Source organism: Salarias fasciatus, chromosome 17, assembly GCF_902148845.1.
Source record: "Salarias fasciatus chromosome 17, fSalaFa1.1, whole genome shotgun sequence".
NCBI lineage: Eukaryota > Metazoa > Chordata > Actinopteri > Blenniiformes > Blenniidae > Salarias > Salarias fasciatus.
In genome coordinates, this window is record NC_043761.1 from 8,427,341 (window position 1) to 8,560,142 (window position 132,802).

Genomic DNA, 132,802 nt, shown 5'->3' on the forward strand with positions numbered 1-132,802 from the left:
ATTTATCTCTCTCATGGGTGCATGGAATAAACTTCTTGGAATTGTGCTGCGGCTCTGCAGGCAGGGGCCTGCAATAACAGAAATGTCGACATTGGTTCATGGTATCTGAAGACTTCTGCCACAATATGGATCGACTGGTGTAAGATCTACATGTTCTGGACAAGTGGTGAGCGAGGGAGACAGTGAACATGAGATCAGCTGAGTGTTTACCGGTCAGTCTGCATTCCTCACCTTGACTGTGCTCACCAATCGCGCTGCTGGCCTCTGCATCGATAAGAGCCAGTTGAGGTGGTTCAGGTATCTGATCGGGATAACCCCATCATGCACTGGGAGCAGCTTGGCGCCCTCACCCAACAGCTGGAGGAGCTTGTGGCGTCCGTGACTTTTTCTGTTCTCCATCACTGCAACCCCCTGTTGACTACGTGAAATAATATATAAATACTGTATATAATTCAATATCTTATGAGCAGAATGAATTTATTATTGAACATTGAATCCCTTTATCAGTATTTATTGTTCACATTTATTATGTTAACTGTAATACATCCCTTCCTATTTCTGGGAAAGCTGACGACAAGTTACTTACATAATTTCAGAAAGTCATTTTCTATTTCCTGGAGAGTTTCATTGTTTAAAAAAAAAAAAAAAGAGCTTGCACTTCCAGGAGCAGAATATGATTCTTCACAGAAGAGGTACAACAGCACAAGAGGAAATTCCTAGAACACACATGAAATTCCAGGAATACATTTAAGACGTTTTTGGTTTCAGGTCATCAATGCACTGATCTGATCAATAAATCAAAGAAGAAAGCACTAAAAGCCTGTCTGCTATTTTCCTGTTTGAGTAGAAGCTTCACCTGCGCTGTTACAGTCAGGCACCGCAATTCTTTTAAAAGCCTTGTTGTGCAATATCAAAGAGCTATACCATAAACAATAGGCATGGGACAAGTGAGGCTGATTACACCTGGCAGAGCTCCATGGGAAGCAAAACGGATATGACTCACACTCTTAAAGCTTTCAATAAAAGATTTATTTCACAAAAACATGATTGTCTTTCACTGATACAACTTCAGTATGAGAAAAGCCAAAGTCAAAGAAAACATGATCAAGTGATATGTGTGCTATGAGTCAGCCGACTATCATACACCCATGACTTGGTGAAGTCACATCTATCGGGATCTTTCAGTGGACAGGAGACAACACTAAACAATCAGCCAGTGGCACTGAGTTTCCTGGCACCTCAGCTTCCTCAATACAGAAGTTACTACCATGCAGCTGATATGAGAGCTGGCTGAAGATCAGCAATCCAGCTTTTCACACCGACCTACTTGTAGCAGAACTTGTTTACAGCACAAGTTACTATTTCACGAATTTGAAAGGTGGCATACCTTTAAGTATTTCCTGAAAAGATTGTAAAACACACTCCAGCAACAGCACCGTTGTTGTGATCCATGCTCAATTTTGTGAAATAGCTCCATCTGCTGGAAGTATGTGTGTATTGTGTGTGTACATGTGTTTCTTCAGACGTGCGGACTTAAAAGTTCAAATGGTGTGACTCTTAAGTGCTCAGAGGATCTTTGCATAGAGGCTTCGTTGTATCAGGGTCTGTTAAGTTCTTTCGCATGTTTTCCGTGAGGATTGTGTCATTATTAAAATATTCTTTTTTTTATGGCTTTGTTTTTTTGCAATACTGGTTTGGGATGGAAGCTAAATAATAATCAGTCGCTGAATGAAATAAATAAATATATTAAATATATACACTTTTGCCGCCACGCTATGAAATCCTGATATTAACAGGACAGTAGAGCTTCATCTACAGGCAAGACTGGGTAACCTGCCGCGCGTAATTACGCATGAATGACCAACCCGTGTGCCGAGAGATGTATGTGTTGTCTATGGTCCCACTAAATTGACTTGAATTGAATTGAATTGAATTGAATTGAATGCATCAGCACCATAAGGCTGCATTTTCCTTTAAAACAATCTGCAATTCTGGAGCAACTCTTGCTCAGATTTCTCCATTTCATGAAATCAAATCCAAATAATTTTTTTCTGCGACTTTTAAAATTTTCCTGGGGATTATCAAACACAAAGTAATGCAAGAGTGTCACATAAAAGCACAAGTGTGGCTCATACATATGAATTTGCAGTTACAGTAGTATTTCAGCCTCCCTCACTCTGGTGATTTATCACGCCCACAGGGCATGTTAAAGGTGAATGGTGTTTCCTCCAGTGTCACAGAACTGATTTGCTTTGAACATTTAAGGTGATCCCTGCACTGTAAGAAATATCCGTCAAATGTATGTGCATAAATTAAAGGGTCGTTTGAGATTGTGTGTGTGTATATATATATATATATATATATATATATATATATATATATATATATATATATATATATATATATATATATATACATATATAATTTAACGCGATTTACTAGTTAAACCATGATGCGCGTGTTTTTTTTTTTTTTTCTTCCAGTGTGCGTCCATGGATGCGTCACATGACCATTAATCTTCCGTGTGTTTCCGCGTTCACGACGGCCGAGCTGTTATCAATGACTCCATGGAGGTGTGCGGCTGCAGCCTGGGTCTGAAGCATCCAGCACCGCCTCCGGCCCGCGGCCGCCCGCTGCCGCTCTGAGGGCTCCGCTCCGCCTTGCTTCTCCTCGGCCGAACGTCCTTTTTTTTTTTTTTTTTTTTTTTTTTTTTTCTTTTTCCCCCATCCGCCGAGCCTTCCCGTCGAGCAGCGGGGCCGAGCTGGGGGGGAATCCGGGGAAAGGCAGCCGCGGCGCCGCGCACCGGCCGACGGACGCCCCGCCGCGACGCGCCAACAACATGCTCACGCGGGTCAAGTCCGCGGTGGCCGGGTTCATGGGTGGAATCATGGCCGGGGGCAGCTCCGGGGGAAGCGGGAATCCCGGGAGCGAGATGCCGCTGAAATTCCCTTATATGAGACCCGATTTCCTCGGACTGTCCCCGGATGAGATCGAGTGCTCTGCGGATCACATCGCTCGGCCCATCCTCATCTTGAAGGAAACCAGGAGATTACCGTGGGCCACCGGATATGCTGAGTAAGTAAACCCACTGCAGCCGGCGCAGGAAAATCAGCTTGATCTCCTGTGCGAGTGGTGTTTGACGCATCCCACGCTTTGTTTTAGGCCCCGGAGCTGGCAGGTGCTCCGACTCCCTGTCATTTCTGATCACAGCTGACTCTTTATTCACCTGTTGTCACCCACATCCCTCCACCGGCGGGCTTTGTGTCAGGTGTAGCTTAACTGGCGTGTTTCAGAAATAGATGACAGCATTCATCCAGAGGATCACCGCACTCAGCACGCCCAAGCTGGTCCTCACGTGCAAGGGGATGATGCACCTCCAACTAGCAGTGTATCTGGGAATTAGTCCACAACAGGGCTCTATTTATGGCTGCTGGAGCTGTGTGTCAGTGTGTGCATGTCAGCAGACCCGAAGGCACGCGGACCCCAGGACGACGCCTCAGATACAGGACAGCTTCAGGGTTTTTTGTCCAAACCTGCTGATCTGTCCAGTCTGTCCAAACCTGCATTAAAAGCCCCAGAGCTGCTCTGCAGATTCTGCTGTCATCAAGACTGCAGGGCAGTGAATCACCTCTGTCTCTTGTAATGTGGCACAGTTAACCCAAAACAAGCTTTACAAACACTGTATGATCTGCTGTAAAGCTTTTATAAATGCACATAATATGATACATTAACTGTAACTTTATTGTAAATAGTGGAAATTCGTACCTCGGCGTATTTCAGGATTTGAACCACATTACATCGTTTGACCACTCTCACTCATTAACAGTGTTGGGCAAGTTGCTTTTAAAAAGATATTAGTGATACTAGTTACCTTTTCAAAAAATAACTGCTAGTAACTGAATTATAATATTTAAAAGTAACTAGTTATGAGGCAAAGCAGTTATTTCATTGCATTAAATACCGTGTGGGGAAATATGTCAAAGAATATATGTACGTCAATAGATGTCCTTGAATAATCAGGAATTTCTATGGCTGTATCCCTGTCATGTCGTGGGGCTTACTTTGCACCAATAGGGTTCCTTCTTTCTGCATGGTGACGTCATTTAGAACCTTCCTGACTGAGGAGTTGCAACAATGTATCATTTTAAATGACATCATCATCTAATTTGACCTAGATATGCAAATGAGCAGCGATGCAAATTAGATGATGTCATCATTTAGAACCATCCTGACTGAGGAGCTGGCAACAATGTATCAGTTTGCACATGAATTTTCTCACACTCTGTATTAATTCAGGTACTTGAAGTGGATTCATGGTCCAGTAGAAACAATCACTTATATCATGAAAAAAATGGTACGTTATGATTCTTTTTTGAAAATTAAGAGGAAGATTATGCAGTGAGCAGTTCTGCTGCTGAACCCACATCGTTCCTCATCAGTGTGTGTCAGTGCGTCTTTATAACTTCACCATCAGATTAAAAAGCTGCACCAAACATCACACAACAGCGTAAAACACTACATGACGGACACGAGACGGCCGTCCCCCTCACGCTGCCTCACTGCCTGATACGATTAGATCTTAATTTGAGAAGCATGCTGGGAAAAAATGCGATATAAGGAGGAAGCATAACATCCTTTTAGCTACAGTATCACCTGATCAGCTCCTCTCTGCTCCATCCATTTCCTCCATCAGCCCCTCCAAAGTCAATTTCTAGATTATAATCTCTCTGTCTCTGCCTTGACATGAGTGGCGTGCACATGACGTGCACATGTCTCCTCACACCTGCATCCTGCATGTTGGCGAATGTAATCTCAGCTGATTTTACTTTGGAAATTAACTTGGAAACCTGAGCTGAAGCACCACTTAATGTGCGTTTAGACAAGGTTAGCTCCAGCAGTTTTTGATTCACAGTCACAGCGCTGCCTCCTCCAGCTTTACCACACTCATTTCTTCCACGCTCGCTCGGGGTATTTATGAATTGTCTCCCGTGGTTCTGCTCTCTTAATGAGTTCAGCTCATATCAGCGTTTATCTGTAATTAAAACCTCCCTTCTTCTCATTACAGCAGCCGTTTTGGCTCCGGCTCCTTCCACATATTAGGAATGGAGCAGCTTACATTGTTCAGAATAAGGAGGATTCCTCTGTAGAAGTTAGTTTTTAAATTCAAATCTTGTGTTGTGGTGCTCACAATGCTGCCATTTTTGATTTTATTTATCTTTTCGTATTTTGATTATGGGGCTTTCTGTTTCTGATGATGGCCAGGGGGAATGTGAAAACAAGATTACGAGCTTTTGTTCTTTCTCATCTTTGAACCAGACCAGTTGACATAGTTTTAAAATGTGTGAGAGTTTTATAACGTTTGACAGCAGCACAGACGCGATTCGTCCCCGATCTTCAGTGCGGCTCTTTGTTTCCCCTGCAGACAGTCGAACAACCCTTCACAATTAAAGTCGGGTGACCCTAACAGCTCTCACCTGACGGGATGGCTCCGTGACTCACCCGGCATTGTGCTTCCTTGTTTCTGTAGTTTTGCTGACATTATAGCAAGATAATGACTGTTAATCAATAATATAAATCCTTAACTACCGACGAGACTGAGCTATTTGTTAAATATGGACCAAATTGCCCGACTTTTCCTTTTTTTTTTTTTTTTTTTTTTTTCCCCACTCTGAACCAGAAAGCCAGACCACAAGTGTGAACACTGTGGAAAAGGCAGGCGGAGACAGCTGTGATCAGCCAGGAAAAAAAAAAAAAAAAAAAAAAAAAAGCGTATCCAGACACAGACGTGCAGATGCACTTCTGCTAATGGTTCGTGTTCGGGGTTGGCCTAATACCGTGCACTCAAAATGCTCTGAAAGCAACCACTGAGTAGCTGCTTTTCTGACACCAAAATCCCGCCGCCGCTAATAACCTTTGACCTCTGGCGACGAGCCCGACAGACGCAGAACTACACAGAGAAGAAAAGATCAGAAATACAGTTGTTCCTGGTTCGTGTTCAATTATTGCCATTGTGCGCACGTCCTAACTAACAATTGCAGTAAATTTGAACATTTTCATGGGAAAAATACCCTTTTTAGGATTGAACTCGTCCCTGTTTTGATGTTATTGTTCCCTTCATGTTCAGAGCCAAACCAGAGGCGAAGCTTTGAACCATTGTGCTTCACCAAATAATTATTGCCTCCTCGGGGCCACTGTCTGGCCCAGAATCTGCCGCCGAGGGTAGAGAAACAAAAAGGGCATTAGATGCCTGACAATAGAGGGGAAAATACGGTTTTGTTCCTAATGGGAGGGAAGCTAATTGTTCCAAATGGAGTGATTTTTTATTTTATTTTTTTTTTTGATGGGAATGAAATCATTCTTCCTGCAAATGGCGAAACGAGGACAAATGAATTGCGCGCACAAAAGCACCGGCCGCTTTCACGAAGCGCGGCATTATTAAACCAAATGAAGTGCGTTCACGGGGGACGACAATGCTTTTTTTTTTTGCTAATTATTTGTTTGAACTGTTGTTCACGGTGGAAAAAAAAAACGCGCAGGCGTGCACAACTTCCCGCTTCCTGGACATCTGCGTGTCGACAGACCGAAAAGTGTCTGGGTGTTTTATGGCCAGGGCAAATCAAAGGGCGTCGTCTTCTGCGATAATGGGCGCAGGAGGCCACGGCGGGGTTTTGGAAGCAGAGCTGGGCAATCACAGCGACGACCGGCCCCCAAGGCACCATGGCTTTTGTGCTCTGCACGTGGCGGCGAGTGGCGCATTGCAGCCAAGGTCGCACTTTTGGTCTCGATCGTAAAAAAAAACACTCATCATGGCCTTTTTTTTTTTTTTTTTTTATCACAGTGGGATTAGCGGTCGAATTCTGATTATTGTGAACAAACACATTCAGTTGTTTCGAAAGCTTGATAAACTCATTTCCTCTTTCCCTCCTTATTGAGGTAAAATCATATCGTATAAGATGTTATGATGCACATCTTTATTGACTTTTTTTTTCTGTCTCTCGTTAGCAAGCATGTGAGTCTTTTGGACCTGATAACGACGCCGCCCTGCAGAAAACAGCCCCTCAGTCACAGTCTATAAATAGACATGCCAATTTCTACACACCCCGGCCTCCAGAGGTGTCTGGATCTGGCCGCACTTGTCAGTCTCTCTTTGGTCGCTGGGTTGCTCCGGCTGTCGTTGTGTGCCGCGCGGCAGGTGTGGTCTGCGCTGGAGGCGGAGTTCTCTTTTATCAGTGGACAAAGGTGGCCTGGAGTTCAGAGAATACACAACTGAGAATCACATCTATGGTGTGTATGTTACACGTGTTACACACCCTGCAACTGTATTTTATTATCGTATTTTTTCAGTTCCAAAATCTTATTCTGAATTAAAACAAATGGACCTTCATCCGCTCTATCTCTGCGTGTTTTTCCTTTATTGTTCGCAGGATACTTCATTATAGCGTCTCTCTCAGTGGTCCGCCTGGTTAAATAAAGTGCAAATAAAGCCGAGCGAGGCCTCGCGCTCCGCAGACACAAAGCTTTGGTCTTGCATGTGCAACTAACTGCGCACAAAGTGGGTCTTCTCGCTCGCCCAGAAGCGACAGTCCTCCTCCCAGCAGAGCGCCGGCGCTATAAAAGCCGTCCCGTTTGATCTCCATTGGAAACATGAAATGTACAAAGGCAGCTGCTTCGCCGGACGCGCACAGACACCCGGCCGGCTCTGGATAATTGTTACGATCCTGCAGTGAACCATGAGAACCATGAAAGAGCACAGTAGTTTTTTTTTTTTTTTTTATCCAATAGTGAGCATCTTGTTTTCAAGCGCCTGCACTGGATCACAGCGTCTGTTCCCTGCTGCTGCGGCCGTGACACCAAACACGAGATTCACGGGGATATTTTGTTGTTTTCCAGGGTGATCAATGCCGGTAAGAGCGCGCTGAACGAAGACCAGGCCTGCTGCGAGGTGGTCGTGGCGAGAAGGAGACCGATGAGCTACTGCCCCCCCTCCACTCCCAGCAAGACCCCCACGGCGAAGAGGCGCAACTCGTTGCCCAATGGCGAGGGCGTGGGGCTCCGGGTGGAGCACAGCAAACTGGGAGAGGTAGGAGCTTACACACACAGTTGGCTTGCTTTATATGATCTGGCGCAGATGTTTGTTCGTTCCGTTTGTCCGCAGGACAGCGAAGGCCTCGTCTTCCACTACTGGGCCTTGTTCGACGGCCACGCCGGCTCGGGCGCCGCCGTCGTCGCCGCCCGCCTGCTGCAGCACCACATCGCCTGCCAGCTCCAGGCCGTCATCGAGATCCTACGCAACCTGGCCTCCCTGCCCCCCACCGTCATGGGGGAGGAGCCGGACGTGAACCCCTACCTGCAGGGGAGCACGCCGGGCCCGCACCGCGCCCTGACCCGGGCCGCCTCCCTCCGGGGGTCGGCGGGCACGCCGGGCTCGCCGTGCAGCACGCCGCCGCCGCCGCGCTTCTTCACCGAGAAGAAGATCCAGCACGAGAGCCTGGTGGTGGGGGCCATCGAGAACGCCTTCAAGGAGATGGTGAGCGGTGATGACCTTACATGGAAAACGAGTCTTTAGAATAGACTTAGAATACTTGTTAAAGGTTTAAAAAAAAAAAGAAAAAGGCATTGCAGTGGCTTGAACTTTCTGCAGCTTTGCCACTAGATGGCAATGGAAAACAGTCCAAACTGTCAGAGCTGCAACCTGTGGTGCCCAGATGCATGAAAAAAAAAGAAATCTATGTGAAAGCCCTTCAACATCCCCCCCCCTCCCCGCCACTGGTGAAAAGAAGCCCTCTCACACTTGATCTGACATCCTTTGTAGAAGATTATCGCCGCATCAGTTGAAGCTGTGGCCTCCGCAGGAGAAAGAATGAAATCCATCGTTCAGCGCCTGCAGGGGAAACAGCGGCTCCTCAGGATGTCTGAAAGGTTTCTGCACAAAGATGCAAAAATCACACGGATTTCTTTTTATTTCCAAATATGGAAAGTGTGGAGGACGAAAAGCACAAAAGCAAGAACATATGGAGACTGTGCGAGGTGAAATTAAGTAAAGAAATCCACCACAGCGTGTTGAACTTGAGTCTGCAGCATTCAGTAATCTTATTTCCCTAACTTCGTTGACTTTTCTTCGGTTTTACGCTCACGTGTGGGTGGAGGTGGGAGGTTTTCGTACGTGATGTTCGATCAAAGATGAACAAAACTAAAGGAGCTGTTGTTGTTCTCCTCGGCAGGACGCCCAGATCGAGAAGGAGAAGCAGGTTTACAACATCACGGGAGGATGCACGGCCCTCACCGTCGTTTACCTGCTCGGGAAGCTGTACGTCGGGAACGCAGGCGACAGCAGGTACGCGCCGCCTCGTTCTGGCCCTGAAATTAATGTGTGTGTGATGAAGTGGTAATTACACAGCAGTGAAACTCTTCAAATCAAAGCGCATCAACATGTTCGGGCAGAAATGGGAACTTACGTGAAAGCGTAATTACTTGTACGCGTGCATGAGGATTGGTTTGTGTCTCAATCTGTGTGCATGTATTGATCTCTGTGTGTAAGAAAAATAGTGCTTTTCTGTCTTTCCAGCCATGATAGAAATGGAACCAACTTTGTTTTTTAGTTTTATGAAACTTCGGTATATCAGGAGACCAAACGGCTCAAGCGTGAGCCTGCCAGTCGACACCGAGGGCACCAAAAACCCACAATTTAAAATATTAATAGCCAAATGGGTCCCTGTATCACAAAACTTATTATAAGTGCACAAAGTGGATTACACACACACACACAGATATTTCGTGATGCACGTGTAAGCCCGTTTATATAAACGATCTCCGCCTTTAATCGACAGGTGCTTTTGTAACTTTTCGTGTGTCTCTGCAGGGCTATCATTATCCGGAACAATGAGATAATTCCCATGTCGACGGAGTTCACACCGGAGTCAGAGCGGCAGCGGCTGCAGTTCCTGGTAAGAGCTCGCTCACTTCCACGCAAACAGTGTTTCTGTCGCCATTTCTGGAGACGGATTGTATGATTTCAAATAAAAGAACGTCAGGGAGCGGTTCAGGATGAAAACTTTGTGCTGCCGACGCTTTCAGAACAGATTCATGACATTTACTTTTAGTTTGCAAGTAAGATGAGTTATTGACGTATTGATTGTGCTTTTCATTGTGTCTTTTCCGCTAAGCTGAGGTTTGCTTTAATGAAAGGAACAATAACTTGCTGGGAGCTGTGAAATCGTCGTCTTGCAAAGCAGAAATAGATGATCTGTACTTTATTTCTTTTAGGCTGAGGGCTCAGGAAAGCTTATTTGCATCTAAATGCATTGGAATGCAAACATTTTGGGGAGAAAAACATTTAAAATAATCCTTTTTTTATGTCTAAAATGCTTTTTTACTGTCAATTCTTTCATCAAGCTTTGAGATGAAATGCTGGATAAGTTGGGTTTTTTCTTTTTCTTTTAACACCAGTATGTTTCTCTTGATTCAAAGTAAAAAAAAAGTGTGTAATCACACTTCGTCTTTGGTCTCCGTCGCCCAAACTGAACCTGCTCATTAAATCTGACCAGAGAAACGGTGTGTGAGTGTGTGTGTGTGTGTGTGTGTGTGTGTGTGTTTGACCGCTGCTTCTCACTGCGTTCGGCCACAAGCAACACAATCAGCCCGGCTCTCCCGCTCCATCGGGTTCCCGCCGGGCGGCGGGACGGGGAACAATCAGCCGGTGTGACACTCCACAAGCTCGTCTGATTAGAATAGCTGCCGCTGGTTGACCTTTTCTGCAGACGACGGCGACGACGACGACGGCAGTTCGCCGTGACTCATGTTTCACTGGGATTTGATGAACGGGAAGAAGAAATGTGTGTTTAAAGCAAAATTAAAAGAGCCTGATTTGTTTTGTTCAAAATGGATCCAGCTGAAGTTTGTGTTTAGGTTGTGAGTTCCTGCACAGGAACTTTGTTTTGAATGGGATGATCAGCCTTTATAACATTTGGAAAATGTCTTCAGTATCTGACGTTGAGTGACTTGCGGCCCGTTGTCGCTCCTCCAGGGCTTCATGCAGCCTCACCTGTTAGGAAATGAGTTCACGCACCTGGAGTTCCCCCGGCGAGTCCAGAGGAAGGAGGTGGGCAAGAGGATGCTCTACCGAGACTTCACCATGAACGGATGGCAAGTCTTTTTCCCATTCTCTCTTTCGCACACAATTTTCGCCGCGCGCTGGAAGACGACGGACTCCCGCGTTACCATGAATGGCACCATTCAGACGATGCGAATCTGAGCGCCGCTAATGGCGCGGGGGGAGCCCTCCCCTCCCCGGCCGCACGAAATGAAGCAATAATCTGAGAAGAAAGGTCTGATTTTGCGGCGTGAGCCTCCTTCCCTTCCCCCTTTCGGGCCGCCGCTGCTGCTGCTCTCTGGGAAGTGGAGAGACCAGCGGAGAGCTAATGAGGGAGCCGCTGAACCTGATGCGATATAATGATACAGCAGAGATGCTCCTGTTTGTGCGATGCTATGTGGGTTAGCGAGGCACCATGCTGTTTGACTGTGGCTGCAGTGGAAGCCGGTAATGAGATGTTCTTCCACTGACACACACACACACACACACACACACACACATACAGTGCTGTGCCTATTGTGCTGTGTGATGTATATTTCACAGTCGAACCGCCTCTCAGGAGCAGAAATATGCCAGGCAGGATCTCTATCCACTACTTTTGTGTTTTTCTTTTGCACGCAGGAAAAGTATCCGGATTCATCTTGTGTGTTTTGTCCACGTTGCACGAAGATGAACAGAGATTTGATATCGGAAGCTGTACTTCCACCCTGCTGCGACAGATCTTGTTCATTAAATTTTATGCTCGCATGGGAGCGAACTTTGCCAAGAGCACTTTCAGGTCGTCACTTTTGCGACTTGCAAACATGCTAATTGTTGATTTTCACATGGAGCAGGTGCAAAGCACCGACGCCAAGCTCTGCACCGACATGGTGTGACATCAAAATATCCTACTTTATGTATATTAGTTCAGATTGCATATAGACTGTCACACACACTCACACACACACAGGTAATTTGGAGTCACCAACATAAAACCAAATTGTGATTTTCAGTTTTTCCTCGCTCTGTCGAAGGCGCGACGCGACAGCCGTCATGAATCAGGAAGCGACAGGTCTTCATCGCAGAGGTGGAAAACTCCATCGCTAAATCCCTTTCAGATCTTCTCTCTGCTCCTGAATTCATTCCTCTTGTTTGCTTGTGTATTCTGAGATGCCCTCCCTCCAGTTTAGTCTCTTAATTTTTCAGTAGCGAGAGAGAGAGGAAAAGAAGCTGTTGTTACTGCGCTCCGGAGAGACCCTCAGGCAATGAGACGCGAGTCTAATCACAGGCGAAAAGAAGAGAAGAGGAATGGTATTCAACCTGTTTCCCACCCTGATGTTTATTATGAGGCAAGAAAAATCAGACAACTGCAATAACAAAAGAGAGAGAGACAAATTAGCATTTAGCATCAAATCCAGTGCTTATCAGCTGATTTGTAAAACAAATCCTGGAGAGTCCCGTTGAACTCATCAAAGGATTTTATTTCTGCTGCAGCATGTTGTCTTCGGTTGTTAAACGATACACCGTGTTCACTGGATACATGCTGTGTGTGTGTGTGTGTTTTTTTGTTGCTGGGCTCTTATGTCTCCTTCCAGAAAACCAATTTTCTTGAATTGAGGTTAATTAGACCAGAGAGAGCGAAGCCAAACAATTAAATGGCTAAATCAAAGTTGTGAGCTGAAAAAAAAAAAAAAAAAAAAATATCACATTTGGGTTCGTCAGTAGGAGGAAATCTGATGTATTTCCAAGGTCTTCTTTAGTTTTCCACTCTCATTGCACGCGCTCTGAAAGGCATGCGGAGGATAAACACAACGAAAAGGAAGACGGGGCCTGACGGTTTGGGTCTGCTCCTCTTCCTCTCACACACAGGGCTTACAAGACCGTCGAGGATGAAGATCTCAAGTTCCCACTTATATACGGCGAAGGCAAAAAGGTAAGCGAGTGTGTCCTCTCCAGAGCCCCACCTCCCCCGCCCCCCCCCAGACACCAAGCTGAGGAAGAGAGACGACAAAAGAAATCCTCCTTTCAGCTCTCCGCCGCGTCCGTTTGCTCCACAGCTTTCAGTCAGTTGAGTTTGAGACAAAGACGGAAACAAGAAGGAACGAGAACAAGTTTCTGACAAAGAGTGTAGCGAACGGACGCAACGCAGCCAGAGATGACAGGGAGGAAGGTGAGAGAGCCGGATGACTGAAAAGCATTGATCCAGAGCTGCGTGTGACTCGTGGCGAAAGAGCGCGTATACATCCAGGGAAAACAGTTCCTCCAACACACCGCTGAGGAGTGCTGAACAATGGAGCGACCTTTTTATCCTCATAGAGGATAAAAGAGATGAGGGTGCACACAGTGGTGAAGTGGTTCGCACTCTCGTTTGGCAGAGAAAAGAGTCCCTAAGGCCACAACGGAAAACCTGAGACAGAAAACCACAATCCTCACTATCAGAGGGCAAAACGGTGACTGAGATCTTGAGAGTCGTTGAACTGAACGCGTATTCATGTTTTTCCGTGTGAACAAAAAGCTTTTATCACTGACAGAAACCATTCAGGTCCTGAAACTGGAATAAAGAGCAACTTCTGTTCTACTGATAGCATTGAAAACGCACACCGTAATGTCAGTCGGTGTCAGATCACATATGGAAGACAGGCTGACCGGGCCCCGTATTTATACTCCACAGTCACCAGGTGAAGATAATCAGGTCATCCGGCACAGGTGAAACACATCAGAGCAGCAATCAGACACAGGGAGGGGAAGTCAGGGAGTTTCAAACCACAAACGGCATTAGAAACATAAAAAACATCTCAAAATAACCAGCTTTGACACAGTCGAAGTGGAGAAACTGTGCTTTGGATCTGGACTGAGCCGCCCTGTGTTCGCCAGGCGCGGGTGTTAGCCACCATCGGAGTGACCCGCGGGCTCGGCGACCACGACCTCAAAGTCCACGACTCAAACATCTACATCAAGCCGTTCCTGTCCTGCTGCCCGGAGGTGAGTGGCACGCCGGAATTCAACTCGCACTGCGGCTCCTGGAGCTCGCTCCCGATCCAGAAAGCGAAGGGACGGTTTGGTGCTGCTCCGTCTACGCAGCGTTTCGCCGTTTCTCAAACCTCGGCTCACCTGTCTGGCTGTCTGGCGCCGGCTTCACAGCCCTTTCATCTCCCGATGTAGTTTGTCTTATAGAGTTTTGCATTTTTTTTTTTCCATCCCGGAGCTCTTCCCCGCTTGATCTTTAATTCATTAACGCCGAGGGTTCACGCCAGGTTCACACGGAGAGACTTAACTCCTCTCGACGCTCCGAGCCTCCGTCTGTCTCTCTCTCTCTCTCTCCTTTCTTTCAGCTCGCAAACACAACTCTCACCTCTCTCCAGCGGCTTCCCCAGATCCTCTCTGTGAACGAAAAACTGCAGTGAATTCATTAATTCATGGAAGTGTTGCGCGCCGCGCTGAGTGAAGGGCAGGGCCGTATGGATTTCTTTATGGGCCAGTAACTCGAGCCGCGCAGCCTGAGAGCGCTTGATCTCCGGAGCCGCTTGGAGATTTCTTTTCAGTTTTTTTAAATCCAGTCGTTTCACTGAGGCCACCGCTAGAAGTCGCGAGCAGACGGCAGAGCCACTCACGCAGACGCTTCCCTCGCAGGTGAAGGTGTACAACCTGACGCACTACGAGCACGGCGCCGACGACGTGCTGGTGATGGGCACCGACGGCCTCTGGGACGTCCTCTCCAACCAGGAGGTGGCCGAGGTGGTCACCACCTTCCTGGCCAACTGTGACCCCGACGACCTGCACAGGTGAGAGCGTTAGCTGCCCGGATCCGGCCTGCGCCGCGCCGCGCCGCCCGTTCCTGCTGCATTATTCAGTGTGATTTCTGTAAACTGTGCCGCCGCGTTGCATATTTCATTCGGCAGTCGTGATTGCTATTTTAAGGAGAAATTACGTCAAAGTTTTCAGTGTCTTTCACACGTTTTTCCACAAAGAATAACTTTGCTGAGTCATCGAGCATGTTTATTCCGTGATCCAGGTACACGATGGCGGCCCAGGACCTGGTGATGCGGGCGCGCGGCGTGCTGCGGGACCGAGGCTGGAGGATCACCAACGAGCGCCTGGGCTCCGGAGACGACATCTCCGTCTTCATCATCCCGCTGATGTACGGCAACCGGCAGCCCTGAGGGGCCGGACGGGGCCGGCGGACCGGGGCGGGGCGGGGCGGGACGAGTCCTGAAACCGCTTCTCCGTTCCCTCCGTTTATTTGGCTCGATTTTCAAGCGGAACGCAGATTTTCGGGCGCTTCGTTTCTCAGCAGGAGTTCAGGAGGGGTCAGCTCAGGGGAGCCGGCACGCTTTGTCTCTTCATGCTCACTGAAGTCAGCGAGAGAGAGGGGGGGGAGAGAAAAAAAAAAAAAAGCACTTATTGGACATTTTAACCGACTGTGTGTCATGAGTCCACGCTGTCAGGAAATAATTTGGCTGGGTAAAATAAATCGGCTTTGCATTTTAATGTGACAGCAGCTCCACAGGGCGAAGGAGGCGGCTGCTCCTGAACTCCGTCTGAGACGTGAAAGCCGGAAAAGGCTTTTCCAAAGTGAAGAAAAGATCCCTTCTTCTCCCTCTTTCCCTTCGCCTCCGTCCTCGCCGGTTCCCCTCCATCTCTCTTAAACTCCTCTTCTCTTGTTCTGTACAGTCGACTTGTTTATTGAAGAAAAAAAAAAAAATAGAAAAATACCTCCTCCATCTGGTGAAGAAGGGCCAAGCTGACCGGTCAGCTGCTTTTTTCCGTTTCGCCACAGTGTGGCTTCGAAGGATTCGCTTGCGGACAGTTCTGCAGACAGACGAGCAGAGAAGAGACGAGCTGGAGTCAAACTCGCCACCGTGACACAGGAAGGGAGAAAAACGAGAATATTCCCTGTAGCAGGGAGGATTTAATCAAATTTTAAAGATGTGTTTGAAAACGATCCAAGTTTAACTAAATTAGAAACAAACAAAAAAAAAAAAAGCTTTGACACATTTAGAAGCTTAAAGACGGTACGATCTGAAGAGGAAGTGGTCAGGGAGGCGCGGGCCCTGGACTCAACAGTTGCAATGCTTCTTTCTGCTCTACATGGACCGAATCTGTATTTATGTAAAGTACCGAGTGACAAATGTGATTTGTTTGTAAAAGTGCAAAAAAAAAAACAAAAAAAAAACCCATACATATATCGACGAGGTTGTTCTTCCCTTTAGGCGTCATTAGCATCGGAGCTGGAGGATCAGGAAGGAAGGGGCCGCTGCGTTTCAATGCTAATGGCCATACGAGAAACCAAAACCGTGTGCCGTTTGTTTTTTTTGCACGTTTCTGAGCGGAAGAGGACTTTGAGAGTTTGGAAGAGAAAACTGTAGCGGCTTAAATTGCATGCTTCGAAGAAAAACTGAAGACTTGAAGAAAAAACAGAAACTGTAATTTCTATTTTTTTTTTTTTTCTGATGGAAAGTTTGGAGTTGTTGGTTTGCTGACGATATGATCAACGGCGTTTACCATACATTCAGTTCATCTGTTTCCCAGAATAACAGACTTAAAAAAAAACTTAAAATACTTCCAGCAGCCAATGTTTGTCCATTAAATATGAAGCTCTAGCAATCAGCAGCACGGCGACGTTTCAAGTGAAACTGTTTTGTTTGTGTTTTATTCCTCTTGTACATTCCATAAAACAACGATTCAGTTCTTAAATCATGAATTGTACGTCGACGAAAATATTTATTTCCGTCCTTGCGTCAGATGCAGCGTAGCAGATCGTTTTTCAAGCTCTATTTAATAATTTATGACGAGATTTATTTATTTTTTGGTTCATGCTTTACGTCGTCGTTTCAGGTTTTTCTGGTGCCACCCATACGTTACACGTCAAAGGGCGTCGGTCCAGTGTTGAATGTGCATCCTTCTACCTGTCATCAACAAGCCTTTTTTTCTCTTAGATGAATGTGAAAAAAAAAAAAGAAGAAGAAAAGATTCTATCATTTCCTCATCCTATCGTGCCACCCGACTGCTGCACATCGACTCAGGTTCAACCACCCGTTACCGGCTGATGGTCAGAAAGGACTGGAGTGTCCAGGAAGCTCTCAGACTTTTTGCTTTGTCCCTTCAGTCCGACCGTAGATCTCTTTCCGGAGTTGCTGTATCGTGAATGTTGTCATTGCTGTTGTTTTTTTTTCTACCTTCGACTGTAAGGTTGGGAAAATGGGAGGTGATGAACAGTTTGGATTTTTTTCTTCTCTGTAGCAAAAAAGGGGGGCGGTGTGGGGAGAGTTGGAAGCTCAGTGGGAAAAGCGTTTTTAAGTGACCATTGTGCTACCCTCAATCTCTCCGTTTGTGAATGTGAACCGTACATTTTATATACCGAGTTCCAAAAGAAATATTTTTAATGTTTCCTCGTGCAACTCTGACTTCGAGGGGCGGAGCGGCAATGTTTACCTTCAGTGTTTCTTATCCAGAACTTAATAATAAATGTGACGGATTAATGTAAAAAGATGGTTTGTCTGATTTTGTTTGTGGGGGTTAAAGAAAAAAAAAGGAGTGCTAGATTTACTCGACATTTAAGTGCCCCGCAATCGATGGCTCCCCAAATATTTCCGCTCTCGGCCCAAATCAATGTCGAGAAGCGAGCAAAGCGGAGAGCAAAAGGCGCTGATCAATATCGCTGCTGTTCGTATTCCCCTCTGTGGGGGAAAGCAGAAACTAACAAACAGGGTCAACTGGCCTCCAAAAAGACTGGCTGGGAGTGTGTGTGTGTGTCTGTGTGTGTGTGTGAGCGGGCAGCGGAGGGATTCATTAGTGGAGGAGCAGAGTGCTCCGATCTCAAAACATTTTTGCAGGAAACGGTGACGGCGGCGGGGGCGACTCCCTGAAAACTGTGGGCGCAGACGATCATTCTCAGTTCCTAATGACTCTGAGGTCATCAGCAGGAGCCATTATCCCAAATTGATTTCCTGCACTGCGGCCGCATCAATCACACAGGAAATGTGCTTCGAAATAAACGAACGCCCTCATGACCGAGGGTAGTTTTTTGGGGGAATCAACAGGTAGAAGCATTTAGTGATTTTTACAAGAACTGATTGGAAACATTTGAGTGAAATGTGATAGAGGTGTTCAGGAGGGCTGTGGCCCTGTGTCCCCATCTGGGCTGAAACCTCTTCTTTATAAGGAGCACTCTGGGACCTGAGAGACAAACAAATAACTTCATTCGCAGATTTTCTGTCCTGCTTGATCCAACTTGAGAGTCACGGCGTGTTGGAGCCGCACCCAGCTGACTAGACGGGCTAAATCCCGAACGGAGAGACACAAAACCACTCAGGTCCGCAGTTTGGACTCACCGGTGGATCTGGTCCAAACTCAGTCCTCGAGGACCGGTTTCCTGCACGCTTTAGTCTCCCAGTTACAACAGACCCGATTGATACTGGGCTTTGATGAAGACTCCCTCATTAGATTCAGGTGTTTTGAGGCAGGACACTTCGAGACACCTGCACAAGGAGAACTTGCACACTCCAAAGGACCCTCAAGAGGAGAGAGCAATTAGCCCCACACCAGCAGCACCTGTGAGCATGATCAATTCACCCTATTGAATTAATGAGCTAAACCTTAAACAGCTTTAGTATAACATTTGGGAAACAAAATATGGCTGATTTACTTTCTTTGGATTTCTGTTTTGGAAATAATCGGCAGTGTGCACAACCTCGTAAAGGGAAATAACTCTAAACTAAATCTTAAGTGGCACGCATAAATGGTAAGTAGTTATTTTCACATATATTGATCATGTTTTTTGTGTCCACTGACTACTGAGAGGCTTCAATTCTGAAAAACTAAGTATCCTTTTGTTTTATCAGATTGAAACTCAAATGTTACCTTTACATTACATTCAGATCTAAAACGTTTTCATGTCGTGTTTTAAAATCAAGATTTCTGAAGACAAGGTCAACAGATCACCAGTTTCCTCAAATCTGAATTACCATGCGAGTATTTCACTACTTCTGAGTTAAATTTGAAAGAGAAATGAGGCTGAAACAACTTTGATATTGAAACACGCCTGGCTCATGACAGCTGGAGAATGAACTGAAGACACAACTTGGACAGAAACACAAATTCACTTGGGACATGTCGATATAAATCACTTTATTTGATTACAAAAAGAGAAAGAGATCAGGACGACAGAGGTACAGATTCTGGTAATTGGTACACGGGTGTTGCTGATCTGTTGGGTCCAGGTCTCCTCTTCCTCTCCTGTTGCCAGTCACCAGCGCCGGCAAGGCAGTAGATTGCGCAGTCATCTCCACATGGGGTAATATGTCAACCCGACCAACAGCACAAACTACTACCTCAACCAGCGCTTGGCAGCTTCTTTTGTTCTCCGGTGTTTTGTTTTTTTGTTGTTGTTTTTTTCCTCTCGACGCTCCACTTCCAGTCCCGACTCTCACTTCTCCTTCTCCTGCCGTGCGTAAAAAGGCGCACGGCGGAGGGGGAAAAAATGGCGTGAAGGAAGGAACCGGGGCCGCGGTGAGACGAGACAGAAACCCCACCCTAAAGCACGGAAAGGAGGGAGGAGGAACAACACCTCCTGTACCTTTTTTTCCCCCCACTTCCTCGGTTCCCTGCAGCCGCCGCTCTCCTCACATGACCTCAGTGAAAACGGCATATGGCAGGTGAGGACGGCCGGAGACGAACCCGCAACCTCCAGCCATCTGCCAGACCACAAGGGGGGTGGGGGGTGGGGGGTGGGGGGGATTATCACACTGCGGACGCTTCGAAATCAACAAAATGACACGATTTAGTTCAACTGTCACAACTATATTTGGAACAATCCGGCAGTAATCCCCACACCAGTACGCAGACGTGAAATAAATATTTAGTTACGCACGAGAAAAAAACACACACACACACACAAGCAAACATCACAATATTTGACATTCAGAAGCAAAAAAACATTAGGATTTAAGAAACTTTCAAGAAAAAAAATAAGAAAATCGTAGTCTTTTGTTTGCGTAATGCACCAAACCAGAATGAACGCAGTTAAAACAAAAAGTCTAAATAAAGTAACAAAATATGGAATCCAGGTGAAAATGAGCAGATCGGTCTGGATCGGAGGAAAAGCAGAGATGAAAAGAGACGGATGGCTGTTCGCTCAGTGTCTTCACCTTGCAGCTGAACTGCAGCAGCCTGTTTTATAATCTATTGTTGTCTGCAGCTTCGGTCGCTCCGCGCGCTGACAAAACAAAGTTATCCCCGCGTCAAGTCCGACGCGCGCAAAGGCGCAAGAAAATCCCACGCGGACTCGATGAGATCTCCTCCTTTTTCCTTCTCGCCTCTTCCTCGTCGCTTCTCGACTTCCCTCCACCCCCCCGCCACCAATCCCGCCTTTCCCTCCGTCGCACGCGCGGGCTGCATGTCGGCTCGTGGTGGGAATGAAGTGGATGTGGCGGAGCGGCGTGGATAAAATTCGCGGGGAACGTCAGGACGGGCGCAGACAGGCGCACAGATGGAGGGAAAACAGGAGGTCTCACTCCGACCGCTTTTTTTTTTTTTTTTTTTTTTTTCACCGGATCGAACTGCCGGAGCGCGCCACCTGCTGGTCTCGCCGCCTGAACGAAACCAGTGGATTCTCGCGGTGGATTAAGAGATCACTGTCGGATGATCCCTTTATACAACCCCCGTAATCCCGCCGTAATAACAATCTAGATGTTGATGTTTGTTATTTCTCCGGGTGTAGAGAGCAGCTTCAGAGCGCACAGCACGAACTGTTCCTTTTCACATCTATGCAGCTCTGTCACTTCCAGGGTCAAAGCTGACGGTCAGATTCACCCAACTTCACCTCATCTGCACTGCCAATTAATCTCATGCACAGGAAGAACATGCAAATCCAAAAGATCACTGCTTAATATGCATTTTTTTCACTTTATAAGATCATGTTATTGACTTGTGTTTTTCCTGAACACATTAACAGTATTTTTTTTAGAAAATCCCTTTTTTCATTTAGATATAAAACAGTCTGACTTAATTTTGCCTCTATATGTAAAATCTGTAATAAAACATCTGCGCTGGAGCCTTTTGTTTGGAATGCAGGGTTATGTAACTCCACACCAGCCCAGGCCGGTTTCGGGTTTTTCCTGGGGAGTGATCCGCTCTCTGCACACAGCAGGGTCTCCCTGCTCCTCCCTCCCATTGGTCAGGGTAGGGGGGGGGGGGGATGAGCTGGTTCCCTGGGAACCTCCCAGCCATGAGAACCATCAGAAGTGGAGAGAACACCGTGTTCCCCCTCACCCTCCACGGGAAGCAGGTACCAGGCAGAGATACGAGGAGCCGGCTTAGATCTTCAATATGAGATGAAAGCTCTTCGTTACAGGACGCTTCTGAAATACTGAAAACCAAATGTCTAGAGGTAATGTGCCCAATTTTTTGAAAAGAGTCACTCAAGTGCAGTGAGAGTTTGGATGGAAACGCCAAACCACGTCAAAAAAGATTTAAAAAAAAAAACCAGACCAGAACCAGCTGGAAGCTTTACACAACTTTATTGAAGATTGTGTATAAATACACATGCACATTTCAAATGTAAACCCAAGTGAACTCAAGTGCAGCCAAACCTGGAAACCCCCACTACGCCGTCATGCAAGGATGTCTGGAGGATTTTTCTCTTCTTACAAAAAAGTCCCAAAACAACAGAATCACCCTTTAATTTCTTAAAAAATATCCCCTACCTGACAAGAGCACAGGCAAGACTTTCCAAACTAGTGTGTACATGTGAGCTCAAGCCAACCTCCCCCCCCCCCCCAAACGTCTTGCCACACTTTTAAATATATTGTCTGTTTATTATTAAATGCTTACATATAAATAAATAAACTTTTATCAAATGTGCACTCACAGAGTGAACTCTTATGTACAGTATTGTATCAGCCTATAGTAGCAGTCACATTTCACTCAGTCAGGGTGGGGTGAGTCGCCCGAAAAGCAAGGCGGCGGCGCTAAGCTGAGAGATGCTCGGAGAGGCCTGTCACACATCCAAGGCAGCAACAGGTACGCTTAATGCTGTTTACAATGGAGTGGGGGGGGGGGGAGAAAAGAAAAAAAAAAAAACGGTAAAGAAAACGAAGCGCTCCAGCATGGAGAGAAGTCAAATCCAAACGCCGCAGAATATTCTCGCTGCTTGATGATGCTGAAAGCTAAAAGGCCTTTTAGGAAGACTCACCCCACGGATTTCAGTTTAGTTGCCCCCCCACCTCCCCTCCCCTCAGGTCCACAAAGAAGCAACGCCTCCCACTGGAAAGGGAGGCAGCCCAACGCAAACGCCCATAAATTTATAGAGCCAATGTCGAAGGCGGAGACCCAAATCCCATCACATTCAACCAAACCAAGCAGGAAAAACTAAATAATAAAAAAAAAAAAAAAAAAAAAAAAAAAAGGGGAAGAAATTAATGAAAAGGCATCGATCACAAACATGTGGTCTGTGTTCATTCCATTCAGCATACATTCTGGCCCTCGTGTGGGATGAAAGTAACCCTGGGAGACGGCGTGGTTGCGAGGGAGATGGCGCGACAGCGACGTGCAAAGAGGAGGAGGCGGCGGCCGGTCCGAGATCAGGAGTTAAGGCCGAGGTGATCCCGACATGAGAGGACGACGCGTCTGATGCCAGCCGAACCACCCATGTCCCTAATCCCGGAGCGCCTCGGGCGAGGTGGAGGAGAGCGAGCGGAGGAGGGAGCGACGCGGAGGATCTCGGCCAACTTGTCCAGACAGCAGTATGTCGAGTTGCTTAAGACAGAGTGCTTCTACTACTGTGCTCTCTAATGCACTAAAACACAATCCGCTGGGCTGGGTTTTTTTCCCCCCCCCCCCCCAAAGTTAAAGTAATTCTCAAAACACGCAGGTAGTTAAGATCTTATCCAGCTAACGGAGGAAGGAAAAAAAGAATCGAAATCAGGACTGTAATCGTCTAAAATAAAAAAAGAAGCTGAACTGGAGCGTTAGCAGCACGAAGCGAGGACAGTTTGGCCGTTTGACACTTTATAAAACCACACGGCTACGGGCGTTACTCCGAGAGAAGAAGCCTCGATTGTAGACACAATTCACCACAGGCTCGCTAAAAGGCAGCTTCTTAAGCTTTTTGTGTGTGAAAAACCCTCTGAGAGACAAAAGTTGCTTTAACAGTTGCAGTATGTCTGGCATTAATACAAAAAAAAAAAAAAAAAAAAGGGGAAAAACAAGGGTGGATGGTTGGTGATTGTGCAAGTTCAAAATGTTTCAGCGCATCATGAAAACTCATTTTAATTCAGTGTTTAAAATATTTACAAAAATCTATGATACTTAAAACGATATGCCAACAATGCATTGCTCTCAAAAATATAATTATATATATATGTATTAAAAAAAAAACAGCAAAAAAAAAAAAAAAAAAAAAAAAAAGCAGCGGGAGATCCATGTCGCGGCGCTGAAGCGTAGCGAAGCCTCTGAATCGATCCCGAGGGTGTCGTTCAGGTGAGCACACTTTGCACAAATGGACGTGGCGACACACACACACACACACACACACACACACACACACACACACACACACACAAACACACACACGCGCGCAGTGATCCACCACAGAGGAGGGCCCTGATTTCTTAGAGTTGTGTACCCCGGCGGCTCTCTGACCTCCACGGTCAGTGGCGGTCCCCGCAGTGGCTCTGCCCCCCTGGAGCGGCCCAGTCCGAGCCGCTGGGCGGGACCGCCGGCGCCCGCCGTCATGCTGAGTGTCCGTATGGCTTTGGATGGAAGGATCCCTTTCTCTCGCTCTGGTTCGGCGTATTCCCCCGTCCTCGTCCTCGTCAGTTGGTTTTCATGGCGATGTCCCGATTCGGCGCCTGTTCCTCCTCCTCTTCGTCCTCCTCCTCCTCTTCCTCCTCTTCGTCCTCCAGCTCATTGTCGTTTTTCCGGCGCCGGTTCTCGTTGGGGTCCTCCTCGTCACTCTGAACCGTGGCGGCCGCAGCGGAGGCGGCGGCGGCGGCCGACGACGCCCCCTGGGTGGACGAGGCGCCCTTCCTCTCCTGTCTCTCCTCACCTTCGTTCTCCTCCTCCTCCCCCTCCTCTTCCTCCTCCTCGTCTTCCTCCTCCTCCTCGCGGTCCAGGGCGAAGTAGCCGGTGCCTTTCACCGTGTCCTGGCGCTGGTAGAACAGCACGTATCCGGCTTTGGACTGCGGGGACAGATAAAAGAAACGTACATCAGTCTGTCAGCTCTGTGTCCAGAGGGAATATCCAGCGGGAGCGGCGCCAGCGGCTCCGGCCAATCAGGACGCTCACCACGATCTGATCCTCGTTGGCAGGAGACACGCTGCTGTCGTCGTAGTTGTACCACTTGTCATCGTCTTTGTTCTTGGCATAAGCGGTATCTGAGCAGATTAAACAGGATTAAATGGACGCGAAATCACGAATTGATCGCAGAGTGTATTTGATGAAAATGTTGATATGATTACTGCAAAAAATCTATAAACTAATTTTGGAAGATATAGAAAAAAAATGCAGGCATAACTAAACGCTTTCATTTGACTGAAATTCAATCCATCATAAATAAAGTTCTTAAACACTGCAGCAGCTGATCAGAGTATACGCATGACTTCCATGTTTTTATATTTGACTGCATTTTGTTTCAATTAGAGCGTTTGAGAATAAAACAATATCGTACTGTTTGAAATACAAAGAACGCCTCTGAAAGCTAAATTAGGTACACCACTGAGAGGCACAGAAAGAAAACACAAGTATGTGTCTAAACAATTCTAGCAACATGACGGAACAAACCCGGCTGGAATATTTTTCAAAAAAAGAGCTTGAAGCGCACGGGTTTGTCTTTAAATGCAGGCCCGACTCCGGCTGAAACCTGCCGAAGATCCACTGATTTGAAAAGGAGCCTCAAACAACGCCAACCGCTCCTGATGTCAACATCAAGCTTGTTAGTCTGCTGCAGTCAGGACGGCTGAGAGAGTGAGGAATATGTACGTCCTCTTAAGAAGCAGCTAAAACGGGGAATATCTGCATGACAGAGTTATTTCTGGGTTGGGAAGAGAGAGGACTCCAGAAACTTTGATGACTGAGAAAATTAGCAGTGTTTTAATGAAACTCGAGAGCATCCTTAAAAAGGCCTGTAAATGTTTTGGTGTTGGGCGTGTGACTCACAGTGGCCTCCGCCCATCCCGCCGTAGTGGTTCGATACAGCGATCAGGTCGTAGCGACACGGCCCGGCGTTGGGGTTGATCAGGAATTCGGACATGTCCAGATCTCTGCAGGACAAAACGCAGCTGGTCGCTGGAACGTCGGCGCGAGGGGAAATAATAAAACGCTGCAGATTTTTAGTGTGTGTGTTGGCGTGTACCTGAGGGGGAAGTCAACCAGCGAGTCCAGCTTATCCCGCATGTAGCGGCTGTAGGAGAAGCGCTTCAGATGGACCACCAGCACCGGCGGCAGCGACCACAGGTCCAGCTTCTTAGTTGCCTGCTGATGCTGCTTACAGTTTGGACAGTACCTGAGAGACCACACACACACACACAGGAATGTTTTGTTGCTTCAGCAGCTTGGCCTCGCCACGTGTTTAGATGTTGCGACGGCGGGTTTTTCTCACCAGGGGTCCTCGGCTCCCAGTTTCTCCTTGGTGGTGAACAGCTCGATGCAGTCCTTCAGCTTGAAGAAAGCCTTCTTCTGAGGTTTGTACTCCATGCTCTCATGCTTGTCAAAGTCCTGGAATCCAAGTCAGACACTCTATTCACACCTTCGGTGGGTGTTTAACGACACACAGATCACCTTTCGCACTGATAAGCGTCTGATAAAATGTAACCTATCTGCCTCGCAACATATAAACTGCAGCAGAAACAGAAAAGAAGTTTTACCTCGACGGCGGTCTCATCAAAGTATTTCTTCTTAATCTCCGGCTCCCAGTCCAGGGAGAGATACGAGCGGTCTGTAAAACATGTAGAGAAACTGTGAACACAAGAATCAGGTCCATTTCTAAAATTTGCTTTAGGCCAGTGTTTCTCAATTGGTGGGTCACGACCCAAAAGTGAGCCGGGGGCCATTGTGAGGAGAAAAAATAAAATCTCAAACATCTATTCATACACCTAAACAGCAGATGGCGATAATGGCCTGTAACGCAGGTTAACAGACACAACAGGTACAACATCGACGATATGAGATTCGTATTTTTGATGGCAGGATGAAAAAACCTCTCCGGTTGTGGAGCAGCACTGTGGTGAGTGCAGCCCTACCTCTCCGACTGTTTCTTCTCAGCTGAACACACCAACACGCTGAGCTTTCTCTAATAAAACTGCAGTTAATAGTAAGACTTTTGGTTGTGCAAGAAAAAGCAGTTGATTCTCTTAAAAGACAGAAGTGATTGAAGTAGAAAGTCCTGGTTTAAACTGAAGTGCAGGTAATTGAGCATAAAATAGGATATTTCCCAGTGTACTTCTTACTTACAACAAACAGAGGCACTGCAATCGTGATTTCCTACCGCTAAGTCGGAGGTGTCCCTCGTCAAAGCGGATCTGCCTGGTGTCCTCCTTGATGAGCGAGAAATCCGTTTTGCCCATGTTGTTGAACTGGAATGTGAACAGTCTCTTTCTGTTGTGCCCCGCTGTCTGCTGGCCTTTGGTGGAGTTGGTCGGACCGACCACGCCGTTCTCCAGCTCGTTGTCGCCGCCCACGGAATCCTCCGACTGGCTGTTGTCGTTCTCCGACGGCAGCTCCTGATCCTGGCTCGACTCGTCGTCCTGCTCGTCGGTCTCCATCTCACCTGGAGGACGGCAGAAAGCATTTGAGAGAAAGAAGTGGGGGTAAAAAAAAAAAAAAAAAAAAAAACCCTCAATGGTGATCATAGAGAGAAAAAAAAATTTTTTTCAAAAAGGCTAAACGTGAAAAGAAAAGTCTCTAAAACGAAGTGACGGCCGGCGCACTCACTTGGCGACCCCTCCTCCAGGAGTCCATTAGTGGCATTCCCATTGACAGTGTGTTGTTTGGACGGCTGCGTCTCTTCACAGTCCTCCTCATCCTCCTCAACTGAAGATCGCACAAACCGGCTGCGAACACAAAACTCATTCACTTGATGGGAAAATGACATCAGATACGCTTTGGAGGGGAAAAGTAAATTAAAATACAGGAAATACCATGTTCCTGAATTCTCTCAGTGCCTGACAGGAAACCTACCAGAGGCGCAGCAGCAGCATGTTGTAGAGTTTGTCCTCGCTCAGCGTTCTGGGGACGGCGATGAGGAAAGGCTGGCCGAACAGCGGCGTGCTGGTGTGGTTGTAGCCCGACTGTTTGTATTTTTCCCTCAAGTGCACCGGGATTACTACGTGGTCTGTGTCCTCCACTCTGTTCACCGCCACCTCGAAGCTGCAGACGGAAATGTGGGAAGTTAAGTAGTCACTTAATAAAACTGGAGTATCAGTTCATTTTATTTTCAGTCTCTACTGCAGCAAAAATGACAAGGGGTGGTAAAATACGAATAATGACTTAACTTTTAATATAAAAAGGAAAACCTTTCAACAATTAGCAACACTCACACGTAGATGTCGTCTCGTTCCATTATGCTGCTGAGGTTTTCGTTGGTGGCAAAGATTCGGTGGAAGCGGTGGTTGTAGATGTCAGTCACGATCATCTGGAAGCCACAAGACGATCAAGAAGGCAGTGAGCACATGAAACTATCTAAAATCGTTTCCTTTAAACATTTAACTGGTTGTCAGGATAAATTGATGACAAAATCACAGAATTTACATGACAAAGATTCAACCCCGCTGGCTGCTGCAGCGGTTGGAAATGTATCGGACAACCTGGTGGCTCGCCGCAGGCAGACTGCGAGGTTCATACCTTTTCAGCAGGGACCCCAGACAGGGTGGAGAGGGAGGTACACAGGTCAGAGATGTAGCCCACCTTCGGAACAGTCAGCTTGTACTGCAAAAAAAGGAAAAAAAATCCTGCTCACTGTTTGGCACAAAATCACTGTGTGATAAACAGCAGCTGTCTCCCTGCTTCAAACCTCAAAGCTGAAATGAAATCCAGCCTCAAGCGGTTACCTGTGTGGGTTTGGCCAGCGGATCCAGCCTGACTAAATAGACCTCTAGCGTCCGCTCCTTCTTCATGGGCAGAGGCAGGGTCAGGTAGCAGAACGGGTCGAAGGTCACCGAGACCTTGGAGCACACAGGACACACTAAAGTGGACTTGAACAAGCCGTGGAAGATGTCCACGATGATGGAGTCGTTTCTTTTGATGTGGTTCTCCCAGGCTTCTTCAGCAACAACCTGGAATTAAGAGCAGAAAGGAAATGAACCATTCAGAGAAAACCAGAGAGACTGTTTATCAAACACATGCACTACATCTTGACATGTAAACGTTTTAATTACTGCCAAAACTCGTCAGCTGCTGGTTCTCACCTTATCAGGTCGCCCATTAGCATCCTTAAGCTGGATGTAGGGCTTCTTCCTGATGCGGTTCAAATCCTCGTGGAGGCCGTCCAGAAGGAATGCCAGGAGCTCGTGTGAGTCCTGCTGCTGGTAGCCTGAGAACTGGGGGGCGAAGCGGCCCACCTGGGTCTGTTTGGTGAACAATCAATCGCATCATTTATTAGTATTACTTTTTTTTTCTTAAATTCAAGTACAAAAGAAAAAGAAAAAAAAATCACAAGACAAATAACAAATGTGTAGTTTTCCCCAAACAGGATTGAACAATGAAACAAAACACATTTTTGTTCCATCATAAATTTACTTCCTTGTGCAGACAGAAAAAAAAAACCTTTCCTCTAAATGCATTGATTAGATATTAACCTTTAAATTCCACGAAGTTCCATAGATTCATTCAGGATGATTCATTACCCGGTTATAAGGTGAGGCGTGTGTAGATTTACACATGGTGGCTCCTGCACAAACAACTCTGTGCTATGCAGTCAGACTGCTTCGAAATGACAAACATTCCTTCCACAACATGTACGAACTATGGTCTGCAGGGAACATGCAAGAGAAAAGGAGGATGTTTTCACATTACTGCATTACTTCTCATGTAATTAATCACCTTGAAAGGCCTTGGTGTGACGTAGCTGTATTTGCCCGACCACAGCTGCTTAATAAGCTCGGCGTAGGCTCTGGCAATCTCCCCCTTCATGCCCAGCGGGTTGTCCTCATTCAGCTCGTCTGTGTACTTGTCTTTAAGGAAGTACTCCGTCAGTGGAGGGATATTGCTTAAACACTGAGATCATAGAGCAGGAGAGGGGAAAGAAGGATTAGCTGGGTTCAGGCCACTCACAAAACATACATTTCAGAGATTTACTCCGCCGCTGCCTTTCCATTTAAGTATGTATGAAGACTGGCAAAAATAAAAAGACGGCTTAGTAATGCAATCAGATAAATAGACATCAATCCTCCACAATAAAATCAGTTCTCACTGTGTATAAAAGGCTGGGTTTAGCAAGTGTCCCGGTTGGTTCCTGGCAGCCGGAGATGACGTCGTGTCATCAGCTGTGGCGTTTGAATGCTCAGTGGAGCATGGGGAGGCTAGCAGACCCTGCTCCTCAGACTGAATTACCTGTAGTTGTGAGCCTGGCTTTCCTCCACCTTTCCTGCCTCACCTTACGGATGTGCTCACTGTTGATGCCTGGGAATTTGCAGTAAATGACTAAAGTAAGTGCAACTCACCCAGCTGTGTGCTGTTGTCCCTGTCAGCTGTGATCCGCGAGCTTTCCGTGCCATGCCAGCCTCCCTCGTTAAGAAGAAATGTCATCTGTTCCTGCCTGCATCCAACTACGGTGTTCATGTGTAGATTCTGAATAGTTTAATCCGTGTTTATTTCCCTAATTGATAAGCCGATTGTCGGAGTTCGCGCCGACGGGAGCGCTTGGTTTGTTCACCCACACTGCGAGTGGCGGGTGGAGTTAGTTTAGCTTCTGTGTTGTGGGAGTGTTTATCCCTACACCAGCACAGTCCGGGCGGGTGGTGTTTATTTGCCCATATGTTTGCTATTCTTCATTCAATTATGTATTTCTTTGTGTTGGTGTATATCACATGATTGATGTGAATGATTTTTGTTAATGTATGAGAAATACAGAGACTGAAGCTGATTTCTTTATTATTGTTATTTCCAGAAACTGATTTTGTGATCACGTAACCTTGCATAGCAGATGGGCCTGCCTGATTCAGTTCCTAAATCCTGCAGATCCCATCTTGTAGCGCTCCAGAGACCAATGATTTCAGGCTGTTAAAATTTTGCCGGCCCAATCAGGGGAAAGAGGCGGGAGCTGCGGGAGGAGCGGAAGTGACGAGAAGACGTGACGACAGCGGAAAGCGCCCAAAAGTTTGAAAACAATGGCGGCATGCGAAGCGATCTCCGTGGACACGGCGATATCTGCAGTTTTATAAGAAAGCGACTCAATTTCTTCTTTGAAAGAGGAGCACAGAACATCACTTCAAGTCTTTTTGTCAGGAAACGATGTCTTCTGCTTTTCAGCAGCAGCGCACGTAAGCTACGTCACACCGTGGCTTGATGTGGATTGGTCTGTGGTGAGTGTGTCGCGTGTCAATCAGAACGGTTGTCCAATCTTCTTCTTCTTTGGTTCGAACGGTCGTCCAATCGCCGGCTACGGATTGTTTTGAAGGTCCCGCCTCTGAAATCAAATCGGAAGAGCGGCTACCCAGATGGACTTGTGTAATATTTCCGTGGCGGACATATGAAACTGTCCATCTGGCATGTCAGGTTAGTGATCACGGGCATCACCTAATAAACACATCGGAAGAGCCAAACCTCCTCCTCCTCCTGTGTTCTTACCGACACTCATCTTGAGTGCTGGATCAACCCAAAGAACTGCGCCTCACACCTTATCTCATCTACACACTGCATAAAGCTTGAAACTTAAATGGTTAATAAGACTTTTCAAAGATTCAGAGTCTGACGCTCGGTACCTGCACAGCAGAGTTCATGAAACAGGTGTTGCCCAGATTGGAGAGTCCACAGAGGCCTGAGCGCTCGCTCTGCCTACTCTGGTCGGAGTAGTCATAGCTGTTGCTGTAGGGGTGGTAGGACGGTAAGCTGTAGCTGGAGTTCTTCACACTGCATCGTCAAACAAAAACAAAACACAAGGACAGGTTGAAACAGGGGAGTAAAGGTCAAAGCAGATCAGGCAAACAAGCACTACGGCATTCAGAGATGTAATTCTGACAGATGTGTGAAAAGTTAACCATTTACTTACAAAACAGTTAAAAGACAACATCAAAAAGGCAGCTGCAGATTTTACTGACGCTCGAATAAACCGCATAAAAAGCGTCTCTCAGTCCTGGCCCTTTCGGTGCAGCTCCCCGACATGTTTTTGAGGCGTTCTCAGCCCGTAAGACCCGAATCAGGAGTGTGCTTTGGCACTGAAACATCTGATACAGACGTGTAGAATCCTGATCCCACAGTCCTGCAAGTTTTCAGCAGCTCCCTCCACCAGCACGCCTGATTGTCATGAGCGGCGCGTTTTCTTTAGGTTTGTGATGACACAGCCATCAGACTCAGGTGTGCTGGAGCGGAGGAACAGTGGAAACATGCAGGACTGTAACCCCCCCAGGACCACAATTTGACACTTCTGAGCAAACAGATGAAGGGCAGTTGTACCTCAGCACCAGGAGAGAAAAAGCTACTGCATATAATCAATAGAAGCCTTAAGGTAGTCCTCCCAAAAACTGCAGATATCAGCAGACCTCTGGGAAACGGGCAAAGCAGAGGTGGTTGTTTCAGGCTCCCACTGGTCAAGAGACACCGCTGTAATGGTGTTGGGGGTGGTGGCCTCGCAGTTCAGCACGCGGTGGTCCACCCTCCTGCCATCCAACTCCACCGCCTCAGGCCTCAGGCACCACCAGCAACACAGGAGCATGACATCTCAGCTCCGCCCCGGCCCACATGTCCGCGTCAAACTACACGACGTTCGGTTCAGTTCAGTCCGGACGCATGCAGAGTTCAGCTTTAAAGAAGAGCAGCAAAAAAAGTCCAAAGTGTCCACAGTGCAGTCCAGGTGAGTTGTCCCAACACAGTCCAGCAGGAGTTTCAGTTCAGGCCTGCATCTGACTTTTAAGTCCAGCTCGGGCCAAGACACAAACCGAGGAATTCCTAAAAACACACATGTATAATCTTACTGAAAGCTAACTCGGCAGCTCGCCTCTTCTTTTCTCTCCCCTTCTTCTTTTTCGGGCTCGACCGCTGGTCATCTTGTTATCCTCTCCGCCTCAGATCCCTTCCCCCTGTCCTGTCCTGTCCTCTGCTCCTCCCTCTGGCCTGCCTGCTGCTCTCTGCCGCTCTACGGCTACCGGCAGATATTTATAGCAGCGGCAGCAGCAAGGATGCTCAAGACTACCGCTACTGAAGCTAGAGGTGCACAGGGAGAGAAGGAGGGAGGGAGGTAGAAGCAGAGAGAATGGGGGGAGGGGCGGACAGTACGAGGGGGGGTGGGGGGGGGCCTGACAGAAGAGAAATGAGATGGGGATGGAGGGAGCAGCTGATCCACTGCATCCAGCTGAGGCTGCAGTATTCACAGACCCGACTCTCTCAGTATCTCTCGCAGATACACACATTACCGCGTTATGCCGACGCATCACTTCTTCTCGTTTCTCGTAGCGCCGCACGCATTCGGCTGTGTTTTCCCCTCACCTCGACACACTAACACACAAATTTCTTTCCCCCGGTTCGCTGTTAAAATGCGGCCAATAAGACTCCAAGCGAGCATCCCAAGTAAATCACACTTTGACAGTCCCTCCGTCCCCTTTAATGTGCCATGTCAGTCTGTGTGAGAGCTTTAAAAGGAGGAGGCTCTAAATAAATAAAGTACAGCCCAGGGAAGGGGTTGGTTTTATCACAGAGGGCAGTGCGCGCAGAGGCGGGTGATGAGGAGCGGGAGCAGATGAAATGCATTCTGAAGGTCACTTACAACTGCGCAACCTGTGCATTGCAATGAGCTCCGGGGAGGAGAGGAAGACGGAGCATCAGATATGAACAGCGAGAGCGGGGGGAAAATAATAAATAAATAAAGGGATCCGAATCAGGGGACGCCACCTCCGAGTCTGTGACACTTTACTGCTGTTACGAAGCGTCGCTACCGCAGCTGAGCAGACCGCGCCAAAACCGCAAAATCAAAAAGACAAGTGTTATGTAATATGGGAACGCTTCATATGAGGGGGGAGAGGGGGGGAAAAAAAATGCTCCATGCATAATTCAAAGGAAACGACAGCACCGGCACTGGAATGAATCAGGGACAGGAGAGCTGCTGGGACTGAGGCTCCAATTTCTCCCAACTCACAGACTTTATCATTCCACTATCGACCAACTCTACGCAGAGGAAAAACAACTGCTATTACGACGTGTAACACTGAGATCAAAGATGGAAACGTGGAATCTTAGTTCAAGAAAAGCTTTAAATACACTGGGCGAATCTGCCTGCTGCTGCAGAGCCACTGAGCATCGATATCGATTCTTAGGTGGCCAAGCTTGAAGATATTTCTGCAATCCGACAGTATTAGGAACTACGACAGTGTCTATGGCTAGGAAGCACACAAACACACACTCACAGAGACGGACACACTCCTGCATGCAGTAAATCACACACACTAGGTGGAAGGAGGGGAGAGTGAGAGTCTTATAGGACAGTGAAGCGAGAACAGCTCCGCCCCACAGCTGAACAGTGCTCTCTTTGCAACATGGCTGACAGCAACTGTCCCAAATTGTAGTAAATCAAAAGGTTGTCAAACACTTCAGAAACAAAATAAGAAAAAAAAAAATCTAAATATATTGTTGCACAAGAGCTGCATGATTGGGCATATGCTGGGATTTAGCTGTAAGCAGAATGATTCATCTGGCCCAGAGGAACAGGTGGTGAAGATGAAGACGTAGGTCGTCATATCTCCTGACGGTTCAATGGGAAACGAAATAAAGGTGGAAAAAAAAAAAGTAGTTTTACTGGACTGATTCCTTTTACTTGGAGATCAGCTGGAAGTCTTGGCACTGGACACATGATGCAGGGAGTCTGGTCTGCGTAACATAACCATGGCTCTAAAGCTCATACAAAAACTTAAAACTTAACTCCAACAATTTTAAAATCTTGAACCTGGATATTTTTTCTGCAGTTTAAAGCTTTAATATATATTTATGCCACCAACAAATTAGCAATTGCATTTAGTGATCAAACGGTTGGACCAAGCAGATATTTTTGGTGAATTGTGTTTATTTTTTTCAAGTTTAGATTAACGACCTCGCAACTGTCCCAGGATTCAGCGTGTCTGCAGTAAGGGTGGGTTATGACATCGACACTAATCATGCAACTCTTGCTTCAGCATCAGTGATTTCAAATCAGGTGTAACATGCTAAGTAAGGAACCCAAAGTCGCCGGCGGGCCACATCCAGAGAGCACTGCTGTCACTGGAGGCAATTCAAAAAGATCAATCCCACGAGAACTCCTACCCCCTCCGTGCCGTCAGCTCCTGCAGCTGAAACTGCATCATCAGGAGACCGTTTACACTCACAGCCAGAGATAGACCTTCATCTATGTTTGATGAATTTCACGGTGCCTTGCTGTAAACCGTTTCACCAAGCATGACTGAAGTATGGAATGAATGCAAATGGTGCGAAAACGGAGCTCAAGACAAAATCTATAAACTGAAATTGCATCACTTTGTTGAAACGTTACATATAACTTGACAGGCTGAAACAACCTAAATTTTCAGCCCAGTTGAAAGGGACGTCTGCTAAGCCACTCCTCAGGCTCCATCTCTGGCTGTTGGCATTCAAACCCACCCCTCAGCTATTCAACCCACAACTACTCCTTACTTCCTGCTGTTGAAGCTGCTGTTATGATTGTTTGTGAGAGATGAAGGCGAGATCTTTGGCAAAGCAGAGAGATTGGAAGCACCAGATGACCTTCAAAAGATAAAAGAATAGATCATGAGTTAGAATAGAAAATAAAGAGCCGTCCCAGCAAGTGTGCGAGTGTCAAATCAAACTTGGAATGAGATCAAATAAACAGAGTGACATGTCAGCAACAAAAGGTTGAGTTAAAGACCGAGGAGGAGTCGTGGAGGGAGGAGGTTTTAGAAGATGATGCAGTGCTGCAGTGACGTAGCAGAAAAACTCAGATGGCTGCACATTCAATCCTGACATTTCCAATTTAGAGTCAACAGCAAAATGCTTCTCTATATCCCGCGTTGCGTTTCTCTTTTCTTCCCCCCACAAACTGACGACATGCAGTCCTGAGCGTTAAGGCATTACACTGCATGGGTGTGATCTTTTGGAAAATCAGGAGAAAAACAGTGGCGTTTGAAAACGGTGGAAATTGAATTCCGTGTCTGTGGCATTAACTCCTGCGAGTCAACAAAGAAAAAGAAGCCAGAGGATGTGCTTTTCACTCACTTGGGTGCCGTGGAGCCTCGAGGCCATGAGCCATCCTCGTTCTTCTGCTCTATAACAAGAACCTGCGGGAGACAGAGGAGAGAAAAGAGGACTCCATCTGCTTCTTTAAAGATAAAACATGTTTGCACCCCACTGTCTGATGTACAGAGACTGAACATGCTTTTCAAATGAGTCCTACTTAGTTTCTCTATTGAATTAAGTGAACGACACACTTATAGAAAACACACTGAACCTAAATCTCCCATCAACAAGTCAATCATAGTGTGGTTGTTTGTAAACAGGAAAGACGGGGAGCAGGATGGATTTTACAAAGTGAGGCTGAGAGCCTTGTAAGACTTCTGGTGGCTGTTTGACAGTCAACAACTGCACCGATATTGCAAGTTTTTTTTCTTTAATGTTGGTGCATTTTCTATTTTAACTTGCTCATATCAGGGTTTTTCAATGCCTCTATTTTTATCTTCACGAGACATGGTCGACGGTAATGACAAAAGAAAAAAAAAAAGACCTGCAAAGGAGAAATTAATCACAGAGGATAAGGATTCTCATCTTCTCTTGGGCATGACAAACAAAACATTTGGCTTTCCTTCAATGTCAGTCACATTTTCAGTATTGAGTTCTAGACACCATCATGGTGAAACTCCTGCAGGTCTTTACCTGTCCTTGGTAGAGGCCGGCGTCCTGGATGGTGCTGTCAGGTTTGTTGAGAGGCTCAAACGTGTTGCTCATGTACCTGTTCCACAGCCGGGTCTCCTTCTCATCAGGGATGCTGAACAGCTTCCTCATTTCCTTCTCAATCATGTCTGCAAATCATCAAACACATCATCAGTGTCATATCCAGAGCACCGTGAAACCCACAAAGATAGAAGTGAGATGACCAATGGCCACATTTTGCACACAAAGGAGAAGTTTGTCATGATGAACCTTTAATTTTCCATTTGAAAGACAACCTGCTTACAGGAATCAAGCTTCATGATGGAGAAGAGGCACTGACAAGTTTTTTTGACGGATTTTAGTTTATTACAACTGAAGCAAATTTAGATTAGAGTGGGCGTATGAAATCCATTTGGCACACATGCAGGCATGCTTCATATCAGTAGGGCCAGACGTAAAAAAGAAAAAAAGATAAAACAACCAGTAAACATTGATATCTATAAATTGTTTCTTTAGTTTGGTGAAAAGAAGTGTGTGTAGACCCTGGATGTGTTACATTTAAATAACATTTTTGAAGAAAGTAATCTGGCTGGCAACTTTGAAATCTCTTTGGAAAACAGTTAAAATCCTCTTTGCCACAGTGTTTCTCTCCAGAGGAGACCTGAGTGAAGCTGATCCCAGCTCCACACAGAGAAGCTGCAACACCTGGTCTTAGACCAGCTGGATTCTCACTGTTAGATGAGAGCATGAAGCACTATTGCAGAATGAGGTGGAACAAGTGTAGCTAAAAGGAAGATTGTGTATGAATGTATTTAAAAGAAACTCCTCCATCTCTATACAAGCAAGCAATTAAGAGATAAACGTATTATTATCCTTTATTTGTGAAGAGATTGTGAATCTTTTGAGAGACTCCTGGTCAAGAATGGCAGGCAAAAAACAAAATATATGAGTGGCTTACAAAACAAAAACACTGGGAAAAATTACCGATAGTGTCAGCTTTGCTGAAGCGTCTGGTGATGACATTGTCCATGTTGCTGTCTTCACAGAGCTTCAGCTCTGTCAGGTACACCTCCACCTTGCAGTGCTTCACAAACATACCCTGTTCCACCACCTGCAACAACAAGAGCACATTAACAAATGTTCATTTTGATTCCATCCAGCCAAGTGTTTATTATATTCACCTTTGCGAAACACACATGGTTAACTGATAGAGAAATTCAACAAAACTGGTTTTATTACGATAAAAAGGTACGGGTTCTATGAAAATGATATGCACAAAATCAAAGCTAAGTCTCTGCTGCCCCCGTTTTACTTGTAGGAGTCTCCATATGAGCTGACAGCACAGGCTCCCGTTAGTCCAGACCGAGAAAAAAAAACTCTTCAACTTTGGAACCAGACTCAGTCGACCAAACAAGCACCATAAAGTTTCAATTTCTCAGACACAAGTTTCATTGCAAAAAACTAAACTGAAACATGAAGCTGTGGGTTGAGCTGTTTTTTTTTCATCCAGTGTGAAAACAAAAGTCGAGCCCGCTGCCCTGCTCGCCACTCGCCTGGTGTCCTGATAGGAACAGAGTCAGAGTGAAGTGCCTAAATTAGCAGCACCTCGTGGAAACAGCTGAGGGGTCTCGGCCTATTTATTTCACCGCTGAGCCCCTCCAACACACATGTATACAAGCAGTACCGACTTCACAAATGTGCCAGAGAACTGTGACCGTCATGCACGCAGGGCTTCCGATTCGCCCCACACCCCTCCCGGCTTCCAAAATCCCAATTCACCAGTGGGCCAGTGATGCCCCTCAGTACAACACTCGTGTCAAAACTCCAATTCGTCGGCAAACTCGATGGCGGAATGTCTCGAATCGAAGCCGAGCCAGACCCATTTACCCCACCCACACCCCCTCCTCCCATACTGGTTATGCCTCTTGCACTCCTCTCAAAAGCTTTCACGCCGCTTCTCTCAGAGTGACCTCAGCCGGCATTCCTCCACTTCAAAAAACAAGGACGTAGGCGCACTCCGCCGGTGTTGGCAGGCAGACCAAAAGAGGACTGCATAAGGAACCGTAGCGGCAAGCCGCCACGATCCCAAATCCTTTTTTTAAATCGCTCGGGCTCGCTACCCCCCCGTACCCCAGGCTGTCAAACCGAAGCAAAGAGATGAAATAAGAGGAAAAACTAATAATGAACCTCCTGCATGTTGTGTCTCGCAGATCGCTCCATGTAGCTTTTCAGTCATCTAGAACGTGGCCTGAAAATAGAAACCCTGCGGCCACCCGATACGTCCCATGACATACATGGCAAAAGGGGAGGGTCAATAAAAGGGGGAGAACGAACGGGAGAGAGAATGATTGAAACGGAAGGGGAAGCAGAACCTCTTCCAGCAGCCATAATGCAATGACTGGCAAGATTTGAAGAGGGGCTTTGATATGGCTGACCCCCGTCAAGTTGGAGCTGACATGAAACACTTTCACAGATGTGACTCCTAAAGATGAAGGTGCTATCTGAGTCAATAACTTCAAACTTAATATTCCTAACAAAACTAACTGCAAGTTTAAGGCTGTAATGACTTGGATGACAGTTGCTGCTTATTCTTATTGGGATACAAATATCCATTTCATCAGACATATGTTTTGTTTCTTCTCCAAAGAATACCTTTGCACATCTGACCGATCTATGAGTTGAACTCTTCAGTCCTAACTTTGCTACTTCATACTGCAACATGTAGTCAAACACGACTGTTACAAACTGTTGCACCCAATCCTTTCTTGTTATCACATTTAAAATAGCCATCAGAAACTCAACTCTCCTTATCAAACAGTCTGACATGTTCTCAGAAAATAACATTTGTGGGAACATGTTCCCTGCACGTGACACAATGCACACCATAGCTATGAATCACAATCTTGTCACTGCACCCCAAAAAAAACATATATAATCCATTGAGCCTTCAGACAATATCTGAACACTTACCTTACGAGCGATTGGCTCCTGCCCCTCTGTCAGGCCATACCAGCTTACAAGTTTATTCCAGCCCTCTGTTGGAACGAGGATGTAGTCCAGCTCATCAATGAGGTGCTCCTTGATAGCCAACACATCCCCATCTAAATGGAGGGAGAAAGAGACGGGCAGACAGGGAGATAGAAGGTGTATTCAATAGGACACCACTTACACCACAGACCCTGCTCTGACTGTCTCCCACGACACAAAACATACAAAGGAAATGGTACGCTGGAGAGCTTTCTATGAATCCCCACTCCCAAAAGGGCAACTCAATAGAGCAACCACACAATACTGTTTTTCTCTTTGCTACCCATTTATTGGTAATTCCAGAATAAGAAAGCCATGTTATGATATTATAAGAAAAAATAGGTCTAAGAGAATGAACTAGTCGTAAGCTTACCTCTGAGAAGACCAGAGTTATCAACTGGACCGGGGTAGACATTCTGATCACCCATTTGGTATTTGTCCCAGCTGTCAAATCCCACATATTTCTTCCACTGTTTGAACCAGTGACTATCCACAAGGTACCTGTGAAGAAGGAATCCAAGGGAACACAAAAAGAAGGTGATTAACCTTATCTAGGCTAGATTGATCAAAGGTTGTGACAAGTTTACAGGTAGAAAAACAATCCACTGTGCTGTCATCTACTGTGACTCAGGAAGGCAAACGTTCACATACTGACCGATGTAACTTTAGCTTTCCTGACACCGAGTTGAGTTCAGGTTGCTACAAGCCTAGCCAGCTGGCTCTATGATTTTGACAGGTGGTTCTTTTCCGACTCCGCCCTGCAGAAGTCGACGGATGAACCCACTGACTGGCGGACCACTCGAAGCCTTGTTGAACTAGCCAATTAGCAGCTAGCATGCTAACTAGCTAGACCAGTGTAGTCTCACTGATAACGTGTCTTCGGCCAAAAAGTGAGAAACTGCTGAGAAAGCAGTGGGCATATCTACCAGGGTGGAGCTCGTAGAGTATATGTGGGGTTCGGGGTTTATCTCTAAAGTCTAACAGATAGTGTTAGCTTCAACGCCGCTAGCCTACCGAGCTGTCACACATGAAGCTGACAGGCTACCGCTGCCTAGCTTCAGACCGGACTGTCAACACGGCCCGTCCGCCGGCCTTTCTCACTGACAGCCTCGGCAGAGCCGGCCGATAGCCACACGGCATCTCTGGACGGAATTCAGCTCGGCTCTCACCATGTGTCTCCCTTTCTCAGCTGTGTTTTCAGCAGCGCCGCGACCTCTCCTCTCTGGGTATCCAGATCCGCCGCTCCTCCTTCCGCCATCTTTCTTCAGACATCACCCGCTGCATGGTGGGAAAGCGCGGGGCGTCACCGAGGCACGTACTGCGTCACGCCGCTGCCGCAGCCAATCAGCGGCGCGCTCGCGGGTGAAGAGAAGCGTGACACCCAGTGGTGGAAAAACTTCTAGAAAACGCTGAAAACTGCTCCATCATTGTAGCTTGTCCAGCTGCCACTCACTAAGTCACTGCCCTTGGCAAACATGTTAAATGATCTTTCAACATTACTCCCTTTTGAACACAAGATACAACAATATTAATGATTAGACCACAGCTTCAATAAACAATGGAGGCCCAGGGGACTCCAGAGCAATTTGATGATCAATATCTTGCTCAAGGACACTTCAATATGACACTTTAACCAGCAATCTTCCAATTGAGAGATGACCATTCTGCCAGCTGAGCCACAGCCGCCCTACCTCAATATATTCTTTAGGGAAAAAAACATGAAAATAAATAAGCAAATTTAACTGTGAACTGCAAAATACAACTTTAGTTGTTCGACTGTGCAGAAAACGGACAACTACTGACCGTTGGGGCCCTGAGCCAAGTCAGAAGAAAATTAGTGACAGAAAGAGGGAAGTCAGTCAACCACATGATGAGAAAATATGGCGAAGCTGAAAGGTTAATTCCAGATTTCACATTAGTTTGGCATATTCTTGCACACCCAAGTAGGGGATAAACACTTGGTTATTGATTGAAATGTTGGGTTGCAAATTTTGTATTTAAATTTTAAAAGTTCTCTGAAATAAAGGATCCTTTATTGACAACAGCAGGGGACATTACGCATGAATAGCTGCTAGAAAATGGGTGTCCCAACCAGGGGAGTGACAGGAACCACTGCCACAAACAAAAATATAATGAATTTGGATTTGTGGATGTAATATGACAAAATGTGGAAAAGTCACTGTACTCTGATTCTGTATAACATAAAGCTTTATTCAAAACCATTTTTACAAGAGTAACATTTCTTTGTACATTTTATGTTACAGTACAAAAATCAATCTACAGTCTATATGTCACAATTGTCTCGTTAGTGTTCTAATTCCATATTATAATTTTCAGTACTTTTTACACAGTTTCATTTATTCATAAGTCTGAAATAAAGCGTCTCAATGCATCCCAATTTTTTTCCCAAAACACTAAAGTAAAATGGATTTAATCATTCAACATAATACAAAATATAATACAAATACAACGATACAATTTCTTACATACAAACATTGTACTATGTATATCCCAATTTAGTAATCAATGTAATAATCAATTTTGGTCAATTCATTTACTGCATTCCCTGAAAACGATCTCATCCACAGCAAATCTAATTCATGGGATGGGTAATTTTCAAGTGTATCACCTCAATGTTCAAAAATGCCAAATCCATTCCATCGTTAATGTATGATCTCCTGAGTCATGCGTGTCTGTGTTAAAGTAGACTGTTTGACTCTTTCTTGCAAGGGTGCAGTGAAGTCCAAGATGTGACTGCATATGACAGGTCCCATAGGTGCCGTTGCTATAGGGCCTCATAAGTTTTCATCGGTCTCAGAGACAGGGAAGTAGCCGTTTGTTGTCTTGCTTGCATCTCCCTCAGGGGCAAAGATGGCCAGCAGCTGCTCCTGCTCCCTCTTGGTTTTGGGCAAATCATCAGACGGTGTGATGAGCAGCTGGATGCGCTTTGAAAACCAAAAGATTGATCATTGTTTGGATACTAAGTTGACCTTTGGCGATCCTTTTTTTTTTTTTTCAGATAAATATTGCTTATGTCTGGCTTACTCCCCCTGCTGTATGGATGAACTTACCTCTCTGAGTGTTCCCTTGGTGGTGCTGACTTTGTATATCATCCAGAGTGGGATGCAGACCATAGAAGAGAGAGCAAGCAGCCACCCAATAGCATAGCCCCACCATGGGTACACATATTCATTGTTGTACTTTAGAGGAGTGTATTTAATGAGGGAGAAGGCAAAAGTACCCTGCAAAGACAAGATGGCATTCATGACTGAGGAGCGAAGACCTCAGGATCGCTTGATGATGTTACTGAAACTCACAATACAGGTGGCAGGAGTGAGGAACAACCAACAGATTTTGATGTAAGGTCCTGGGCGGTAGCCAATCATGTCCTCAATGTTATCGTAAAATCGGTCTGCACCTGGAAAAACACATTAAAAGCATGCCTTATCACGCTGCGCTGTCCGACTCGCAGCTGAATTCCTGCTCGTACTGAGGACAAATGCTTACAAAACATTTAAAAATTCCCCCACGCGGTGCGGTTTGCTTACCGTAGACCCATCCGATGCACACGGTTTCAAAGATTGCCATGAAGAGCAGACACATGCCGCTGGCCGCATAGTAATCAAAGAGCTGGAAGACATACATGCCACCCTAGAGGGATGGAAATCACAGAGATGTAATCACGTAGTTATGATGAAAATATGACATACAGCTAATTTATTTTCACTGATAATACATTGAAACTGAGCAGAATTTCCGTTGATTCCTTTACGTTCTTTTTTATGACGTGTAAAAGAACATAACTTCAAAAAAAAAAACTTGAATTATCTCAGGTCAAGTGTTTTCTATGTGATTAAAGAACTTCACAGGCTTAAAATTCAATTTTTAAACCACATTTAACCTCAGAGGTTTTATCTGGTGTAAAGATTCCATATTTGTCCTCCAGTTCAAGAGGGAACAATACATTACATGAAACAAAACATGGATGGAAAACAAGATTTATGAGTTCAGCAGGCAAACTGAAAACGGCACGTTATGTCTTCAGCACCAAGTGAAAATATATTTTAGGCTGCATGATAGGAAACTATGCACCAATTGCAAAAATATAGAGAAATAATGATTATTTATTTAAGCCCAAATATTGGGCGCTTGAACTTTAGCTCTAAATTGGGAGCATTGGATACCAATGCTTGAGACTTACCTGAAAAGTGTGGTAAAAACCCTTTGACATGCTTGTACTTACAAAATGATGACTTGTTGACACCTCTGCAGAGCACTCATGCTTCCAGCTGTGCAGAGGTGAAACCATGTCAACTACGTTGGACTCTGACCAGAGTTTATTTCAGCAGAACAAAAGCATCCAACCACCCGTTGCAACCCCCAGTCAGTTAGTTTAGTATGTGCATTTTGTGTCCACAGTATCATGTGATCATTGAAAGCTTATTTAAGCATTTGATCCTTATAGAAAATAAAGGACATATATATATATATATATATATATATATATATATATATATAAATCTCTCATTTTGCTTGCTGATTGCACAATATGCTGTGATTTTTATCATGGGAATACAGCAGAGAGATTGCGCACAAAACTTTGCCGGCGTGCGTGCATCTGTGTGTATACAGTCTGCATCTGTGTGTGTGTGTGTGTGTGGTCTCAGACCATGACTCCCTACCTCTGTCAGCATGATGAGGCCAAAAAGGTAGGAGACAACAACCAACGCTAAGAGGAAGAGCTCCCTGCGGTTCTTACGTCGGAGCACAGTGGGGAACATATCAACAATCGCTGTCACCATGCTCTCAACACACACAAACTGGTGGGAAGAGTGCACAGAGAAGGAAAACAGGATGAGGATTAGAAGAATATACGCAACCGATGGAAGCTACAGTAATATGTATGTAGATCTAGAAGTCTGTCAATCATTGTGGGGATAATGCTAAGATCTCTACCTGGCTGTCCAGCCCAAGAAAAACAATCATGATGAAGAAAAGTGCGGCCCACAAAGGAGAGAAAGGCATCATGTTCACGGCTCGAGGGTAAGCTATGAAGGCCAAGCCGGGACCTGCACAGAAACAAGGCGGAAACTTTAGGAAGCATGGAGGTATGAGAGAATAACAAACTCTGGGTTAAAGATTAAAGGGAATGATGAAATTAACTCTGTCTTCTGTTCTGTGCTGTTGCTGTGACTCAGTTTGTACGAGCCTCACCAGATTCTGCCACCTCAGAAATGGGGACGTTTTGTTCGTAGGCCATGAAACCCAGGATGGAGAAAATGGCAAAGCCTGCCACAAAGCTGGTGCCGCTGTTCAGACAGCACAGCGCCAGGCAGTCTCTGCAACGGAGCAGAATCTGGATTAACACAAACTCACTGCTCAAGAAGGCTGAATAATGAATAACTAAAGAAAAAAACACTGCGTTTAGAAATCGAGTCTTTAAAAGAAATAAAAAAACTTAAGTTGTGACTGTTGAGTAATTTCTCAGAGGACCTTGAGCCTCATGAAACAAGCAAAGTTCACATACTTGTAGCAGTTATTGTTGTATCGGTTGTAGCTGCCCAGAGCAGTCAGCGACCCCAAACAGATGGCGTAGGAGAAGAAGATCTGTGTGCCGGCATCCATCCACACCTAACACACACACATACACACACACACACACACACACAGGAAGGATATTTACACATTAATTCAAAGCCAGCTCATTGAAAAACAGCACACATGCACATTCTCCATGGCTAATGTATGTTAAAGCATGTGCATGCAGAATTTCACGTGGCAGGGTTGTATGTACATAATGACTGACTGATGGAAAAGCATAGTAGTGGAAACCTGGAGTGCTGGCTCTGGCCATCTTGTTTCTGAACATTTATTAAGAAAGCATATGTTCATGAATATACAGCATGGGAGATCAGGGCGGGTTGCAGAGTGATTTGGTTTTTGTTGCCCTACTAGGGCAACCCTGGCTATTTGACTGTGAGCGTCTCAGTCTGGGTAGAGCTTATGTTTACAGTCTCAATGGTGTCCTGGCCCTGCAGTTGATCCCTGCAGTCCGTGCGTCTTTCATGGAGAGCAGATGGACCCAGCAGAAACTCGGCTTCCCAGCAGAGAGCCATGGGACACCTGCACTCGGTGCAGCTCACCCACGGACAGCACAGCGGTGAAAAGTCCCTCAATGGGACTGTCTTAACCATTTTGTCACTATGAACACATATCACATGCATAAAAGCAGATTATCCTGCTTGTGATTACCGTACCTGTGGGTCTGCCAGCCGCCCCAGGTCAGGGTAGAGGTAGAACTGTATGCCGATGGCGGCACCGGGCAGGGTGAGTCCTCTGATCAACAGCACGATCAGCATCACATAGGGGAAGGTCGCAGTGAAGTAGACCACCTATATCGAAACACGCACACACACATACGGGGACGTGAACAAGTGAGAAAAAAAAATGAATCAATAAATAACAGATGTCATTTTCATGTGCACCAAAACTGTCCTAGGTCTAAACAAACAAACCAGGATGTCACAACCCAGATATGGCAAATAAAGGATGAGGGTTAGCAACGAAGTAAAGCTCAAATCTGAAAATTTTGTAAGTTTATTAAGATGTAAAAGTAATAAGTGTGTATGGTTTTCAGGCTGGTCCAGCTGGACCAGTGTCTTCATGTCCTCAGACTGTAACTGCAGCCTCAAGAGGACAGGGTGCTGTTTTCCCTGAAGTAAATTGCTAAATTGCTAAACGGCTGGATAAAATGTATCTTCCCTGCATAGAAAACAAAGCTGTTCACCCAGGAGACCAGACAGAAAAAAAAAAAAAACCCCTAAATGGATTACACTGCTTTCGTAGCCAACAAAGCACTTCACATTATTAGTCACGTTCATCCATTTACATTAATGGTGTCAGGTGCCAGTGTCTCGTTCAAGGACATTTCGACGTATGGACTTGGAGTAGAGGGGGAATCAAACTTGCACATCCTTTAAAATGTCATTAAAGCAGGACTGTAACTACTCAAGTACTTAGAATAAAACTCACACTATCGATATCTGTTGAGTGGTGCTTTATACTACTACTTTTTACTATTTCTCGTTCGCTGACATGACCGCAGATCCGGTGCACCCTCTCACCCACCTTTCCTGTGGATTTGACCCCCTTCCAGATGCAAAAGTAGCACATGGCCCAGGCGATGAGCAGACACAGAGCCAGGTCCCAGTTCAACGAGCCCATGTGCTCAATGCCTGGCGAGATCCTCAGAGCTCTTCTCCTGTTCAGGAGAAAGGCAGACGAAGTTAACATGGACGCTGTATTGTCGAGAAGAGGTTTGCCTGGAGACTCACTCCCAGAACTCGATGACAGGGGAGGTGGCGTTCAGGTTGACAGTCAGGTTGAGCGAAGTGTTCCTCCTCTGAAACTCCACACAGTTTTCTGTTGGAAAACGATCAAATGGAGACATTTGTTTGTATTAAGGGCCATCTCAAGGCCGTATCGCCCGCCGCGTTCTCATCTGCAGCCTTCACCTGTGTTCCATGTGTTGTTGCAGGATGACCAAGGTAGGTCCCAAGAAAAGGAGAAATACAAGTAGAAGATCCCCCAGGCCAGAACAACGATGTAGTAGAAGTTCAGCAGAGTCATTATCACCTGGGTGCCATAGCCAAGACCTGCACAAAGACCAATACCAATCAATACCAGCTGATTGAGTCAGAGTTTTAAAATGTGGAGAGTTTTTTCCAGTGCGCCACACTGGGTTCAGTCAGCTCACCTTCAAACAGAGGACTGATCTTCCTCCAGGCAGTGATTCCTCCCTCGCTGGTGTACTGACCCAGAGCGGCCTCCAGGAAGAAGACGGGAACGCCACACGTGAAGAGGAAGATCAGGTAGGGGATCAGGAACGCACCTACGTTCAGGGAGAGTAAGTTACTTATGTTCATGCTCAGTGTTTTCCGACAATTAAAAAGGAATGAATTATAAACCTCATGCCAAAGACGTTAGATTTATATGTGAAATATCAAAAATTGAAGAAGGATGAGAAATAAGTGACTGACAAATACCTCAAAGCATATCATATCTTTCAAAAGGAAAGTAAAAAAACTCTGTTTCCCATGTCATTTCCATGTTTTCATCCCATTTTTTTCCCCCCACTGTGTTTTCGGCAGTTTCATTTCACCAGACAGTGTCGCCGTCGCCGCCGCCACCTCCACGTTTGCGTGGATGCCCCGTCGGGTACAGCCGGGGACGTGCGGCCTGCTCAGATTTCCGCTTCCCTCGGCGGGAGCAGCTGCTGCGAGCGAGGAGCAACAACAGCTGTCTGACCCCGCTCGGCCCTGAACTCTGACCGAGCCGCCCCGCCGCGGGAGAACGAGGGCCGTCCAATTTAGCAGCTACACAAGCATGCCCTAAAGCAAAGGGGGACCTCCTATTTTCGGTGTGTTTTTGTTAATTATGAATTTTCCCATGCATCTTTTTCTTCCTCCCCAATTATGAATTTTACTAACAAAAGCGTTCTAGTACCCCACAATGCCTTGCAGGTGTTTTCTTGTCGTACATTCACATCTTTTTTAGGCTCCGTGCGCCACTTCCCGCTCACCTCCTCCGTTCTTGTAGCAGAGGTAAGGGAAGCGCCACATGTTGCCCAGGCCGATGATGGACCCGGCGACCGACAGGAGGAACTCCGTTTTGTTGCTCCACTGGCCCCGCTCCTCCATCTTCACCTCAGAGGGGGGCAGCATGTCCACGGCGGAGCTGATGCCATTGGAGAGGTCAGATTTGGCAGGGTTTCCTGCAGGAGACGAACGGGTTCGCGCATTAAGAACTGACCGCTTTCTCAACTTTCAACTTTTGAAACTTTTATTAAAGTTGTCTAATACAAAACTTGCATGATGAGGGGAAATATTAGAACAATGGCTTCGGCTGTTTAATGCAGAGAATTAAAGATCAGCTTTAAAGAGCTGCTCCATTCTGAGATTTTAAGGTCTTTTATTACACATAATTTGACACAAAATACTGTGAGATTAGTTAGAAGATAAAGAAAAAAAAAATCAGTGAAATAGCTGCTCTGCTTACCTTTCATGGTCCTGTCACTTGTTCTTTTCGATGCAGCTCAGGTCTGCAGGCTCAGACTGTATCCGGAGATTTGTCTGTTAATGTTCAGGTTTTAGTATTTAACGTGGCCGCAGAGAGGGGCGGAGGGTTGTAATGCTAAACCCAGGCACAGCCCCCAGTTTCCCTCCGAGCGCCTGACCCCTGTCCACGAGCAAAGTACATCACCTTTCTTCACTGGCGACGCGAGATGCAGCGCAAGAGTCCCGGGGCGCTCGACCTGTGAGCCCGTTTCACCTCTGCTGAATAAACAACGCAAATAAATGTCACATAAAACTGCACCAAGGAAAACAAGATTACGGACACTCACATTTGCATGATGTGATTTCACATCAGTAAAATTAAATTTTTCACAAAACTATTGAAGAAAAAAAAAGGCAAAAACATTAATTTGAATTATGAACAGCATTCAAAGCATAATTCCTCAGACGAACCAAAAATGAACCAAAATCACACAAACTCCATTTGTATTGTCACCAGTGTGGATACAAAGCAGGAATATTCAGTCACAGGAATAAACTTGTTTTCACATGGTGTGAAAAGTATTTAAGGAGAAAGACTTCATGCTGGAAAAATAATCATCATAAAAGTGCAAATTAGCAAATCACGCCAAATAATAGCAGTGACGTATTTTTTCAGCTTTTGAGGAGAACTCCAGAACTTTTCTTTTACTTGACTTTGAACTTCAACTTTGATGGATTGAAATCGAAGCAATAAAAGTTGTCACGTTTCTAGTTTCTTTTTTTTTCCCCTCTTGGTCCTCGGTTGTGTGCGATTGTCCATTTCCAGTTTTCTCCTCATGTCAGCACTGAGGGGCGTCTCTCAGACGGAGGCTAAAGCAAGCCTCGGTCAGTTCACGCCGGATTTGACCTGACTAAGTTAAGACTGGACATCAGCACAGACGCCAGCCCCCAGCCCACACCCACCCTGTCTGCATTTCGATCCTTTCCGACTACAAACCTTTTATTTCAGGAGGTGAGCATGTAGAAAACTGTCAGACTTCCACTTTAGTATCAGAGGTAATCATTAAAACAACTGAGATTTAAAAAAATAACTGGGATTGGGGCTGCTGGTGATACTGAGGAAATAAAAGAAGAAGAAAGTCATTTCAAGATCGTTTGACTAGGAATAGTTTATTAAAGGTGAGAAAACAAAACAAAAGCCACAAACCATTTGTTTAATTGCTTGAAAGCTATGTACATTATAAATAATTCCACTACATTACAACCATTTGTTTCTGCTAATCGTTTTGAGACTTAACGCGTTGAGATGTTACAGTCTGAGGTTCCTGACGGGGGGGACAGACGGGGGAGCGTGTCAGGATGTCCCGGGGCTGAAAGCCTAACTGCCTGCGGTGAATAAACAGCTGAATTACGGGAGGTGAGTGTTTGTTGGACTGCAAGTAGATATACCAACACCTTGTTACTGCTCTGGGGGGGGACTGGTGAGAAGCTGTCGAGTGTTTCTACACCTAAGACTGCAGCAGGAGGACTGAATAACACGTTAAAGACGACACGGCCCGGCCGAAACCACACAGAACTTTCCTCTTGTGCTTCGTAATTCAGACAGAACGGCTCCCGGCGTGACCCTCGCCTCCGACGGGTTCATTCTCAACGGGTCACGTCTCCCCCCGGTTGGATCTCCAGCCCAGATACTGGCTTTTGATTGAGGTACTCAGTCATTGGGCCACTTCTACAAGCGCTAACTGCCCTGCTGGGGCTCTTGCTGCTGCTGATGTGAAGTTGCTGGGTGTAAGTGGGCGGCGGCGGCGGACCACGAGGCCATCACCGACGACGAGGGGACGGTCTGGATGCCGCCGCCGCCGCACATCGACGTCGTGAGAACGACCACGCTCTCCTCCGCCACCTCCTCCACGGTCATCCCTCCGCCGGCGCCCGTGGCCTTGCGGGAGCAGTCCATGCAGATGTAGTCTTCGTTCTCCGCCATCTCGCAGGACACGCCCACGCAGACCTGGTGGAACCACTCGTCGCAGCCGCCGTCGCACTGCACCCAGTCCACCTGGAGACGAACGCAACAGGAGAGGTGTTGGGAAAACCAGCGGCAGTGTTTTTGGAAGAAAGGCTTCATTTCACTCTAATTTTTAACAGCACCAAAGACAAGTCAGTCAGACATTGTTTGGTTAATGATGGCGAGACGCAGAAAAATTAAATCTACCAAGCAATATCAGCAACGTCACACACAAACAAACAACGAAATCAGACTGTTTTGGGGAATTTGGGGAGTTTTCTCAGGTAAAGAAGTAGCAAGCTAACCTGTAATCCTAAAATAAACTGACCTACAGTCTGCTGGCTGCTTCAGACATGCTTTAAAATTCAGAGACTCCACAACTTTCTCTGAGAAATCCTTCTCCACCCAGAGAAACACATTTACAAACGTTAACGCTCCACAAAAGAAAGGGCCAGTTGCTTCAGCCAGTGTTTGAAAAGGACTCAATCAGAAAGTTCAGAACAAAGTGTGCAGAAATTCCTCTCAGACGGCTCAGGAACAGCAATCGCCACTTGTAACACTTCTAAATGTAAGACATGCATTTAATTCAGAGTGATTCACTCTTCTTTTTTGTTTAAATTTCAGTTTGGGTGCAATTGGAAAGAGACTTTGCAGAATACTGTTTGATTAAATCCAGTTTTCTGTGTTGGAAAACCCATAAAGAAGCAGTAAGTTGGGTTCTTAAACAGTTTGTGCCTCTTCACTAGTAACTTTTCTCTGCTTTGCCACAAATTTTGGGTAGAAAAAAATGACTGCAACCACAGCTGCAAACCAGAATCGAAGATTTGTACAGGTGTTGTGTGCTGAATTCCATTAATTTTTTTGAAGACCCCATGAAACAGTTTTTTTCCCCCCCCCCACTTCAAGTCAAGGTTGTGTTTTTAAAATTTTATAAAGACGTGTGCAAGCAGATATTCCACAAAATCCAATTCACTATGAATGCAAGAGCTGAGAAAACTCACAGCGAGAAGAGATGACGACATAAAAATAAAAAAAAAGGTAAATGTCATGTGGAATCACTAATGTTCATTCTCTTTTCCAAGTATTTGGCACAAACCAGGATGAAAAAGACCATCAGATTTTAGACAGAAGGAAAATGCAGCTCACATTTTCTGAGGTCATCAAATAAGGACTGATTTTGAGACGAGAAATAGCCGAGGAGTCACTGATTCATCCAATCTGGTTCAAAGCAGCGCCTTCACAGTTTCATCATCCCCACGCCGCTGACGGAGTCGAAGGCCGGTCGATAACTCGACGCTGATTGGCCGCTCTGAGCACACGCAGCGGATGGAGACGAGCCACTGGTTAACTCGGCGGACGGCCGGCGGCGCTTTGTGTCAGATGGACCACACCAGGGCGCCCGGTTAATACGTTATGTGTAACTCTCTTTAAGGTGTTCCAGTGCTGTTATCAGCTGTTGATATTCAAAAAGGGTTACATGATGTGCATTTGGAGAAATGTTTGTCATTAACTCTGTCGTAAGCAAACAAAGGTCATGTCACCAGCAGAAACACTCAGATGGAAGAGTCGGCAGGAGCCGGGAACAACCACCGGACATTTAAAAAAAAAATAAATAAAAAAATAAAAGCGTGTTTTACCAAGCACTGTGAGCGAGTGTGAATAAAAGAAAAACGAGGTAAATAGAAGGTTACTCTGATAAATAATCAGGATGCGATAATCTTTAAGAACAGGGTGGTCTAGACTAATTTTAGTCAGTCTCATCTGATCTCAATTAGGTCAGACCGGTTGTATCTTTCAGTAAGTATTTCATAAAAACATTTCCCTCTATGTTAACGCAGATAAGTGTGAGTACAGTCTGAAATCATTCACATTTCCCGCACTTCAACAAAAAGGTATTATGAAACACTGCAAAATTTCTTTGGAAGAAAACTATGCTTGCATTTTTTCATCAATTCACCCTGACTCTTTGGATTTAACGTAAGTGCAACTTTTCTCAAAAATGCTGTTTTCACTGCAGCATCCTTTGTCTGCTAATCTTTCAGTGTCACGAGGAAAAAGAAAACGTCACTTAAAGATCATACTTCTAAAATGAGTCTGCATGAATGAAATAAAGTGCTCTGACAATGACTCAACACAGGACCGAGGTTTGAGAGGATGTGCAGTCACATGATGCCCTCTGACCTCTGTTAATTGCTAATCTGTTGATGCGTCCATCAATCATCTATGATTCACCTCCTGTGGCTCTTTCGCGGCAGCTCAGATCTGGATCTTAGGTACAGGCGTAGGGGGAATACAATTCCATGGAAAACGGTCATTATGTAACTTTATTAAAATATTTAGGGGTGGGAAGATGTGGAACCTCACCTTATCTTTACAGGGTCTCTGGCAGTTCTTGGCTGCACACACTGCGTTCTCATCATTGGAGTCCTCTGCTCCCGACCAATCGTACTTTGAAGGAATGTCAAGAATCTTCTTCTCCTTCCTCTTCTCCAGTCCTTCCCTGATGGCCTCCGCCTTGGCGGCTGCCTTCTCTTTCCTCTTCCTCTCCTTCTCCTCCTTGGCCAGCCGCTTGGCCAGCAGCTTCATCTCCCGGTTCTTGTCCAGGTTGAGCTTGAGCTTCTTCTTCTTCGGTTTACCTCCGAGGCCCAGTTCGAGACCGACTCTTTTCAGCTCCTTGGATTTAGCCGGCCGGATGTCTCCCATTGTGGAAGCCCCGCTGGCTGCCGCGGCGGCCATCAGCATGTGGTGGTGCTCTGCCCTTTCCAACTTCCGTTTCCTCTTCTTCTCTGAATCTTTGATCTTGATCTTCAGCGGTTTCTCCATCAGAGAGTCGTCAGGCTTAAGAAACAGAAACAAACAAAACATACATCAATCCAAATCAAAGTGTCTACATACAGCAGATACCTTCCTCTGTAATTCAACCTGATCGGTGTTTGCGTCTGCGCGGCATTCAAGTTGTGTAATTAATGGCCTCCGTACCTCCATGACCTGCAGGAACCTCTCTTCCGAGGGAGGGTGCGTGGCCTGCAGGATCCTCCAGATGTGCTGGGTCTCATCCAGGGACACCTCCAGCAGGTCTCCCAGCATCATCAGCTCCTCCAGCTGGGCCTTGGCCTGCGGGGACAGCTCCAGCACCGGCGGCTCCAGAGTGCGGGGGACCAGCGGCGTCTTCCTGGGCTGCTTCCTGGGTGTGCTCACATCTGAAACACCAAAGGAGACGATGGAGGCATTTAATTAAAAAAAATTAAACATAATTCAAGCGCTACATAAACAACAACAACAGCAGGGTCAGCAGATGGATATTAACAGCAAAATCAATCTTAGCGGATAGAAGTCATCCTCACTTTGCACGCAGGACTTGGAGGCTGAGGAGTAGGCGTGTTCAGCGCAGAAGGACGGCGTGGCGGCAGGCCACATGTGACTGACCACCTCCTCAGATTTAACAGGAATCTCCTCATCGCAGAACAGGTAGGGCTTCACCTCGCCTGGGTCCTGCAGCCAAACGATATCAGGGAACAACAGCAACAAAGAAAAGTGAGTTCAAAAACCAAGCTTGATTCTGGCTTCATTTACGAGACTTATTTTCCATTATTACGATAGAGATCTGGGACAAATGCATATTTAAGATTACTGTAGTTTCCTTCTCCCTAATAAGAACTGATGTCTTCAGAATTGGATTGCAGACCAGTATTAATTTTTAAGACTCCTGTTGCTGTACAAACCTTCATGTCATAACCATAAGTTTCCCTGATGTCTTCATCTGAATCCGTCTCCTCATCGTCGTAGTCCACAGACGGGCGCGGGGACGTGGCTCTGCTGAACCCCGACTGCTGAAACGTTTGGATGTGGCCCTGAGAGAAACGCACACAAACACACCACAGCAGTTTCATAACATGCAAAGAAGAAGCTGAAGCATGCTGAAGAACAAAACTTTTTGCCCAACAATAGTTTTTATGGCCTCCAGGCACTGAAATTCAAAGGGACAGTGCTGCTTTTATGGATGGATAGATGGATGTTAGCGCCCTCTTCTGGAGCACTGTGTGATTGCATTCAAAACCAACCATGGCCCATCGAAACAATTTCAATCAAGACGAGTGTTTTAAAAATGTTATTATGGAAATTAGAGAGCGCAGACTAAGTTGCGGGATTCTGAAGTACCTGCAAATCGGGGTTGGCTGCAGCTTTCTGCAGCTCAGCGTTGATGATCTTCTCCGTTTTCTCCCGCGCCGCCTGCTCCACCATGCGCTGACTTAGTACAGACAGCTTTGCCAGCGCTGAGGACAGCTCGTCTGTGGCAAGAGCCTGCCGTGCTCTGTCCTGGTAGAATAAGTTCCATCCAAAAACAACTCGTTAAAAACAAACGGCTGAAACATTGCTGAAAGATGAAAGGAAAAAAATAAAGGTACAATCAGACGCATCTACACACCTGCCAGCTCATCGCTCTCTCTGTCAAACATTGCAGAGCTTCTCCTTCGGGCAGACGCACCGGCAGCTTCTGTAGCGAAACCAGCAGCGACAGAATCGTCTCTAGTCTCGGCCGCCTCGACCGCTGGCACAGCGGACACAGGAATTTGGACTCTTTGCTGTTGCTCTGCCACCCCACGCCTAGTTTCTTCTGGGTTCCCGTCTTCGGCAGCGGCACACACGCGCCGTGAAACCAGTCCTTACACAGTTCGCACTGTAGCATGAAGCCGCTGGCAGTTTTTCGACACAGGCAGAACTTGACCTCCTCGATGCGGTCTGCCATGGCCATCTTGGCTAAATTGGCGGCCCGTAGCGAGTGGATGGCGTCCACCTCTTTTTGCTCTTTGGCTTTAAAGGCTGCAACAACAGTCGAAGGGTCGCGCACCTCCTCCAGGCTCTCCTCCAGGTCACTGAGAGCGTCAGGATCGAAGCCGCCTCTCTCCTTCTCCATCAGCTCCTTGACACGTTTTCTCTTGCTCTTGCTGTTGCCATACACTCCAATGTCCACACGAGGACTGAGAACCTAGAAACACACATAATTTAAAGTTTTGCTTCAAGGGAATGGGATTTTCAAAAATTTAGAAGTCATAGAACTGGGTGTCACTTTCGCTTCATCCCCTGATGGCCCACCTGAAGCAGTGTGTAGGTAGAGTTCTTCTTGAGAAAGGTGCGAGCCGTTCTCTCTCTCCAGGCTCGGGCTGCAGCCACCTGAGACTCCACTTGAGCCAGCGGATCAAGCCGAACGGGGATCGATCGACCCCTTGCCAGCAAACTCTCCAGCTGCTCCAAGTAAGCGTAGCTGCTGCCACTCTGGATGGCCTCCACCTTGGCAGACCAGTCCTTGGCTTTCTGTAAGGCCTCTCGCAGAGCCAGAATATTAGGCAGATATGCTGGGATATTCCGGGCTTCCAGGACTATGCTCTCCAGGGTTACCATGCTGTGACGAGGCCTGAGGGCAGGAACAGTAGATATTAGGAAGTAATGACTACTGAGGGTATAAACTGTGCTTAATGTCAAGTCTTACCTGGCCTGCAGGCAGGCACGAGCTTTATCCTCCCATCTCTCTGAGACGGTGAGGATCTCCTGGAGTTCAGCCATGGCCTTCTCCACTGCGTGGTGGGGAGCCAGGCCCACGCCAGAGTCGATCAGCCGCTTCATCAGCTCCAGAGTGACGCGGTGGGGCTCAGCGAGGGTAATGCGCACCTGGGGTTTGAGAAGGAAATCCACAATAAATATTTAACTTACTCACACCAAGACACCAAGAACAAAAAGCCTCAGTAGTTATAATGATCTCTTTTTTATAAATGTTTTATATTGTATTTTCAATTGTCATAGTTTTTTTGTTAAAGCGCCGTTCATAAATTTAAAGAAGAAAATCTGAACAGCAACGTCACAGCTTTTTACAAACCAGACGAAAGTGCTGGTTATTCTCATTATCACAGCATGAATGCCCCGCTGTGCCGAGCCCGAGCACAACAGTTCTGTGTGCTGTTAAATTACACCACGATCACAACAGCAACTCATTAAAAGCAGGAAAACAGTCTGCGGCTCTGATGAAAACTCGCCTCGTCGAGCCAGCGAGCCTGCTGGAGCTCCTGTTTGAGTCTTGGCAGCTCTGGCAGCTCGACGTCGAGCCCGCTGCCCAGGTCCAGCAGCGCCTGCAGCTTGGAGGAGTCGGGCATCTCGTCTGACAGCGCCACCTGAGAACGCTCGTGGAAGTCTTCCACGTTCTCCAGCAACTCCTGATTACAAAGGAGGTGACAAGAGACACGTTTAGAGGAAAGGAAAAAGATGGGTAAAATGGCACGAGTACAGAAAGAGGCATCAGGAGAAGAACTAGCCGACAAAACAGTGACTTCAAATGTTTGTTTGTTTTTTAATTGACATTTTGGCGGATCACGAGTGTAGCTCAGCTCAATGGATTTACAAATGAGGACTCACTTTGACTTGCCGCGCCTGACTGATGATGCAAGGCAGCCTGTAGAGCTGGTCCACAAAGGCTTTCAGCTCATCCACAGTCAGTTTAGTACGATTGCGACTGCTTTCGGAACGCAGGCGGCCACTTAGAGACACACAAGAAAAAACAACGCAAAGATTTTATAAGGAAAAAAACAGATGTTGTGTATGTATGTGCTGATGATGTGTCCCCAACTGATTGCCTTTCAGTTGGATAAAATTAAGGAGCGAAGAGGGTTTGTGTCAGCAGACCTGTGCCGTTGCTTGCGACTGAGCAGCAGCTGGGCGACAGAGGAGCACGTCTCCGCCTCTTTGACCATCTCCCGCAGGCGGCGGAACAAAGTGTTTTCAGGATATTTTCTGTCCTCTGCATCCTCCAGCAAAACCTTGAGCTCAATGAGATCTGGCAAAGCCACAGACGCAGGGAAGGCATGAATAACTGCGGACAAATAATTAGCTGACAACAACCGACATAGATTCTATCCAAATTCAGCTTGATGTGCATTTAAATACTGGGGGAAAAAAACCACCTTTCTTGTTTTTCTGGTCAGCAGCCAAAGCCTCATTGACCCTCTTCCCCCATGTGTCGTAGGACTGCGCCCGAGTCTTCACTCCGTACAGCATAGAAGGAAACTCCTCGAGATCGTAGCGATATCTAAAATACATATATACAAAGCATAAACATGAAAAGATCTTAGTGTCATACTTGAGTACAAATTAAACCGTACAAAAACAGATTCATTAACTATGAAATGTATTGTGCTTTAGATATGAAAACACTGTTTATTGCTTACCGAAGACACTTGTTGCCGAGGGGACAGTCACAGAGGTCTGCCGCGTGGTGCAGACACACCAGCCGATCGGGGCTGCAGGAACACGTCAGCGCCGACAGGAAACAGGTCGTCTTACACTTGTGGCACTGCCGCTCATCATCTGGAACAAGCTCAAAGACCTCTTGTTCTGATGAAAGCACCCCCTGCAGGCGAGACAGAAACATCATCTCACCAATAAACAAAGAAAAAAAAAAATAAACAGACACCAACTCTCTGAAGCATTGACTTGTTAGAGGATGGAGGCTTTCACCATTTCCTGGACAGCCTGTCGCAGTTTGGTCTCTTCTTCCATCATCTCCCCAATTTCTTTGAAGACGGCTGCAGCTAGCTCCACGTCCAGGCTCTCTGGATCAGCGGCCATCTTGCACAGCAGCTCCTCGTGGGAAAACACACAGTACCGGTGGAGCCGCCGGTAATGAGCAACACACTGGCGACCCATTGGTAACTGAGGGACAGAAGTAAAAGTGAGAAAACACATCCCAAAAACATTCCTTTAAAAAAAAAAAAAAAAAAAAAGATGAATGAGTTTTTCCCCTCACCCAGTCCGCTGTGCAGAAGTTCACAGCCTCAGCAAAGTTATAGCCCTGATTGAAGCCGCTGTGGTAAGCTCTGGGAAAAGTAACCACAAACTCCCCTGCACATTGATTTGTTCTGTACACCTGAAAGGAAAACACACATGGGTATCAGACCGACAACTAGTGCCAATGACACAAACATCTAAGAACATCAAACAATAAGCTGGGACCAGAGCGACATACGGGGACGCCATGTTCCATGAGGACGTTGGGATTCATGATGGTGACCAGCTGATGGAGGAGGTCAGGCTGGGAGTCGAACAGCTCCGGGGCCAGCTTTTTCATTACAGCCTCCAGCTTCTCCGCTGCAGAGGCTGGCACCCCATACCAAGTCTTAGGTTCACCCCTACAAATCAGATAAAGAGAGAAGAATCACCACATTATTTGGGGGTACACTGGTAAAAAGATAAACAGAAAATGAGATCAGCCGCAGGAGCGTCTTGAGATTTTTCAAGCTGAATTGTTTGTCCAGTCTCACCAGTGTAAGAAATTGATGGAGTAACTCCAGTGGTCCTCAATGTGCCAGCAGAACGAGGAGAAACACATGCCCACGTACAGCCAGGGCACCTTCATGCCTGAGATGTCTACGTTGATGTGGGTGAGCACAGACTGCTCGAGCACAGGCATGTTGTTCAAGTTCCAGCCGGAGTTGGCATACTCCTGATAGAAGACGGAGAAATAAAGAACCGTCTTTTAATTATCTCAGAACAAAGACCTTGTTTATACTTGATGTAAAAGGAAAATGTATACACCCAGGTGAGCAATTTGTTCTTCAGAAGGACGAGTAACATTTGATCAACTCTATATTACTCATATAGCATTTCTGTTTTCAGCCGGTGGCTCGTGGAAGCAATCATGTCACCTCCTCATCTCCAAGCAGCCTCCTCTTGCCGTCTCTGACAGGGAACCCGCTGCCGACGTCCTTGGAGCTGATGTCGGCGCCGTACTCCACAATGACGTCCTCCTCGATGCTGCTGACCAGACGCCAGAACTCTTTCTCTACCAACTCAGTGGGAACCATCTGAGGACAACAAGTACACCAATAAAATCTTTTTTTTTCTCTCTCTTAATCACTGACAGGCATGTGAGCTGCTGGACAGATGTTTACATACATGTACAGGCATGTTGAAATAGTCAGACTTGAAGTGGTCGGCCATCTCCCCAAAGCCTTGCAGAGTGTACTCCCTCACTGCCTGCTCGAAGCCAAATGCCTCCCTGGGCTTACTGCACTCCTGGGAGGGAACAGAAACACCAACCTGAATATAGAATTGAAGTACACCATGCACTGTCAACACAGAGCATGTCGAATTACACCAAAATGAAAAATAAAGAACAAAAAAGAATGAATTGAGTCAATCAATTTTGACAATTGAAATTTTTATGTGCAGACAATAGTACCTGAATCCAGACACCAAAGACAATCACTCAGGATATGATTTGAAATATGAGGAAATCTTTTACAACCGTATGTTGTTATTACCTCAGCAACACACTTCGGGCATCGCCAGTCCCCTTTGGGTATATCCTGCAGCGGTGGGATCAGGCAGAAGGTGTGGTAGCTGTCGTCGCAGCCGTCGCACAGCAGCAGCCGGTCCTCCTCATCGCCTCGTCCGCACACCAGGCAGAGATAGAGGTCAATCTGGGGGGAGGTAATGGAAATTGTAGATCAACGAGTCGTGTAAAATGAGATAAACATCAACAATGGTGCAAAGTCTGAAGCGATTTGAAAGCTACTCACAAAGTTCACCTCCAGAGTCTCCTTGCGAGGCCTCATTTTGATGGCAAAAGCCTGAGCTTTGAGGTGACGCTGCCGCTTATTGAATCCATCATCTAGACAAAAAAGGGGAAGACTGAGCAAGAACAGAGAGAGAAAAAAACAGGATATAGTCTGTGTCTCTTACAAAGTGACACTTACCAGCTGATACAATCTCCAGGCCGACCATCTTGGGGCTTGTTGAGAAGATTTTGAGGCCTTTCGGCTCCTTGTTTTCCCTCTGGAGAAACAAAACAGCACATTGTGAAACAAAGCCATCTTGCTAAAAGGTCACACTTTTCGGAGGGCCTCTTGTGAACACGCCTGCTGCAACAGGGAGTTCAGACAAACAGAGGCAGGACAAGACAAGCAAAAGATGCCAATGCTGCAATGACTAAACTTTGATAAATGCGTCACTTGTGACCAGGAGTATTATGAAGAATTAGTCACTAAAATAAATTACCATATCAAGAAACTGTTTATTACATTGGAAAAGTTAACTTGGGTTGAAAATAAGAGTGGGCGATATGGCAAAAATATGTCACAATTTTTTAGCATAGAACAATTTTTCAGCATAGAACTGTAATACAGAATGTACTCTCCAGATGATTCTACGATCTCTCTGCTTTGTCAGATCATCAACATGTTCTAATCCTTCACAATCTAAGGGTTTATTTTTGCTTTGTGTTATTAATTCAAAGCAAATTTTTATTTGTGTTTTCATGTTGTACCTCAGACTTCAGGCGCCTGGATCGTCTCTCAGGCAGAAGTCGATCTTTGGTTTGTGTTGCATCGCCGTCCCTGTTTTTCTCCTTCTCCTCTTCATCCTCTTGTTCGTCTTCCTCCACCGCTTCTTCACCAACTCCCTCGTCCATTTCTTCTCCGTCATTCCCTTCATCATAGAATCGGTGGCGGCCCTGATTTGAAAAGGACAGATCGAATCAAATAAAGTTTGGGAAAAATCTGTCGTTTCAGAGTAAGGGATTGGTTGAAGACCATGGTTCATGACCAGCCTACTGCTCCATAGAGATTCACAAGATAAACTGAAGTCAGCAACACTCACAGTAAGTGTTGCCCCTGACTGGAAGAGCTCATAGGGGTAAAGTATTCTCTCATAGTGTGAGCGTAGAAGTGAACCGATGCCTTTCCCGGGTGGAAACCCCATTCGGCTCGACACTTTGGACCATGTCTTGTCTTTACACACCGTCTCAAAGCCGCCCTCAGATGAAACTATCTGCAATGCACAGAGGAGTTGTACGACAGTCATAAACAATGATAATACAAAAGAAAAAAAAAACACAAAATACATTCAAATTTTGAATATTAACAGAATTTTTGAAAAAATGATCAATACTTGAATCACACCGTTTACCAAAAAATTAAGTTTCATATCTATTCCACAAACTGCAAACTAAAACTGATCTGGTTTTACCTTGCTGAGTTGATAAAGGTCCAAGATTTTTCTCTCCACGTGAGGGAATCGAATCTTAGATCCCTGCAATTCCCAGAACTTTGCAATCTGATCCAAAAAGTTGAGCTTAACCCGAGTGAGAGCCTTGACAAGTGACCGAGAGAGAGAGAGACCAAAATCACAAAAACAGAACGTCAGTGTTGGGCAGATATGCTCATTCAGACAACCCAGGCAACAGTGTGGATGAATCACTCTGCTACAAAATTGAAGCTCATTGTCTTGTCATGTGAAAATCATATAAGCCTCACGACAGAAATGTCTTGCAGCCCTGAACAGATAAAGCACACACGTCTCTCCCTCGAAGAAGAAAAGTTGTATTTGGGGAACATTCCATGCTTGAGTCTTTCTGCTTTGAATTGACACATTCTGACTCTGAATGTGTAGGTTCTCAATTGTTTTCTTTCACAGTTCACAAAAAAACATTTGAGGTTAGTTGGGGTTAGGGCTGCACGATATTGGAAAAAACTGACATTGCGATTTTTGGGGGGCTTGCAATATATATTGCGATATTAAAAATAGAAGAATTTTCACCAGATGACCTGAATAGCTCTATTTGGGGAGATGGCCACTTGAGAGAAATACATGGTGTTTCATACCGCTTGTCAAGCGTGGATCATTTTTTAAATCCCTTTTTAACGATCCACTGTGTTCAATGGCACCATGTCTTTCGCTAGGTAAAAAGTTATTGCACCCATGATTTGTCGATGCTGTTTGGAGTTCCTATCATACGGTGTTATGCCTGCAAAGGCTTCTGTAATTGTTTTTTGAGAAGATGAAGTTTCACCTGGGGTCTTTGGTTTTGCACTGGAATTACAGGAGCTTGTGATGGCGTTTCAAATGGTCCAACAGGTTTGACGTATTACCTCGTGTTGAGGCAACCACGACAAGGCACTGTCGGCAGAGAACGTTTTTTTTGTTCCGTATCATCTTTTTTTATAGCCGAAATACATCCGAATTTCACATGTCGACCTTCTTTTGGGGACTAAATCCTCTGTTGCTTCCTCCTGCATGTCGCCTGTGTTCAGAGTGTTGCCCCCCCCTGCTGTGGAGGAGGGAGGGGGGCGGCGAGTGCCAAGCAGGAGGGGAGGGAGAGAGAGCGGCTGTGCAGAGCATGGAGCAGCTTGCTGCTTTTACGAAGCAAAACAAAAGTTTAAAATAATAATAATAATAATAAAAAAATATTGCACATCCTGCGATGTGGCCATTGCACATGTGCACATTGCGATGGCGATGTTCAAACGATATATTGTGCAGGCCTAGTTGGGGTCTTGATTTTGTAGATCGTTGTGAATATGTGATGTTTGAATGGATGGATTTGCTTCTATTCCTTATAGTTTGACATAGATGAATAACATCTAATTGCAACAATGCTGTTTTAATCATCTGAAAGCATTTTTTTTTTTTTGGCACACTCACCTCTAGTTCATTCAGTCTTTGCACTCTGGGAGTGAAGCGGAAGTTGCGTACATCACAGGCAAAGGGAGGCTGCCAGTCCTGATAGACAAGAAAAAAAAAAAAACAAATAACAAAAACAAAAGCCTCAGTGAACCAACTTCAATAACCAGGAAATGACAGCAGTAACACTAGATATCGCACACAAATCACAACTTCTCATGAGAGAAGAACACAACACAATACAGTAAATGCCTTACACATTCCAAAGTGATAATGAGCTTGGTTTTGTTCAGTTCAGCTCAGCTTATAATTTTCAAGTTGAATAATCAAATTTGATCACTGAATGATCAAATCTTACTTGTCACACAGACACAAGAACATAGATATCTATTCTGATGCTTGCATGTGTCATTGTATGCAACATATTAAATAAGCTATTAATGGTGTGACATGAGCAACAGGCCTGCTTGTGGGCCAGTGTCGCATATTGGCTGCTAACGTGGTGCCGTCGTATCTTTCGCGATGTAATTTAGCTAGCCATAAGACAAACATTAACAAACGATGAGTGAGCAGTCCCAGTGATTAAAAATCGCAATACTTAAAACTTTTCTGAAGCACGCCAACCAGTGTCACGCAGCTCCCAAACATTCCCAGCCAGTGGCAGAGAAATCAAGGCTTATTTGACCTCTATTAGAGTAGCCTAATGGAAACTAGTAATGTCTTTGCCTTTCGCAAAATTCACGCAGGCCCAAAGTGAACCAGCCAGCAGCCAGCGCTGCAAACGATAAACAAAATAAACCCACAGACTTTAATCTCATGCTCAGAATATGAGAGTTTACCTCCGGTGGCCGGATCTTGCAGATCCCCGTTTTCTCTGCGATGGGTCGGATCTTGTTGATAAATCCTAAAGGATCCGAGAAATCCTCCCAACTCGGTTCAAACACCGGGCATTCAGGAGGTGGGACGAACTCGGCGAACGCAGACATGTCGGGGTGTTTCCAGGCAAACTGTCTCTTTTATATAAAATAATGTGAGTTAAAAAGGAAGGAGCTGATCTCAGCAGTTCATGATTTTTAGCAGTGATGATCTTCTTGGGGAACTTCCTCCGTGTCCATCATGATCCGTCAAATCTCCCCCAAAATCAATCACTTCAGTGTCAGAGCATCCCGGCGGAGAGCCATAATGTGGTATTACAAAGTGGATTCAAACACACAGCGAACAAGGTGTCACTGATTAATGTTTGTCCATCATCCGTGAACCAGCGGGCCAGGCCGAGGGGAGTCCTCACTAACACTGCCCCTACCTGGGACGGAGGGCAGGGTCAGTCCGGAACGCCACCATTTCTCCCTCTAACGACGGCTGCACAATGAACACAACTCCGCTGCCAAAACTTGGGGCGAGGGAAGGGTGACAAAAGAAGTTTCCCCGACCAAAACAAAACAAAATCCACGCCGGCTTTACGACTCCGCCTGCGACGTGTTTATGTTGCTAACCCCTCCGTCGCTACGTCTCCGTAACTGTGTAGTACACGAAATGTTCACGATGATGCATTTCTGACAAAGTTATTTACAGTTAGCTTCGTCCCGTGCTATGCTGCCGACTAGCTAACAGAATCACATTCGCTCCTCAGACTTCCCCAAATAAACGGTGACGTCCGCGTCCATTTCTGCCGGTGCCTCCGAGCTGGACCACAACAACGGGAGGGCTAGCTGCGGATGTACGTCGTTGACTGGTGTCTCCACTCTGCTCATCGACCTCCATTCATTGAAGCACTTCGGGCGACGGGAAGCTAGCACTCGGCTAATTTGGTGGGCTAAAAGCAGCTTAGCCGCCGCAGCTCGTTGCGCAGCTAACATTTACGATAGCCGATTAAGTCGGTAGAACAGGGCGCCTGACTTTGGCTAAATGGCTTTAATGAGTTCATATTAAAACATAGCAATAGCTCTGTCTTTTTGTTTTCCTTCAGACGACTTTCGGTCTCATTTAGCGTCGTCTATCGATGCGGTAGCCACATTAGCAGACGCGTTAGCTACGGCTTAGCAAGGCGGAGGTAGCTGAAATGATGCCTTCAGGCACACTCGGATTTTTTTTGTTACTCACGAGCGCTTCCTGATTATCACACTTTGAGCTGCATGACTTCCACAAAGATGTTTTTCAACTTAAATTAAAACTGGCCACGGTCACTCAACTGACTGCATTAAAGATAAAAAGGCGACTTTGTTCTCCGTTTGTGTTTAAAACTCATTTTATTTAAATACAGTTCCATTAAAAGATCATATAAATGCAATATTTAATACCATTTACTGTAAAACAGAGTTGCATTGAGAAACACTGTAGTGTTCGAAAAGTACATTGAAGATGCTGATAATGCACACAAAAGTACAAAAATTTGTGTTCATTGACAATTTCTTTTGTTGATCAATGCCTTTGTTCATTAAACAGTTAGGAAAAAATACAGTTTTGAAAAGTGCAGAATTCATAGGGAAAATGTATTTGTGGAATGAGCTGTAGAGCTGGGCAAGTAGTTTGGACACATTCAAAAAATGACCTCTAAATCCTCTCTGATGCTAATTGCCCAGTTGCATGTTCCTCAATATGTCACCATTTAAAAGACAAATCAAAAGACTTTCAAATGGTCTAAAAAAAAAAAAAAAAAAAAACTACAGCCAGGAGGCATTTTCTAATATGAAACAATGTATAAAAAACTTCACTTAATTTTCATGATGTAATTTAAATCATCTTCCAAATAATAAATGTTCATCTAAATCAAAAACATGAATTAAAAAAGTGACACATGATCATGATTACATGGAGCAGTATTATATTATGGATAATGCCAGCCTACTTTGGTTAAATTAAACCATATTAATTTAAGGTTAAATTTTTGAAAATTGTCAATGTGTCAATGTAAATATATCTGGAATAAAACAAAGTGAAAATTCAGATGAATTATTCTTTTCTTCATCAAATTCACACCAGGTCATGTCTAATAGTCGTCGTGAAACGGATACTCTGGATGATCAGCCCACCTGTTGAGTGAATACAAACTGTTATTTGCTTGGTAGGGGAAGTCAAACATCACAACCGACAGCTGCAGTACTGTACTCACATGAGGAGCTCCACAAAACGAATGTTTTTGTTCAACCCTTCAATGTCCTTCATTTCAGCCTCAGAGAGGGAGAAGTCAAATATCTGTGAATCAGTGATAGAAAGTTTTATCTGTGTGGTTGTCACGGTATATAAGTGCACATTTAAAAGGTCTCCCTGATTAAATTCAGTGCAGACATACATCAAAGTTCTCCTTTATCCGTTTCGGGTTGAAGCTCTTTGGGATGACCACCACTCCTTTCTGGACATTAAACCTCAAGGCCACCTGGGCTGTCGTCTTTTTGTGCTTTTTCGCAATTGATGTCAGGAGTTCGTCCTCTAACAGTGGTGGGCATTTTAAATTGACCCTGTTTAAACAAAACAGGTTGACCTCTGACACCGCAAGTCACATCACATTTTATTTTCCCTCACCAAAGCACAACATTATGTAAATGTATCTCCAACCTAACAAATATTACCAGGACGGATCTCTCGATGTTCCCAGGGGGCTGTAACCAACAATGACGATATCCTTATGTCTGCAGTACTCCAGCAGCTTCGGCTGGGTGAAATAAGGGTGGCATTCCACCTGTGTTCAGATGCATTTGTTTAACAGATGAAAATTAGAACACTGGATGCTGTATTACTATTCATTTAACCAAAACATTCTACACAATTGTATTAACAATCTAAAACAATTGCATCTCTATATATCATCTTCTATAATCCACAATTAGACAAGGATCAATAATGTGTCTGTACCTGATTGGACACAGGTTTATGTTTCAGTCCCGGTTTGTTGAGTATCAACTCCAGTTGTCGCTTGTTGAAGTTTGAAACTCCAAGAGATTTCACAAGTCCAGCATCTTTGCAGGCTTCCATTGCCTGTGGGGGGGAAAAAAGGTTTCTTAGTAACGAAGCGAGTTGCAGTGGGTTAGGCAACAGCAAGTTTAGCAATCAGATCAACACATTAATGGCATAATTTTGGCCCTGAAATTCTAAATCAGCATGTGGCAGGTCAGCTATGATGAGCGCCAGATAGATTGAGCAAGTTGTCCGTAAAAGTTTGGATGATCTAAGTCATGAATTTTCTCATGACAAAGTTCCTTTTCTTTCCAGTTCTGTTTTTAATTATGTTTTGCACAGCGGAACAAAAGGTTACATCTGCTAGACACATGCTATTAAATTGTCACACATGACAAGTTGGAAAAGCTGTAAATCAAATACAAAGTCAAAGTAATAAAAAAAATTGCAGATCCACCAAAAGTAAACTAAATTGCGTAGGACTATGCGCCGACATATGTGGCAGTAACCTTGAGACATCAGTGAACATCATGCAAAAAAAAAAAAAAACATCAAGTGGGGGTTAGTGCTATTTAATAAAAGTCAGTTTTGTTGGCAGTTCAACAATACGTATGGCACAGAGAGAAATGAAAGTGCACTGTCCCTTCATAACATCAAATAGTAAAATGCACATTTCCATAGTAGCAGCGAAAGTAGAACACTCGCAATGCTGCAACGCAGATGGCGTTCACTGCAGTGTATATGCCATCAAGGCAGGGGAAGGAGACAACTGCCATCCTCCCCGCTGAGGAAAGGTCCTCTGTGATGTGCAAACCCTCTCCAGAGCATCACCATTAAAGCCCAGCGGTGCATGTTGGGTGCACAGTCTAATGAAGTCCACAACAATCTTCTCAGCACACATCTTCAGGGGACCCTGGTGTTTAGCATATTGATTGGGTGTGTTGCTGCCAGCTTTTACAGCCTGTGGTGTGCAGGTTGAAAAGTCTAAGATCCACTTCCCCAGCGATGTGTTGATGTGTGCTGCTCGATCATGTCTTAAATTAAATTCCAATGGCTCTGAATTAAAGCGTTGAAACATTTTCACAGTAGGTCAATATAGCAATGTCGATTAAATTACTGGAAACTTTTTTTAAGAAAGACAATGATCACATCTCACCTCCCATGTAGCACAGAGGTCCGTTTTATGATAAATGTGTTTCCCATTTGCATCTGTAGGGTAGAAAGTGTCTCCTGGCTTTAAAACAGAACATTTTCAGAATATTTAGAGGGTGAAACAAGTGATATTTCAAGTTTTTGTGCAAATACATTTGTTGCACAAGTTGTTTTTTTTTTTTTTTTTGTTTGTTTATTATAACAATCCAGAACAGCGTACCTGGAAGGCTGTCGGCATCTCTACAATGTAAAGGTCGACATAATCCAGCTGCAGTGTCTCCAGGGTTCTCTCCAAAGCAGGTCGCACCAACTCTGGGGGGTGAAAAGTGTTCCACAACTGCAAAATGAACACAAGAAGGACTTGTGATTTTTTTACAGGTAGTGCTAGGTAAAGAGTCCAAAGATCAAGAGACAAACTATCCAGTGCACTTTGATCCAGTAGTCCCCCTGAGTCCCCTCCAAAAACCACACATTCTTCAGCACAGTTCAAACTATACATAATCTCAAGCAATCACTGTTGCTTCATGGAGGTTTTTTTTTATTTTTTACCTCCAGTAGTGCATTAAACCATGCACTCTTGTCATTATGTATCTTTTTTGTGCATTTTCTCCTGGGATTGTGCATAAACGCGTGTCACTGTTGAGCACACAGCGCTCCCTAATGTAATCCGATTACCTTCCCACAGTAGAAGATCTCCTCTCTCTTCACAGTTCCGTCTGCGATCTTGTCCCTGATGGCTTTCCCCACCTCGTGCTCGTTGAAGTAGACCAGCGCTCCGTCGATGTGCCTGTATCCCGTCTCGATGGCCAGTCTGACGGCCTCATACGCGGTTCCTTCAGGAGTCTGTGTCAACGCAGCTGATTCAGTGACTCACACGTTCAACTCAGCAATCACAGCCAGGCTTGTGAGATTTCACTCTGAAATCTCCTGAACCTGAATTAAAGTGATTTTTTTTTTTTTTTTTAAAGTTAGATGCGTCTTACTCACCTCGCGGGGGTTGGCATAGGTCCCCAGTCCTATCAGAGGCATGCTGTTTCCATCACTCAGGCTCACAGAGTGGTTTTCTGCTGTCAGCTCCATGTCCACGAAATGCACAACAGTTCAGGATCTTCTCACATCAACAGCGTTGCACCACAGTCCTGCTCTACTACCACGTTGCTCTTTGACCACAGCTGAGCAGCTCCTCCCTGAAAAAAGAAAGAGGGGGAAAAAAAAAAACACATGCGCATGCTTCTTCATGACAGCCTGCATAGTGACAGGCAGATAATAAAAGCTTTATCTAAATTAAAGATCTGTTTTACGTCATGCTTGGCGAACATAAGGTTGACACAGTCCTTCCTCTGCAGGTACTGCAGTAGATCTGCAGGTTTGAATGAATTCTTCCTCATGTTTTTTTGTCAGAGTTGGCACAGTCCAGGGGACACAGGTGTAAAATTTATGGCAATCCAGATCCAAGACGTCAAATCACATTTTACTATTCAACAGCACATGTAAGACAATTTGTTTTTCCCAGTAAACATAACACTTTGCATTCCACTGAGAAGTAAAGGTATAACCTGCACCTAAATAATGGAGCAATAGTGAATCACTCTAATTCAGCAAACACGTGGAGAGAAGTGGCTTCAAAAAGTAGGTCCAATTAATCAGCTTGACAGGAAGAGTTATGGCAGTAATCTGAAGTTGGTGGTCAAAGCAGCTGAAACATAATAACTGTCATGCTGCTGAAAAATACACTGAGCAACATAAGAAGATGATCGACATGGAAAGAGAATCTGAAAAACACAAAGAGTCCAAACGGATCGTGGTGTGGTCTTCGAAGGCAAGCATCACTATACATGCTCTGAAGAAAGGCTGCATGGAGCATGCGCGTCTTTATACATATTCCATCCATCCTTCAATCAACTAAGCAATCAATTTTTAAGAAAACCAGTATCAAACGTTTTGACACAGTCAAAAGGCCTCTGTGGTTGAAAGTTAACCACACAATAAAAACTAGAATGACGAGATGTTTACAGCCTCACAACACCAGGCGTTACCTTTCAACCCAAGACTTAGTGAAAGGCGACAACCATCAGCGTATAAAAATGGCTGTTATGCAAGTGTTCTCAGAAAACAATGTACAAGTGTTTTGGAACTTGTTTTATGAATTTCTGCTTGTCATAATGAAAAAGATAAAAATCGGATTTAAGATGGTACATCTTGTAACCACATCCAAGCTGAGGTGGAACTTTGATTTAACAAGATAGCAGCAAAGCTTGATGGATGGAGTGCTGATTGTGTTCGATTAAATTCCATGTACTCCACCTGCATACAAACTGCATACAAAGATTATGAGGGAGAACTCACCAACAATGGTTCGCTCAGTGTGGAAAAGCTGCTAAAAAGGAAATTTACATAGATGTACTTTGAAGGGGAAAAATAAACTAGTTGTAGTGCATTGAAAAAACTGAAATTGAAAAGTTTAACAGCTGGGTGAAAGACTGGTTCTTGTTTCCAGCCAAACACAATGCAACACCAGCCCAAATCTCAACATGTAGAAAATCTTCTTAAAGCTTCAGAACTCCACGTCATAAGCACACAACTGCTATAAATAAAGAAAGAGAAAAAGTAACAGACAGGATTTCCTCAGACAGAGCATTCGGACTAACAAACAGCCTACACAGAGTGCCAGTGTGATCGAATACGAACAAAGCAACCAACCAAACACACACAGACACACACACCCACAAAAAAAAAAACACACATGCTGACACAAACTCACATGTAAAGTTGATCTGACAAACATTTCTCTTTCACACACAGCCATAACAACAGCGATACTATATGTTGCCTTCACTTGAACTGAGGAATATTGAACAGTCAATGAAATATAGAAATGCAGGCTGAGTGATCCACCGAGCGACCAAATCTCCCCAATGATTGCTGCTGAGGTTTAAAAGTGTTTGATGTCCACCTGTTCCTGCCCAGACCGGAACACACCTCCATGAGGCTGGAGAGGAGTGAAAGAGATGGATTATGATTATCACCATTATCATGATGAGAACAGGGGACAGCCCGAGCTGTTATTGTCATGTGCTTACCAAGCTTGAAAGATGTACTGTTAAAATGTGAACATATGAACATGTTCCAGAGATAACGACAGTCACATGAGTGTCTCAAAGACTGTGAGTTAAGTCCAACCCATCTGTCAGAGCAGGCCCAATGAAATAAAATGGTTGTTAAATTCCCTTTCGAGGAGAGGCACTCAAGGGACTGTTCTGCAAGTTTTTCTCTGCGCTGAACATTACTTTTGGTTTTTAATGAAATAAACTTTAACAATCTTTAGTCAGTTGTTTGGCATTTAAGGATTAAATTACTAGTGGGAGATTATGGATGGTAAAGTCCCCAGACTCCAACAGGAGGAGCAGTCCTGTGCCATACTTTAACAACGTCACATTGGAAAATGCCCTCTCAGCATCAGAAATGGGAAATGTGAGCAATCAGATCGCACCCAGAGCGAGTTTTTTGGTTTCTGTGTGTTAAACAGTTTCCAGTTTTGTGTTCCCAACACTCAGCAGACCATACAGAGTGCTTCAGTGGAGCGGGATGGGATCAAAGGGATAGTTTTACACTGTGAAAGTTTATTTCAAGGATAAAAGGCAGTTTGTGAAGTTCACTCTGCAAAGATTAGGGGCAATGCCTAAGTGGAAAAACATTACAATTCACAAATCTTATTCTTTTTCAAACAGAACAAATCATGCACCGAGCATCAAATGACTCAACCCCATCTAATCCCAAAAAGCAAATGCAAAAATGAATGTTATCAAACTTATCAGTTTGATTTCATACGGTTTTAAGGAAGGATTTTCAGAGTGGAGGCCTAAGATACAGATACAGATACTCCCCCAAGTTTCGGGGAGTTAGGAATGGGTATGGAAGTGATTTGGGAGATTATATGCATTACTTCTTTCCAAAATGTTTGCTTTTTCTCACATTCCCAGATACAGTGGAAGATGAGCCTTTATGAGAATGACATTTCACACAGGTATCTGGATTTTCTATTTATTTGTTTAGTTGTCTAAAATCCTCTTACCTGAGGTGTTTCTTCCCAAATATACAATATGTGGTTAAAGCTCATCACAAAAATGTGTACTCCTGACTTTAGCAATCTTGAGTATTTCACTAGCAGTAAAAGTAGCTTTTTTTTTTCTTTTTTTTTTTAGCTGGATAACCATATCCAATAAGACTTGCCACTGTCAGCTGTTCAGTTCTATTTCAGTGTTGTGTTACGTTGAATAATTTTTGGAATTGAATTACTTTTAATGAATTGTTGATGTTTTGAATATAGTTTTTGATTGATTTGTGCCTTTTTTTACAATTTCACTATGTGCAAGGTCATCTTGTGAACCTGATTTGACCCTCTGTTAGCCTGTGTTGGTCAGACTGAAGTGCGTCCGGTGCGTAGGTCCAGTGCAATGACTCCAAGAGATCCTCCCTGTGGCAATAGAGACTCTTTAACTCCTCTGTGTTCATAATGATTGTGGTGTTTTGGTTAGTTTCATCCTTTCTGTCATTATTTTAGTCACTGAAAAACACGTGCATACTGATATTCAGAAACACTTATTTAATTTTATCCTGCTTTATTTGAAATTAAACTTTCTGTTCTATTCATTCTGCGAGGAACAGAGCTTTAAAAGAATTTCCTTTTGGAATTAATAATAAAGTAATTCTATTCTATTCTATTCTATTCTATTCTATTCTATTCTATTCTATTCTATTCTTGCGTCAGTATCTCATTGCCAGCATGTATTTTGTCCTTCGTCGGCCCACGTAGCGACGAAGTCTCGCAGTGCCTTGTGGGTGATACATGGTTGGTGTTTTGAGCCCAGGCAGTCGCTTTTCTCCTGGAAAAAAACTGCCTAAAGAAACTAAATGTGCAGCCTGATACCAACCCATATGCCCCCGTGTGCCGTTATTGTTCCACTCGTGTTCATTAAACCCACCACAAAGAGAGGAAGGTACAATTTATTGTCTTTTTGAGTTGTGCAGTGCAAAAAGGCTACGATGCTAACTTAGCCTCACAAACGGAAAGAAAGACTTCTGTTAAACGTCGCAGTTCAGCCAATCCAAACACACTGTAAGACACGTATTTTTTAACGCGGCGATGCTCAACAGTCGTCCTTATCTACCATAAGGTAGGTAGCATCCTTTGTTCGCCGCCGGGACGCTGGCTTGTATCGATTAGTTGAGAGGAGGCAGCGGGGAGCAGCTGTGGGGGAAATGGATGAAAGTGGAGAGAAAGACGACGTCGTCATTATCGTGGAGAATGAGGCCGAGAGTTTGCCCGCAGGAGAGGAGAGGCTGAAGCAGCAGGGCACTTTCGGGCTCATGGACACTTGCCCGATCTGTAAATTGAGCTTCCACAACAGAGAGCCCAAACTGCTGCCGTGTCTCCACTCCTTCTGCAAGAGGTGTCTCCCTGCCCCCTTCAGAAATGGCGATCCCAGACGCGAGCCTCAAGTCCCAGGGGACAACAAACTCTGTGAGTGAAACCTTTCTCTGTGGTTAGAATCGTTTACTGATTCCCGTTGTTACAACTCCAGTGTCATATTGAAACACCGCTGGAATAAATTAAACCTAATTATTCCGATTTGCTTCCTCGTGCCATAACATCTTAGATGTTGTTCAATCTTTAAGCAGTACAAGCAAATAGTGGGACATGCACTAGTTATAGTTTAGTTTAGCGTTCTGTATATTTACCTGTTTGTTTTGAGGTTGTTTGAGTCATGAGTTGATTGATGAACAAAAATCACAGGATGCAAACAGGAGGACTGTATTAGTGGATTGGATTAATAAAGTTTATGTTTCTCCTTTTCCAGCATACGTTTTCATTTGTCTCCCTCAGTGTCTTCGTTTTCCTCATGATGATAAACAATGAAAAATGTAAAAAAAAAAAATTATAAATCAACAAACTGCTCTCCAAAAGGATCATTAAATGAGGAGTAGATTTGGTTAGAATTACAGGGCCTGAAGCTGATCAGTGGCAAAAAAAAGGTGACAAAATTGGCATCTCATCACAAGGTTTACGCAGACGTTCATTCAGACGTACTCCTGTTTACACAGACATGAGCAGTAAAGGTACCATTTAAGCTCAGAAGGTCGTCAAGGAACGTCACACTCACAAAATTAACCGGATTTGATTGTGGATTGAAGGTCTTCGTATTACTACTGAATGGGTTATTATTGCTGGCTCATCGTGATCTGACGAGCTCTATCAATAGATGTTGAAAGAGCAGATTGTTTGAATAAAATAGCTTTTTTGATTTTGATCTCTGTAAGCCTCATGATGTTACTCTGTTCGAAAAAAAGTAATATGGTTGAAAGGACAAAAGAGGCAAAGACAGTTAATGATTTGTCTGTTGGAACAGTTAAAGCATCAATCGGGGTCTTGGTGAAACTTTCTGTTATTTTTGTGGAACATCAGCTGAAACGATATCATTCATTGACAGCCTTCGAATAAGTTTTTATTACGTTGTGTGAGAAGGAACTCATTGACTTAGAGTTTCTGTGAACACTACATTTTATTGAAAACTGTGAAACAGAAAATTTAAAGGGGACCACTGAAATTTAGTTGTCTCTTCTGTTTTGTTTTGTGGTGTAAAATTGCTGCTGCCGAAACAGATTAGTTTCAAATTTTCAGTTTTAATGAAAAACAAAAACCTAAAAAACAGCTCCTTAAACTAGTTTGGGGAGTAACAAAATACGCTCAATATGCACACTTGATCTTATAGATGCATCATATATTTCATTCCTTGAACCTTATTAGCATGGATCTAAAAATAGGTAATAGATCATGTTTTTCTTTTAGTGGTGATAAAGTGATATTTTTGGTAATTATTTTTCTGCTGCAGTGGGGACGATTCGATGTCCTGAATGCAGACAAGACTGCTGTGAGATAGACGTGTTGGACAATTTCTTTGTGAAAGACTCTGCGGAGATGCCGAGCAGCACCGTGGAGAAAACCAGCCAGGTTGGTCGTCTCGCATATTCAGAGCTCTTCCTTGTTCTGCCACCAACTACAGAAATGGTTTTTCTACATCTTCTCCTTTTGTTTTGTTTCTGTTCCTGTTTGTTCTGTAGGTGTGTATGAGCTGTGAGGACAACACAGAAGCAACGGGTTACTGTGTGGAGTGTGTGGAGTTTCTGTGCGTGACGTGCATCGAGGCGCACCAAAGAGTCAAATTCACCAGGGATCACACCATCCGCCAGAAGGAGGAGATGTCGCCAGGTGGGCTCAAAATCAAAGCTGGACTCTGATCACACCATCGTCTTTTTATTTATTAGGATCTACTCCCGTCTCTGATTGGTCAGAACATTACAGTAAAACATGCAGACATACCCACTCTCATCCAACATACAGAAAATGGCTTTATTACGCTTTTTAATACTCTCAATGCTGTGGCAATATTGTGTGAATCGAGTAATTTTGAGTTTGGTAAGCTCGAGTTCCCTCTCAGGCATAATTACAGGTCTGAACCTGCTGCCTCTAACAGATCCTGATCAAGTGTGAAACACTGAAATCACGGCTCGACTTTCCTTTAGACCGCATGTCATTTCCCTTACTTTGTATTCATTTACAATGAGTAAAGTATGACACATAACCTGAAGAGGAATTTAGTTGGGAAAGTTAAAAAATGTTGCACTACACACGGATTTACTGTTTTCAGATTCTGTGCGCTTGTTCTGTAAAAAAAAAAAGAAATTTAAAAATCAATGATTTACTGCTCTATTGAATGCGTCGTGCTTTGCAGGCTTCTGGGAAGAAATGTTTAACTTCAGTTGACAAAGGCTCATCATAGACTGCTTTGTGTTTTCCCGCTCCCTGGCTGTCTTTCCATCAGAAGCTTTAGGCATATCCACGCAGAAGCCCGTCTTTTGTGACATCCACAAGCAGGAGCCCCTGAAGCTCTTCTGTGAGACGTGCGACCGGCTCACCTGCCGGGACTGTCAGCTCCTCAAGCACAAAGATCATAAGTATGTCTGCTTTTTTTTTTTTTCTTTTTCTTTTTTTAATTTTACAAACCGATTTAACTGCACAGATGCTTTGAGATTGGCTTTCCCTGTTAATCCACGGTTAATGTTCTTTGTGTGTAGCTACCAGTTTTTGGAGGACGCGTACAGAAACCACAGGCAGTACCTGGAGACCATGACGCAGCAGTTGCAGGAGAAAAGAAAAGCCATCGAGGACGTGTCCAGCTGCATCAACTCCGGGTAAAGTCACCCCCCAGCTTCTTCTTCCGTGCTCCAGATATGACTACAAGCCGTCATAGTTTGTTTTTGACTTTCACAGACTGCAGCAAGTTGACGAAAATCGGAAATCCGTTACTAATGAAATCAAGAAATCCATCTGTAACTTGATCATGGAGATCAACAGGAAGGGAAAGATTCTGGTCAACCAGCTGGAGGTTTGTTTGCTTTTAAAATTTTAACATCCACCAAATGGCCATTTTGGATTTATTTTCTGAAACTATGTACATATTTTCCATCCAGGCGTTGACTAAGGACCATGAGTTGGGTCTGAAAAAGCAGCAGGAGGACGTCAACACTCTGAGCAGGCACCTGGATCACGTCATCAGCTTCACCAAGTGGGCCACGGCGAGCCAGAGCGGGACGGCCCTCCTGTACTGCAAGAGGCTGGTGGGTAAAGAGACCGTCACACGACTCCACAGTGTCATGCGCGTACAGCAGCCTGAAAAAACATCCTGAAGTCTGTTCTTGCCTTCTAGATCCTTTACCAGATCCACTACCTGATGAGAGCGAGCTGCAATCCCTCCATCGTCCCGCAGAGCTCGGTTCGCTTTCAGTGCCGCTCGGGTTTCTGGGCCTCAAACGTAGACCTCGGTAAGCAGTGAAGAAAAACAGACGGTTCCTACTGATGTGTGAATTATCAAAATACATGTTTGATCAGAGTCACAAAACAGCTGCATTTAGACTTCATAGAGTATTTTTCAGCTTTGGTTTACATGTGGAACCAGTTGCGATGTCTCTGTTTTATGGATTTTTATTAATTCTTTAGACAGTAACTCATCAAAATGAGGTCATTGAAATAGTAGAAAGCAAATACCTCCAATCGACCAATTGATGGTGCTAATTCTCCACTAATTTTACAACCAAGTTATGTTATTAATAGAGGCCAAGTGAAAACCTCAAACATAGTGGAAAAAGCATATTCTGTCCAGTTGTTTTGACTCTGGCGAATGGAAACAATTTCACTCATCATGCAAATTAATTGCGCCCATCGCCGATAATTGCAATCAGGCGTCTCGCAATCACCGCGGCGGGCCCGATTTCAACTCGCTCCAAGAATGTGCAGCCGCATGAGACGACGCGCAGGGAGCAGGTGAAGCAGAACCACAGCGAGGAGAGGAGACGGGGATTTGTAGGAGTTGCTTCACTCGCTTCAGCTCAGCGAAGGAAACCAGACGCAGGATTTGAAAGCTTAGTTCGGATCAGGACTTTGCTCGTGTTTAGCTCAATTGCTGTGTGTTTTTGCCCAGCTTCACTGTCTCTTCTGCTTCATGCTTTAGAGTTATTCTTTGCGCTGTTAGACTTCAGCATGTTTCATTGTTTTATTAAATGTGCTGCTGTTTTCTACTCATACTGTTTTGATTGTTGGATACATAGGTTTGTTTTTTTCATTAAAAATTTAGCTGTTCCTCTTTGATTCTTCCTGCGTTTTATGTTTAATAAACAGCACTTTATTGTGTAGTTTTTATTATTATTTAGTCCATTTATACTCGCATCATCTCTCTTGAAGCCATATTGAAAAATGGAACATTTTTCAATTTTTGTCCTTCCTGTTGGAACTGTTGGTTTCCCGCTGAGTGCCTGCTTGTTTCCTGCAGGGTCTCTGGTTGTAGAAAGAGGACCAGGAAGGCCCACCATCGCCAACCATCAGCCCGGTCCCAGAGTGGAGCTGCAATCCGGGGGACTGTCCATGTCGGCTCAGCAGCGACAGAGCACGCTGGCTCAGCTGCAGATGCAGGTAAATAGATTTCTTTTCTTTTAAATAAAAAATTAAATAGTTTAGTTTGGCGTAAATGAGGACAGCCTTAAAAAAAATTAGACAAAACAGTCACGATTGACCGAAGAGAATTTCCAAGTTATGAATGATACAAATTTGCACCACAAGGTGGAGTTAGTGCTTTAAATTAGAACATTTGAACTCCACTGCATCTTTTTAATAAGTGTTTAATACAAACTGCTGCTGGAGTTATCAACAGATCTAATAAAGTAAAAAAAACTGGAGTAAAGTTATTAGAAATACATCAAGGCTTTTTATTGTAACATTTAACATTCAAAGATGTCAAAATATGTCGTAATAAATCCCTTTGTGCAATAATGGCTTTTAGAACACAAGTAGTGAAAAAAGTATTAAACTAGAACTTTAGAACTTTAGGCCTCGCAACTATACGGTCAGAGTCCAGCTGCTCAGATTGTTTTAATGAAGTTTAATGTAGAGATCAAGTTGCTGATCTGCACCGCCTGAAATGACTCACAGCACTGAGTTAAGACAATAATGCCTGCTGCACAGGTGTGTAATCTACAGGGTAAGTTAAGTATACCAATATGTAATTGTGAATCATGCCCCGTTTTATCCAAAACAGTAGTTTTCCTTTTTTCCAAATTTAAAAGTGGATGTATTTTGAAATAGTTAAAGACGAGCCAGTGAGTTTTCTTAAAATGTCCTCCCCTAAAAAGGCAACATTACATTTAATATTCAATGCGTCCACTTCTCTGTTTAAGGTTGACAAGATTTCTCAGCATCCCCACAGGCAGCCGCACCCCAACCACTGGTCCTGGTACCAGAATGTCAGGCTTCCCGGACCGCCCGGCCCTCCCGGACCCCCCGGACCGCCGCCCCCGACCCGGCCCATCCACGGAGGATCTTCCCCCTCTCAGGGCCCCCACGGCCTGGGCCAGCCGGGACGACGGTTTGGGAGTTCCCACCACAACCCTCGCAGCCCCTCCTCCATGCTCCACAACAGCAGCCTCTCGTCAAATCACGTAAGTTGAAGCAGATTTTCACTGAAATGTTTTTATCTTTGTAGGTCCATAGAGCGTGTATCTTTTCACATGCTTGATAGTGCTTATAAATATGATAAAAGAAGACAAGGAGAATCCGTGTTGCATGAGATCACTGCTTAATTTTACTTTGTTTTGTTATCAAACCCAGCCTGATTTGAATGAACTGACTTCTCACTTCCTCTCCATCCAGACTCTGAGAGATTTGATCAATACGTCCAGCTTCCCCCTCAAACCCATCGAGGTGTCCCCGGGCGCCTCCCGCTTCCCGCAGCCTCTGACCACCAGCGCAGCCGCTCAGACGTCACTGCAGGTGAGCGACGAGTCGGGCGTCGGTTCAGCGTCTGGGCGTGTCGCCGCGCACGCCGCCTAATGTTTTTGTTGTCTTTCCACGCAGAGATGCATGCCGGAGCCGTCCTTCCTGAAGAGGAGCGAAGCTGGCGGCTCGGTGCCCTCCATCACCATCACCATCCCCAAACCCAGCTTCGCCTCCAGCTCGGCCGCCTTGACCGCCAACAAAACCAGCTCGCTCAACCACGTGACCGGTGTGTGCTCTGATCCCGATCAATGTTAACTCCAGACATCAGCTTTATTTTGAACTTCTTTCTCTCTCTCTTTCGTCTGTTTCTCAAGTTCAAGGAAGGCAGAACTCCCCGATGGCCAAGCCGTCGTCCACAGACAGGAGCACAGGGTAAGAAAGGATGAATATGATAGAAGTGAGACCGAAGTGTGTCTTTTGTAGAATGAATTCACACTCCCTGCGCCTGGCGCTGTGTCGTAGCCTCAGTCGTCTTGCTCTCGTCTTTGTGTTGAAGGACGACTTCCTGGAAGCAGGTCACAGAGCCGTCTTCGGCTCCTGCAGCCAAGCGGCGACGGAGGGCCTCGCCGGGACCCATTATCGTTATCAAAGACGAGCCGGAGGACGAAGATGAAGTCCGCTTTGTAAGAGAGACGTTTGGGTGCTATCAGTAGAGCAGAAGCTTTTGTGCGTAAGAAGTTTCTGACACGCTGTGATGATAGTTGTATCACAGCAAACTTTGTCTGCTATCACATTTCTGAGTTGCTTACTTAATTCCCAAACATGGAGTGGTTTTTCTGACAGAAAATCCACAACAAAGTATGTTTGGCTGATAATCCAGGACACATTTTTCCTCGATTCTCAACATTTTTTGTCTTTCGTCATATCATTGAGGACACTGAACTCAAACAGGAATACTGTCAGGACTGTAAAGATTCCTAAAAATCTGTAATGTACCATTTCATTTTGAGCCATGAATTTCAACGTCTTAGATAATATCTGACTTCTGGAGAGAGAAATGCCATAAACTTCACTCATTCACGCTCACAGTAATTAATCCTCGCCTCGTGAAGTTTTTCTTTTTCTGTTCATAACTGCACACGTCCTCCTCGCTCACCGCCTGCAGGTGCAGTCCAGTGTCGGGTCCAGCTTGCCAGACAGCAGCACCGGCGCGCAGTCCAAACCACGGCAGCAGCAGAAGAGCCCGGCGCCCGACCCGGCGCCCGGAGCCGACCCCAAAGCCCCCCCGCAGCCTCAGCCCCCGTCGCAGCCGGAGTCCGAGAAGAGAGCGGAGCCGGAGGAGGACCCCAACGAGGACTGGTGCGCCGTGTGTCAGAACGGAGGAGAGCTGCTCTGCTGTGACAAGTGCCCCAAAGTCTTTCACCTGGCCTGCCACATCCCCACCCTGAATGAGTCCCCCAGGTCAGAATTAACCCTTTCTCACAGTATTGCGCTCTTCCTTAACGAGTCTCGATCCAAACTTTCTGTCTTTCTGTTGCTCCTCTCTGCAGCGGTGAGTGGTTCTGTTCATTCTGCCGCGACCTGGAGTCTCCAGAGATGGAATACAGCTGCAGCAACAAGGACGTCCAGGTCTCCGAGACGTTCACCGCCGCTGACAGAAGGGTATCGTCTCCAAGCATCACTTCCATTCACAGAGAGCTCTCAGTCATCAGCCTCTGCTGTTTTTTACTTCAGTTACCCGAGTGGATTGACCTGTTTTTGTTTTTTAAATACAGAAGTGCGAGAGACTGCTGCTCCGTCTCTTCTGTAATGACTTCAGCACCGAATTCCAGCAGGCTCCTGCTCCACTGGTAAGGCACAGAAAATAATTTCAAGTCAGTATCGATACATTTTGACCTGTAGATGCTGTGGTTTTTGGATATATACTGTATATCTCCTTAATCCAATACTGAAATAGATTTTTGCATTGCCTTTGAACTGTTATTGAAAGGTGTTTGTCGTTTTGCCACATGCAATGCCTTATTTTGTTTTGAGTGTTTAACATGAACTGTTTTCTAAATGTAGGAGACCAGAAGGTATAAAGAGCTGATCAGGACGCCGATGGATTTATCCATAGTGAAGAAGAAGCTGGAGTCCAAGATGGAGGACGGTGAATTTTACAGCAGCACTGAGGGATTTGTTGCCGATGTCAGGCTTATATTTTCCAACTGTGCAAAGTACTACAAGGTGGGCATCAATGTTTCTTTTGCATGATTTATTTTTTTTATCTGAAACTTATTTTGCAATTTAAATTTCTTTCACAAAGACAATGCATTAACTCGTATTGGTCACAATATAAGATATTGCCTCCTTTACAAGGTTCATATTTGGGGCAAAAAGGTTTGTATGTTGTTTGGAAGAAAAATTTGGATTTTAGAGATCAACAGTTTACTGGCATATGAAAGACACATAATGAAGACGACCAGATGTAGCTTTTCTTTAGACCAGTAATATAGACAATCTCGCTTTTTCAAGTAAAGAAGCATCTTTGCAGTCACTAAAGCTGTTTTTTTTTTCTTTCCTCTAGTCAACCTCAGAAGTGGGGAGTGCTGGATTGTACCTAGAAGACTATTTTGAGGAGCAGCTGACGCTCATCTACCCACGTCGGTTCTTCCCCGGAGGAAGGCAAGAACAGATGATCCCTCCTTTAGAGGACGAGATCGACGAGGAAGAGATGATGGAGGAAGGTGCAGCTCCTGCTGTGGAGAAGCCGGAAAGCCCCGCGGAGAAGGGAATCCCTCCGATGGAGGAAGATCTGGCCCCGATGGAGGAAGCAACAGAGGAAGGAGCAAAAGAAGCAACGGACGAAGCCACAGAGAAAGAAACAGAGCCGGAAAAGGAGGAAAAGTTAGAGAAAGAAAAGGAGATGGAGCCGAGTGAAAAGGACACGGATGCTGTAGCGCCGGCTGCAGATGGAGACAGTCCTCCTGCAGAGGAGGTGAAGGAGGAGGAGGAGGAGGAGAAAACTGCTCCAACACAGACAGAGATTCCCGCAGATCCCGAACCCTGCAAGACGGAAGACCCCGAAGCTCCAGAGTCTCCGAAAGAGGAGAGTCCTCCTCAGCCCTCTCAAGACGAGACTGAAAGTCCAGCGGAAACGGAGAAGGAGAATGTCTCTGCTGCAGACACAGCCAAAGAGGAGGCATGAATTGACGAGGAAGAAAAGCTGGAGACAAGCGAAATGATAGTCTTCCTAGATTAGCAACAATCAGATGACTTTTGTACTATTATTTGCAATAGGAAATGAAGCTTTCTGCCGAACTAAATAGACTTTAGTAGCAGTTACGCTGTAGATGCACAACAAAAGGGAGGAAATAAGCTCCACTCCTATACAGTCCCACGAGTTATTTTCTGTGACTGGCACTCAAAAAGCACATAAACTATACTATTCTCTCCTGCTTATATTATCCCCCCTCCTCCTTTATCACTTGTAAATAGGACACCTATGAACTGAGAGCACCTCACGCTGCAGTCGAACAGCAAAAAGGAACTTTGGATTAGTGCATGTCTTTACATAAACAATGATAATGCCTCCAGTGTGTGGTTATAGACCTTAGTTGAGTTTTATGAGCCATTTTTTGCTCATATATGCAGAGATTGTTTTGTTGCAATAGTATATTTTTCATTATTTTAGTATGCTCTTGATGCTTTGTATGCACTCTGTATGGCTATGTGCTGTAGTCTGTACAGAAGGAAGTGCCGCGTATAATCGGTGCAACGGTTGTCTTTATTTATTAACCGTTTTCAGCTCTTCTCCCCCGAAATCCCAGCAATGTTTTGTGACAGAGCAACCTTCATAATTTATTGACTTTATTGTAATCTGGCCTTGATGATTCAGAGACACCATAATCAACAGGTGTCCTTCAACGTGCAGTCTGATTTTCACATTGGGATGACAGAATATAGAGGATTACACACATTTGGGGAAACTTCCCAGAGCTTTTTTTCTTTTAAATTAGAAAGTCTTGAAGGAATCAAGCTGACACGAGCATTACTGTTGTCACCTCATAACCAATCAGACTGTAAATGAACCCCAACAATGCTGCTGCTCTGAAAAATGCCTGGGTTTCCAATGTTTGTAATAAATTTAATTATGTCTGACTTGTGTTTTGCGATAGTCTTTGTCCTGTGATGCCAGGATGAGGACAATTTCCTTGCTATTTTCCAGTGAAGCTGATCTTATATGCCTTATTTCTTAATTCAGGATTGATCACCTCAAATAGGCAGGATGAGATACTTTTACACACTAGAACAAAGCTGAAGATATATCATTCAGTTACTCTCATCTACTGCCTTATTCAATGCATTCAATCCATTGTATTTATAGTTATCCACATAGTAGGGGCAGTTTTGGGACCCTCATGACATTAATAATACTCTGTGCTGGAGCCTCTTGTCAAAGTTTTGAGTTTTGATGAATGAATGTCTCCCAAACTTTAAGCTTCCTGTCATCCATTGTTCTGCTATCCATCTGTCTTCTGTGCCACTTTATCTAGTTTATGCTTGTATTACGATTGTAGAAATGTGGGACATCTTCAATCTTGTGTTTAGTCTAAAATTAGTTTCAGAGATGTAACATGACTTATCCTCTGTACCAGTTTGTTTAATTCAGGGTAGTGGGACATTATAGCTAAACCCAACTGACCGAAACAATTTTGGACATGCAGATTTGAAGCTGTAACATTTTCATTTAACCAGCGCTAACCACTGTACCCAGTACCCAGAGAAAAGTCACACAAGGAAAACGGATTTAGTTTGCAGTTTGGAAGCATTATGTTAGGAACCTGCTGAAAAGGACCAATAAAGTTCTTTTCCAGTCCATATTCTACTAATTAAACATGTCTAGGGTTGCAGGCTGCTGAAGCCAGTCCCAGCTGCAGGGACAGGATACTCCACACAGAAAGGCACAGCCAGCATTTGAACCCTTGAACTTCTGGATGTGAGGTGTGAGAGCGAACCACTACATAACCGAACCACACTGAGCAAGCATTCTTAGTCAGGAAGTCTTAATTTTTATGAAGGAACCTTCACCAATAAAGTTTAATTGAAGTCCTAAACCTAAATTAATAAATATTGACGCCACGTGCACAAGATATGATAATAATCATTCTAATAAAAATATTAAGTGTAGTTTGTTGTGTACAAGTTAGTTTGAAGTTTATAGCTAAAAACAGGGTTTTGTGTGTTTTTAAAATTGCACGTGAAGTAATCTCACGCAGCCACCCCCTGTTCCCCGGAGGGGGAGCGGCTCTTCCCCCGACCGGGCGGAGCAGCACCCCCCCGCCGGGCGGAGCGGCGGTGACACGCGGGCCACTTCTGCTCTCCTCGCGCTGTCGCCTCCTCCTCAGTCTCCAGCTCGCGATGGCCCGCACCGCTCTGTGGATAACAGTCCTCCTCTCTTTACACGGAGCTCTGCAGGGATACGGTAAGAAGACACCAAATGATTGATTTCATGGCTTTGATTGATTCCTTCTTTAGCATATTGGCAGTTTAACTATTTATTAATTCAACAAAACCTGGTTTTTCTGTGTGAACATTTCTTGACATGTCAAGTTAACGTGAACAAAATCAACTAAACACAATTTTCTCTTTCCTTTTTCAGTGTAATGAAGCCCATAATGTTATATCTTGATCCATTGTCAGAATATTTTGTCAGTAAGAAGTGGTTGAAGTTGCAGGAATTATAATGTTATTGATTGTTACAAGCTGTTTCTGTTTCCCTACAGCCTAATTCAAATAAATTTAAGTTTTATTTCAAACGACTTTATTTCAGTCTTTATTGAGTTGAGCTCCAGTGTCTTCATCCCGCCTACAGGGACTGAACCCCCCACCTTGCTGGAGTGCTGTGAGCTTGGGAAGAACAAAGGTGAGGATGAGCAAGACTGCACCGTCCACCCACTGATTTCCTCCCACTTGTGCACGTAAGAAACACCTGCTTTCTCCAGATGTGTTAAAAAAAAAAGAAAAAAATTATTTCCTAGTAGATTTATATCAAAAATCATTTCCAATAATGTCTTACATTGTGACAAAAATTCCTACCTGTTGTCAGATAATGCATGTGAGGACAGAGATATAGTGGAGCCACAATGTTATTGAAGCGTCTGAGAGATTTTTCATTATCTCAGAGGTTAGATAAGGGTGCACTGTTCGTACGTACATTATGATTAATGCTGAAAAGAGCTTCCATTTACCAGCGTGGAATATTTGGAGATGATAGGAGTGGAGCTTGAGTTCCAGAGCGTGGAACTGAAATGAAGAGTTTCTCTGGTTTTTAGTCCAAAGTGTGTCCTATGAGGTGAGTGAAAGTCCACCTCGATGGGGATTTCGTCTAAATCTCCCTGCTTTTCACTTCCAGCATTGTTTACGAGCAGTGCTGCTTCTCCATAGAAAGAGGTCTCCTCTGCGAAAAAGGCATCGCGATGGCCCGTAGGCAAGGGGCCTGCGAGAGGCCTTACTTTGAAGGATATGGCCATGAAACACAAACCTCAAAGGTTGGTCTTTTTTCCCCCCTAACATCCACATCTCTCACTCTCTTTGCACGTGGCTGTTTTTTTTTTGCCACATTCAAAGCGTTTCTCTCTGTTGTCCCCTCCTCTTCAGATGTGCTGTGACTGCTGCTCGCTCGGTTTGACTTTATCAAAGAGCGGCGTCGGTTGTCACTTCAAGGAACTGTTCCTGGGAAGTGTGTGTACCTCTGTAGCTCACAGCTGCTGCTTCAAAAACTCTACTGCAGGTAAATGAGATAAATTAACAGTTAAGAATAATAACACTACTCCCAACAAAAAAAAGAGCCTTACATACAATCAAGTGGCTCCTTTTTTTTATTTTTGTTAATGCAGCACTCCTTAACTAAAGTACAGTAAACGGCCTTGCAGTGACAGCTGTGGAGCAGACACTGGGATCACAACAGACTTCTGGTATCATTCAGGTTAAGGTTAAAATGTTGGCTGCGGATCAACTGGTGTAGCAGATTTACGTGACAGAACACTTAGATTTGATTTGAAGAAATTCCTGTTTTTGCTTTCGCAGGTCAAGGGTTCGCATTTGCTTTCATAAACAAAAAGTGTGATTTTTTATAATCAGAGTTTTGCTTTCACTTCTCCAAAACAGGATTGGTTGATAAAGTGCCCACCGTAAGTCCAGAGGAAGTGCACGGCTGTGCAGGTTTGTCACTTTTGTTTTTCTTAATGAAATCATTAGATTTCAATCTTAGAAGAAGCTCAAACAGCAACCACTTTATAGTTTTCTCCTCCATGAACCATCATTGGCGTGGCAGATTACTTTTTTCCAATGGATACATAAAATGCATTTCCAACCAGAGGCAGCGGTGCAGCCTCACACTGTGATGATGCCTCCACCGTGCTTTAGAATAGAAATGCCGTACATTTAATTTGCAGCTTGATTTCATTGCCTATAAAAGAATTGATGCAATGCATTCTTCAAAGTTTTACTGTTTATAGCTTCAAGGACTTTTTAAAACTTTTTAAAAAGTGTTGTCCTTCAAGGTGGTCTTGCATTTTTGTGTGTGCAGTGTTTAGAACAGGGCAGAAGTGAGTCCTTCCAGCTTATCCTGAAGAGTTTTCCACGATTTATGTGGTATTTTTAATTGAGTGCCATATCATGACGACTTACAACTAAACTTCTTGATAACATCACTAACTCAAAAAAAAAAGGAAATTCAAGACTTTATCGGGTTTTTAAATTTCCTCTCTGTTACTCTGATTGTCTTGTCTTCACCATTACGAGAAAGAAAACATTTTTTACGGAATCAAACTATCATTTATGGGTTAATTTAGCCGACACATTCAGGGACAAATGAGTGAGTTGTTTTATTTCTGTTAATTATTTCTGTGTGTTGTGCTGTGTGTGTTTTTTCTGTGCCGTCTTCAGACTCTCTTTGCTCTCAGCTGTGTATCGATGACGGAGTGTGTTCCTGTTATGATGGCTTTGCACTGCAAAATGATGGCTTAACCTGTAAGGGTAAGTAATGTCAAATAATACATGAGGTTTGAGTACATTTAAGACGAAGAATTGATTCAGGTTTGGTTGGTATGAATTTCCGGGAGTGTAAAAGATAAAAGAGTATCTATTGGAATATCACATTGAGTGATGGTGAAAGCTGATTTTACGGATTAAAAAAGTTTTCTGTTTTTTTCTGTATTTCTTGATTTTTATGAAATGCTTTCTTCAACAGACATCAATGAGTGTCAGACTGGCAGTCATATTTGTAGCACTGGCTACATTTGCATTAACACTGAGGGCTCCTTTCGCTGTCAGAAGAAATCCCACTGTAGCCCTGGATATGCGCTCATTGAAAACGTCTGCAAAGGTAAAAATTCTTAACCTGGCGTGCCAGACTGACTTTATGTGTTACACACAAGACCCCATGTGTCCCTGAGCGTGGAGAGACAGTCTGGCGTGCCAGGCTAAAAAATTCTGCATGTCCGAAACACCTAAATCATAATGTCAGTCGCTGCTATTACCATTAAAATGCTTCATTGATTATCCGTTCCAGACATCGATGAGTGTAAATTAGGAACCCACCACTGCGGGCCGAGCTTTGTTTGCATCAATATACAAGGATCCTTCAGCTGCCTCCCGAAGGACAAGTGTGCACCCGGCTACACTCTGGACGATATTGGCGCCTGTATCGGTAAACTCCCACTCTTCATTGAACAAGTTTGAGCATCTCCCATCTTACGGAGGTGGTAAATGGACTCACATTCATCACTGAAGATGCTTATGGAAAATCATCAATTCGTCTCGTGCCGAATATTTTTCTTTCTCAATAGATCTGAATGAGTGTGTGGAAGGATCCAATCCCTGCCCGCCTGGAGAGACGTGCATCAACAACGTTGGCTCCTTCATCTGCCGCAGCAACGCGGTCGTTTGCGGGCCGGGCTATCATCTGATTGGCGACGGCAGACAGTGCGAAGGTCTGACTCCACCGCAGCCCGTTCCTCTTCCAGTCGTTTGATTCGCTCGGTAACTGCCGCCATCTCCCCTGGTCTTGTCTTGTTGCCTGACAGATATTGACGAGTGTGAAAAGGGCGACCTGTGCGGGATCCACCGCTGCGTCAACCTGGTGGGTTCATTTCGGTGCGAGTGCCTCCCTGGCTTCTCTTTCAACAGCATCACCAAGCTTTGTGACGGTACGGCGGTTATTCTCTCCCACGCCGTGTTGGGAAATGTAGATCCCACACCTTTTGAACTGTAACCTCGCTTTTGTAGGTATTAAAGATGAATGGACACCTGATTTAATTTTGGATTAGCGCAACTTAATTAGTAATCCCTTTTAACTGATGATAATTCCTTGTATGTGTTTTTTTTTTTTTTCATCTAGATATTAATGAGTGTGGGTATCATACTAAGCCACCATGTGCCCAAAGGTGTGAGAATGTAATTGGGACGTTCAGGTGCAGATGCAACATCGGCTTCAAACTGGCCAATGATAGCAAAAACTGTGAAGGTAAGCTGTTATTATTGAAGATGTGTTGAAGAAAACGTCTTCAGATTTGACTTTTGACAGGATATTTTTTGCGCTCATAAACGTTGTGTGCCTCTTGTCTGTTCACCCTCAGATATCGATGAATGTGAAGTTAAACCTTGCAGCCAGGAATGCACCAATGTGTTTGGCTCGTTCCAGTGCCAGTGTCGGCAGGGCTTCCAGCTCAGCGCCACTGATAGGGTGACATGTGAAGGTATTGTGGCCGTAGTGAGTCTGTGTTCCTTAGAGCTTCATTTATTCATTTAGTCTTTCCTGATCACTTCAGCGCTTGAAAAAAAACAGCTAATTAATTTTTATTTCTATTGAGTCTCTAGAAAAAACAGAGTTGTACAAATACAATTTAAATCTGCAAGCAAATACAAGTCGTCATATTTTTGCGTGTACCTGATTCATCTCAATCATTTTCCCTTCGCCTTCTCAGACATCGATGAGTGCGCCCTCTCTGGCGAAGGAAAGGTTTGTCCTTACCGATGCATCAACTCACCTGGAGGTTTCAACTGCACCTGCCCGCCCCGGGGCTTCATTTCATCCGACGGTGGACAAAAATGTCAAGGTTAGGAATCAAATAACAGTAGCACAATGAGATCCTCTGCCAGAACATTTGTTTGTCATGTGGTGTATTTTGTTTAATTAACAGTCTAACTTTTGCTCTCTGTTGTGTGTTTAGACATTGATGAATGTAAGGCTGGGACGCATACCTGCTCTCCGTCGGAGCGCTGCTTCAATGTGCAGGGAGGATTTCGCTGCCTGTCCTTCACGTGTCCTGTAAACTTTCGGCAAGCATCAAAAGTGTAAGACTCAATAAGCAGCTGCCTTGTTTTGAAGAGCCTGCGCAGCATACCTCTACTAAACTCTGCTCTGTCATCTTCCTCGTTTCAAAATCTTATTTGGCTGCTGTGATGTGCTTTTTACAGAAGACACTAGAGGACATTATGTACCACTAGATGGCGCTTGTTAGTTGCTGAAGATGGTTCCACCCTGTGTGTAGATATTAACTAGTGATGGCAGCTCAGTCTTCCTCATCTCCATGTGGAAGCTTCCCTTTATAGGTGCTTTTCATTTTGTTGAATTGAAAGCAAATCAGATAAAACTAAAATTTTTCTCTGAATCGCCGGCACACACAATCTCTCACACACACACACACGCACCATGCAGCGATGGTTTCCACGATCCCCTCCCGTGCTTCCTTTACTGTGGTCATTTCTAATGCAGAAACCAATTTTTCCTCTGGTCCGTTCCAAGCAGCCATACCAGAGGATCAAGCAGGCCTTTTCCTTGGCAGATAGCAAGAAAAACAAGTGTGGCTCGTACTTACGGGCACCTGGGACCCGGCCGAGATGGGGGCTCGTTTAGCGGTGCAGCAGTGCCTCTGCTCGTGTGATGGATGGTGTTTTCAGTGTTGGTATTGGGTGGTTATCAGTCCATTTGCTGTAAATGATACCGAAAGGCAAAGCGACTGTGTTGCTTCACTGGATTAATGGAACCAGACAAATTTTCCACTGTTCCTGGTGGTTTGGATGGCTTTGTACTACATGAAGCTATATCATATAGTATATGTTGATGTGATTTCTAGAGCTCCATGAACTAAATGACCTTCTCATTTCTAAATACAGGAACCATTCATATGTTCACAGTAAGTTGGTAAAAACACTGATAATTCTAATGATACTTGTGTTTTCGCATGGACTAAATAAACTCTAATCCTCTCCTTCTGGGAATGTTTATGGGTTGGGGTTGAATCCAAAAACATACATTCTTTCATTTCCACTTCTGGTTTTTTACAAGCGTGTTTTTCTTTGGTGGCGTTACACCGGTGGAGAATACCACACAATCATCTCTGCGGCTTGGCCTCGAGCTCGGTGAACATCTTGGACTCACCTGCTTGGGACTAATTACACGGCTCAGCTCCCCCTCCAGTTTTTGAGGCTGTGTTGAAAGCTCCACTGTCTTCACTTTGGGGATCCCTCACACACAATCCAGGGGAGCGGAGCCAGGATTTGGCCTCTTTTTGAGGTACCAACTGCTCGGTTAACCACAGGGATCAATGGGAGTATTCAGGTGTTGCCAGGTTCTTCTTGTTTAATTCACCAGTGGTGCTTTGGGCAAAGGATATTTGCAAGATTACTGTTAAGCACGACTTCCACTTAGACTGATAAATCAACTTTTATTTCATGCTCATCGCGGTTTTCTTTACAGTCTTCTTCCGTCTTCCCTTTTTGTTTGTTTTTTTTTCTCCGCTGCCGTCTTCTGTAGAACTGCATCCGACGATTCTCCCACGGTGCGTTGCATTAAGGACTGCATGCCACATGACCGGGACTGTCTCCTCAACCCGATCCACCTCGTCACCCACAGCGTCCTGTCTCTGCCAACCTTCAGAGACTGCTCTAAGCCAGAGGGTGAGACCACCTTAAGAGCTTTCTAAATCACGTTAAGTTTTCTGCATGAATTCATCACAAGATTTGGTTTTGAAGATTTGAGTCAATACAACTGAATGGTTTCACCAACTCTTCCAACAGAAATAGCTCTGCTGCGAACCACGACTCAAGCTAACCTCGCTCACTCCAACGCCACCGATGTCTTCTTCGTCCTCCTCTCTATGGACGAACGCTTCTCCTTCGATATAGTGAAGCGCACCAAATTTGGCAAGCATATAGGTAAGAAGAGAAGACTTCAGATCTAACCGGCACTCATCAGGGTTACCAGACTAATCCTGACCTGTGTCCTCTCTCAGGCGTCATCCGGCAGCTGAAGCCCATCATTGGTCCCAGGAACATCGTGTTGGAGGTGTCGATTAGCTACGTCACCTCGGGGGTCGTCACTCACATCAATATCGTCGTGATCCATGTCTTCATCTGTGAATACTGGTTCTAACCCGGAATAAAAATGTGCACTCATGGTGCAAGTACCAAAACAAACAGTGCAAATGTCGTCTGGAAACATTTGTTGTGCTGGATATGAAAAACCCTCCAAGATTAAACCACTTTGGTGAATGATGAGAAGAGTTAGGGAGTATGTCCGTCCACCTTACTTTGTTAAACTCAGAATTGGGGCAGTTTTCTGCAGCTGGTAGCAACAAACTTCAGCTCTTGTTATATTTATTTTTAAATTTTCCAAATTCAAGTTTTTCTTCTCTTGTTGGGCTAAAAGTGGACTTGTGTTTAGGGTTACTAACAACACAGCCTTGTGCTTCAAATTATTCTGACAAGATTGGATGAATGAGTCCAAGTAACTACGTTCCTAAATGTTTTAATTCAGTTTGATAAAACATGTCTTGAATTATTATTTTTTGTGCTTAGCACACATTTCACTGGCTTCAGTTGCAGTGCATCAAGGTCATTATCAAATGAAAATTCGAGACCATCAGTTTCCATCAAAGCTCATCCAAGAAGATAAAGTTTATCGTCTGTGTCCAAAAACTGAATTTGAACATTTTGTTTTTCAGTTTAAGACTTTATTATTAAAATTAAAGGCTGCTGCATTCAGTTCCAAATTAATTCAAATGTAATTTGTAGTTTCAGTTATTGTTGGCATAAACTCATAAAATTCCTCATAAAGAAACATTTATTTGCAGAGTGAATTAAATAATTACAAATATAATTCTTGTGGAAACCATTGACTCACAATTGATGATTGTTTTTAACTGATAGGGGAAACTTTATGAAATTACAATTATAAAATTTGCCTAATCGAACCTATTTTGTCCCTCGCATGTTGAAATGTACTTATGACAGTTAAATTGAAACATATCACTAACTTCCAAGTCAATTCCCTCTTTCGTGGCAAGCTAAATGCAGCGTGCCTAATTTATTAATAAAACACTTTTTCACAGATTTCATCCAACAATATTGACTGAATTATTATGGCAGTCTGCCTGAATTTGAATATTAAACATTTATATGATAAATTCTGTTTTCTGGTTTGCTTGTTTTCGGTCCTGAAAGGAGCTTGATAGTCTACTCCATCACAGTAAACCAGCTGTCTTCTAGTTATGATATCTGAGGTTTGAAGAGCAATTAAAATCTAATAAAATGTCCTGTTTATCCTGTAACTCTACCCTTCAGATCCCCTCATCGTGCCCTACCGCTCTCTGGTGGTGAGGATATTTCCAGTCATTCCACTTGAGGGATGAATAATGAGATTCTATAATGGGAATGCTTGCCACTTTTGAGGACTTAAGGTTGACGAATTGCTTGAGGTGGACGCTTCTTACCATCCGTAATCAGCTTCCCCGCAACACATGGCCGCTGTGCCGTTCCAGCCCGGTGAAAACGCACCGACCAGATCTGTGATCTAAAATTTGCCGTACGAATAGCGGACGTCACAACAGCTTGTTACACGAGTTTGTTGCTGCAGCTGCAATGGTTGATCCGCAGCTCATGACCACTGAAATAATTGATCTTTTGACCTCTTAAACATTGCCTCAGATGAATGGATTGCATATGTGAATGCAGCTGCGGTTCAGAGCAGCAATTTTGGGGTTTATTGTGCAATAGTATGTATATATGTTGGACTTGGGTTAATAAAATATACAGTATATGATGGAAGCTGCCCACTTGCCCCAATAAATCTGGAGAAACTTTTCTCAAAAGAAGGCTGAAATGAGGCTGAATCAACCAGAGGGAAGCTAAACTTCTTTATAATGAAAACATTCTTAGAAAATGTATTGTAATTTATCTCATTAATGACAGAGGCGGATGATCTTGCTTGAATCAGCAGTTGTTCACTCCTTCTTAAAGCTTTTTGTACTTTCAGTCTCAGAATTTCTGGAAGGATTTGAAACGTCCAGACCCTTCAGGTCCACAGGATGAGGTTTAATAAAGGTAGGCAACAAGGTGGAGCAGCTTATGTGGAACTAACTTCCTGAACACCCTTAAAAAACACCTTTGTTTTTATTATAAGGCCTTTATTACCCTTGTCTTAATAATTACCTTATTCTACGCCATTCTTAATTGCTTAATTCCTTGTGAAGCACGGTGAATTGCTTTGTGTTTGAATAGTGTGATATTAATACATTTGCCTTGGCTTACCTTGCCTCATGACTTCAGTGCTGTGCTTACTGTCATGATTCCCCATTGAGCTTATTACTGATCAAGTCAATTCTAAAAAGCAAACTCTGAGTGTAGCTGTGTTCTGATCTCATTTAACTTCATGAAGAATTCACTACATGGATGCAAAAAGAAAATCATCAAAAATTATGTGTATACTACTTTAGTTTGCTTGGAAGATAATCTATATACCTGGCTGTTGCTTTGGTGAAGCATTACTTACTCTGATGCACTATTGCAAAAATATTGAAGTTAATTCTCAAATGTGATTAATTTTCTGTATCCTCCCACGCTGCTGTGGGAAACACTGTAAAATCTACTTTGACGCGGCATTAACTCTTTTAGGAAGGACTCTGTGCAGCAACAGATATTTAAAATGTATATTTTGCATCATGTAAAATAGCAGTTCACTCATATTCTGATCTAAAGTTACTAAAATATACCACCTTTCTCGCTGATGCCTCCCTAATTCATTAACATACTTCTTTTACTGTTTTTGTGACAGCAGCCCAGCAGCCTTGTCTTGTTCGAGTCTCCAGCAGTCTGAATGAAAACAGCAGCACATGTTTAGACTCCGCCCCTATCCTGGATCAAACCAATCGCATGTCAGAAAACGACCGGAAGTCCCGCCCACGCGCATTCAGCAGAGAAACATGGCAGCTTCCACTGACAGCACTTTGGCAATCTCAGCGTCCATCGCTGGAATTATGAATGAAATACACAACCCTCAACACTTGCAGGTTATAAAAACGTTGACAAGTGCCTTGCGGGAGGAGGAGTACAGGTATGGCTGAAGTCCATTGATGTTTTTGGGGGAGGAAACGGAGGGTTTTCGCTCCCGCGGCTTAGCGAAGCGAAGTCATCCTGTAGGCAGCTCCGTTAGTTGTAATTCGGGCCCGATTATGGCCATAAACTATCCAGAAACTGTGATATTTCTACAGTCCTCAGCTGCGCATCCTCAGTTTGACTTAAATTGTAGTTATTGTATGTATTTATTTGGTGTTTTCTCCCGTTGAAAGCAGGAGTGTGAAGCTCTCAGTGAGACTGATTTTCAGACATTTGGACAGCTAATGCTAGCTGTGTGATGAACTGTGCATTAAGAGTCTCACGGTGTGGTTAAAAAAAAAGACTTTTTAACGCAAGCCTTTAAATAAACCTGAATTACCCAATCCGATCTTGGACATGCTGTCATAATTTTGAAATAGTTTTAAAGCACATTTTTCCCTAAACATTCACATAGATATACTGCTTGTGGATTAGATTGTTTTTCAAAATCAGTCAATTATTCAGAAAATGTTACTTTTTGGCTATTTTCTGTTTTCACAAATCAACTCCATCCCTCTTTTCCTTGAAACTTACTGATTCCTGCTCTCCTGTTGTCAGAGATGCTGTGGAGGAGGAGGTGTTTTCTGATCTTCTGAAGGTGCTGACCAACCTCTGTGAAGAGCTGCACACTGCCAGCGCAGACGGCGACGGCCTGCAGGCCTTTTCCCTGCAGCTTCAGCTGACCGCGGAGTGCTTCAGGGCCCAGAGGAACGCCTGTGTCCAGAGCACACGCAACCAAAGTCTGCTCAGGTCACTGCAGTTTGGAGGAGATTCAGATTTTAAAAAAAAAGGCTTGTTTGACTAAAATAACAGATGATTTATTTGAAAAGTCTTGCAAAGTGACGGGTATGAATGATGGAGAGGAAGGGATTTAGGACTGATGTTGACTTTAAACTTTATTTCCTTTTTCTTTTTAGGGAACTTGGTTTTGTTGATGTGTCTGTTAAACTCCTGAAATGTCTTCAGGCTGCTTTGGGAAGCTCAGATGCATTGTTAGAGCGTAAGTCTTGACTAATGACATTGATACCAAATACAAATAGCCTGGAGACAGTTTTTTTGTTGTTGTTTTTTTATTTTACCAATGCATTTTCATTGTCCCCTTGTGGCTCAGCTCTCCGCTGTGGGATCCAGTTCCTCGGTAACTTGGCTGTAGGAAACCAGACGTGCAAAGATGACATTTGGCAGCTGAGCTTCCCAGATCTACTCCTGTAAGTGGGCTACAGCTTATTCTCCGTGTCTCTGTTTATTGCAGGGTGATAAAACCATAAAGATAAACATCGTGAAATAACTTTACCCCGATGTGTGTGTGTGTGTGTGTGTGGTCGCACAGGAAGCTGCTCAGTGTTGATGATGAGAAGGTGGTGAACTACACCTCCATGGTACTCCACACATGTCTGGATGAGACCAAAGTGGAAGACCTGTCCGACCCGGAGAACATCCAGCTGGCTCTGAGAGTGATGGAGCTCTGCAGGACCCGACCTGAGCTGGACTGGACGTAAGTCTGCCTTTTCCATACATTATGCAGCTGTTCTTTTTACATCTCTGCGTATAATGTTTTAATCTGGTGTTCACTGACTTTCAGGGTGCTCATCGCAACGCAGCATTTCCTCGGGTCTGCATCTCTGGTGGAGAGCATGTACTCTGGGATGTCCCACCATGAAAGGTACATCACTTTGCTTTACCACCACTCCAGTTATTTAGGGTGGAAACATCAGGAAATACAGAATGTAATCATTTGCAAGTTATTGCAACTCTCATGAGGCTAGTGTCATTTCTACTCTGCTGTTTTTGAACAAAGATGCTTTTTAGTGTTTCTTGTTTAGCTCAGCATTCACCTCGAATCTATAAAAATAGCCTCAGTATGAATGTTTCAAAGCAATTATCTTTACATGTGGTTTTAATTTTTGCTTGCTATTAATAAAATGAGAAAAAGTTGCTGGACACTACAATACTTACCTTTTTTAGTTTATTCACAATTTATTTTTTCACAGTAGAACTTTAGTAACTTAACAGAGGTTGAAAGGGTTTAAAACCACCAGCTTCAGGAGCAAACAATATCCTTTATCATGATTATCATAGACATAACAAATGACACATTGAAATTGCGTCAAATGTTTGAGAATTTCTGTAAATGTCCGTGCTTTAAACCTTTTTATACACTAATATATTGATGTTTTGCCCTTTGACCCATTTAGTGAACAGTGTCCCCTGATTTATGTTTATTTTTAAATTTTTTTAGATTAGATCATATCTGAAAAAATGATCCTGTATTTCATGATTATACCCAGAGAACAAGTGACAATCCATACTATATGTTATATGTTGTTAATGGCTGATGAGATTTTGTCACAGTTGTAATATGTTAGTGTGTATGAGATGTGTTAAAAAGAAACTCTTGCAGAAATCAGTTGAGAATTATAACCTATTCAGACACATTTTTAAAACATGGATCATGAAATATATTAACGTTTGGTCACTTTTTCTTAATATATATTGGAAATGAATGACTTGTGATGGTTTTGTGACTTTAAAACTGATCTGAGAACACTTTTAGTATTTTAAGGAGTGTTTTATGAAGCTGGGCTCCGTCCCTCTGGAACACAGTTTGCATTTTACATATCTCATCTAACACACACATATTTCTAATATTGAACTAATGTATAAAGTGTAATTTGTTTTCCTAAATGTACGTTATCAAAATTTAAAATTTGTGAATTTTGGAGTTTTTTTATTCTTCGAATGGAACAATGGACAAGGCACGACAACGAGACGGCTTCCGAGTGTTTCACGCAAACTGAGTCCAGAAGTGAATGTGTGTGTGAAAAACAGACCAGTATCTCTTTGGGAATCTTCAATAGCTGTGCGCATGTCTTTCAGAGTTACTCTATTAGAGTTGCTCTTTGCCCAGCTAAGGGAGGAAGTGTCGGAGGAGTGCGGCGTCCCTCCAGACGTGGCTCGTTTCCTGGCCGGTTCCTTCCAGAAGAGCTGCGGAGCCGTGCTTGCGCTCGCAACCGGTTCTGCCTCCAGTGACGAGGTAGAAATGACGAGCCCGATCGTTCAACTGTCCTAAAAAGTCGTATAAAATTTGCCTCTGACTGACAGCTGCTGGTTGCAATCCACCGCAGGTCCTGCAGGAGGCGCTGACTGTGATCAGTCTCCTGGACGTGCTGTGTGAGATGACCTCCGACCTCAAGCAGTTCATGTTCCTGCAGGACCACCCCGACCTCCTGGTGACCACCGTCGGTCCGTGCTCACCGAAAGCAGAACACATTACTGAGATTAAAAAAGAAAATACATGATAAATAAGTTAATAAACATAACAAAGCGAATTTCTCTTTCCTGAGGTTTTGTTTTTGCTCCCCCTCCCTCCTGGAATGTTCTTCTCTCTCTGCAGAGCTCCTGCAGCAGGTGCACGCCATCGGGAAGGCCAGCAAGAACATATTCAGCGCCGCACAGAACTTCTCCTCCTTGAGCGCCGACGGAGAGTCTCCGGTGATCAGCTTCAAGGCCCACCTCATCCGGTTTATAGGAAACCTCTGCCACGGCAATGCAGACAACCAGAACAAGGTGAGTTTTTCAAAAAGTGGAAAATCTGAGGTAAATTTACATTTCCTACTTTTCTAGGTTGGATATTCTTTATTTTCTGGTCCACTGATCAACCCTTCTGCTAATGAGATCTGTTGATCTCTCAGCATTTTCTGAATACTCTTTAAGCAATCGACCACAATGGGGTTAAAGGTCAAGAGGCAATTGAGAGTCCCCCACACCGCCACAGTAAATTAGCATGTTTGGAGTGCGGGCTCTTCTAATGAGCGGTTGTTTGCAGTCGTGGCGAAATCACGTGCTTTCACACAGCGCACAGCGGCTGCTTTGTGTTCCCTCAACAGCACATGCTTTTTCACTTAAAGGCGGACCGCTCCCTCCCTCGTCTCGGTCAAGCGATCTTATCGGGTCTCCCCCCGATCGCCGTCTGTCGGCATCTCGCTATCGACAGAAAGCACAGATGGGCAGTAAAAGCAGATGGGGAGGAGCCAGTCTGGATCCCGTATCTATTGCACATTATAGACGCAGTTATTCCTAATAGAAACAGATTTGTGGAATGCTTGTGGGATGGCCACCCTCAGCTGGCCCCTCTATAATATTTATGGATGCTGATCTGCGGTCTGTCGGTGGTCAGAAATCACCCCATATCTGCTTTCACTAAGATCCCTTCCAGTAAACCGAATGTCATTTGGTTCACCTTTGGGAGAGATTGTAATTTAAGATGTGCATGCCAAGCACCGAGCGGCGTGTACCGGGCCGAATTCGGCGTCCGGTCACTTTGTTATGCACTTCTTTATGGCTTTGGAAAGCAGGAAACGCAGACCTCGGCCTCCGTGCCGTTTCCAGTTTATACGACATCTCCATTTTCTTCAGCTCAGCACTTTGTCCTCTCTGGTGCTCCTATCAGTCTGTTTGGAGTGAAACCGCCGAGGCGCAAAAAAGCGAGCGGAGACAACAATCAAGCCTATGGAAGCAGACACATGATGAAGAGCAGATCACCCCGACACACAACCGCACTCTTTTCTTGGATCTGTTGACCTTGATAGTACCTGGATGACTGCCTGAAACAATCCAACCGAGTGTGTCACATTAAACTCCTTTTGAGTTTATCCTACAATTAGTGATTATAAGTAAAATAATGTGTTATTCACATTTGTACTGAAGCCAGATGCTTTTTTTTTTTTTTTTGTTTCCGCAGGTGAGAGAACTGGAAGGAATCCCCCTCATCCTGGATAACTGCAACATAGACAGCAACAATCCCTGTATCCTTCCCACACAGGCAACATTCTGGAGGGGCAAACATGTCTTTGTTCATCATATTTTCCGGCTTCACACCCAGATATTGATTACTCGGTGTCTGAATTCCTCAACAACCGCTACATATCATGGAGAAAGTTAACTTACTTGAGCAGCCGTGCCTGCAACGCCGCAGTGTTTTAATTCCTCCTTTCACAGACCAGGCTTTATTGTTGCTCGCTGCAGGTCACTGAGCTGTAACTCCTGACTCATTCCCATCGCCACACCCAGCTGGGCATCGCGGTACCAGTAAATATTGGCCAAACTCCGGGGGGGGGGGGGCATCGTGCCAGGCTTGCCTTTTCACAGGGTCAACAGTCTGAGCCGAGCTTTTGTGCTCGCGCACCCCTCCCACACTTATCTCCACACACAGGAGACCTGCAGACTGGACGCCAGCGGTTCTCCAAGGCGTGGGTCGGCGTCTCCCCCCCCAGGGGGCGCCAGAATGCACGGCTGACATGCTTTTAATTGCATATCGATTGAAACCGCCAGTAGAGAAACAACCACAGAAGAAGATAACGTTCATAGACCGACACGGGAAACCTGAGACGTTTGGTATCGGAGGAACACACACACAACCTGTCTGCAGAACTCATTTGTTTGTCGTGCTGCTGGCTGCACACTCACTGACCCGAGGCAGAGCGTTTTGGCCCCCGTCCCCCGTTTAGCCTCGGTAATAGTATAACTTTCAATCATCGCCAACGAAAATTGATTTTGTAACCATATTACGGGCTCGAACCTCTTTCATGCAAACATGTTTGAACCATTTTCAAGTAAATATTAATATTAAGTTTTGTGGCGAAGCTCCGTGGAGGTTTATTTGAAGTAGCTGGTTTTGTCTGGTTCTTATTAATTAGCGATTTGAGAGTCTTTGAAGGCCAGTTTTTCAGATTGTTTATTTTTCCGTTTGTTTTCTCGCTTTGTGCAAGTTAACAGAAGTGGAATTGACGATTTAAAACGAAAGTCTCTCAGTATCAGACTTTAAACTATCTTTAAACACCATCGAGCAATACAATTTACTGTTTTGAAGCAAGTACATAATAATGCTATTATTTTTAATAATATTGTTTAAGTTTTTTTAATGAAAGGAAAGTTTGGAGGTTGAGTAAGCGACCAGAAGCTTTGACATTCACGTTGCGTTTCAAGGCACGCTCAGTATAATTATGCGAAAAATAAGATTACATGGAGTCAGATTAATGGTCCACGTTGCCTTGTAACGGCGATGGGCAAATCTGTTTTTTTCCTAGCGTGGGGCCACATGAAAAATCGGGGCTACTTTGGAGGGCCGAACCACAATTTGCACTGAACGACATATTTTCCATTGAAAAGCAGCACGTTAATGTTCCTGCTCGGTCTGCAACGCTCGGGTTCAGATTCTAATCTTTCAGCACAGCGATCCGTTTGTTCCACACTTGGAAGGACGCAGCTTTATCTTTTCCTTAACCGGATGCTGCCAGTTATAAGCCAGTGGGCGATCTTTGCCATCAGGAACCTCCTGGAGAACAACGTGCAAAACCAGGAGCTGGTCGCCTCCCTGGAGCGCCGCGGCAAGGCGGACTACTCGGCGCTCCGGCAGCTGGGCTTCCTGGTGGAGGAGCGCGATGGAAGCCTGTTGCTCAAAACTGTGAGAAAAGACTCATAAAAAGTGTGGGAGAGGCAGTGAGGGGAGGGAAGGAGGGCTCCCATCCCACAGGCAGGGAGGTATTTAGAAGGTAATGCAGTACATGGACACACACACACACACACACACACACACATATAAATCCCTGCGTCAATATTTATGCTTTTTGTGTTGCGAGCTTCATGAACGCTACCTTCACTTCCGTGGCGTTCCTGTCAAGGGAAACCGACAGCCTCACTGCCATTAGAGTTCAGACTTATTGAATTGGATCCTCCGTCAGAGAAGTTGTTTTTCTACCTCAGCACTCATGTCCACATGAGGCACAAGGTATTATTGACACACAAAAGGCCCGACGGGGCATCTCTTGTACAGCAGCAGAGGTCAGGATGTCAGGAGCCCTCGCTTTGTCTTGACCCGGGTCTGGGAAATGAAGAGTCGGGGCGAGGCGAGCGCATGCTGGCACCTCTTTACCAGGCCGATGCTTTGTGGGTCTAATCCAAAGACAAAGAGCGCCGCGGCGTTGGGGCTTTTCGCCTTTCAGGGACGGTGATGTTACCAGCGGGGGTGGGAGTTTAATCCCGGGCTCATAGTGGCTTCTGCAGTAACCATGAAACCGAGAATGACCAAAACACGATGCAGCCGACCCCCTCGCCGCGTCTCCTAATTAAACAGTGGCATCGCTGAGAAGGCTTCCTTATTGAAATGCTTCAAATGCCTGCTTGTCGTGATCAGAAGAAAAAAAAAGCAATAATAAAAGACAGAAACCCGACACTATGCATGTTTGAAGCTTTAAGGCTCTCTGTACAATACGAGCCTGTCACTGTATCTCTGCTCGCGTTAGGAATATAACAATAATGACTATTAGAGTCGGCATAGTTTTATGAATTCTTCTCCATCTCCTTTATCTTCTTCTATCCTGCTGCACCATCGTGTTGATAAATTAGGTATGAAAAGGGCTTCAAGCATGCAGCAGACACCATTACCCATCCCAAAACAGTCCTCTCTCACACTTTAGGCAGCTCCTCTTTGCTCGTTTTTCTCAGCTGTTTAGGAAACCCTCTGACTTCGGTTGTAGTCGTCTGTGTGTTGGTGCATGCGCCCGTCTTGTTTTCGAGCGGGGGGGGGGGAATGACTTCTGGATCAGCAGGCAGTGGATGAGAGCGGCGCGGCATCCGTAGACCCCGAGTGAGAGAATTAGTTTGCAGAGCGACATCCCTTCTCCGCTCCTCCCGCTGCTGGATAAGCTGAACAGTCCTGACAACCCAACAATGCAGCGCTTTACGGGCCGGCCCACACCCTGCCCCACCCTGTTTGCTCTGCCATCTGATTTTTAATGACAAAATGTATTGAAACAATTGGCTGGACTCTCCCCTCAATCCGCCGGCATAGTGAAGGGAGCTTATGCGGTTCCGGTCCCCAGGATTTCAGACGGCTAACAAAACAGCTGTTACTCGCGCTCGACTGGCTGGCTGCAATGCTTTTCAGCCCCACAGGAAAGAGGCTGTGCAAGTCAGCCCGGCGCTGAATGAGGTGGCATGGCGGCCGCGGCCGTGCGTTCACCTCCAGCGCCGCATCAGTCCAGGGCAAAATTTTCTTTGTTTCCCATATCAGCATTTTAGACCGCAGGCCTCGACTTGTGCCTTCTGGTTTGATGTTGGCCTCCGGCAAACGCCACCCTGTCAGGATTTAATCTTGCTTAACGTGTGGATCCGATAACGAGCTTATTCAACTCCTAATAAAGTTTTGTGTGTGACTAACAGCTTTTTGTACTCGTCATTTGATTCAGACCCGGAAGTGACAGAAAACCCGAGAAGCATTAAAAAAGATGCTCAATTTTTATTGGTAATAAAAAAAAAAAAAAAAAAAAAAAAAAAAAAATACAGCTGTCTATGTTTGTAGGTGATGCAGACTTTGATTTTCCCACAGAACAAATAAAAACTGTATATTAGGTTATAGCTACGCCTTGTCAGAAACAATGTGTCGCCCTTCCTTTAGCTAAAAGCGCTATTAAGAAAACAAACATAGAATTCTCCTCAATCTAAATCTGCGCGTTCAGTCCTTTTCATTTACTCGGCTACTTAATAGTGGTTTCCATTGGATTTTCTGGACTTTCCATTACTCTGACCGGACTACCATGAATGGTGAAGAATCATACCGGAGCGGACAGGCTGAACTAGATTCGATGAAACACGTGGAATATTTACATTTTCTGATCTCTGATCAAAGACAAAAAAAAAAAAAAAATTCCAAATAATTTATAGCTTTCAAATCTGAATACAATGACGATAGAAAACACTTGTAAATAGTGACTCTCTTTCCAGCTATAAATGACATAAAGTGCCACGTTCCTCATATAAAAATATACTCTTCAAATTGTTTTGTAAGTTATATAAAGCCTAAATAAACATTTCCAAATACATTAAGGGTGCTGTCCAAAAATAGCTCGGAGGGCCTTTGATCCTCTGGTACCCCCTCTATGTGGTTAGGGCACATGCCATCCACCCAAGCAGGCCGAAAAACCGCGCTGGAAGGCCTTGTGTAAGCAGGGGCCGCGCCGTGGAATTCCACGTCTCTCCCGCCGCTCATGGGAACGCTGTGGATGCATCTGAACCTGATTGCACCTCTATAGAGTTCCAACCAGGCTTACACGGGTTTTTCTCAGAAGTCAAGAGCCCTCCACAAACAAAAAAAAAAAAAAAAAGCGGAGAGCGCGGCCGGGATGAAGTGCCGCTCAAGCTGACGAGCTGGGATGCTTAAAATACTGCATGTGTGTTTTCTGCCTCTTTGGTTCTCGGCTTGACAAAAAGGTCTGGGCTGGAGTGGTGGCGGGTTTGGGGTGGGGGTGGGGGTGGTGCCCAGGAGAGGTACGTCGGCGCAGCACCCTACAGCACTGACTACCCCTAAATAACTGAAATCAATTAAGAAAAAAAAAAAAACAAGACCATGAGAGTGCAAAAAAGAAAACGAATAATCAACATATGGAGCTAATAATTAACAGATTTTTTTTTTTTTTTTTTTTTTTTTGTCCAATGAGATTTTTGTCAAAATCATTGCGGCCTGCTTAAAATGAATCAGTAGCAACTGAAGAGATGTCAGCAACTGATATTTCTATCCAACCTGTGAGTCCTTTGAAGGGTAAAAGATATATATCTATATCCGTAGATATATTTTTTTGACATAAATAAGTTTTGTTTTCAGTGTTCGAACAGGATACAGTGTGAGTGTACAGTTCTTCTGCTGCCATTGGGAGCCCGTCCTCGTCCGCGGCAGTTTGCTCCAAAGTGAATGCCGGCAACTCCGTTTCCGGTTGCGGTCTCACAGGCGACGTTGTCGAGATCCAGCAGCCGGCTTTTGTCCTCTTGTGCAGAATACCTGCGAGATCTTGTCTTTGCGGTCGTGTCTCGTCGGCGGCAAAAAAAAACAAAAACAAAAAAAAACGTGGGAAATGTTCCTGTCTTCTCCAGACCTCATATTCCGATGTCAAAATGTGCAAAATGTAATAAATACGTCCGAGGCCTTCGGGTTCCACTCGGTCGTGTCCGTTTCCCGGCGCTACTCCTACTTGCAGGTGAAAACCTCCGACTTCTCGCTGCAGGTGTTGCACTTGACGAAGCAGCACCAGTGGAACTTGCAGTTGCACTGCCACACCCGGGTGTAGTGGTGCGTGTCGTGGCCGCGGCCGCAGCACATCACGTTGCAGCCGTCCGTGTGCGCCGACGTGCCGTTGCACAGGCGGCCCCGCGTCCCCGTGCTCCCCGTGGCCGTGTCCTCCTCGCAGTAGTTGGGGGAGCGCTCCAGGTACACCAGGTCCGTGTCCGTGGGCTTCTGGTAGCCTCTGGCCTCCTTGAGACGCAGGAAGGAGGGCTGGCGGAGGCGCGAGGCCCTCACCGGCTCCACCTGCACGGCCTCGCTGTAGCGCTCCTTCAGCAGGTAGCCGATCTCTCTGAACTTGGGCAGGGTGATCCAGCAGGTCTTGGTGGTGCAGGAGCCCGACACGCCGTGACACTTGCACTCCAGCTTCATCCTCTCCTCCAGGATCTGGCCAAACCCACACAAGAGATAAGGAAATTAAGAGCCTCGTCGCGATCTTTGGAGCGGTCAGTTTGAATTCACAGGCCCTTTGAAACACTTAACGGCTATTGCATGGCCTTCCAGTCTGTCTCCTCTGGTAAGCTGGGCTCTCTGTGGGCACTTCAGCTTTCAGCGGCGCTGCCAGTGTGCCAACTTTATGTCAGAAACATGGGGAAAATAACTCATACCCCCAAACTGTAGTCTCTAATTACCTTCACCTTTCTTCAGACCACAGAGTGGCGTGACAGCCCCAGAAAACTGACCAGAGCTGCGCTGCAGCCACACACGTCTCGAGTTTCACTGCAGCGCAAGCCAGATTTATATTATAATGCCATCTAAATGTTTTCAGATGACAGAATTGACAGGTGACTGTTTGCTTTTGCGACCGAGCCTGATATCGATCAGAACGAAACGAGCTTTTGTTACAGGAGCGATTTAAAGACGTGATTCCTGACCGATTTTGGCTCCTAATTGCAGAATCTTTGCGACTCGTGTGTTTCGCGTTGCTTTTTCGGCTCATCGGCTCTGTGTCTCCCCTCGCGGGCTTCGGGATTTGGGTAGTTTGGGGCTCGTCTCTGGTTGGCTGAATGTGTGCAGTGGTGCAGAAGTGTGGTCTTTGGTGGTGCTACTGAGAAAGGAAGAGAGTGAGACTTGCAATAATATCCTCCATTCTGGCTTAATGCTTGGTAATTCGGTGAATGGGCCGCGCGGCCGTGGCACGACTCCATTTGGCAGGCCGCAGCGTTAAATGTCACACATTCACACACACACACATCTCGGTGTGCTCATGCGTGTTGGCACACTTGCGCTGGAAAAGCTCTGCCCAGATATTATACACTCACTTTGCTCCGGTCCGCGCAGGATTACCTGAGTTGGTGGAGTGCTCAGTCGGATGGGTTTTGGCGTGCGTTACCTTTCGTCCCGCCTCGTTGTTGTGCAGGTTCATGAGCCTCCGGGCGTTTTTCTTGATCTCGCGGGCGTCCACGAAGCGCCGGGAGAAGTCCACGCCGTACTTGACGTCGGCCGAGCAGCCCCCCCACTTCCAGCCCTCCTCCTGGTCGTGGTAGCCCTGCTTCTCCCGGTCGCAGCCGCACTGGCTCAGGTTGCCTTGGCTGCAGGCGGCGGTCACTGCGTGGGCCACTCCGGCTGCGGTGATGGCGTAAGTGAAGGCTGCCTCCCTGCTGCCTAAAGAAGGAAAACAAAAAATAACCCAAATTGGAACTGAAGGTGTGTGTTGAACTGCGCCATTCTCAATCTGACCAGCATAACTTCTCATACGCAAATAATCCAACAGGTTGTATTTGAATTCATTTACTAATACCAAATCCACCAAAATGTGGATGAAATCAGGGAAAAAGTCCCTTTATTCACTGGCTGTTGCACTATTAAAGTATTGGACATGAAATACAGAGATTAGTGATGCTGCAACGGCAGCTACCTTATTAGTTATGGGATGGAGAATTATGCTGAAGGTTGCAAATACTGTGCAGCCTGAAAAGCAGATGGGCCTGTGGCCACGTTGACCACACTGCCAGTAGATTTGTCAAATAAAGCACGGTCATTTGTTGAGAAAATACAAGTTTTGGACATTTCACTATGTTTTCCATCAGAGACCTGTTTGAAAAAAACGAAGAAAAAACGCTATTAAAACTCTTTTCTTTTAAAAAACAACTTGTTTGCATTTTGTAAAACGATATTTAAGTAACTGACCTTCACTATGCACTCATAACATTTGTAACTGTTATTTTTAGGTTATTCTTTTGACACTTCTGGTCTAAACCAAATTAACAAGAAAATGTTAAATCTAAGGTTTTTATCAGTTGTGGGTTTTTATAGTGTTTTCATTCCTGGATCCTCTTTGGGTTTCATAACATGTAAAGAAACACAATATTTAATTTTCATGACAGAGGAGGACCACACTTTGATATGCTGAGAGTGAAGTTCACATTAAACTGTCCCGAGGGCGTCTCGCTGTTGGAGCGACGGGACGGTTGCATGTCGCGATGTGATCCTGGCTTAATTCGTTCAAGAACAACAACAAAACTAAGAAAATTTAATGTCCTTTTAAGAAGAGCAGCATCAAGTAAACTATATGCTTCCAGCATGAAAATGAGAAACATGATTGTCACACAATTACATTTGTTTTTCGTACTTCAGTTTGTTTTTCGTGCACGTTTCCCCTCTTTTACCACTGTCAGAAAAGTTATTGCATCTCGTGTGGAAAGCCTGAGCTTTAACAGGCAGCTTGTGACAGATTCTGTGTGGGATTTGAGCTAAATATGCATTTGCATTTGCAAGGTCGGGGGGGCAAATGTTGCATTAGAGGGAGTGTAGGATCCGTCTTTAGCCTCATGGAGAAAGTGAAATCTTGAACCCGCGAGGTGTCGTTTTTCAAATTAATGCATGCGTGAAAAAAAAAGAAAAAAAGTCAGGGATTGTCAATCAAGCGGAGTCTGGACACGCCCGCGCAGTTCTCAGACCCACAGCGAGGCAAGGCAAGTGAAAGTATCCACGTGGGTGGACAGGAGATGTGCGGGGCGTTTAAAACGTCGAGCCGAAAGCCAAACGGTTAACGGCTCCCGACCTTTGTTTTAGTTCACGACGCTTTCTCTCTTCCTCCGTTTCCAGAAAGGGCCGTTTTCCTCCGCTGCTCGGAGCGAGTGAGCCTCTAATGTCATTACAATACCTTGCTTCAAATTGCGGGACTTTTGATTTCAAGAAAAATAAAAACAAACATAAAACCACGGCTTTAGAGTGCTTCATTAAATCTTGGAGGGATTTGGTGGAGAATCACGGTGATTATTTTGTGTTGCAGATGCAGCTGTGTAGTCCAGAAGCTGCTCTGAGGGAAAATACTCGACCTTCTCTTTATCAAAGTCTTCGGTCCGTTTAAAGACCGATTCATTCAGAATCGCTCGTCTTCACCGGCCGCCTGTGGCTGGTAAAGCAATGATCGCCGTAATGACGAAAACGTGAGCGACATCCACTGGCTGACTATTTTCTGGATCAACACTCGCAGAGCTGCTGTGTCTTTATGATTTTCACCGACGGGATTTCCCACGCAGCTTGAGTGTCACTCTGCGTCTGTTTTCGGCGCTCCGCGTTATTACAGCAAACAATACCGCGGCGTTACATGCTGGAGTTATCTGTGGCCAGACTTGAACGAGATGTGCCTGTTTCCAAAGCTTTTGTGTGCGTCGCCGTTTGAACTTCAGAATAAACACGTTTATATTTATGGGGTTGGGGGGGGGGGGGGGGGGGGGGGAAACGGGGGTGGAAATGAATTTATTGGCGGCACAGCCGGTAACCCGATATCCCTCCCCTCCAATCAGGATAATGTCGAGCCTTCGTTCATCTGGACGTCCCGCAGTATTAATGCACGGCGTCTCTGGTGGAGGCGATGCCGATGGCGCCTCTCCAACCTGACAAACTCACTCGCAGGAACCATCAGGCCTGCGGTTCCTCCGGCCCATAACTCAAAACAAACTCTGAAGTCTTCTCTCATCAGGCTGAGTCTGCGACCCGCTCGGATATGTTGTATGGCGAGCATTTCTCAAGGCATCAGGCGCAGGCAATAGCCAAGCAGCCATCTATTCGCGCTGTGATTTGTTTTGATTGCACGGCAGTGCATGCAGGGTTCCATTGTTGCCATCCAGCTGCTGGAGCTGACTTCAATTAGTGGTTTGCATGAATCTCTCTGGTCTTTCTCAATGCTTAATGAGTTCACAGGCCCCTGCAGGTCAATCAGATGAAATGGGCGGATGGTAGATTCTCCACGCGAGAGGGGGTATTCTTCTGGCTCGGATTTGCATTTTTTTCACACACGGCTAAATTAAAAGGAATTAGAGAAAAGTGAACAATTTTTCGAGGAATTTGTTCGGATCGAAGGGAAATTTGACACATTTTACGTAATTACTTAAAACCCTCTCCTCAACTTTCATACAGATCTGATGAAAATGATCCGACAGTGGAGCGGACACGAGGAGCTCAGTTGGATCCATAGTGTCTCTCTCCGTGCTCGTTTACGCACCACAAGAGAAAAGATACATTTCCTCTGACAAAAGAAATAAAGGGATCCAGACATCTTGTCTGCCCGTCTCCCGTGTAAAAGAAAGTGATTGCTCCCAGAGCTGCTAGATTAAACATGGATCCAAACCCACAGCAAGACCGCAACAAAACATTTCGGACTGAGACACAATTTATATAAGAGGTTCACATTAGGAGCTAACAGGCTTTTGAGGGAAATAAAACAGCCAGGAATGTGAGCGAACACAGGAGGGATGTGCGAGTGTCTGTGTCTATACATACGACAGGTATCACAGAAACGCTTTCAGAAATCCAGTTAGAAGATGCAAATCAAATCTTTGATAAATACTTTTCTCCTAGATTCTAGTCATTCGTTGAGGTTTGTACCAAATAGTTTCATTAAAGTTGCTCCATTGTTCTCAAAGTCCCTGCTTCTGAGGGCGAAGTGTGAGGGGGAAAGCTTCCCCGGAGCTTTTTCCTCACACCGCAGACGGCCGTCCCTCCACGTCAGAGGAACGAGGAATGAGAAGACGGCGCTAAATGGCACCTGATTTACTCATTGGTACGGTCAACGTCCGTGAGAGTCGGAGAAATAAAGCCGCAGCTCAGTTTGGTTTGGACCATCCACCTGTTGACAAGCATCAGTCTACGCTTAAATGTCAGGGATACAGTTTCCACTTGTTTCCTTTTATTAAGTTTGATCTGACTCTTGTGACACGTCAGCATCGGTTGTCCAAGAATTTTCTTATTTTCATGCTTAACAGAGGTAAAAACCGTTCTGGTCTTTTGTGACCTCAGGGTTTAAAGAGGTGACCATGAACATCCGGCTAGGAGCCTTTGCTGTACTTTCAATTTTCTCCAATACTCTCTTCTCCACCCTCAAATAAAAAAAAAGCATTAAAAAAAAAAGAAAAAGGAAAAATCCTGAAAATAAAGATTCCCAAAAAAGAAACCTCACTTGAAACCTTCAACCTTCAGCCCACGTCGCTGATCCACTTCCATCTTTTATAAAAGCAGTTAAAATTCCATCAATAAAACTGAAGAAGCCGAGTTTCAAGCAGACTGACCTACTCTCAGCTCTTGTCCAAAGACGGTCCTCTCTCCCAGGGCCGAGCAGTTCCAGCGGCCGTAACGGAACTGATACTGACACTCATTGATGCCGAGCTGGGCGCCCTCGCCGATGACTATGATGGCTTCGGGACGACTCTGACAGAGGGCTCTCTGACGGGGCGCCAGTCCTGGGATCTTGTTGCAGATGATGTTCGCGCCGAGAGCCACGACAGAAGACAAAGCCCTGGGAAAAGACAAAGGGGGGTAAATGAGAGTGGCGATCAAGACAATGGTGTGTTTTAAATCACAACCAGACATACAGACCTGTGTTTGAACTATATTTGATCTTAATTCATCCAATTTCCCTAAATAGACCATTATCCGTTAAGAAACTTGCAGGTAAAACGATTGTGCAGCAAACGCCCAAGAGTTTGTCTTTCCTAATACTTCATCGTGACACAGAGTCTGGCACTGGATTCAGGTTTGTTTTACCCAACTGATGATGTGCTGCTGCTGTATCAATCCTTCGCCTAATTGTGTAAACGACCGAAGATTAACTTCATTTCTGTCTTCGCCCGTTCCAGAAAACAAGAACCGCTGCAGCTATTTTTGGTTTTCAGGATCTTGTGATGAATGAGAGGCATGTATGGTTCAGCAATCATTCCCTTTGTGAGAGCCGGGGTCTTTTAAAGCCATAAGAAAGAACTCATTACAGTGGCCTGCGCCTACACGCAGAGCATGCACTCTTCCAATATTACTCTTTTCCATATGCTGCCATCCAGTTATGGGCCTTGTTTGAGGAGGTGCTCCTATGACAGAGTGGTTCTGGTGTAATGTGTAAATCCAAAAGAGCAGGTTATCTCATCAGCTGCACACAAAGAACATGCAGGGAAAAAAATTGTAGATTAAACACTGGCTTCCTTCACTCAAGTCGTCATTCACTCCTTATAACTGGCCGATTTATGACTCATTATTTGAATGAAACTGAGAAATCGGTGGAAAAAGCTGCGGCTCTTGTTCCATGCTAGGCTGATTTCATTGTGGAATAAAACGACACGGATTAAACAGCTTAAGTCACTAAACCATTTCCTATCTGTCTGAAATTTTGTTTGAGAACTTATTACAAGTCAGATTTTTCTCCATTTCAGAACTAACCTCACTGCCACACTGGATAAAATATAACCACAAAAAAAAAAAAAAAAATCCGGTCTTTATTCAGAAAATTCAAAAAGTCTGGCCTTCATATTAAATGCTAAGTAACTGTTTGTTGGAGCAATCATCTGCACCAAACCTGTATAATTTCTCCATGCGCTCCTAATGTGCCCATCCAATTTCCCCCCGTGCGTAATTGGATAACTTTGCGCACTGCCAATGGAAATAAAACCCATTGAAATTAAAGAAGAAGAAGAAGAAGAAGAAAAAAAAAACCCGAGCACGTGCATTTTTAATGAGAAACCTACAGGTAGCTACCGCTGGTGAGGATGAGGAAGATCTGCGGGTAGTAGACGGACAGCAGCGCGCTGCGAGACGAGATGATAAGCATGGTTGCGCATTGAACACAACTTGATTTGGTCTCTCGGTCTGAAAAAAAAAAAAGATGTTCGAACGAATAAATCCGTTTCCTCTTGCAATCCAGGAGTTAAAAGCAGGCGTGTCCCTTTCTTGATGGCCAGATTTAATTGTTTATTATTATTATTTTTTTTTAGCTATCGGAGCCGTGGCGCTGTGCGGCAGCTCCAAGCTCCGCTGTCCATGTGCTGGAGATGAGAGGCTGCATCCCTCGGCCGATGTGCGCTCTGCCACCTGGTCTGACAGAGGACCATGTGGGAAGGACAGAGAGAGAGAGAGAGAGAGGAGGAGAGGGAGTGAGTAAAGGGAGAGAGAGAGAGAGAGAGAGAGGGTGGGGGCAGATGGCGCTCCGGATGTTCCGATAAACGCCCGGCTCTCCAATAAGGAGAGTGGCATTGGAAAGCGTGAGAGACAGTGGCCTCTCCTGGCGCACCAGCCTCCGGGATGGGTCCGCACAGCCCGCATCCTGCTCTATCCCCACCCCCTGCATCTCTCCCGCTCTCTCTCTCTCCCTCCCTCCCTCTCTCTCTCTCTCTCTCTCTCTCTCTCTCCAGATAATGGAAATAACAGAATCCTCATTAAGCAGAAGGGCATTGCTTTACGCACCGATGTGGGCCGCGTTCCAACACTTATCACAACCTCCCAGCATGGTCCAGAACGGGGCAATAAGCCTGATCACACCCCCATACAGGACAATGCACATACACACTGCAACTTACACCAGGAATAGATCCCACACCAGCATCGCTCATCAAAACAGGCGGATTTCACTTTTACAGAAGAATAAAAAAATATCCTTCGTAAAATGATCAATTTGCAAAATTATGAAACTACATGAAGGTTTCCTCGTGATCCACTTAGACCCTTAAGTCAAGTGTCAAACTCATTTTCGTTTACATCCTACAACTTTGATCTTGTTTGGGCTGGGCCAAGAAAATTAATAAGTAATTACACTTAAGCACACATTTGTTGGACAAATGAAAATTTCTTTTTATTTTAGTGCGACTTGGTTTTGAGGAGGGCACATAATGAAACAGTTTATATTTTCATAAAGTCTAAACTATTTGACATTTTTATTGCTACGGTTTGCTAGAAAACACAGAGAAGCCTCCAAAACCATGTTCCAAGATGGTGACATGGAGCCTTCAGTCTGCAGCTGCAATATAAACTTCAATCTCTCCACTCAGACTTCTGTGTCTTACTCTAACTAAAACTGTGATCCTCAGTGAGTGGATACCAAACAGCTGCTACGTTTATTAAAATACTCAAGCAGAAGTTTTCCATGTGCACTGACATCCTGCGACCCAGCCTGGGCCCACGTGCCATATGTTTGGCATCGCTGCTGTACTGTTTTGTGTTTATTGCACCTCCAGTAATAACTTCTAAAGCCACCTGAAGTTGTTCATTAGGGGACCTTTACATTTTTGTGTTTATTATACTTGTAGTATACCTGTATAACAATTTGACCTGCATTGTATTCACATTATTATTAGCAGTAGTCATAATTGTCGTTGTATTTGCCAAACTGAGTAACAGTAGTTGTAAAGTAAAGATCACTGTTGCACTTCTGCAATTTTTCTTTCAGCTTTAAAGGTCTTCTGATTTATCTGCAGGTCTTCTGCATGTCGATACCCAAACATACGCCCTCATGTGGCGGAATAAAGAAAAGGAAAGTGGTATTCATTCAAACACTGAAGCCAGAAAGCTTCCCAAGGAGTGAAGTTGAAGTTATATTCGTAGTGAACCATGACCGAATGCCAGAAAGTAAAGATATATATTTGAAACATTTTTGATGAATTGTGATGGAGTAGATAAATATCTACAGTATGTCGTCTTTGAAATGCTGGGCTGCGGTCATATAGAGCAGCAAACAAGGTTGAGTTGCACCCTTGTTGCAAACAAAATGAACTGTTGCCTGTGTGCACATTTCAGACATGCTCCAAACATCAAAACAGGGGCTGTTTTAAGGGATGGGACATTTTAATTCATCAAAGCGCATATTTTCATCATCCCCTGTTTGTGTTTTGGAGGCATACCAAGAAGTTGCCTTTTTTAACCTGCACGAAAGAAATTAATACAGTTAAATGATCTTAATAACATCAGTTATATAAACAACAATATGAAAGATAGTGATTTGGAACTTACAAGAATAAAGTGCCTCTGTTTAAAGATTGATGCATGTAACTTAGTCTGAGCTGTAATCACATACAAGGTGCTGGAAACGGCCTTTTCTGCCTAAACTGGGGCGTCTTGGCTGCGAACATCATCACATCTGCAGCCGTGCCAGTAAACAACTCGCAGATAGTGTTTCGGGGAAGAACCTATTGTGTATACATTTGCGCGTATGTCTTTTTTATTGCCTTTCACTCTCTGCCCCTCTCTCACACTCCCTTTGCCTCTCTCTTTCGTCCAAATAATCCTCCTAAACCACAATTTCCAAAGCCAAGATAGCACTTAAGCAGTGTGCACTCACTGTCCTGGCTCTCACACAGTGATATCTGTTTCTCTTCAGATTTTTTTTTTTTTTGTGTGTGTGCAGCAGACAAGGTGAATGGGTAGACAAGGGAAGTGTGGGGAAGCACAGGAATTCCTCCTCTGGGGAGGATTTCAACTCACTGATGTCAGCGGGTGTGAAAGTTTGCAGCACTTTGAGGTTTTTTTTTTTTTTTTTTTTTTTTGCTTTTTGTTTGTTTGACAGCTGTCAGAGTTCATGGAGATGGATTTGTTTTTATCTTCCTCATTACGACGATGAGTGACGGGCATGGAGACGGGCGGAGGGAAGCCGAGGCGGCGACGCGTCGGGGAGTAAAGCTGCAGGCAGGCCTGCAAAGTGCTGCTTCATGGTGGTTTCTCACAGCTCCTGTCCTTCAGGCCAGAATCGTTTAGAATTTTCAGCACCTGAAAAAGCTTCATCAGTGACAAACGTACGTATATTATTACTTGAAAAAGCAGATATCCTCTCAGGCATACATGCGTGAACCAGTAACAAACATGCTGTGTCAAATTAACAATCAAATTAGATCCTCTTCAGTGCCTTGGATGACATGCTCGGTTGTGCAATCAGCCTGTAATTGGATTACCAACCTGTCAAGACTCCAGCTTTGTGTCCTTTGCCCAAGATGGCAGTGAATTATGGGTAATAAAACATGCAAACCTGACTGAATCTTTGGCAATTTCTGTCCTACAAATTCCTATGCCAGTTTTTTTTTCCAACCGTACCTGCATCCACTCTAAATATTAATTTTATCTAAATGGGACAGTGGTGCCCTGGAGGTTAGAGAGGCAGAATTTGGATCAGAGATTTGCAGGTTTGAATCCTGGAGGTATCACGTCACCTGAGCATGACCCTCGACTCCCATCAGCATCCTAAATAGGATTGTTGAACGTGAAAAAAGCAATTTTCTCAAGGCGTTTGATTAGTTAGCTTAGTTTAATCGAAGTGAACATGCTGATCTGTTTTGAGTAATAGGCAGTCAGGGACAGCTCCAGACGCTGGATGTACTTACACAAGGTTTTTTTTTTATTTAACTGATTTTATTCTACAGTTTGCAGTGGTAGAAGAACTTTTGGACGACACAGGCAGTGCAATAATGAAAACCACAGAAATTCTCAGTTCAGGAATTCGACTGAGAAGAGAAATCCAGACATTTTGGAACATCCTAGATATTTGATTGAATGCTTTCCTTGTGGTGGTTGCTTATATTTTATCACAGATAACTTGGGATTTCAGGAAAATCATTGCTGCATTGTTTCCAGAAGAAGGTAACGGTCATTACTTCATCGATTAAATTTGGATTATTTTACACAAGTACTCTAGGTTTACTCTGTGTGATGAGATGTTATGTCTATATATGTTGTATATTTTTCTTAATTCCACAACACTACAGATGAGGCGAAGGAACTACTTTAATTAAACATATTTGCTGCAGTGGTCAGCTGTCCCACAGTATCGAGACTTGCACAGATTATGAGAAATGGCTAAAATGAGTGATTCAACAGGCAAAGCAAAACAGATCATGATGTAATCGAACAATCCAATGAAACTGAAATTCAACAAATACAGCAACGACAAAACCATGTGTGCAGCCACAGTGCAAAGACTGGGAGACTTTAACATCGCCTCCTCCTTCTCTGCTGCCTCATGGAGGTAATCCTTCCCTCCTGAAGCCTGATCAGTGCCATTCACTCCTCTTTGTAGCATGACCCAGGGGAAGACTTAACAGCATCGGGAGTAAGTGCACCCTTGATTTCTCAATCAAGTCACTCCTTGTACTCTTTTTGTTTTTTTGCTCGTTGCATCCTCTCCTCCAACCACTAATTGTATTTTCCACTTCTGCTTTCCTTTGGACATCTGTTTTCCCCTCTCTCTTCTCTTCTCTTCTTCTCCTCTGTCTTTTTATGCTTGTTCTTACTGCACCTCGTGTCTTTTGCCTCTTTGCCTCCTCTTTCATGAGTGTTTGTCTATTTGCCTGCCACGCCACACATTTTCTCTCGGTGGATGGGATTTGTAGCATTTTTCCACCCTCAGCAACCACGGACCAAACAAATAACTTGTGTTTTGTCAAGTTGAGTGTAAAAGATTTAAAATCAGTTGCTTTACCCAAAAAGACAGAGAAAATAACTGACATGAAAAGTTTTTTGGCCACAAAGATGTCCTTGAAAGCAAAAATGAAAAGGAAAGGAAGCATAATTTTAAAAAAATTCTCAAAAAGAACACAGTGAGAGATGAAGCTGGGGTCAAATTAAGTTAAATTTTCAGTGCAAACACTATTTTTTGATCAGCTTAAATGAATCACAGCTTATATTAAATAAAATATAGTATTTTTAATGTGACTGGACTTCAGCCACACTATCAGACTGCAGTAAGCAGCCTATTAACAGCTGATAAAGTTATGTTGTGTGATGTGATAAACTTTAAACATATTTCTTATGTTTGAAAAGTGAATGCAAGGCCATGATATAGTACAGCTTCGGTCCAGGAAGCTCCTCGTGTCAATCAATTGAATGGAGCGATTTGATTGGCCGCTGTATAGAACTAATTGTCCAATCATAATTGCAGATGTCATGTTGCACCGCCCCTAAAGTGGCGCCGCAGATGAAACCAATAAAGACTAATTAAGAGCAGAACTCTGGATTCAGGTATGTCTGATAAGCCACCGTTAAAAACATACAAACATTTGCTCCATTTCATAGATTCGAATTTTAAAATTGCTCGTTTAAAGTTGACGAACAGACCGTTTATTGTTGTTCATAAATGACCCTTGAGCTAACAGCTAAGCTAATAGCCTTCAAAAACCTTATCTAACTTTTTGGTTGCTTTTTTTAGTCAGCTGGGACTTTTCACCGCACTTCGTTGCATATTGTGTCATTTAGGTTTTTTTTATGTGTAAATTCACTTTATAACAGAATTGAGCAGGTTTGTTTACCTATAAGATGAGTCTTAATTGTTCTTTCAGGGATGCAATGCAAGCGCAATGACTTATATTACAGTAATACTAACAATGTCAGACACAGCTGTTATTAATTAAATTCTATTCTATGTACTATTGGATTTTGTTTGTTTGGTGCGTTCCACATTTAATCAAAGTAGAGTACAAAAAAAAAAGTCAAAATAATGACAGTGAATATTGAATAAATTAATGCAAAGGGTGGTGATGGTACAGTAAATACATGATGCCATGTCTCTTCACAGTGGCACTGAAGCCTCTGGAACAACCTCAGCGATAAAAGTAATCCGGTTTTGGTCTCACACCATGCTGTGGGAGGTAGGTAAAACAGCTTTCCACTATTTTATTGGTTTAAGTGAGGATTCCTGCATCGGTTTCTAAAGCATCCTTGTTTTTGAGTGCCACAGGGTTACCCTGTCTGAGAACAATTACTTCAAGACAGTCATTTGTATGGATGCGAGTCAGTCTTGAATGCCACAGACAGCACCAAAACAAACCACCGCATCATTGATATTGGTTTGTTTTTATAGGATTTTCTACAACATAGGGAATGTATACAATGGTACTTGACTCATCATTTAAGTATGACATTGTTCCCTTAATTTTACAAGGAAAGACAGACATCAAAGGCCTCGGCTCAGTGTGTGTGTGTGTGTGTGTGTGTGTGTGTGTGTGTGTGTGTGTGTGTGTGTGTGTGTGTGTCCCCAATCCACTAGGACACCCTGATGGGTTTAATTTGTTTAAGTCAGACAAATGCATGTGGGCCAACTTGGCACGAAGCGACATGCAACTAAAGTGGCTTTAAGCTGAGCCGCAATGTCAGTGGCATTGTTTAGACTCTTAATACCACAAGACAAACACATTGTGCTTATGGATGTAATGGGGTGAAACGCATGCTGGAAAGCACTCAAAGAGCATGCTTTGTGAAATGAATATCGCCCCCTAAGCTGAGGAAAAATTACAGATATAAACAACCAAAGTGGAATGAAAATATTCATGGCAAAACTAAATGAAACTAATTTGTAATCAAGTCTAATTTTCACAGTTGCAAGTGTCCCTGAAACCCAGCGGAGCTGATGAAAGAGGAAATTGTTTCCATGTTGAGAGGCACCAATTCTACTTTTGAACAGTTGTTGTTTTTGAAGCATCTTGAACCTTTTTGCGCGCTGAGCCATATTTTAAACAATGCCACGAGACACATAAATGTCTCCAGAAATGACTGCTTTTATGTGAACAGGATTTATGTTTTTGGTGTAGAAATACAGATTTTGAGTTGTAAATATGTTGCAGATGTGCAGGGAAGGGTTACGCAGATACACCAAAAAGAGGTTCGAACGCAAAACCACGAGTAGCTGCAGCAGCCAAAAGGAACAGCTGAGCCAAAACAAAAACAAATTGTTTTTTTTAAGCTTATATGTACTTTTTAGTCATTCTACCATGTTTTGTACTGGAACCTTTTTTTGCTCTCTGTACTTCCACATGTCTTTCCTTCATTTCCACTGCAGAGGGAGACAAAACACCAGAGAAGGCTGAAGCTCGGGTCAAACGTCTGGTTTGGGTCAAGTATGTCCTCTTCACACAAACCCTTTGGTCCTTTGTAGCGTGATAAAAGCAGCTTTCATAAAAACAGACCACAACATTACATTTTAAAACAGTTTCAGCAGGGTTTGTACTATAATTAGAGCCAGAATTAAAGTGTGATTGTACATTGACGGAAAGTACGAGGAGAAAATCATTTTCTCTGAATTCATAGATTCAGTTTGCTTGTCTGGTAAACAAGCCGGTGCTGAACGTGCAGTTTGGAGGCTCTCGTAACGCAGAAAGTGTTTAGTTCTGACATCCTCAAGGGGGCTCTTTACTCCTATGTTTCAAAGTACAGGAGGCAGAGCTGTTCAGGCGCCGGACGCCTCCACCAGCACTCTCCAGTTCCACCATCTTGGTTTCTACCATCGGAATTTCAAAATGTAACCGTCGGGCGCTTGTTTGTTTGAGCGCAGGACACGTGTCAGTTTTTTGACGCATCCCGAAACGTGGCAGCAAACGCAAAATCAACCGGAAGTTGTTCCTTTTCACAAAGCTGTGGTGTTATTTTTGTTTGTGCACATTAATGATTATATTATCCAGAATAAAAACTCATCTCTGCATTTTATTCCACCATCAGCTTGTAAAGATGGCCTTTATTTTATTTTCTGAATTTTAAAAGTAACAGAGTGATATATCGCAAATAGAAAATTAAACCTTGTGTAGTCTGATCGATAAAACAAATTTTATTCAACTTGAAAGAAATGTATGGACAAAAAAAACAGTTTAAATGACATTAACTGATTCTTCAAAATGCTGAATACACTTCAGTATCGAGGCTCTTCTAATTGATCCAAAAAAAGTTGTATTTCTTCAAAATATTTTTTGTTTTTATAGTGCCCACGCATTCTGGAAAGAAACATTGATATCCTGCCTCTATAAAGAAAAATGTATTTTTCGGAAACTGGTGAATTGTAGATTTGATAACATTTGTTCCTTTAAAATAGCCGTCCTGTCATTTCCCTGCAGCTGCTGTACAACTTGATTTTGATCTGCTAGTAATTCATATGTGAAGAATTATGTTGTGGGGCTTTGGGGATCGAACATGTGTTACACTTCTGTACATTTCTATTCCCCTGAAAGAGCCTTGGCCCTTAATGGGCTGGGTTTTTGCTGTTGAAACCCACTAAAGATGACTCCCACTTGCTTTCTCTTCCTCTCTCCGAAACACACACAACACAAATTGATACGACCACAACCTCTTAACCAGTTTTAGTAGGTCCTAATGGCTCAAATCAGAGAGAGTCGAGAAAAAACATCTTTTGTGAGAGTCAGACCGTGTTACCGCTGACATTGCTGATTGAGTTTGCTCACAATCACATGGGTCAAGGCTGGGGTCAGGCCCATGGATCATTTAGTTTAATGGCTGTTTCCTGCCTGCTCGAATGTACGTGCCACATTGTAGGAAACAGAAGGATGCAATGCAGAATGGAAGGCATATTACTTACAGGACATAATGCTGCTGGGAAAGACAATAGGACAACGGTTTGTGGAGAAAGAAAGAAAGAAACTAGAGCGTTTAGGAAGAGAGAGGGGCTAGAGGAGGAGGAGGACCGAGGGACACAGAAGGGGGAAAGCAAGAAGCAAGAAGGCAAGAGCCACTGGGGGAGAAAGAGACGGTGACAAAGGCAGAGCAGAGGAGCTCTGCTAATTTTGTGGCCTGTCTGTGTCACCAGCACCCTGTTGGGACGACAGATGTGCAGATGATGTCATGTAGAAAGGGGATAGGGCGGGAGGGTGGAGCGATCCGAGCGCGGGAGGACAGTGGACAGGCGGAGTCTCGGCCCGAGAGAGGAGGAAAGGGGGAGAGTGGAGGGGAGGGAGAGAAGGGGCCCAACTGTGGCATTGCTCTGCAGTCACGCAATTATCCCGTTTTCCTGAGATTTAACGTTTTTAAAGTTTATAAAATATCACTTCTTCTCGACAAATGAACTTCCTCCTCCTTTATTTTTTTATTTCCCCAGCTCCCACTGGTGAAGTTTTACATGACCGCTTGGGAAGAGCAACTTTTGTTGACCATGCTGTAGTTGTTTCACACTGCAGAGGCAACAAATGTGCTTAACTGGCGGTTTTAGCTGCAAGACTTCTCACAAAGCGCAGCCTTTCCAAACCACACAGGCCATTGGAGCTATAATTTACTTAGTGCAGTCATTGCTGAAGTTTACCCTCCCCTCCCCTGACCGGCCACAACATAAGAACCCAATTGTTCTCATGGTCTGCAGTGACAATGGCTGTTTGTGGTCATCCGAAGGAAAAAGAAAGTGAGAAAGAGGACCGGGTTGAGGAAGGGAGAGAGCAGAGCCATATGATCCAGTAATTTGTGCTGCTCCCTGCTAAAGATATAGTCAGGGTCAAGTTCAGCGGCGGGGGAGGCCGGAGGGGTCAGAGTGACCGCTGAGTCTGGCCGAGATCGACTCAAGGACACGATTTTCCCAACGGTTTATCCCATGTCCCGTCCCCGACGGCAGCGGCGAGCCGCTTCCCAGCCTCTCCTGCCCCCCACCTGCACCCATTCAGGCCAATTGTGCTGGCATGGCAGAGGGAGAAATTGAATGAATTAGGCAGTCGGATGTAGCTTAATGGTCGCACCGCACAAATGCAACCATTCCTGGCATTGTTGCGTGTCGGAGTGAGACTGAGAGGGATTGTGCTCGTCGGTCCAGTGCAGGAAAGCAGCTGATAAGTGAGACAACCTGTGGGAATCGGCCCCAAACCTCAAGAAGACTGTGGAAAGTTTATTTATTTGTTTTTCCCCCTCACTCTGTATTTTTGTCTTGTTTACTTTTCAGTCTTTTCGGCAGACTTGTACATGTTATCGACGTATGAGAAAGGACAATGGTGCAGCCGTCGATTTATTGATTCAGCCTCGGATGAATACGTGGCGGCTCTATATCTGAAACGGCTTAAAGGATCATGGAAAACTCTTGACGCCTCCTCACTTTAAACAACCGCACAAAAACAAAAGAAAAAAAGGAAAGGAGAGAGAAAAAAAAAGGATTTTGTCCTCTATTTATAAAGTACAACTCGAACTACTGGAGCGTGGCCGTGCCCCTGACTGCCGGCGAACACAATGTGAACACAATGCTGCTTTTCAAGCAGATAAGACACACAGATAACCACACGGGCCTAGAGTTACAGAAGGCAGCTGCAGCCTCGCTGTTGTCCGGCTCGCTTACAGCGCGGCGGCTCTGACCTGACTTGAGGACACCCTCGGCCCTCTGGGTAATCATTGACCTGTTACCTGTGGCAACCGAGCCACGGCCCACTGTACAACCCATCGGACTGCTGATAATAATAAGGCATCCAGACAGTATTGCAGGCATGTGTGTGCTTTAAAGTGTTGCTGCAAAAACGTGCAAGTCAACCCAACCGGCCCCCCCCCGTGAACCAGACTTTGTCAAGAGTTGTAATTTAGAAGCAGGTCAGACAGGATGTTCGTGTGTTATGTGATTATCCCTGTTCTGCAGTGTCTCTCGCCTAAAATATCAAATTATTGAGGAATTTTGAGGATTTGGCTGCTGAATTTGCATAAGAAGCTTGGAGCACACATCCACTAGATCGAATCAGTGACCTCCTTTAATGATGTAATGGATATTTTATCATTTTTGGAGTCTTCGCAGTAGCCAAACTTGGCTTTTCTGGAGTTTTTCAAACTGCAGGTATACCTTGAGTGCTTCCTGTCATCACATTTTGCTCGGATAGACCACATAACCAAAGTTTGGGAAGGGAAAAAGGTCACGATCAGCTTTTCCTGGCCCGCGATCGATCGAGTCTCGAGTGTTTCTGTGGTTCGTTTCGGTGGGGCGTGGCACCGCACTGCAGTGAGTTTGAGGGGAACGGGCCGGGGTACAGTCCAAGGAGAGCAACGAGGACGTGATGAGGGTGGTGGGGGAGAGAGAGAGAGAGAGGAAGAGAGACAGTTTTGCTTCTTCAACAAAGCCTCCTCCCACTTTTTTTGTACACCTCCCCTCGCCTCTGTCCTCCTGAGCCACATCCGAACTGGCTCCTTTCTGCTCTCCGCTCCCCGAGCCTCTGCTTTTAGGTGCTCCACGCAGAATGGTCAGTGTCTGAGAGCAGTGGCCTGAAATAAAGCTATGAGCGGCCTTGAGCAGCAGAGAATGCTAGCTTTGTCTGTGCTGCCCTCCACGCTGTCTGGAGACGTGGAGGAGAGGGAGATCGGAGAGAGTGTCTGATTGCAAATGAGCTGTGCCAAATGGAGCGCCCCGGCCACCTCCACCCGATTCCACCCTGCTCTCTCCCTACGTCTCCCAATGAGACACAAAAAACGAAATGGGTTTTAATGGTTGAACTGTTACTTCTTTCTCACATATACAGTTGGTATGTAACAGTGACAGATTGACTCATCAAAATCTAGAAAATGAAAGATTGATGAGTCTTGAGCACAGAGGCTGATCTGAGGGAAAGGTTCTGATTGAGAAGTGTGTAAAACCTACAACCGACCCGTCGGGGACACTAGAACTGCCTCTTGGCATTTCAATTCAGTACCACGTTTTCATTTTGACACTAAATTTTGAGAGATCTTGCTTGCAGTTTGCACTTTTGAATTTGGTTACATTCACTTTTAACAACTGAAATAAAAGTGAATTGCACCAGTGATTTCCTCCAGTAGAATTTTGATTATTGATGGTAAATTATTTTAAAAGTCGATTAAAAAAGAAAGAAGAAAGCATACAGAACATCAAGACAGAATATTCATGAGTTGCATTGAAAAAAATTAGTCATCCCACATTTTAGTTCTGTGCTACAAAGTACACAGATAATAAATATTTATTGTGTTTTTGAGGGATTTCTTGTATTTGTACATTTGTGTTTGGAACAAATGCTGTCTTGTGAAAATATTGACAGTGTGTGTTTTTCTAAGGCTATTTGTTTCATCTGTCATGTTGAAATATGAACTGGTCTCACTAAAAAAAAAAATTTAACAACTAATTTATCGATAAGTAATTATAAGTCTCTCTGATAGTGACTGATTTATTTTAGTCTCACTAAATTAATTTAAAAGTTTACACACATTCTTTTTTCGTGCACCAGTTTTTCCTTACCAGTGACCTGCTGCAGCATTTAGTTTCAGCCTTGCTTCACTTTTTTTTTTCTTTTCTTTTTTTTTTTTTGAAGCTGAAAGTGCTAAATTATCTGTACATGTGCGTCTGTCTCATGTAACATCAGGGTATCAATATGAACTTGTGTCACCTTTTAATCCCTGTAAGCTATAGCCCACATGCTCAGCCTATATGCAAGTGAGCTGTTATAATACACACACACACACACACACACACACACACACACACACACACACACACACACACACACACACACACACACAGTCCTAATCCTATGGTGTGTTTCTGTGCAGATGGATATTGGTATACTGTACACAGAGCAGGGTCACTGAGTACAACTGTATTATCATTTGTCAATACAGGTTTAGCAGCACTCCATGCACTCGCTCCTGTTGTGTAACTTCAGTGTGGCCGAAGGCATGGAGATAAACATAAAAAAAAAAAAGAAGAAGATAAAATAGAATAAAATAGAACAGTAATTTGAACATGCACAGGGTCGTCTACACACAAGCTTGGGTCAGACAAAATAATGGGTGGATTTTAGAGAAGAGAAAAAGTTATGAAGTGTTGGTGTCTTAATAATTCAGTGTCTCTCTTTTTTAAAAATCTTTTGAAGCTGAAGCTTTTTCACCAATTACATTTAAGAAAAAAGAACATTTCTTTGTGCATTCAGTTTAAAATTGATCATTTCAATAACCTAACATTTATTCACTGATTTGTGTTGAAGGAGTGTAAAAAGAAGAAATGAGAAATATTTAGTCCACTCCCTCCATTACTTTTGATGAGAGGCTTAATCTTAAAAAAATCTACCTCTTGAACTAGTATGTTCTGTATTTATTTTATTTTATGAAACAGTGGCTTTCAATTTTAAATGTAAATCTATTTTCTTTTTATAAGTTGTGAAAACATTTCCAAATGGAGATTTCCAGCTTCCTGTTGACAAAGAATATTTTAATCCATGAAGTGTTCAATTTAGGTATAGATATGCTACTAAAAATTATTTGTCCTCAATTAATTCAGTTAAATAAATAGGTTATGAAGTTTTAAAAAGCAATGCATTGTTATCAATTTAAATTTAGAATCACTTATTGTAGTTGTGGAGCAAAAAAATGCCACACTGCCCTGTTTTTAGGCTTTTCCAGAGCATCTATTTGACTGTGGGACTGTTCCTTTAACACTTTCTCAGCTTTGTGTCCTCAATCACAGCAGATTGATCAATAAAGTGTCTGTGAGGCAGAATTGGGACACTCAACAAGTCTGGGCTTGTCTGGGAGTCACCTGTGGTCTTCAGGGATCAGCAGACCCTCATTAACACACACAGAAAAAGAATCGGCTCATTAAAGCAGAGAATCAGGTGTGAGGCATACAGAAGTCCATTCACTGTTTTATTTTAATTAAGGCTTGGTTAAAAAAAAAAAAACTTTATAGGATAATCAGTTTTAATGTTTAATTGTATATTTTGCAAGCACAGCAGTTCTGTCTTGTTTCTTTTGATGTGGTGTGTTATGCCTTATTGTAAATTTAGTTAAAATACATTTTAGTTTGTTTGAAATAGCTTGTTTTTATTCAAACATTTATGTTTGTGAGACTTTTCAATTAAAACTAAAGTTTGTTTCACATTTAAGCAGTGGTGATACAAATGAACCACTACAAGTAAAGTCATTTTTTTTAATTAAAATCCGAGCAGCATTTTAAAGGTTAAATATGTGACTTTATAATGAGTATGTCCTGCTTTATTTAATTTTTTTTTTTTTTTTTACTTTTTCATGAAATTGGTGTGTTGTTCCTTTAATATTAGAAAAAACCAATACACCACTGCGCTTTGAGGTTTCTCGTTGGAAATTAAGTATATTTATAAGATCTTTTAAAAAGCTTAAATGTCAGTGTATTTTTCACTAAACCAACTTAAGGTTGAATCACTAAAACCAAAAATTTGTGCGTTTTTCGCTTCTCGGAGAGGGCAGGACGAGCTGGTGGAGGAGGAGGAGGAGGAGGAGGGGGGCGGCGGCGGCGGCCCCCCCGGTACCCATCCCAGCAGCTTTTCGCTGATATTCCTCTATTTTTCTTCCTCTGTCCCCCTCTTCCTCCTCCTCATCCTCTGTCCTGCCTTCTTGCTTTTTTGCAGACGTGAAATAAGCCCGCGGGTCGCGCGGCTCCGCCGCTCGCCGGGCCGCTTGTATAACTGCGCCTCACCTCAGCTGAACTTGACGCATGTGGCCGGGACGCGCGGCGCAGTCTGCGGCGGCCGCGTCCGTGTCCCCGCTGAACCGGGGCTGCTCCGCCGGCAGACAGGGAGGAGGGAGGGGGGAGGAGGAGGAGGAGGCGATGAGAGGTGGTGGTGGTGGTGGGGGGGAGACGGTGCACTTTCATTATACGGAGATCGGCTCTCAACCTACCCAGCATGACGACTTTTCAGCTGCTCCAAATGTTGTCACCTCGTGGTTTATTGTTGTCTGCGCTCCTCGGCTGCGGACGCACAATAGGGGACGCGCCGCCGCCGCCGCCGCCGCCAGCTTTTTTTAGGAAGTATAAAAAGCCGCGGACCTGGAGCCGGACGCTCTGGAGGACCAGACCAGTAACTTGAACTTGATCGGTGCGTAATCAGATCCGCCGGCGTGTGTTTGTTTATTGGTCCTTTAGGTGTTTGAATTAGCGTCATTTGCGTAAATTACACAGCGATGGTTGGACCGCATCGATTTGACTCGGACTGGGTCAGTGACACTGCTATTACTGAAAATCCTCCGGGTGAAGTTTTAACAGTGAGCCCAAAACATATTAGAATAAGACCTGCACAGCTCGACATAGTAATTTTCTTTTTAAAATGCACAAGTCCTGAACATCTCGAAATGGTCGTCAGACTGTAAATTCTCCCTCGTAATGCAAGAAAAGAGGTCGCCTATTCGTGCCCTAGTTTCCCTTCGCCGGAGAGGCATAATCTTCCCCTTTGTTGTCCTCGATGCGAGCACAGATAGGCAGCCAGCCGGGAGGATCACGTCGATCCAGCGGAAAGCGTCACGTCTCTCCAAGTGAGCAATTTGTAGGATTTCAAGTGAAATGCGCATTTAATTAGAAGTCTCCCGAGCTGCTCAGCCCCGGAGGTGATCAGCGTGTGGAAGATATGGGGACATATGCTCGAGCTGCGGTTTCCCATCATGTGTCACTTGTGGTTTCCCTCAGAGAAGTTTTTACATGAAATTAATTCATTGAAATCCAAGAGGAGTGAGGTTAGCTGCAGTTCAGTGTGATTTTAAGGGGAGGGGAATTTTAAGAACAGGTTTCCTGAAAATAAAGTGAGATTCCTGAGATGTATTTCTTTTAAAATTGATGTGCGTTTGGGTTTATTTGGTATTTAGTGTGAATGTGTGTTCAGGCAGTAGTAACAGGTGCTGCACATTCATCATAGAACTGAACAAAAGGACAAGGACCTCTGTTTATCTTACAGCTAAAATTAGTTTAATTTATGTACCACATCAGTACACAAAATCAGTACGAGCAAGTAAAACTACTTTTCTGTTAATTTGTGTATTGAATTTTCTTGCAGAAAAATTAGAATTTCTTTTGAACTGCAATAATCTAACATTGTAAGTGATTCTTTCGCAGCATTTCCATCTGTCCTCATACTTCTGACACATAATTGTGCCTCGCCTGTCATACATGTCAAAGCTAACTAACTTGTCGCACCTTACACTCATCACAAGTTCAAAGTTTAATATTGGCACAGAAATGAACTTTATTGGGTGATTTCTGCTTCTTTTGGCTTTTTTGTAGATGTTTGTTTTGACATCTTGTACCCCTGGCTATGTGTTTTGCCTTTTTTTTTTCTTGCTTTGTGTGTATGTGTGTGTGTGTGTGTGTGCGCGCATGTGCTGTCCAGGCTTTTGCATGTCGAGCTGGCTGTTCGATCGGGTAAGGTTGTTGCTCACACTGGAGTATCGGTGGAAATCACAGTGCAGCAGTGTTTCTCTTGGAGATCTGTGTTCGCTAACAGAAGCATGTGCCATTACCACATTTTCTCCATGCTTGCTTCTCTAACTCCTTGACTGGAAAGAGGAACAGAAGTGTCTGCAGCTGAAATACAAGCTGGGTCACGGTGACCTTTTGGTCTCACCGCACATTTGCAAACGGAGTGTTTTATGTGATGCAGTGATAATAAACGGGTATAAAGCACAATAATTGCTGTAAACAGGAAAACTCCATTGTGCCTTGAAGAAGATTTATCGGAAACACAGGTGGGCCTCAGACAATGGGCTGCGGATCGTTTCTGCACCGTGAGTCTGTGGGACGGGAGAGCACACATGGCTGCCGAGTGAAAATTGGCGTGATTATCATCTGATTTGGGCTGCCACCACGAAGCTCAGACTCTCATTGTGGGCCATTCTGCGCAGCGGCCAACACGGAGAGGAGACGTAGGCTTGGATTCACCCAAAATTTCTCTCATTTGCTTTCAGAATGGCTCCAGTCTCCCTCCCACACACCCTGCCGCACTCTCATATCTCACGCAATTGATTGAAACCCTAAACGGAGAGATCGGGCCCGGCGCAATCCAGCCCTTCTATGAATAGTTGATTGGATGCGACGATGAATGTGGCGTGTTGTTTCTTTAAGGGCGTTTCAGGTCAGAGGGCGGTTGGCGGCGGAGTTGGCGTGCAGGGGGATTTTTGGCGTGCGCGGCTGATACTGCAGCACGCTGTCCCATCCTGTATTTAGCCGCGCAGAGGCACACGGAGAGTCCCGTCACTCTCTAATCAGGTCATTTGGTGTTTTGTGAATGCATGCACGTACCGCTTCAGTTTTTGCCTGTGTGAGGATTCAAGGGGTGGTTTTTTTTTTTTTTTAAACATCTCATCTATTTTATTGTGTGTGACAGAGCCACCTTGTCATGTTCTAATCTGCACAGATGGATGGTGTATTAACATTAGGTGGGCGTCTGTCGCTGATTATTTCAGTTGTCTACTGTATTAATAATGTGGCGAGCTGTGAGCTGACAGCGTAGCCCGGATCGCGCGCGTGTGTGTGTGTGTGTGTGTATTTCTAAGTGCAACAGGCAATTGTTTGCATACATGTTTGTTCCCCTGATGTGCTTTTGCTGTCCCAACCAAGCACTTCACATTTTATATCTCTGCATCTCTCTGCAGGGCATTTAAGTGCTTGACCCAATTTCTCTGGCAGCAAAGAATCCACTAGTGAAGGCCTTCCTCTGTGTGTGTGAGCGTGTGTGTTTGTGTGTGTGCGTGCGTGCGTGCGTGCGTGTGCGTGCACACGCGTGTGTTGCTCTGGGTGTTTCCTCCCTGCTTTTCTAACAGGAAGCTGATGTGGAGTTCAACTGAGGACAGGGAAAAGGCCTTTTCTTTCCACTGTGAATCATTTGAGAGAGAGAGAGAGGGAGAGAGAGAGAGAGAAAAGAGTGGAACTAGAAAAAAAGAGACTAGGCCACTGCATTGATTCAGCACTGCAATCTGGCCTGCTATTCTGTCTCTCTCCCCCCCTTTACCCTTCCTCTCCCTTCTTTCATTCTGTATTCTCTATACCTTTTTGTCTATTTCAGCCTTTTTTCCCCCCCCCCCCTTACTCTGGTTTTTTGAAATTCCTTGGATGTCGGATAGACAGCGGCACTCTGGAGGGAATCGGCGGGTTTACGGAGAGTTCACAAGTCCTGTGAGAAGATTTGAGGGGGGCTGCGCGAGGGCTTGATGTTGGAAAGCAAATGAAGCAGGGCTCTGTGGGGAGCAGTGCAGGTTCTTCCGGTTCGGTTTAGCATACCCGGAGCTGGGAAAGAGGCTGCCTGCGTTCTGCACTTTGGAAGCAAAACGGCCATAAAACACCTACACAAACTGGCTTTATTAAGGCTAATGCAGGACTCTGCGGTGGATTCTCAAACTCTTTGTATTTCTGAAAGCTGCGATAACACTCAAAGAACAAGAGCTCAAACTAGCTGATAAAACTCTTCTCGGGGAGTGATGGATCACCTAAAATATTTCCAGTAAATCCCTGGTGGCAGCCTGGATTCTAACGACCAGATCTGACTGAAAGCTGGCAGTGTGTGTTGTACTACTGATGTCACAAAGCTGTAATCATTTTGAAACATTATGTGAAATCAATCAGTTTTCAAGTTCGCCGAGTTCAAATCTGTTTTAAGCATTTTTTCATGTTGGCTGACACTGATTCCGAGAGCCAGACTGAGACCCAGGCGAACGTCAGAAACACTGAAGCAGCATGACCTAAACCCTAATTGTAGATAATCTCATCTTCAAGGTTTCATGTACATATTGCGGTGATGCGGGAACTTTGGGGAATTAAATACAACCAGATATTAACTGAAACCTCCTACTCAGCCTCTTTCATGTGTTCGCAAAATCTTTCAACTGCTTCGGCCGGATGTGTGCGAGATTGAACTGGGATCGTTGAAAGACACACTGCTGCTGCAGCAAGATAGAGAAGTACATGGATACGTGCTTGGCAAGGAACAGCAATGGAAGAAGTAACCCCGGTTTTAACGGAGTATGCCTCTCGTGTAATATCAGAGTGGCCTTAGCCATGCATTCTAGTGTGTTTTTTAAATCATTTTAGCATTTATTTTGTGATTATAGAGATGCTCGAAGGACATGTCTCTGTCTGGTACAGATCCCAGGGAACGTCAGGCCTGCAGAAGTTGCTGACTTTATACAGAGACGGTTGGAAAAAAAAAACAAACATTTACATGTTTTGAATTCAGTTAACTCACAGAGAAACTGTCATGAAGATGTCTGTTTTCTACATGAAGAAAATTGGATTGTTATTACACAATTAAAAACAAAACTTATGGTTTAAAGGCAAAAAAAAAAAAAGAAAAGAAAGAATTGAATAAATCCGAGCTGGTGCTCAGCCCAACAGCAACGACTTGTAACAGCAGACATGTTCCAGTAAGAATGTCCTGTTCCCAGCTTGCGCTGGCACACGGCGAGAGAACAGCACGCAACAAAACCCTGCACCACGCGTCCTAATCAATCACTGATCTCCCGTCAGTTTTCACAGTGGAGGTGAGCCGTGCCGCTCATCGGTGCTGATGTGGATTTTCACTTTTTTTTCTCTCTCTCTGTTTTTATCTATTGGTGCAGGAGACTTCTTGTGAGGAAGATACGAGACCACAAGGGCCCGGAGGCTATGAAGCAGGTGAGCACATATACTTTCACAACATTAATTCATTTTTATATTGACAGTAAAACAATCCCAGCTTTTTTAGAAGATTTATGTGTTGGAGCTCAAATATCATATGTAGTTCCTGGTTTTCATTATTCCATACACACATTGCACGTCTCTTGAAAAATGCTTTCCTTCAAATTTGAAATCCCATTTTAATAACTTAAGTTATATTATAATTCACTCACTTTTTCAGCAGAGTAACTCAGATTCTAACACACTTTCTGGGCATCGTCTCTCTTCTTCATGTGAAAGTGCAGTAAGACAGAAAGAACACTGATGCTCGGCCTGACTGTCTCTGCCTGTCGTTGCAACACAAGCAAAATAAAGTTTTAATAGCCCATAAATAAGCAAGAGTTAGGTTTGAGCGTTGAGCCAAAATTTGTCCAGCAGCATGGCTCAAACGTGGCCTCTTCCAGCGAGGGAGAGAGGAGCACGCTGGGATTCAGGAGGAAAACACTTGAGGGGATTTGATCATTGTGGGTTTTATGAAATGAGACTCTACGGGAATAAACAAACATGTTGCGTGATCATGTAAGATTTTTGTTCCCTACGATGAAGTTGATCCTAACAACACGATCGCTCCTCGTAAATGTGAACGTTGTTTTGTCTCTCATGGAATCGACGCTGTTTGGAATTGTACTTGATGGAAATGAGGAGTTCTGTTCTCACTAAGTACAGATACGGTGATTCATTACATCCCTCGGTGCTGAATTATTGCAAATAAACTTGTGTTTCAGTACGAGAGAGGAGGACAGGAAGAGTATTTTATGATATGCACCTGCAGTAAAGCTGCAACTTGTTGAAGACTGCAGACAGAGCTTCTCGCCTCTGTCTTTCTTTACCAGTGAACGATCGAGGCTGCCTCTGCGTGCGTTCAGCTCTGAAAGTAACTGAATCAACATTTTCTTGACTAAAACACGTGTCTTTTTGGAGCACGCACACTTGCCTGCTGTCATTTCTTGTTGGTAGTAGTTTGTTGCAACTTGCACGGGGTGGAGTTTGGTGGTACAGTTGATTTCATTGCCGTAAGATCAGTGTTAAACTCCAGCGGGTTCAACGGGTTCACTCAAACCACGTAACCACGAAAAGTTGATGTTCCTCCTAATCTCGTTTGTCTTGTTTTATCTTGTTCTAAATGTGAAAACAGTATGCTGCCTGCGCACCGCAGTGTCAAATATACACAGTGTGCTCTGTTTGAGCCACAGCGTTTAAAGCTTGTTTTGAATTATGTATCCAGCCCCGGAGTGCTCCTTCTTGCAGCCCCGCTTTTTTATTAAATGAAAACAATTTTCATGTTTCTCTCATAGTTTTCGATATTTTTCCATAATTCATTAAACAAGACTACTTTGGTATTTCTGCAAACATTAGGAGCTTCAGTAGAATATAGAATAAATACATGCGGCCGTGAATAATGCACAATACAATAGAAGCTGTTTTATTTAGACAGAAAGTTTTTTTTTTAATCATGGTTCTTTAGCATGGTTGGAATTATCTTGTCATATTTCTGTGACATTCTCTGGACTAATTAATTACTTTAAAAGACATGTTGTGATTGTGAAAATGTGTAATATACAGTTATTAGCAACCAAAAGCTTAGATATACTTGATATCATGAAGAAAAAAAAAACTTTTTCTTTACTTAGATCAAGTTACTCAGTTCCAAAGAAGTAACTTTAATTGACCCTGAAATGTATTTGTAAATACTGTTGGATGAAAGTTCTTTTTTTTTTTTCTGCCCCTGCTGTGCTGCTCTGCTCCCAGCATACACTCTGCTCTCCACACACACACTGCTCGCAGCACACACTCGTGTCTCTGGCTGCAGAGCTGCAGCTCATGTGTGACCTCTGCAGGTGTGACTCCATATACAGCAGGCCTGGGAAATTAAATGAAACAAGGACATTTACACTTAAAGGATTCAAC

At 44.5% G+C, this 132,802-nt stretch overlaps 9 protein-coding genes across 18 annotated transcripts; 4 read left to right on the forward strand and 5 right to left on the reverse strand.

Annotated features, from left to right (window-relative positions):
• The first annotated feature begins 2,718 nt into the window (after positions 1-2,718).
• Positions 2,719-17,431, forward strand: LOC115404341 (protein phosphatase 1H-like). The gene is made up of 10 exons (XM_030113630.1): positions 2,719-3,075; positions 7,891-8,080; positions 8,156-8,527; positions 9,222-9,334; positions 9,860-9,944; positions 11,024-11,142; positions 12,938-13,001; positions 13,943-14,050; positions 14,699-14,850; positions 15,081-17,431. Exons 1-10 carry the CDS (start codon positions 2,840-2,842, stop codon positions 15,226-15,228), a joined length of 1,587 nt encoding a protein of 528 aa, XP_029969490.1. The 5' UTR covers positions 2,719-2,839; the 3' UTR covers positions 15,229-17,431.
• A 4,137-nt stretch (positions 17,432-21,568) lies between these two features.
• On the reverse strand, positions 21,569-40,404 carry usp15 (ubiquitin specific peptidase 15). Of its 5 annotated transcripts, XM_030113346.1 has the most exons (22): positions 40,297-40,404; positions 39,501-39,628; positions 39,071-39,201; positions 37,085-37,211; positions 36,104-36,249; positions 35,450-35,511; positions 34,871-34,960; positions 30,982-31,129; positions 29,102-29,275; positions 28,468-28,626; positions 28,111-28,335; positions 27,905-27,988; positions 27,601-27,695; positions 27,242-27,430; positions 26,996-27,114; positions 26,550-26,831; positions 25,930-26,000; positions 25,665-25,780; positions 25,419-25,568; positions 25,223-25,326; positions 24,353-24,441; positions 21,569-24,246 (listed from the first exon to the last, which is right to left on the reverse strand). In XM_030113346.1, exons 1-22 carry the CDS (start codon positions 40,383-40,385, stop codon positions 23,881-23,883), a joined length of 3,144 nt encoding a protein of 1,047 aa, XP_029969206.1. In that variant the 5' UTR covers positions 40,386-40,404; the 3' UTR covers positions 21,569-23,880. The 5 variants fall into 5 exon arrangements, with proteins under 5 accessions (XP_029969206.1, XP_029969207.1, XP_029969208.1 ...); XM_030113347.1 differs by lacking the exon at positions 34,871-34,960; XM_030113348.1 differs by lacking the exons at positions 35,450-35,511; positions 36,104-36,249; positions 37,085-37,211; ... (1 more) ...; positions 39,501-39,628; positions 40,297-40,404 and adding an exon at positions 31,759-32,018.
• A 919-nt stretch (positions 40,405-41,323) lies between these two features.
• LOC115404581 (sodium- and chloride-dependent GABA transporter 2-like) lies at positions 41,324-48,240 on the reverse strand. Its single transcript, XM_030113988.1, has 15 exons — positions 48,185-48,240; positions 47,709-47,900; positions 46,884-47,018; positions 46,642-46,782; positions 46,462-46,549; positions 46,256-46,388; positions 45,385-45,519; positions 44,655-44,758; positions 44,342-44,466; positions 44,084-44,196; positions 43,810-43,947; positions 42,676-42,778; positions 42,445-42,545; positions 42,199-42,369; positions 41,324-42,072 (listed from the first exon to the last, which is right to left on the reverse strand). The coding sequence occupies exons 1-15, from the start codon at positions 48,189-48,191 to the stop codon at positions 41,923-41,925; spliced, it is 1,836 nt and encodes a 611-aa protein (XP_029969848.1). The 5' UTR covers positions 48,192-48,240; the 3' UTR covers positions 41,324-41,922.
• A 1,093-nt stretch (positions 48,241-49,333) lies between these two features.
• Positions 49,334-64,677, reverse strand: kdm5a (lysine demethylase 5A). Of its 4 annotated transcripts, none has more exons than XM_030113986.1 (29): positions 63,475-64,677; positions 62,657-62,734; positions 61,202-61,324; positions 60,833-61,003; positions 60,501-60,686; positions 59,932-60,010; positions 59,755-59,846; positions 59,497-59,655; positions 59,129-59,248; positions 58,879-59,037; positions 58,495-58,676; positions 58,200-58,362; positions 57,981-58,100; positions 57,692-57,886; positions 57,403-57,584; positions 57,139-57,263; positions 56,861-57,011; positions 56,594-56,714; positions 56,218-56,394; positions 55,677-55,855; positions 55,283-55,601; positions 54,615-55,175; positions 54,347-54,505; positions 53,911-54,039; positions 53,533-53,680; positions 53,168-53,388; positions 52,553-53,026; positions 50,056-50,239; positions 49,334-49,985 (listed from the first exon to the last, which is right to left on the reverse strand). In XM_030113986.1, the coding sequence occupies exons 1-29, from the start codon at positions 63,619-63,621 to the stop codon at positions 49,831-49,833; spliced, it is 5,259 nt and encodes a 1,752-aa protein (XP_029969846.1). In that variant the 5' UTR covers positions 63,622-64,677; the 3' UTR covers positions 49,334-49,830. The 4 variants fall into 4 exon arrangements, with proteins under 4 accessions (XP_029969846.1, XP_029969845.1, XP_029969844.1 ...); XM_030113985.1 differs by having other exon boundaries at positions 49,334-49,988; XM_030113984.1 differs by having other exon boundaries at positions 49,334-49,991.
• A 181-nt stretch (positions 64,678-64,858) lies between these two features.
• On the reverse strand, positions 64,859-68,853 carry LOC115404582 (aldo-keto reductase family 1 member D1-like). Its single transcript, XM_030113989.1, has 9 exons — positions 68,666-68,853; positions 68,354-68,521; positions 67,899-68,015; positions 67,683-67,760; positions 66,485-66,607; positions 66,202-66,311; positions 65,925-66,090; positions 65,745-65,827; positions 64,859-65,664 (listed from the first exon to the last, which is right to left on the reverse strand). Exons 1-9 carry the CDS (start codon positions 68,756-68,758, stop codon positions 65,622-65,624), a joined length of 981 nt encoding a protein of 326 aa, XP_029969849.1. The 5' UTR covers positions 68,759-68,853; the 3' UTR covers positions 64,859-65,621.
• A 3,674-nt stretch (positions 68,854-72,527) lies between these two features.
• LOC115404338 (transcription intermediary factor 1-alpha-like) lies at positions 72,528-83,141 on the forward strand. Of its 3 annotated transcripts, none has more exons than XM_030113625.1 (19): positions 72,528-73,199; positions 74,569-74,687; positions 74,798-74,945; positions 75,559-75,691; positions 75,812-75,928; positions 76,008-76,122; positions 76,208-76,354; positions 76,444-76,558; positions 77,563-77,702; positions 78,464-78,724; positions 78,936-79,055; positions 79,140-79,287; positions 79,376-79,433; positions 79,558-79,684; positions 80,167-80,462; positions 80,552-80,663; positions 80,777-80,851; positions 81,066-81,227; positions 81,568-83,141. In XM_030113625.1, exons 1-19 carry the CDS (start codon positions 72,938-72,940, stop codon positions 82,186-82,188), a joined length of 3,276 nt encoding a protein of 1,091 aa, XP_029969485.1. In that variant the 5' UTR covers positions 72,528-72,937; the 3' UTR covers positions 82,189-83,141. The 3 variants fall into 3 exon arrangements, with proteins under 3 accessions (XP_029969485.1, XP_029969487.1, XP_029969486.1); XM_030113627.1 differs by having other exon boundaries at positions 78,482-78,724; XM_030113626.1 differs by having other exon boundaries at positions 75,562-75,691.
• A 1,260-nt stretch (positions 83,142-84,401) lies between these two features.
• Positions 84,402-91,419, forward strand: LOC115404634 (fibulin-1-like). Its single transcript, XM_030114040.1, has 17 exons — positions 84,402-84,465; positions 84,856-84,961; positions 85,396-85,531; positions 85,641-85,773; positions 86,151-86,204; positions 86,931-87,020; positions 87,235-87,369; positions 87,556-87,693; positions 87,833-87,976; positions 88,070-88,192; positions 88,384-88,509; positions 88,622-88,741; positions 88,970-89,101; positions 89,216-89,339; positions 90,802-90,944; positions 91,065-91,202; positions 91,280-91,419. Exons 1-17 carry the CDS (start codon positions 84,402-84,404, stop codon positions 91,417-91,419), a joined length of 2,046 nt encoding a protein of 681 aa, XP_029969900.1.
• Positions 91,420-94,237: 2,818 nt separating this feature from the next.
• On the forward strand, positions 94,238-102,724 carry LOC115404444 (ataxin-10-like). The gene is made up of 11 exons (XM_030113778.1): positions 94,238-94,377; positions 94,977-95,168; positions 95,336-95,418; positions 95,530-95,626; positions 95,749-95,913; positions 96,001-96,081; positions 97,296-97,452; positions 97,544-97,661; positions 97,813-97,985; positions 99,160-99,223; positions 100,715-102,724. Exons 1-11 carry the CDS (start codon positions 94,247-94,249, stop codon positions 100,897-100,899), a joined length of 1,446 nt encoding a protein of 481 aa, XP_029969638.1. The 5' UTR covers positions 94,238-94,246; the 3' UTR covers positions 100,900-102,724.
• Positions 102,725-104,436: 1,712 nt separating this feature from the next.
• LOC115404441 (protein Wnt-7b-like) lies at positions 104,437-111,655 on the reverse strand. Its single transcript, XM_030113777.1, has 4 exons — positions 111,486-111,655; positions 110,043-110,269; positions 105,863-106,134; positions 104,437-104,916 (listed from the first exon to the last, which is right to left on the reverse strand). The coding sequence occupies exons 1-4, from the start codon at positions 111,566-111,568 to the stop codon at positions 104,437-104,439; spliced, it is 1,062 nt and encodes a 353-aa protein (XP_029969637.1). The 5' UTR covers positions 111,569-111,655.
• Between the last annotated feature and the right edge of the window lie 21,147 nt (positions 111,656-132,802).

Coding starts and splice junctions, on each gene's coding strand:
- LOC115404341 (XM_030113630.1), top strand. CDS start 2,840: ATGCTCACGCGGGTCAAGTCCGCGGTGGCCGGGTTCATGGGTGGAATC. Junction 11,143..12,937: donor GACTTCACCATGAACGGATG/GCAAGTCTTTTT, acceptor TCTCACACACAG/GGCTTACAAGACCGTCGAGG. Junction 13,002..13,942: donor TATACGGCGAAGGCAAAAAG/GTAAGCGAGTGT, acceptor TGTGTTCGCCAG/GCGCGGGTGTTAGCCACCAT.
- usp15 (XM_030113346.1), bottom strand. CDS start 40,385: ATGGCGGAAGGAGGAGCGGCGGATCTGGATACCCAGAGAGGAGAGGTC. Junction 37,212..39,070: donor AGGAGCCAATCGCTCGTAAG/GTAAGTGTTCAG, acceptor TTGTTGTTGCAG/GTGGTGGAACAGGGTATGTT. Junction 34,961..35,449: donor CGAGGCTCCACGGCACCCAA/GTGAGTGAAAAG, acceptor TATCTTTTGAAG/GTCATCTGGTGCTTCCAATC.
- LOC115404581 (XM_030113988.1), bottom strand. Junction 42,370..42,444: donor TCACTCCTGCCACCTGTATT/GTGAGTTTCAGT, acceptor TTGTCTTTGCAG/GGTACTTTTGCCTTCTCCCT. Junction 42,073..42,198: donor CCAAGGGAACACTCAGAGAG/GTAAGTTCATCC, acceptor TGGTTTTCAAAG/CGCATCCAGCTGCTCATCAC.
- kdm5a (XM_030113984.1), bottom strand. CDS start 63,621: ATGTCTGCGTTCGCCGAGTTCGTCCCACCTCCTGAATGCCCGGTGTTT. Junction 57,585..57,691: donor GACAGGCTGTCCAGGAAATG/GTGAAAGCCTCC, acceptor TCTCGCCTGCAG/GGGGTGCTTTCATCAGAACA. Junction 50,240..52,552: donor AGAGACCCTGTAAAGATAAG/GTGAGGTTCCAC, acceptor GTTCGTCTCCAG/GTGGACTGGGTGCAGTGCGA.
- LOC115404582 (XM_030113989.1), bottom strand. CDS start 68,758: ATGGAGCTGACAGCAGAAAACCACTCTGTGAGCCTGAGTGATGGAAAC. Junction 68,016..68,353: donor AGATCTTCTACTGTGGGAAG/GTAATCGGATTA, acceptor TTCATTTTGCAG/TTGTGGAACACTTTTCACCC. Junction 65,665..65,744: donor CGTTTTGTGGAGCTCCTCAT/GTGAGTACAGTA, acceptor TTCACTCAACAG/GTGGGCTGATCATCCAGAGT.
- LOC115404338 (XM_030113625.1), top strand. CDS start 72,938: ATGGATGAAAGTGGAGAGAAAGACGACGTCGTCATTATCGTGGAGAAT. Junction 73,200..74,568: donor CCCAGGGGACAACAAACTCT/GTGAGTGAAACC, acceptor TTTCTGCTGCAG/TGGGGACGATTCGATGTCCT. Junction 74,946..75,558: donor GAAGGAGGAGATGTCGCCAG/GTGGGCTCAAAA, acceptor TCTTTCCATCAG/AAGCTTTAGGCATATCCACG.
- LOC115404634 (XM_030114040.1), top strand. CDS start 84,402: ATGGCCCGCACCGCTCTGTGGATAACAGTCCTCCTCTCTTTACACGGA. Junction 85,532..85,640: donor ATGAAACACAAACCTCAAAG/GTTGGTCTTTTT, acceptor CCTCCTCTTCAG/ATGTGCTGTGACTGCTGCTC. Junction 88,742..88,969: donor TGATAGGGTGACATGTGAAG/GTATTGTGGCCG, acceptor TCGCCTTCTCAG/ACATCGATGAGTGCGCCCTC.
- LOC115404444 (XM_030113778.1), top strand. CDS start 94,247: ATGGCAGCTTCCACTGACAGCACTTTGGCAATCTCAGCGTCCATCGCT. Junction 95,169..95,335: donor CGCAACCAAAGTCTGCTCAG/GTCACTGCAGTT, acceptor TTTTCTTTTTAG/GGAACTTGGTTTTGTTGATG. Junction 96,082..97,295: donor GGGATGTCCCACCATGAAAG/GTACATCACTTT, acceptor CATGTCTTTCAG/AGTTACTCTATTAGAGTTGC.
- LOC115404441 (XM_030113777.1), bottom strand. CDS start 111,568: ATGCTTATCATCTCGTCTCGCAGCGCGCTGCTGTCCGTCTACTACCCG. Junction 110,270..111,485: donor CTCACCAGCGGTAGCTACCT/GTAGGTTTCTCA, acceptor GTCTTTTCCCAG/GGCTTTGTCTTCTGTCGTGG. Junction 106,135..110,042: donor TGGACAAGAGCTGAGAGTAG/GTCAGTCTGCTT, acceptor TTCCTTCTTTAG/GCAGCAGGGAGGCAGCCTTC.